General features: G+C 57.0%; 1 protein-coding gene across 2 annotated transcripts; it reads left to right on the top strand.

Moving 5' to 3' along the window:
- The first annotated feature begins 31,308 nt into the window (after positions 1–31,308).
- Positions 31,309–112,205, top strand: PDE9A (phosphodiesterase 9A). 2 transcript variants are annotated; one of them, XM_080817056.1, is made up of 19 exons: positions 31,309–31,551; positions 53,608–53,678; positions 54,887–54,964; positions 57,038–57,081; positions 83,083–83,137; positions 83,450–83,520; positions 89,916–90,000; positions 95,225–95,300; positions 97,087–97,161; positions 100,189–100,275; positions 101,015–101,119; positions 101,283–101,365; positions 102,347–102,503; positions 105,116–105,229; positions 107,371–107,475; positions 108,182–108,310; positions 109,394–109,489; positions 110,888–110,996; positions 111,775–112,203. In XM_080817056.1, exons 1-18 carry the CDS (start codon positions 31,483–31,485, stop codon positions 110,978–110,980), a joined length of 1,593 nt encoding a protein of 530 aa, XP_080673182.1. In that variant the 5' UTR covers positions 31,309–31,482; the 3' UTR covers positions 110,981–110,996; positions 111,775–112,203. The 2 variants fall into 2 exon arrangements, with proteins under 2 accessions (XP_080673182.1, XP_080673181.1); XM_080817055.1 differs by having other exon boundaries at positions 31,324–31,551; positions 111,778–112,205.
- The last annotated feature ends 28,438 nt before the right edge of the window (positions 112,206–140,643 follow it).

The raw sequence follows: 140,643 nt of genomic DNA, 5'->3' as shown, positions 1-140,643 counted from the left end.
GTTGACTCTGGTTTTGTAGCAGTCAGAAAGCTCTATGAGGTGGCTATCAGCACCCACCCGAGGTGCTCCTGGGAAAATACAGACGTCCAGCCCTACCCTCCTCGGAAATTCTGGTTCCTTTTGGTCTAGAGTGGGACCCAGGCATCAGCATTTTAAAATCCTCCCCAGCAGACACCCAGGGGCGACCAGAGTTGAGAAGCCCCGCTGTGCTGAGAGCACTTTCCTGCACTGGGGACCCCGAGCACGAACAAATCTCCTCCCGGACTCGGCGTGTCCCCAGGTCTGGAGCCCAGGCCTCGGAACCTCTTTGCTCGAGTTAGAATATTGGCCTCTTCTGAAATTCTCAAACTACTCTACCTTATTGCACATGCGACGCTACTACTTTTCTAAAACGACATAGGGAAATGGCTGTTTTTCACATCTACGAACACATATGGTGAAATTTTGTGTACAGCAGACACCGGACCGGTCGTAAGATTAACCAAGTCATGTGGTATTTTCGAGCCCTGCAGAGCAAGGAAACTGAAACCTCTCCCTCCCGCTCCCTCTCGCAGAGCTGGGACCCCCAACACGGTGATGCAGGAGCCCGGCCCCACAGCGCCCAGGTCCCGGATCTTGCTTTGTGCCCACTGTGGTCTATACTCCTCAGACCCTATGAAAACCTGGTCCCAAGACTGGTTCCCCCAGTCTACACGGGTGAGACTCAGACCAGCACAACCTCGGCCACAGAGCAAAGAACCCACTATGCCTCTGATGGCCAAAGCCTTCTGAGCACACGTGATGGGGAACCTCGAAGTGGAAAATGCAGTCAGAACCTCCAGGTGTGGAGCTGGACTGTGGAGTCCATTTGGCACGTCGCCGATGTTCCCAGCTTGACCATTTTTGGTGCTAAAACTTCAGCACGCCTTTCTTTTCCAAGTGACAGCTTCTCTATGCCCTAATCAATCGTTTCTATATTTTTCTTATTTCAGTAGATGATATTTGTGAAAAACTGACCATCCTTTGTGGTGATTGTGGCCCTGGTCACAGGCTGACCCAGAGGGAGAGGGTAACTGAACCATGTGGTCTCTTGGCAGAGTCCCCAGCACAGACACCTTGATGGCCCCACAGACCCCATTTCTCAAGGTCACCCATACCTCCCTTGCCATGAGCCCTCCCCATACAATACTCGACCTCAAAGGAAGAGAACTGATGGGGACTTTTGATCCTGAAACAAATGTTTCTCCCCCCGACTGGCTGTCATCCTGACATTGGGTACCAGCTCCCATTCACTCCTGTCCCCTTTGGGCTCAGAGAGTGGTTGCAAGCTCCCAGCCCTGTGTGCTCCCAGATCCAAGGTCTGGACGCCATCCCCTGACACACGCCCTAAGAGCACTGACGTCCTGACCTTTCTTCGCTATTGGTGCTTCGTCGACACCTAGCCACCACGTGGTGTGTGTGGGGGGGAAGGTATCCCCATCCCCTCTTTCTTCAAGAAGCACCTATTAAACGTCTATTTATTTTTTATAAGATTTTATCTATTGATTTAAGAGAGAGAGCAAGAGGCAGAGGGAGAGGGAGAAGGAGTCCCAAGCAGACTCCACACTGAGCATGGGGCCCGAAGCAGGGTCAGATCTCATGACCTCCACCATGACCGAACCAAAACCAAGACTCAGACACTTAACTAAGTACGCCACCCAGGCGTCCCAACTTATATTTAATGCTAGACGCCACCCTCCTCTCGTGCTCCCACTCTTCCACGGCAGTAAAACCAAGCCTGCTGTGTAGACCCAGCTAGGTTGTGCCTCACACAAAGGCGCCAGCCGTACAGGTGAACGGGGCTGAAATCCAGCTCATCTCACAGCATCGTCACCAAATCTTCAAATGGGCACACACTGATCTCCATGGAGAAGAGGTACCCGTTGGTCTCCTGTGTGAAGGGGTACTCGTTGGTCTCCATCAGGAAGGGCCACCTGCTGGTCTCCAGTGTGAAGGGGCACCTGCTGGTCTCCATCAGGAAGGGGCATCTGCTGGTCTCCATCAGGAAGGGGAACCCGCTGGTCTCCATTGCCGACACCGGGAGCCTGAGCCTGAGCGATGTTAAACGACTCCCTGGCGGCAGTGTGCATATCTGCATGCAGGTTCACGCCACGGCCGTGCCCATGCAAGTAAGTGAACACATTTGTAAACTGACATGTGCATGTTTCAAGAAACAAGGGACCTACTACACCATCTTCACCCAACCCCATGGGCCCGCTGAGAGGCCCGCTGCGCCTTCCCTGAGGGCAGGACACCGGGGCCTAATTCTCGGCAGGTCGGAGTGGATGGATCCTGGACTCAGACCCAGTGAGCAGGAGGCGCCTCTCTTTGGTGGCTTCAAGGCCACTGTTGGGGTAATGTGTGCAACTACACCAGGCCAGGGGTGTTTGGGGGTATTTGGCTAAACATTATTCTTAGTGTGTCTGTGAGGGTGTTTCTGGGTAAGGTGAGAATTCAAACTGGTGAACTGGGTAGAGCAGAGTGCCCCCTCCCCAGGGTGTGGCGGGGGTCCCGTCCAGTCTGTTAGAGCCTGAACAGAGCAAAGGGCGGGGAGGGAAGACTTGCCCTCTGCTTGGCTGTTAAGCAGGGACATCGGACTCCTGCCCTCAGACTGGCACTCACACCACCTGGGCTCTAGGCTTCAGGCCTTTGGACTCCGACTAGATGACACCACTGGCCTCCTGGGTCTCTAGCCACAGACACAAGTCTAGGGACTTCTCAGCCTCATGATCATATGAGCTGATTCCTTATCTTAAACACATACATATCTGTTCCCCTGGAGAACCCTGACCAATGTGGCCACCCCGCCTAGATTCTGCTCAATCTGCCTTGGATCCCACCCTGCTGGAGAAGCCCGCCTGTTTTCTTGCTCCCCAAGAAATAGCAGAAGAGAGCTCACCTAGAAGCAGTTGTCAAACCCGCTTCCACTCGTAAATGTGAGAGGATTGCCGGGCCTGAGGATCTGCGGGAGCAGCTCCCTTCTCCTATCCAGCATGTGTGCAACTTTCACAAAACAAGCCAACCACAGATGGAAATGACCGACAGGAGAACTCCCCATTTCTTGGACCATCAGGACAGAAACTCCAGGGCAACTGACTGCCCCACCAGCATGGGGTGGTACGCAGGACTCAATCCAAGGCAAGGAATCCCAAAACAACCCAGTCCTAAAAGGCAAAAAGAGCCTGAAGGTAAAACATGGCCTTTCCTAACATGAAGAGCCCCCCAACCCCCACTGTGGAACCACTACCCCGGGAGCAGGCACAGGTGTTCTGCTGCCTTCAAGAGTAGGGGGCAAGGGGTTCTAGCACCTTGTCTGCAGCAGAGAAACAAGGAATGAGTCCAGCCGACAAATGAAACAGGGTGAGACTGTGTCGACTCACAAGACAGGAAATCCAGCCCACACAGGCAGGTTGGAGAGGCCTGTGCGAGCCAGCATGGCCGGAACAGTCATCCCTAGGCTGAGGCAAGGGGGTGTGGGCTTACAGGAAGACTATCTGGGGCCTTGCAGAGCTGCAGGGGCTGTCTACACTCTCCTTTGATTCCAGAATTTACATCTCTATCATGGATGAGGCACTTAACCCCTCCTAACTGGGTGGGCGGAGACCAAGGCCGAAGGAGGTCATGGCAGCTGAAGCAGGGTTGGGCAGGAGACACCTCTGGGCAATGAGGCCCTCACCATCCCATCCGGGAGGAACAGGTGCCCTTTTGTTATGTGGGTCTTTAGACAATGAGTTATTTTGTGTTGTGACTGTGACTTCTGGGTGAAAGGCTATGCAATACACTGTTTGCCTGCTGAACTGGTTGTGGTTGGTTGTGATTGTTGTGATTGGTTGTGGTTGGTTGTGGTTGGTTGGTTGGATGTGGTTGGTTGGTGGGTGGGTTACAGTTAGTTGGCTGTGGTTGGATGTAGTTGGTTGGTTGGTTGTGATTGGTTTGTGTGGTTCACTGGCTGGTTGGTTGTGGTTGGTTGGTTGTGATTGGTTGTGGTTGGTTGGATGTGGTTGGTTGGTGGGTGGTTTACAGTTAGTTAGCTGTGGTTGGATGTAGTTGGTTGGTTCATTGGTTGTGATTGGTTTGTGTGGTTCACTGGCTGGTTGGTCATGGTTGGTTGGTTGTGGTTGGTTGTGGTTGGTTGGTTGGATGTGGTTGGTTGGTGGGTGGGTTACAGTTAGTTAGTTGTGGTTGGATGTAGTTGGTTGGTTGGTTGGTTGGTTGGTTGTGACTGATTTATTGTGGTTCACTGGCTGGTTGGTCATGGTTGGTTGGTTGGTTGTGGTTGGCTGGTTTGTTGGTTGGTTATTGTTGGTTGTGGTTGGTTGGGTGATTGGTTGGTTGTGGTTGGTTGTGGCTGACTGGTTGGTTGGTTGTGGTTGGTTGTAGCTGGCTGGCTGGTTGGTTGGTTGTGGCTGGTTGGTTTTGGTTAGTTTTTGTTGGTTGTGGTTGGTTGTGGTTGGTTGGTTGGTTGGTTTGTTGTGGTTGGCTGGTTTGTTGGTTGGTTATTGTTGGTTGTGGTTGGTTGGTTGGTGGTTGGTTGGTTGTGGTTGGTTGTGGCTGACTGGTTGGTTGGTTGTGGTTGGTTGTAGCTGGCTGGCTGGTTGGTTGGTTGTGGTTGGTTGGTTTTGGTTAGTTTTTGTTGGTTGTGGTTGGTTGTTGTTGGTTGGTTGTGGTTGGTTGGTTTGAAAATATGCCTTTGTATTGAGGAGGGTAGGAAACTCCTCCCAGCTCAGAGAGGGTTCTCTGCCAAGTGCCTCCACCTCCTTGGGGAATACTCTGTCTTAAAACCACCCTTGCTCTCCCAAGGAAGCTCAAGTGTGTACTCAGAGCACATTGATTTACAACAGCTTGAAAGGATGTGGCATTCTCCCTCAATCAAATGCGGGGTACCATGCTGTGGCCCCTGTTTCTGTGGATTCCAGGCATCTGCACTCTCCTTTCTCAGAGACGGGGAACATGCAGTTGCCTCTGTCAGGGCCCTCCCCCCCCCACCACCAACCATGCCTCTTCTCCGGCACTCTGACAACACCCCCAACACATCCCCATTACTAAAGAAGTGTGGACAATAGCACTTGTCACCCTCATAGCCTCTTACGAAGACCTTTGCACCTGCTCAAGGAGACTCCTCTGGGAGCCACATTCAGACCATAAGATTTCTCCAGCAGCCAGATGTTTGTTACACAACAAGTGCTGAATGATTCAGCACCAGGCTTCTCTCTGGTTCTCTCTGGGTGACACCTGGCCCTCTCACAGATCCTGTGCTGTACCCTTAAAATAGCCCACTCCCAACCTGAGACATCCAAAAAATGTCTGTCCCTTGTGCCCTATCCCCAAACTTGTGACTCTGTCCCCCACCATTTCCCCTTCCAGTCCCTGTTCCTCAACTGCATGAGAGCACCAGGCTCTGGTAGGATGACCCAGGGTTGAAGGCTCCTTCCCCACTCAGGAGCTGTATGCCTTCAAGCAGTTCCTCCACTTCCTTGGCCTCAGTTTCCCTTATTGTAAAAGAAGACTAGGAAGGGAGGATGATGTTCTAAAAGGCATATGATACCCCTCACATTGCCAGGTATACAATAGCCACTCAAATATTTTTCTTCTCCACCAGCTCCCTTCTCTGCTGCCCCCATAAGACCTCCTAAACTACCATCAGCTGTGGACTGACTTGTGTCACCCCCAAAATTATAGGCTGAAGTTAACCCCACTCTGGGTGTCTTTAGAGTAAGGAAGTAATGAGGTTCAATGGGGTCCTCACAGTGGGACCCTAACCCCGTAGGACCAGAGTCCTTGTGAGAATACAGCAGAGACTTTGCTCTGTCCCTCCCCAGCCCTGCCGAAGTGCACACAATGGGAAAAAGCAAGCAGGTGGCCGTCTGCAGGGCCAGAGGTGAGCTCTCACCATGAACCAATTTGCCAGCACATTAACGTTGAACATCCAGCCTCTGGCACCGTGAGGAAGTGCACTTCTACTGCTTGGGCACCCAGTCTCTGGGATTTTGCTACAAGCACCCAACCAGACTGAGACACCCTGACAGCATCACTCTCATCCTGCCCAGGGTTTCTACTGCAAAGCGAAGTCAGCCAGGAGGCAGGCAATGAAGTCTTTTCCAGATGTGGCTCCAACTGCCCTTCTGGTACCATGACCACCCCCCCCACCAGCACCCAAGGGTCCAGCCACACCAGGCCAAACTGATGGCCGATCGTAGGTTGACAGACAGACCTGAAGTCTGAGGGGTTCCCCAGAGGGAGCAAACTCAGTACCTTATGGCCGCAGACGTGGCCAGAGGGACGGAATAACAGCCGGTCACTCTCAGGTCTTGAAGGTGCTGAGGCTCAGCCCACGGGCTTCTCCGTCCTCGGAGCCACACGCTGCTTTCCTCTGTAGATGAGCGATGCTGGCAGTCACACGCCCCACAGTCCCAGTGCGAGGGCGCCGGCGGTCCCTCTTGGCTCTCAGGGTCAAGGTCTGCACTAGACCTCTACCTCACTTCTAGGGTCCCCAAATTAGATACAAGCCTTTTCCCTTTTTTTTTTTTTTTTTAAATGTATTCAGTTTTCAACCTAGGCTTATCAAGAGGCCACTGTTTAGGAGGCTGAGCTCCCGCGGCAATCAAGGCTGGGCCAAGCTGCCGTCCTTCCAGAACCTAGAACCTGATGGTCAGTGGCGTGATGGAAGAAAGGCAGGACAAGCCATGGAGAACAGTCTTCAGAAACAGGGCTTTCAGACCGCAGACAGTTTATCAAAAGCAAGTCTGGACTGATGATCTTGTCTTTATACTGGCAGCGGTCCTATATGGTCTTGCAAGCCTGTCTCATCTTACGGGCAGGGCGGTTTCTGAAAGGCTGACCGTCAACTTTCCTCCACATTTGAAAGGTCCCTACAGTGACACGTGAGCTTTAAAGTCACGGTATAGAGGCAGCCGCTCCTGGGAATCCACGAAACCCCAGCATCATTCAGAAAAGGCGCCGCCGGGAAATGTGTTGCAACGTGACCTCCGGGAATGTGAACGGGCTCGAGGAGGCCGTCAGGTGGCCCCAGGTCAGCTGATTAGCCAGCAGCCTCCGGGCCTCAGTGTTCTGGAACTGATGGCTGACGTGACCCGGGATCCTTCCTGCCTCGAAATTCACCCTCCCCCCGTCCCCTGCCGATCCTTCCTTCTGCGGCTGGCATCCCACGGCAAGTGTCGGCTGCGGAACTGCAGACAGGCAGACCCCATCCCGCCCTGCTGAGGGCTTGGTCTCCTGCAGACACCCGAGTCCAAGCGTCCCATGGGCCCTAGCTAGTGGGCAGTGCACCTGCCCCCAGCCCGATGAGCCGTCTGTGTGCTTTGGGGGCGTCAGACCAGGCTGGGGTCCCAGGACATGCGCCCCTTGTCCTCTTCCTGCAGAGAAGGGACCTGCCTGAAGCCACAGGGCAGGGTGCGGGTGAGGCAGGAAGCAGAAGCCGGGTCTAGACCCTCACCGCGCCCGCCGTGCACTTCCCGGTGAGGTCGTCGCAGGTCGTCGGCGCTCGGCCCTCCGCCTGAATGGCGGCTGACGTGTTGGGACTGTGGCCCAGCAGGTTTCACTTGTCTGCCTTCCCTCTCCTTCCTCCTCCTCCTCAGGACGTCTACGGTATTTTCCACGATCGTTGTCTCTCCTTCTAGAAGTTGCAACCCAATGGGGGAAAAGAAGAAAGAAACCAGGAGGGACAGGCCGAGGGGACACCTGCGGCACGTCGCCTCAGCGTCCCTAAGAAAGAAGGAAGGGGACAGAAAATGCAGGGCTCCGTGAAGTTCAAGGGGAAGGAACTGGAGAAAACGCATTAGATATGTGCTCAGAAATTCAGCGTGGAGACGGAGGGCTCCCTGTTCTCCCTAACTGCGTGCGAATTTGGAAACTTGTCATTGTAGCCTTGGGAGCACCAAAGAAAGGGAGGTCCCGCCCCCTGGAAGGGAGCAGCCGGCGGCCTCCGTGGGATGGGAACCCTCCGGGAGCGAAGAGGAAAACCTAGCCAGACGGATGTAAACCTCTGGGATGCGAAAACCACATCGAACTCTTAAAATAAGGCATGTTTAAAAATGAGACCTCCCCTTTTCTAGGCTACGAGCAGAGGTCAGCGTGTCCACACGCATTGTGGGAAATACCGTCGTCATGGAAACAAGACGCTGCTGTCCCCAGAGTGGCCTGGGAATATGTCCCTGCTTCCTTGGAGGCCTTCTAAGGATCCGTCTCAGGACCTTTCAGCAGCTGAAATGTTTGGAATCCCGTACAGAAATTTTAAGAAAATCAAACTCCTAGTCCTTCTCTTGACGTTAGAGAATTCACGGATATTCAGACTTTGCCGTGTTCGTCATCACCTTCGAAGGGCTCCCTGGTTCCTTCTTTCAATTAAGACAGAAGGAACTGCTCCAGACGGGGACGTTAAGTGGAAATTGTACTAAATTTATTTCCAGCACGGGAACGTTCGAAAGAGCTCTAGAATTTCTGTGTTTAAAAGGTTGATTTCCTAGACGGTTGGAGCCAACCGGCACGTTTGCTTTGTTGATCAAATAACCGAAACTCCACCACAAAATTCCAGTCTGCCGATCGGAGGGATTTAAGACCTTCACACTCCTCCATGCATGAATCACACCCCTTTTCTCCAGTCCCCACAACGGCCAAGCGCAGACTAAGAGGCTGAGCAGAATGAGGCCATCCTCCCCGTCCAGCCCATGGTGGCCGAGGCAAGGCGGGGGCTGAGCTGGGGTCTCGCCCAGCCACGGAGTCTCCGCCCCTCGCGGGTCTGCTGCAGCTGCTGGGGGAGCACCCGAGGCCCCCCCGGACAGCAGGGGGGGGACCAACTGCTGTCCAGGTTGAGACACGAGAGAGGGAGGCCAGGGCGAGCCGAGGCGAGGATCCGGAAGGGGACAGTGTGGGACCTGGAGCTGCAAGGCATCGGGCTGGGATGCGCCAGCTGGGGTGGGGGGCTACGTCCTCCAGGGGGCTTGTGGCAGCAGGCACCTAGAATGGGTGTCTTTCCAGGCAAGGGGTGAAAGGGGCAGCTGAGGGGCCCCTGAGGGGTGCACCGTCCCTGGGCCATGAACTGTCCCCAGCAGATCACCTCCACCCCGCCAGCCTCGGTGGGCGAGGTGGGCTCCCACCAGCCTCCCACTCCTGCCATGTCCAGGCGCCAGCAGCCCCCCGTGCCCCCAGAGCCTGGCCCTGCTCCCCTCGCCCGCCTCCTCCTTCCATGCCTGCCTGGCGACAGCGTTAGGGACCTGATGGAGACGAGGTCTTCAGGCTGTGCCACGCCCAGCTCCCCACACCCCTCACCAATCCCCATGTTCATCTCCTCTTTTATTTTATCTCTGCTCTTTATTGAGGTACGACCTGCATAAAGCGAAATGTACGAATCCTACGTATTTCGTTTGATGGATTTTGACACCGAGAATGTACCTGTTGAACCAGCACCAAATCAAGCGGGAGAGCCTCACCCCCAAGATCCCACCTGGCCCCTCCAGCCACCACGCGCCCTCCCTGGAGAGCCACTGTCCCGAGAGCCGGCACCACGGACTGTCCAGTGTCCCCCTGAGTAGGTGAACCGCACGGGGCTCTCCTGTGTCTGCCCGCCCCCGCGTCACGCCTGTGCTATTCCGCTAGGATGTCGCCCGCACCCCGGGACCGTCCACTCTCACCACTGCGCAGGGGCGCACAGGGCTCGGGACCTTAATCCTGCTGGTCACAGGCTCCTTGGCAGTTCCTGGCTCGTGGCTGAGACGAACCATGGCCTGGTGCACAGCGTCCGTGTCCTTGGTTGCCACTGGAGGGCATTTTGTCTGGGTGTATAATAGGAGCGGATTGCTGGGTCCTGGGACGCTCACGGGCTCAGCGCACGCCGTCCAACCGTGTTCCCGAGTCACACGGCAGCGCACGAGCCCTCCGGCCGTGGGGAGGACTTGCTCCCTGTCTCCTTCGTCATAGTCCTCCCGAGGGAGCATTCCGGACCTGAGCTGGGCCCCTCCGATGACTAATACGGTTGAGTGGCTACAGGGTCCAGTGTGATCTCCCGTAACGGGGACCCTAGCTGCCAGCCCTCAGGACGCCGTGGCGCTCCGTGCAGTGCTGGAGGCCCCCGTCACGGGACTTCCAGCTGCGGTCTTGGCGGCCAGAGGGAGTCCCAGCTCCCAGCTCGGTGGCACAACAGGGGAGGAAGCAGGGGCCGTGGACCCGTGGGAGGAGGCTGCCGGCCGGCCACTGGCCACTGCAGGCTCTTCCTTCCAAGATCCTTTCATGCTGACCCCTGGGGCCCAGTTTAAAGAACAGAAAGGAGGCATTTGCTCAGCCTTTACAAAGCCCGCAGAAAGGCAGCTCGAAGTTGAAAGCTGTTCAATTCTATTTTCTCAGCGCGTGTTGCTGTAAAATCGCCTGTGTTCCTTCCCTCCACCCCGAGGACCCGGAAGAGACACGCGATCTGTCCCAGGCTCCCTCATCTCTGTGATACTTGGAGGGCAAGAGGTCCCTGGGGCTCCAGGAAGCCGTGCCCACACAGCCGGCCAAACAGAGCTTCGGGGGGGGCGTCTACACCCTGGGGCCTGGCTCTTGCCTGTCTGGGGTCACCGTCAGGGCCTCAGCTGTGGCGGTTTGATGGGTGACCCAGCAAGCCCCACGCAGGGTCAGACGGGCAGCTGTGCCTGTTCCCATGGCCCCCGAGGCCCTTGACCGTGCCTTGATTCCTCTGTAAGCGGCTGGGCTGGGACGTCTTCCGGGGATGCGCCTGCTGCAGCAAAGACACCGAAATGGGAGGAGCCCCTGGAGTGGGGACAGCGCTGGCCTCAGAGTCTAATCCAAACGACACCGCGGTGCCGGCCCAGCCCCCTTTGCCTTCATCCCTGGCAGCGGGCAAGGTGGACCCCCACCAGGCTCCCATGACCCCCATGTCCAGGAGCCAGCAGCCCCCGCCCCTGGCCCCCAGAGCCTGGCCCCGCTCTCCCGGCGCTGTAGGCACACCTGTACGCCCTCGGCCCCGCGGCCCCTGCACCCGCCCCTGAAATCATGCCCGCCACCCACTGCGAAGCCGAGCCCAGACTAGATTTGGAGAGAGTGGGAACGGAGCAAACACCCGCGCCCTCCCCAGCCTGCCTTCTGGCTGCCTACACCTGCCCTTTCTCTCCCGAGAAGTTCTGCGCCAACCCAGGGGGCTCCGTGATGCGGGGAAGCATGTGCACCCCATAGACAAGCTTGCCAGAGTTCTACACGGTCATTTTCCCCGGAGCGTTAAAGAGGCAGGAAAATAACGAAAAGCTAAGAAGTCGGTGTACTGAAAGCCAGAATGTCACTGGTTTGTTTATATCGAAACAGAACGTTGTTATAATTTTACTTCGACTTAAGTTGATTAAAAATTATTTAAGATGACCACTCAGTTAAGAGAAATCGTTAAGCAGGGAAATTCTCTCCGTTAAAAATCAGATCAGCCGACGAGTCAGTCTGGGGTACGTGATCGATGCTTCGCTTCGTGAGACTCAGGGGTACACCCACCCGGATGGAGGTACCCGGAGCCTGTGACTATGGCCTTATTTGGAAAAACGGTCTTGGAGGAAGTAATTAAATTCAGGGTCTGGGAATGAGACCGTCCTGGATCTGGAGGGGCCCTAATCCAAAACAGTCGTCCTTACCAGAGAAGAGAAGGGGGTGAGACACGCAGAGGGGACAATGACGCGAGGAAGGAGGCACGGATGGAATTAATGAAGCCTCCCGCCAGGACCCCTTAGAACCTCCAGCCACCGTCCAGCAGTGGGGACAGAGACCAGAGCGGGCTCTCCCTCCAGAGCCGGGAGAATATACATGGGTCCCACCGGGTTGTAGTTTAAACTTTGATATTTTGCTTATTGTGGATTGTTTGCATTAATTTTAACTTTTTAAAATGCGTGGCCTCTTTGGCATGGATCCGACGACCAACAACTAGGCTGGTTGCAGAAAGAGACTCGCTGATTCCATGAGACGGGTCGCCCATGACCCCTGGATCCTGGGCTTCCCCCACATCCCCCGGCGGATACTTACGTCAGATACAAGTAATTCACACTCGGCCCCTCCCACGAGATCCGCAGGTGTCTCCCTGGGACCCACCTTGTCACCGGGTTTTATCTGTGCTCTTTCCACAGCTCTGGAGGACTGGCCCGCCCTTTTGCCGCCGCCCCCCCCCCCCCGCCAAGTGGGCACCTAGATGTGTCCCATGAGTCCCGCCCACCAGGAGGATTTCCCTTCATCATCGTCCTTTCGGGCAACGTCTTGATTGCACAGAATTGCCACTACTTCCAACAACGTGCAGACCCTCCCCTGACCAGGCTCTGGCTCCTCCTTCTCTGTGAGCCATGGGAGATGCCCCGGGTGGCCCCAGGTGCAGGCTGAGGGAGGGGTGACGAAGGCGCACACAGGTCCCTAGAGCCTGAGCTCACCCCTCATGCAGTTTATGTGTGCCTCGTGGTCTGCCCCTGCCCAGTGTCCCCGCGAGGACTGCAGTCCAGGATGCAATTCTGTTTGTGTATCCAATTTCACGGTTGGGGCACGCGATCCGCCGGTGACCTCTCTTTCAGGGGTGACAGCACCCGCTCGCCATGAAATGTGTTGCTGTCGCCGGCGATGGGGTGCGAACAGCACAGTCATGGCTGGGACCCTCTGCAGGGTTAGGTGGGTGGTGCTGGGGAGCATGGGGGCAGGGCGCGGAGGACGAAGCTTTTATTCCTGCGGAAGCAGAAGCCACTCCTCTGCGACGGGCGGGGCTCGGTGTATCCAGCCGGCCGGCAGGTCGTCAGCTCGTCCCCGTGGGGATCACGGCGGCTGGGCACTGGTCTCGGGTCAGCACTCAGCCATGGTGGTACCCATGTCAGTTTGGGGAAAGGACCGTGTGGCTGGACCTTGTGCGCACCGTAAATGCAGATGGCGTATGATTCTGCTTAGTGAGTGGAACTGAGAACAAGGTAGGCAATACCTACAAGTCTGTACGTGCCAGGGGCTGAGCTCGTTTTCCCCAGTAAAGTTATATCTGAGCCACAGTCCCCATCACCTCTGATCTGTGAAAAGTCCACTACCGTGCTCTAAGATCCATCTGACTTTTGTTCCAGCTCAATGGGTATATTACACTGGCTCCCCGTGCAGATCTCCACCACGACCTCTCCCAAGTCGTCCCAACTGGGATGCAGTGGTGGGTTTGATTCATTATTTCTCAGGGGTGTGGTGTAGAGGACGGAGTTTCATTGGCCCCCTCTACCGATATGGGCATTTGGGCCAGTTGCTGAATATCACGGACTAAATGCGTTTCCCCTCCCCGCCCAATTCGTATATGGAAATCCTAACCCCCAGGGCAATGGTATCTGAAGGTGGGGCCTTTAAGAAATAATTAGGTTTGGATGAGGACATGAAGGTGGACCCCCATCGTGGGACTAGAGTCTATAAGAAGAGGAAGAGACACCAGCACTGGTTCTCTCTCTGCCGTGTGCAGACACAGCGAGAAGGTGGCCGTCTCTGCAAGCCAGAGAGAGGGACCTCACCAGACGCTGAATCTGTAGGCACCCCGATCTCAGACTTCCCAGCCTCCAGATCCGTGAGAAATAAATGTCTCCTGTTGAAGCCACCTGGTCTATAGTATTGATTACGGCACCCTGAGCTGAGACTTTAAGCACATTTATCCTCACTGTATGCTCTGAGTCTGGGGAGGTAATCCGGAATGGATCTGTAGGTCCACTGGGTTCCACGTGAGATGAATTTGGGCCAAGACTCCATTAGCACCTTGCCAAAAGCTCCCACTTGTTTTTAAGATTTATTTATTTATTTATTCATTTGAGAGAAAGAAAGAGAGCGTGCGAGTGGGGAATGTGGCAGAGGGAGCGAATATCCAAGCGGACTCCCGCTGAGTTCAGAGCCAGATCGCACACGCCGTGAGATCCGGAATCTGAGCTGAAAGCAAGACTTGGGATGGTTAACCAAACGAGCCCCAGGAGCCCCCAGAAGCTTCTTTTACCTTTTTTAGTGGATCACCGTATCTCTTGGGGATCAGTGCATGTTCTAAATCAGTATCTAATAACGCCCAGAGGATTGGTCGTTGCATTGGTCCCAGGACATGGACATCTCTAGGGAAGGCCTGAGGGAAGTTCCACATTATATACCTGTGCCTCATGGCAATACCCTTCCTCAAAGGAAGGCAGCCTCCCCATCCATGGAGGGACCCAGATCTTCAAATTGGCTTTAGGTCCAGATCTGGGTCATGAATCCCTACTAGGGTGATTTCAGTTGGATTTCTGCCTATCAATTTAGAATTTGAATTTTCCACAGATAGATCAATATAGGTAGATCATAGATAATGATATAGATGAGAGATGGATGCATGGATAGATAGAGGAAAGAGAGAGAGATAGAATATTCCTCCTTCCATACAGACGTCTTGAGAGGCTGTCCACCCTTTTCATTTCCAGGTTCCGTGATCGGTTGGCCATTGCTGCGCATCCTACTTGTCCAAACACTCTGAAGACAGCACTTCCCATTTGGATATGAAAGTGGAACCCATTTGTCTCGGATGGATAAGCCCTGGGCCTCTGCCACTCCAGGACTTTTCTTAGAAATGCAGAGTCACAGGCTCATCGAGCCCTTCTGTAGACCATCACTGAGTCTAGGCTCCACTGAGCAACCCAGCCGTCTGTGGATGAAGACTATACCTTTAGCCATTCTGAACTAATGGTTCCCAGCCCTGGCTGCCCATTAGACTTTCCTGAGGAATGTTTAAAACTCCAAATGCCAAACTCTATCCCAGACAATTACATCAGAATCTCTGGAGAGGGCACTCGGGTTCTGCAGATCACAGCCGTCCCACCTGGCCAGAGGGTTGGGTGGGCCTTACTAAGCTTCATATCCCTACCTGGTCTTATACCATCAGAGTCTCGCACGTGCTCCCCTATTTCCTGCTGATAACTTGTCAAGGTCCTAAAACCTCTTGGTGGGTTGTGTGCCTCCTCCCTCCCCAGCAGGACTATGGTGAGCCTGCTTCTCTACTGCTCAACCCACGGTCCACAGCCCAGTGGCAATGCCAAGAGCTTGTTGGGAGTCAGTGAGTTGAATCTGCATTTTAACAGAACCCCCTGAAGATTCCGAGGCGCACTGAAGCATGAGAAGGGAGGGCCGACCCCACTCTGATTGGCACCTCGTAGGAATGGAGGTGGTTTGGGGTGGGGAGCGGTTGAGGGGAGGAACAAGGAGACGTAGCATCAGCTCAGGGGGAACCTGGCCAAGTCTAGTCTTTGAAAGGCTTTTGGGCAAAGCAGGGCTGGTGTCCTCAGACAAAGGGGAGCACTGCTTCTGGAGGGAAAGGAGGCTCAGGGAACTTGGAAGTTCAAAATTCTTGGCTCTGGACATGTCTTCATCCCATGTATCGTGTCCCTCTCTTTGCCCGCCAGGACCCTTAACTCATGCATGTCCCATAATCCAAGTCTCTCCTCTCCCTGGGGAGATAGGATGAAGCAAAGAGACTAAAACTCTTGGGATTCATCCCTGTTGCCCCACCAGGGCTTCCGTCCTAGTCCTTTGCCCTCCCCACTGCACTCTAGTCCACGCTGACACCGGTGATTATCAGAATCATCCAGATGCCACTGTACCTGTGCTTACCTGTGTCATCAAGGAGATTATTCCTGAGCTCCTGGAATATATGGCCAACCCATTCCGAGACCCTATTTGAGGATCTGTTTTCTGGGCCCCTCCTTGTACTAACTACCTTATCAGTCAAGGTCTCAAGAAGAAACAACTCCAGAATCAGGATAATAATAAATAATATCAGGATATAATAAATTATATCAGGATAATAATAAATAAAATAAATAATCAGGTTATTTGACAAAGAACAAGTTATAAAGGTGTGGGCAGGGCATGGGGGACCCCTGAGAGATGATGTGATAACCTGGAGCTGTTACCACCAGAGGGGTTATAGGGAAAGGGAAAGCATTTAGCAGGAGCCTGGAAGAAGAAAGCCACATATAGGAGGACACCTTGAGCAGAGCAGTGAAGTTTCAGTCATGGGAGACAAAGCCTGAAGAGGGCAACATCTCAGAGACTGAGGCCCTGACCTCTCCCCCCAGCTCTGAGCTCCTACAAGGACTCCCTGTTGGCTGAACCCAACCAGAAGCCAGAAGAGAAGGGAGCCTGTTGGTGTGTCCACATGGGTCAGCCCCAGGACAGGTGAAGAAAAGGGACAGAGGGTGGACCCAAAGGCATAGCCCCATAGCACCATGCTACAGACTCACAGGCCTCTGTGAAGCGCAACATCATCTCCAGACTGTTCTCGCCATAGTTCTTCTCTCTGCTGGAAAGCTCTGACCTCTACCTGCCGAAGGGCCAGCTCCATTTTCACTCAGGCTCAACCAGCTGTCATTTCCTCAGATGCTTACTGACCCTCTACCAACCACCAGGGTCCTCACTCCCTAAAAGCTAAGCCTCATGCCGGCACTGGGCCTGTCACAAAGTGAGTACTCCGTGAATGTGTGTCCACCCACCTACTTGACTTCAATTGTCTTTATTTGTTAATTCATCCATCCAGACATCTGTGCACCCATGCATCCATCTATCCAAGCATCCATCACCCATCCATCCATCCAAGAATCTGTGATCCATGATTTAGCATCCATGCATCCATCCATAGATATAATCAAGAATCCATGCAGCCACCCATGCACTCATGCAAGCATCCATCCACCTATCCAAGTGTCCATGATCTATCCACCCATCCAAGTATCTGAAATCCATGATTCATCTACCAGAGCATTTACCTATCCATTCATCCAAGCATCTGTCCATCCATCCATCCATCCACCTACCCACCTACCCATCTATCCATCCATCCATCCAAGCATCCATACGACCACCCACCCAGCCATCCATCCATCCAAGCATTCATCAATCCACCTATTTAAGCGTACATGATCTATCCATCCATCCAAGTATCTGTGATCCATGATTCATCTACCCTAGCATTTATCCACCTCTCCATCCATCCATCCATCCATCCATCCATCCATCCACCCATCCACCCATTTAAGATATATTCTCATCCCTTTCATCACCAGCCTCACTTCTTGTGGCTTATGACATTAACTTTGTCTTTAACTCATCCTCTGACTTCTTTTCGTAGAGGTTGCAGGGACACTGGGATACAGGCACCCCGGACCAAGAAAGCTTTGTATCTTAGGTCATCATAGCCCGTCTCCACATAAATGCAAAGTGGCTTTCTCACTGACCAAGGACCCGAGATGACCATTTTTCATGCCCGCCCCAGGGTGGGCAGGCAGGGGAGCCCTAACTGGTGTGGCAGTTTTTCTGACCTCCCATCCCCTGTCAAAGCAAAGAACAGAAGGCAGAGAGCTTGAGAGAGTCTCTGTTTTTCATTTGTTCAGTTAAAGATCGTTTTCTCCTTCCTCCATGAGACAGCTAAATAGATTTAACAATGATTTATTAAAGTTCTGTCTACAGAACATCAAATCAGTCAGTGGAGAGGTTTACATTGTCAAATTACTAGATATTTACTCCAGAGTGACTAACTTTCCACAGAAGCAAATGGATTTCTGGTTCTGTAATACTCATACCATAACAATGCTCTATTGGCTAACATTTTAATAACATTCTGCAAACACCTAAATTCAGTTAAGGAGCATTTTTTTTTTAAGATTTTATTTATTCATTTGACAGACAGAGACCACGAGTAGGCGGAGAGGCAGGCAGAGAGAGAGGAGGAAGCAGGCCCCCCGCCGAGCCCCAACGCGGGGCTCGATCCCAGGATCCCGGGACCACGACCCGAGCCGAAGGCAGAGGCCTTAACACACGGAGCCCCCCAGGCGCCCCCAGTTAAGGAGCATTTTTAAAGAAGCCTTGCAGAAGTCCCCAAAGACGTTTGCCTTTTCTCATTAGATGGCATCCCATGCGCCATTTTGTTTTCAAAGCTGGAAAATGAGCAGAAGGCCAGTGCGTAAGCCAACCCTGCCAAACGGGACAAACAATGGCATTTGTTGGGAACGTGGGATGGACATTATTTTTACCATGCACGTGATTACATCAAACCCAGTGCCTGATAATGGTGTCTCTCAAAAGAATCAATCGGGGTTCCAAGACTATAAAAATGAGTATTTCTAGAACACTGTGTGTTCTCTCAGGCCACCGTGATGAGGTCTCTGTGGAGTAGGTCACAGAGGGTGTATGCATTTTGTAGTTGTGGAGAGTTTCATCAGCATTAACCAGAAGACAGATTCGTGTCCGGTCCCCATGGGTGCTAAATGGGCTCGTGAGAAGGCTCTTTGAGCACACATACATGCGCACGCACACACACGCGCGCGCGTGCACACACATGTGCACACGCACACTCAAGGAAAGCTGCCTCCTGCGGTCCAGGCCTCCTTCCCAGAACGAGCAGGCTCTGAGCTCTGTGAGTTCACTTGCAAATTCTGGTAAGAAATGACGTCTCATCCTCATGATGGGAAAAGGAGCATGAGGCAGAGCGAGGCTAGGCAGGGTTTCAGCTTCCTAACAGAGACGTGTAGGGAGACACAGAAGACGGTTTTCAACACTCTGGGCACTCCGCAAGTGACAGCCCGCATGTAAACAGAAAACCAACGGCAGGCGTCCGTTTCTAGTATTCCCTGACGGTTAGAGTTGGGTTATTTTTGAGCAAAATACAGAAGGCAGTTCTGCTGATGCACAAAGCACACAGGGCCTCCCGGCCCCAGAGGCAGGCCACAGTGGGCCAGCCGGCCAGCGGGGAACCTGCTGCACGCTGAAGGCCCAGCAGGTGCCGGGACCACGAAGTGACAGGAAGGCATCGGCGCCCCCGCAGAAGTGCGGTTCCAGGAACAGACCCCGCCCCCAATACTGTTATAAAACCATCGGTTTCACCCGGTGGGCTCCCAGGGGCCTTGCCTAAGCCACCTGGGTGTGGAGACTTCGAAGAGGTAAGTGCCTTTGGACGAAGGGCAAGACAAGGCCTTTCAACAGCGTACTTCGAAGTTGCTGGTCCCACCTTGGGCCTCCCGTCAAGAGGGCCGGGGCTGAAGTCAAAACCAGCACATGCAGAGTCTCTGTCCCTCCCGGACCCGGGGCCCCGCCTGGGTCTAGGACCCTCCCCGGCTGGTCGGACAGGTCCCCTCCCAGCGCCTTCATTCATCCTCTCGCAAGCTCCCCCACGGGCGCTGGAGCCGAGGCTGCCCCTTGCCGCCCACACAAGTTCTCACGGGAACATCCTTCCTACTATCTCCGGCTCTCTGCAGGCCCTGCTTGCGGCCCCAGCCCGGGGACAGGGGCGTCTGGTCTGTCCAGGCCCTTCACCGAACGCCGTCCAGAGCGGCATTTCCACGGCCCGTGAACGCCACAGCAGGCTAACTCCTGACACCGCGGGGCAGGGAGCCTGGAGGGTTCCGCAGCCGCGGTCCTGGGGCCGGGAGCAGGGCAGCTCCTGCGGGGTGCCCCTCCTCCCCACCTCTGCATCCGGGTGGCTGGGCCCTGAGGTCCCACCACCCCTGGCAGGCTCACCCAACGTCAGGACACACGGATACGGGGCCTCCATGATGAAGCGCTGGACCGTGGGGACGGGAGCCAGCTTCCCGCTGTGGGAGCCGGGGCGGGTGCGTAGGCAAGCGGAGGGGCCGGAAAGGTTATTTTGCGCCGCAACTAGCGGGTTAGAGTGAAGACGCCAGCGCGATCACATCCGGCGCGCTACAGATACAGAGGTCGCGGGGCTGTGTCTACGCGCGGGTCAGGATATACACACGTATTTTCTTGTTCTGTCAGCGGAGACAGCCCAGAAGCGATGAGCACAGCCAGCCCGGGACGAGGGTCTCAGACACCATCCCGCAGGCCACGCCACCAGGGCTCCTGGGGAAAAGGCTGATGCACGAATTGGGCGGGAATGATGCGAGGTGAGCTGAGCTCTTGAGGAGAACGAAGAAGAGAGAGGGATGGAGGGAGACAGATGGAGGGGAGGGAGGGAGGGAGTGAGGGAGGGAGACAGGGAGGGAGGGAGGGAGGAAAATGGAAAAGCTCGTGTAGAGAATGTTCGAGGGGCCCAGGAGCCTGTTGAAAGAGCTCCCAGGGACCAAAACTGGAGCAGAAAATAAAGCAGCATTGGATTATAACCCAAAAATAAAGTAAATATCCATGAGTCCATACAGATGAGCATAAGTGGTTGAATAACAACCACTCCACGTAGCGGAGAAGAGACAAACTTCCCGTGTAGAAGAATTCAGAATGACTTATGTCGATGGACGGGGAGCACTGCCCACTCTCCTTCCTCGGGGACGGGGCACAGGGACCTCCTCCCAAGGAGGACGCCGAGGGAGGGAAAGGGGGGTGTCTGACAGACACACCGCAGCCAGGGGACCGACTCATTGCTGACGGTGACAAGGCGTGCGGACCTAACGCGATCCAAATTGCCGGTCGCCTCTGGCCGCCCTCCCCCAACCCACACCCAGTCCCCCCACAAGAAAAACATCAGACGGATCTCAGTTACAGGGCAAAACAGCTGGCCAGCCCTTCTCTGACCGGTCAAGGTCACCGGAATCCGGGAAAGTCTGAGACACCGTCCCAGCCAAGAGGTGCCTCCAGAGAAAGGTGACGGGATCTCCGGTGCTTTCCGGGGACCCCAGAGCAGATCAAGGATATCAGGAAAACACAATAAAACAAAGTGAAACCAAAACAAGACGATCCAGCCAGGCTCGGAGCTGCGTCAAGAACGCGCCCGATACTGGTTCTCTGACCACGACCAGGGCATCGTGCTGCGGGGGGACGCTCGTCACGCGGAGGCTGGCGCAGGCCGAACGAGAACTCTGCGTACTGTCTTTGCCGATTCTCCGGAAGCCTCAAAGAGTTCTGCCAGAAAGACTAATTTCTAAACCGTAATGAGCATATTAAGCTTGTGAGTCATGGATTGTCCTGTGCGGCCGCAGCCCGTGACCCAGATCCCTCGGTCGGAGCACCCGGGTCCCGCTGCGGTGACTCATGCTGAGTCGCGCGTGGCCCCTGGAGCCCGTGTCTCACCCAGTTCTGGGGGCTACCCTCCCCGCGAGTCATGGGGCTGGCAGCGAACGGTGGGCCGCCAGCCAGCCGTGGCCCTGACCGCGGGGCGGGTGGGGGCGTAGGGAGAGCCCGTAGGGGAAACGGGGACAGACAGACAGACAGACGCACAGAGACTGCGACCCTGATCTATTTGCATCCACCCCTGGATGCTTACTTACGAGTCAGCGCATTCCTTGTCTTCACGCACGTTCCTCTGAGCTGAGATCCTGTCCCTTGCAAATGCCAGGGTCCTGGTCTGCCGCGGACGTTAGCCCCGCGCTGTGCCCCCGACGCGATGTCTCAGCCTCTGCGAGGTTCTGAGCTTCAGAACGGGAAGAAATTCAGGGAGCCACGTCCTGCATCATCAAACAATTGAACTTTTTTTTCTAAAGATTTTATTTATGTATGTGACACAGAAGGAGAGAGAGACAGAGCACACAAGCAGGGGGAGCGGCAGGCAGAGGGAGAGGGGGAAGCAGGCTCCCCACTGAGCAGGGAGCCTGACGCGGGGTCGATCCCAGGACCCCAGGATCTTGACCTGAGTTGAAGGCACATACTTCACCTACGGAGACAATTCAAATTTTGGTGGAGCCCCTCCTAGATGAGAAGCTCAAACGTATTTTCTTCCAAAGCACCAAGCTTCCCTGCACACAGCGGCTGAACATCCTTGCTCCCACCCTGCTTGTCATGCAGCCGAGGGCCCCCAGGAGACAGTGTCAGGTTCTGTGGGCTGCGAGATCTATTCAAACGAGGGAGGGGGCGGTGAGTTTCTGTGTGAACACCAGTGACACCCCAGGTGGGCTCTAGCCCCACAGCGACAGAGCTACTCCCACACAAATGTCACACAAGGGTGGCCTGCTGGTCGCCAGGGAGATAGCCTTTGGAAAGGGCGGCCTTGCGCGTCCCTGCGGGCCTGTGGCTGATGCGACAGAGGACCGGCTCCTGTCCCGAAAGGCGGAAGGCGTGGTGGAGATGGGAAGCCCACGCCAGGCCCTGGGGGGTTCCCACTGAAGATGGCAGCCGGGGACCGGGGGCGCCCCCTCTCCTCCCGGCAGCCGGGCACGACTTGGGGGTCGTCTCCGGGACAACGTCGACCACCCTAGAGGGGGAGCAGAAATTTTCCATCGTGTTCAACGTGCTGTAAGGAGGCGTCTTGAGCAGTTCTTGGACCTTGGCTCCGGGGAGGGGCAGGGGGACCCACAACCGCCATGACAACACTGACCCGTGCTTGTTGGACAGAAGGCGAGCCTCCCAGAGCTTGTGCCCCGCGGGCTCGATTCTCCTCGTGCCTTAGAAAGCACGAAGCGGCGGGACGAGGGAGGAGAAAGACGTGGAAGGCGTCGTGCTGCGTGTGACGGAGTGCTTTCTACACCTGTCCCCTCGAATCCTGGCAAAGGCCCTGTGAGCCCATTTTATAGGCCAGTAAACGGAGGCTTAGGAAGCGTAAGCAACTTGTCCAGTGTTGCCCGGTGAGGAAGAGCTGGGTTCTGGCCCCAGCTGGCCAGTCCCCGGGACCCACTGGCCCGGCCGCTGCACCGGTCAGCCCGGCCCCTGTGCACAGAGGTCAGCTTGCGTCCCCGTCACTCAGAGCGCTCTGCGGCTTTTGCTCCTCTGGGGGCTTTCCTCGCACCAAGAATCAAATCCCCAGTTCTGCACCCTCAGCCTGCTCTGATCCCTCCCTGTTCCTCTGCCTCCCCCCCACCTCCCCGCCCCAGCACGGGCTGCCTCTGTCTTTCCCAGCCGCTGCTGCCCTCCTTTCTGACAAGTCTCCTCCTTCACTTGATTCATGTCTCTGCTCAAATGTCACCTCCTCTGTGATGACTTCCCTGACCACAGCATCTACAATAGCAGCCAAGGAATTCTCTATCTTCTTTCTGCGCCTTTTTATATTTTTCTTCTAATTTTACAGGTCTTATCTCTGCCTTGGCACTGTACGTTGATTTATACGACAGGTATCATGGTACTTTTTTCTCTTATCTATCTCCCTACCAGAATATAAGTCCCACTTGGGTGTTTGGGGTATGTTTCCCCACCAGAATAGAAGTCTCAGGGTGGTAGAAATCTGCAAGTCTCATTAGAGCTTTTTGCAAATCTCTTTGCAAACCTCCCTGGAGAGAGTTTATAGTGTGCATATGAGCAGGATGAGGGTCAGGGAGAAGGAGTACCTGCTCTGGCTTCCACATCTTCCTCTTCTGTCTTCCCATGAGCTCACTAGAGCACAGGGCTGGCCCCAGAGACCTCTGCCCCAACCCTGCTCCAGACCCCCGGGTCCCAGCTCCTGGCCCCGAGTGTCACCCTGGTGCATGCTCAGTGACCTTTGTTTGCTATCGGACCCAGAGGCTGGAAGGCCTGGTAGGTCCTGCCTGTCCACCTGCTTCATGGTTGGCCTTCATAAAGCTCTGGTCAGAGACAGGCCATCTAAAGCTCATTTTTCCAAACGCTGGTAAACCCTTCTGATTCCGTCTGTCTCCCACCTCACCTGATTTCTCAGAAGAAGCTCTTTTGAAAATCTCCTGGCTCTTCTGGTCTACACTGGTCAAGAAAAGTGCTCTCCTTCATTTTTTTCTAAATTTTTTTAAAAGATTTTATTTATGTATTTGACAGACAGAGATCACAAGCAGGCAGAGAGGCAGGCAGAGAGAGAGGGGGAAGCAGGCTCCCTGCTGATCAGACAGCCTGATGCGGGGCTCGATCCCAGGACCCTGGGATCATGGCCTGAGCTGAAGGCAGAGGCTTAACCCACTGAGCCCCCCAGGCGCACCCTGCTCTCCTTCATTTACGAGTGTGACGGCGGAGGTGAGACTGGGCCAGACCCAGCAATAGACTCGGGCTCCTGGATGGAATGCCAGAGCCTCTCCCCAGTGGCCAGGGAAAGGAAAGCAGCAGTTTAACGGGGAACTCCACGGGTCCAATGGAGTTTGGGGGAGCCAATCGAAAGGAAGTGGGAGACCAAAGAGGGAGGAGGAGTTCTGGGGTGTGATCAGCTGTCCTCTGGCAGGGGTGACCCCAGCCCAGTCCCAGTTTGGGGAGTCACAGGCCAGAGGACCTTCCTGAGGGAAGTGGTCGACGGCGCTGTGGTCCCTAGCTGTCCTTGGGGTCTCCAAGCAGAGGCCCTAGAGCTTCACCCAAATCATTTAAATAAGCAAATACCAGCAAAGGCTCAGCTGCTAAGAAAGAAGAAAGGGGCAGGATTTTCCTGAGACTCCGTGAGCCTCCGTTGGCGGGCGGGCTCCTCGGGTTGACCCACTTGCCTTCTGGGGAAGGTGTAGCAGAACTGGGCTGGAAGGAACCGTGTCCTCTCCCTGCTGGAGGGTTCAGAGGCACCTCCCTTTCAGCCTCGCAAACCCCTGTTTTGGGCCACGTGGGAGGGAGGGAGGGCGGCTCTCAGGGGAACCTCCCGCTCGGAGCCGGCGGGCCCTTAGGAGACTAATCCCAGACGTGCGAGAGGCACGGTCACGGTTGAACTCGGAGTTCACAGAAGGCTTTCTTCCACCAAAGTACGTACCAGCCCCGACCCCTCAAACTATGAGCACTGGGTATATGTTTAACATATTCCAAGGTGTTGTGGAAGCCACCCAAAATAAAGAGGACACGGCTGTCCTCCCTAAGAACCACTAGGAGGAGGGCTGTTCCGCGGGACCGCCAGGATCCACAGATCTAGGCCGGCGGGGAACAGGCAAGGACAAGTTTGCATCACAATGAGGCCTTCGTGCCCTGTTTCTGGAAATGACATCATCAGTCCACCGCGGGCTCCCCTTACCACGACACATTCCCTACTGAGCCAGCCTGGGCCCGGATGTCACTTGGCCGCTCCATCAGCCTGGACCCTGACTTCAAATCAGATGCCCACCACACTCTCCCAGAACCTGCCCCGGGGCCCAGACACAAAGAGGTCCGCCTGCTGGGTTGGCATCCGTGGGGGCCACCTCCCCTCCCTGCCCAAGGACCTCAGGGGATGGGGGAGTGAGATGACGACAGAAATGAGGGCTGGCTGCTTAGCGGAGACCTCCAGCGGGGACTGGGCCCCGAACACCAAGCCCTCACTCTCCCCACGTCCATCCATCGAGAACCTCCTCCTGTTTTCGACTTTTTTGACGATGCTGGTCTCTGCTGTTCTCACGCAGTTAACGTCGCTCTGTGAACCGGAATGAGCTCACCACTGCCCGAGACCCGGTCGTGGAAACACAGTCCCAAGAGGGTCAGGGTCATTCCCCTCCTAATGGGCCTGGAGGCCCCAGCCGCGGGCGCAGGGCGGTCACGCTCATATCGGAGCTCGGAGCCCCTCTCGGTGGACCCGCTCGAGGGACCGGCCGAGATCACTCAAAGGCGTTACCAGGTGAAGGCCAGCAGGGTCCGAAGGGTGGAGAGCGGCCACGGTCAGCCCTGGCCCGTGCGGCAGACAGGGAAGGTGAGGGGACACATCAAGCCTCCCGGACAGCTGGAAAGTCTGCCCAGCAACCCCGCGCAGGGACAGGTGAGGGCGCCCTGGAGAGCCCCTGTGTTCGCCCTCCAGCTGAGCTGGCCCCCATGCCGCCGGGCTGTGCACCTCTTGGCCGTGGTGTATCCGGGGCTCCGGCCAGGCTGGACGGATGGGAACCAAGTTCACCCTGAGACTGGAAGTGAAAGGCCTTCCGGGGTCAGCACGAGGCAGCCCTTTGCTCCCCAGAAATGCCACTGAGGCCCAAGCCGGCGAGGAGGGCGCGGCTGGCTCTCACTGCTGTTTTAATGCCAGTTAAGGCGTGTTCAAAATTCAGACCAGGCCACACGCAGCAGGAAGGTAGCTGCTGCATCCGAAGGCTCTCCTTCAGGGAACACTGCTTGACAGTCCCCCTGGCCCCAGGTGGAGGGCAGCCCCTATCGGAAAGACCCCGAGACTAGCTCGGTCTTTCCTTCCCAGGGTCATGAATCAGTGGAGAAGACAGTGGTAGCTCCAGGCACAATATGAGCAGCAGCAACACTGCTCTCCCTAATAGGACAACAGTATGGCCTGCGCCCCTACTGTGCGCCAGGCCCCGGGCCGATGGATTCTCACAGCTTAGCCTGTGCTCCCAGGGAACCTCCAGGACGCGCTGAGTCAATGTTGTCGCCCCCATTCAATCAGGGAGGACGCGGAGGCTCAGGGCAGCTCACAAATTGTTCAGGGCCCCATGGGGGATCCCAGACGTGTGCTGGGACTCAGGGCCCCCAGGGAGGCACTCCCCACCCTGCTCCAGAGGGCAGGGGGTTCCGGGAAGCCGGCCCTGTGTAGGTGATCTTAATGGATCTTAAAAAAGTGGTGATCCGGGGAGGAGAGAGGAAGGGACACCCTTCTCAATGAAAGGAGGTGCAAAGTCATAGACGTGACAGCGAGATCTGGTGTCTCCTTGGGGGTGTGCGTGGGGAGGGGCAGGGCACATGGAAGATGCCGGGTGTGGCATCTGGGAGGTGAGGAAAGGTCCCCACAGAGGCCATCAGAGGAAGTGACCGCAGAGGAGTGGCCCGCAGGGAAGCTGCAGGGGACATGAGCAGGGGAAAGAGGAGAGGGGCCAGGACCCCGGGTACGAGGCTGCTCCATGGGCCACGGGAGAGGGAGCCACACAGACGGGCCACGGGCAGGAACGAGTGCCCCGCGTGTGAATGTGGCTGTGTACTCTGTTGTGATCATCATCGCCGTGTTGGAATTTCCCCACCACGAAGGTGCCACGTTAATTAGCCGGCACCGATCTTTGCAAATGTGGGTCATTTCTTTCTTTATTTAAAAAAAATTGCTTTATTATAAACGATACTTCTTCTCTAAGCTGACAGGAGACCCACAGTACCTACGGGAAGACTGGGAGAGGCCTGACTGCATCAATGCGTCAACGGAAGCCACGTTATAAAGACACTGCGAGTAAAGTTGAAAAATGAACCACTGACCTGGCGGAAATGCTTGTAAGGTACATAGGGGACAGTGAGCTGCCCTCCTTTTCACAGAAGGAGCTGGAAAACATCAGCAATAAAAAAGATTTGGGGATGCCTGGGTGGCTCGGTCAGTGAAGCGTCGGCCTTCGGGTCAGGTTGGAATCGAGCCCCGCGCTGGGCTCCCTGCTCAGTGGGGTGTGGGCTGGCGAGTCCCTGTCTCCTCCCTCTGCCCTTCCCGCTTGTGCCTTCCCTCTCTCTCTCTCTTTCTCTCTGTCTCTAATAAATAAATAATTAAAAAAACACACACACACAAGATGTGCTTCTCTTTTTAGATTGGAAAATATAAACAGAATTAGGGCTATTTTGTTTTGTTTGCTCGCTGATGGTGGGGGGACAAACCTTGGTATGACCCTCCAGAGGGCAGCTCAGCAAACTGAGAAATGCGAGTGTGCATGCACTTCCGCCCAGAAATCTTCCTTCCGAGAACCAGTGCTACAGAATAACAGTGCGAGCGCGCACGAGGACTGCCGGCCCACTGCTCACAACCGCTCGACGCCGGGAAGACCGCAACGCGCCCCCCACCCCACGCAGGGAGCCGGTAATGAGGGAAGACCGCGTGCGCACGAGGGCCACAGGGCGAGGATTCAGAACGGGGTGCATCGCCGTGTTCCGATCTGGGTGGGACTCTGCCTTTCCCACCGCAGCGTTGGAAATATTTACAACTGGTCTTAATTTTGTAATTACCAAAGCCACAAAAAGAAACAAGTCCGCGTGGGTGTAAAGCAGATAGGGATGGCTCCGGCCGCGCACGGCTCTTCTCCCCCCGCGCCACAGCTGGGGGCAGACCTTTCCTCGAACTCTTGGTACATGGGGCAAGCAGCCTCCCCAGGGGTCAGAGCACCTTGTGGGGTGTCCCTTCGTTATGCGGGTATGAAACGGGCTGATCCCCGCGAGAGACGGCGTCAGAGCAACTTACTGGTTTTACCCCCGCTCCTGGGGCTCCGACCTCCCTTTATAAGACCCGCTCGGGGCCGTGTGTACAGTCGGCTCTAATACCCTGTGCTTGTTGCACACGTTCTTGTTGCGCCCCCCGCCCCACCCCTGGTCGGGAAGAAGAACTGTCATAGGAAGCAACTGGGTCCTTCTCAGGCTGTCACTGAGAGCACCGGGTAGACGGAAGAGCGAGCAGGCAGAAGGATGCTCCGGGGACAGGACAGGGCAGCGGCAGGTGCAGGGAGCCCGCGCCGCGTGCCCGGCCCAGCCACTCTGGACACACGTCTGCTTCCGCTGCTGGGTACATCCCGGGCTTCTCCGCAGTGCCCTCACCTTCCTTCCGAAGCCCCGCCTGCGGCTGGAGGCCGCCCACCCTGCAGAGCCCACGAGGGCCCTGTCCTCCTCCTCCGGTGGCTTCGCCCCTCTGGAGCTCCTTCCCTCTTCCCCCTTTCCCCGTGAGGCTCAGGCGGGATCTCACACGCGGAAGTTCCCGGCTCCCCGTGACCTCCCTGGGGGCTGCGTGAGCTCCGAATTCCCACAACCCTCTGGGGCCTCCTGCTCTGCCCGGGCTCCTCATCCTGCCCCCAGCCCCCAGCCCACCAGGTAGAGGCAGGCGTGTCTTTCATTTTCGTCCTGATTCTGGGAACTTCCGTGGGCCGCATTCCCGGTGGCCACGCCGGCGTCAGGGGTACAGGTCAAAGACACCACGGAGCCCCTGGGCTGATGTGGTGCAGGGAGGGGGACAGCTGGCTCCTCAGATGGCTCTCCCGGGGCTGTCCAGGATGAAGGAGCCCGAGTTCAGACGGGACCACATGACCTGGAAGGGAAGAAGAGCAAACGGCGGAAATAACGGGAACCTAAGCCACGGGTAGAGGAAAAATCTGAGAATCGGCCACGCTGAGTGCAGAATCCAGCCCCTTCACGCTGCTGTGGTCCAGCCCCCGGCTCTCCTGGCACACGCTACTGCGGCAGTGTCCTCGTGGCTCTCCCTCCCACAGCCCTGCCACCCAGCAGCGGGATGATGCTGTCAAAACACCAGCACGGGAGGAGGGCACGTCCCTCCTCCGCTCCGCCGCGCGTGGGGCTAGCATCCAGGACAGTGACACTGGGTCACTCGCACGGTCCACGCAGGGGCCTCCGCCCCCCACCTCACTCCCACGGCAGGCCCCCTCACTCCTCTCCCCCTCCCCCCTCCAGCTGCACCAGCTCCCTGTGCGAGGGGCCTTGGCCTGCACGTTCTTCACCGTTTGCTAGAAGGTTCTTTCCTTCTGGGCTCCTGGTGGGCTCTTTCATATGTCAGCTCCGCGCACGCCACATTTGGGATCTCCTTCCCCGGTGACTTTTCCCCTTGGCACCCGTTATGCGCCAACACCCCACACGCTACATTCACGTGTCCCATCTTGTCTGTCTCCCCGTGAAGCGCCAGCTCCCCCAGCCCGAGACTTGGGTGTGTTCTCTCCTGAGGCCCGGACACACAGTAAGGACCGCGCTGCCGAGGGCCAGAACCCCCGGCCCGCGCGGGAATGAGGCGAAGGCAGGTGCCCCGCTTTGGGGCGGCCTCCGAAGTCTCACGAAGGGGATCTGCAGCCGCCCCCGTCCATCACGCACTCAGGGGAGTGATGACTCTTCCAAGTAAGGACGCCCGACCCCGGTGATCCCAGCCCCGCGTGCGCTCCCGACGGGGGTGCGCCGCTCTGCAGGGCAGCACGCGGCATGGGGACGCCGGTCCTGCCAGGGCGCCAGAAGGAGACGACTGGAGCAGGTCTGGTCAGATGCCGATGAGACACGGGGAGTAAGTCAGTCCCGGGCTAACGAGCCATCTGCTGGGTGGAGAGACTTCCGCAGCTGCCCTACCGATCCGTCACTGGCTTAGGCCCAAACATCAGAACATTCGACAACAACATTAAACCCTAATCACTGCGCTTGCTCCAATTTTCTGGGGACACGTTATCACAGTCGTGAGTCAAGTGGCCGACTATAACCACCCCGGCGGAGGCTACCCCCACCTCGAAGGTCCCCTTGTCACTTCTAAAGCAAGTCTCTTGGTGCCCAGGCTCTGACGTGGTCCCGTCCCTGGGCTGGAGGGGAGGGCAAAGCCGTCGTCGTTCTTTGAGAGCTGACTCCCGCTCCCAGAGCAGGCCGTGGACATGAGATGACACGCGCTGGACTGTCCAAAGGCCGAGGAAGAACTCGCCCAGTAAAGATGAGGAGGCCCGTCTTCCCCAGGGCTCCAGCCTGGCCAGTGCCCCCGGTGGCCTGGAGGGCTCTGGAGAGCCCGGGCACCGGGGGGAGGCCGGATGGCCAGGGAAGGGAACCGCAATGACTGTTGGCGGTGGTCAGCCCGGCTCGGGAGAGCCTGGAGGGAGGGAGGAGCCTGTGCGCCCCAGGCACTCTCTCAATACGCAAAACCCAGACATTCAACAGATGGAGGCCAGTGGCTTGGAATTCACATAGTATGGAACAATCGGCGCATTCTCTGGCTGGATTGACACTCGCTTCCAAAAGCAACAGGCACTTGGAGCCACTCAGCACTCACCAGCCCTCCCCCCATCTGGTTCCCACTGGGAGATCCCAGAACCGGCTACGGCTACGGAGCAGCCTGCACAGTGATCTACAGGTCACCAACGGCCTGAAATCCCTTCTTTCCCCTCCTGCTTTTCCCATACTCCCTGCAGCCATTAAGGAGGTTGGGGGAGGGTGGGCAGAGCAGTGCTGAACCGAGCGAGAGCTGATGGCTGGGTAATCCTCTCTCCCGCTCCATTAAGGACAGAAATAAAATTGCCATTTCAGCTCTGGGTGCAGCTGGAAAGAGGCTGTCGTTCCCAGAATGTACAGAAAACTTAGGGGAAGGATGCGCATGAATGAGAAGCAACTTTTTCCATTTCCTGGTCAGATTAAAGCAGGAGGGCATCACGGCAGAGAGAGGCTGAGCCTCGGGGAGTTGCCTAATGCCCAGCGGTCCTGGATTTGCTTAATGACCCCCGTAGCTCAGGGGCCGAGCGCGCCCCCAGCTTGATTAGCCTCCTGGGGCAAAGAAGTCACGCGGAGCAACTGTCCTTGTGGGAAGGTGACCCGCCCGCAGCCAGACGGGGTCGCTCTGGGGATGTCTGGGCGGTTGGTGGGGAGGGGCGCTGACCAGCTCTGCAGCCGGAGGGGTCCGTCGCTGCGGGCACCTGCCCAGAGGTCGCTTGCGGATAGGCTTGACACTTGGCCCGGTCGCCCAGCGCCGGAGCCAAACGGAAGAAGAGGGGGTGTGCCCCGGTGTGGGAAGGGAGGAAGGGGGGAGAGGGAAGGGAAGGAGGAGGGGCGGGGAGGAAGAGGAGGCGGGGGCGGGAGGAACCGGGGGAGGGGCGGGGGCGGAGGCAGGCGGGCGGGGGCCGCGCCGGGGGCGGAGCCGGCGGCCGCGCGCGCCCGAGGCGGCGGCGGGGCGCACCGGAGCGGCGGCGGGGCGCTGGTTGGCTGGTCTCCGCCGTCCCCGCGCCGCCGCCCCCTCCCGCCTCCCACGGCCCGCCCTCCCCGCGGCGGCTGGCGTCGGGAAAGTACAGCGAAAGTCCGAGCGCCGCCGGGGAGATGGGGTCCGGCTCCTCCAGCTACCGGCCCAAGGCCATCTACTTGGACATCGATGGGCGCATCCAGAAGGTAGCTCCTCCCCGGCCTCCGCGCCGCGGCCGCCGGGCACCCCGTCCCCCCACACCCCGCCCGGCGCCCACGCCCTCCCCCCGGGCCCCCCGCCGCGCCGCGCTGGGCCCCCCCGCCGTGCGATCCCGCTGGGCGGCCCCTCCCGGTGACCGCGCCGTTGGGGAGGGGGTCGCCGGGGCAGGGGGGAACCTGGCGGCGGCGGGCGGCCGGGGTGGGGGCCGTCGTCTGCGCGTCCGCGCGTCCTGGGTCCGGGCTGCAGCCTCTGACAACTTCGGCTGGAGGCGGGGGCGGGGGGCTCTGCGGAGCGGCTGTCCCCACGCGCCCCTCCCCCGGGGAAAGGGGCGACCCACAAGGGGGCATTTTCTCCACTTCATGGGCAGAGCTCTCTGTGACAGATCGCATCAGGCCGAGTTTGTGTGTTCAGAGGCTGGTGCATGAAGCCTTTCATTTCCCTCTGACCGACCCCACAGCGGGGCCACGGGGCTGCCCTGCGGGTCGGGGTCCCCCCCCCCCGCGGACACGGTGAGCGAGGCACGGAGGGGGACCGAGTCCACCGCGCCGCCCCCACCCCCAGGCAGTGGCAGTACTTCCTGGCCAGCGGGGAGCAGGTGCGGGGGGGCGGGGCTTGGGGAGCAGGGGCTGTGCCCCGTGGCTCCCCCACCCCCACCGCCCGTGTACCCCCCTGGGCAGATGGTCAGCTCTGACGGCGGAGGGGGGCCCTCAAGACTGCTCTGCCTCCTGGGCCCACAGACAGACTGAGGGATGGGCTGGCCCAGCCCTGGGCCCCTCTGCCCCTCTCTGGAGGCATGAAGGCCTCCAGATGTCCACTGTCCCTGACCAACTTAACTCTCATAGCAGAGGCCTCCCGCGCAGACCCCCTTTGTTCCCGGCCCCTCCCTTTCTAAGCCCCTGGCCCGAGTCCAGAGCGTCCTGGACCCAGGCTTCTGATTGGCAGAGAGGAACAATAAGAGAGCTGGCTTCGAGGGGGCATTTGGCTCCTTCTGTACCCCCCCAGGAGAAGAGCCACAGTGAGACGTCGCTCCCCACTCCCAGACTTAGCTGGACATTTCAGGAAAGCTCCCACCTCTCCCCTTGCTCTTCTCCAGGACCTCCCACCCTTTGCCGGGAAGCCGGGGAGGGATCCCCCAGCCAGTCGCAGAGGCTTGGGGTCGGAGGACGCTTGGGGTCGGGGTGGGGGGGGCAGGCTCCCGAGATCTCCGGGGTGCCTCTGCCGGCTGATAGCCTTGCCAGAAGCCACCCTCACTCTCCCCATCCCCGGCTCCATCCCAGGAAGTGAGAACTCGCCTTCCCCCACCATCACCCGGTTAGTAGAATCAGAGAGTGGGGAGCTGGAATCCTCTGGGAGGCCAGGCTGTCAAGCCTCTCCCTTCATCAGGGCTGGGCAGTTGGTCAGCGGCAGATGGAGGACCGGAGCCCGGTCCCCCGACTTCCAGGACTCGGCATCTGTGACCGAACCGTAATTTAACATCCCCTCAAAGGCAGGAATGACCCTCGGTGTCATCCGTCCCGCGCAGTGTACACACGCGCATACAGACGTGCCCACACGTGTGCACATGCGTGTTCACACACAACGCGTGCCTGAAATTGTGTGCGCACACGTACACACACAGATACACACACGTGCACACGCCACACACACACAGGCACAGACCCGCCCCATGCCAGCACACACACACGTGCAAAGGTGCACACACCCTCCTACCACACCAGAAGAGAAGTCTCCAAGATTGGCCTTTGTCCACCTTTTGAAAGAGGTGAGATGAGATGCCGCCACCGGGTCAGAAGTGACAGGTGCTTCCCGAGAACTGGGTTGGAAGTGGGTAAGGAGCGGAAGGGAGGCGCCGGAGGGCGGGAGGAGAGCGCCGAGTCTGGCGAGCTCTGCCTGCGTGACAGGCAGGCTGGGTTGTAGAAGGCGACACCCCTGAAGTTAGGGTGACCTCCAGGAGAACAGCCCCGGAGGCGCACCTGCATTCAGGGGGGAGGCTGTGGCCTCAGGAAGGGCCACATCTGCTGAGTGCTGGCGTCCCCACTCTCTGTGGTCTCGAGCAAGTCCCCAGATGGCTCTGGGCTGGCCCCGTCATCTGTAAAGGGGGACGGCGGTCGCTGCTTTATAGACTGTCCTGAGAAGGACACGAGACCGTATGACCAGAGCGTGTGGGGCACTGCGGGGACGGGGTGGGCATCGTGCACGCGTCCCTCTCTCTGTTCGCGAGTGGCCTTTTGCTGATAGAGACAGCGGGGTGGGGAGTGCAGGTGGGCTGTGGTCTCGAGAAGCCCCTCCCACGGCCACAACACCTGTCAGTGGTTCATGACCTTGCTCTGTGCCCTCCTTCTTTGCTCTTGACGCTGGTGGAGCCTCAGAGCTGGACTTTTTGCCCTGGCTGGGAGCCGAGGCGTCTGGGGTTTCCACGCGCGGGCTGGAAAAGGACAACGGTGCACGGACCTCGCACCCAGCAGCGTGGTGGGGACCACAGATGTCTCCGCTGAGAGCATTCGCAGCATCGTTTTCTGTCGCCCGTGGCCGCGCTTTCTGTCCTTAAGGTCCCGGGCGCCGGATTCGGTCCTGCTCTGTGTCGCTTTTATCCTTCCGAGTGCTTCTCCCAGGAAGGTCACAGACACAGACCCCTGTGGCTTCCGAGGGGCGGGCAGGCGCGCAGGGACTGAGCCCCTGCTTTGTCTCCCCTGCGCTCTGCCCCTCCAGTGACCCTGCTCTTGGGCACCCCCCACTCCCCCCACGAGGGCACAGGTGTGGGGGACAGTGACTGCTGCAGGTGTCATGTGCTCCAGCCAAGCTTGGGGGAACGGTCCCGCGTCATCCGAAGGGAGGCCGCCAGCCCTGTCTGAGAACGTGCTTGGGCTGATGACACGGGAGGCGTCTCAGGGCTTGGAGAAGCCGCTGCAGCCGCCGGATAGTGAGTTCGGTGCTTTCAGACGTGCAGAAGACTTGAGACAACTCGCCGGCCAGCCCAGGCTGACACAGTGCAAGACCGGCAGTGGGGTTTGGGGGATCGATCTCCTGCCTGCGGGCTTCCCTTCAGCGGCTTACGGAGGGGGCCGGAGGGCAGAGGAGGCTTACCGTCCGAGTCTGCACCCCCCCCGGGTCCCCACAAAGCAGCAGAGAGCTGTGCGGCTGCCCCCGTGGCCTGGGCGAGGTCCCTGGTCTCCCTGTAAGGTGGGGATGCTCTCGGTGCTTCCTGTCCTAGAATCGGCTGGACGAGACCGTCACTTAGCCCGCTCTCCAGACGAGCTGTCGAACAGCCACCGTGGGGGGGGGGGGCTGGGTCCCGTGTGAACGCGACACCCACGACTCTGTTCCACAGAGCGACGGGCTCACAGATAGTAAACCAGAGCCGTGGCAGGGCGTCCGGTGAGGGACAGAAGGACACGGCAGGCCCCGCTGGTAGGGCAGGGCTGTGATGCCAGAAGTGGGGGGCTTGAGGAATAGGCTCCCTTCCTTGGCGAAGACTGGCTTTGGGGGGGACCCGGGGTGGGGGGAGGGCGGCCTCGGGGGGACCCAGGTTGGGAACTGCCGCACGACCAAGGGGACAGCCTCACTCACCCCCACGCACCTGTCCCCTTCGTGCCTCCTCCCCTGCCCCTGTTGGAGGGGGAGGGAATGGGAGCCGGAGCCCCCGAAGCAGGATAGCTGGGGACCCCCGCTCCAGAAGGCTCTTCTCTAGAAGCTGCTGCTTCTCCTCTTTGCCCAGAAGGTTTGCTTTTTTCTTTCCTCCGCTGGCCCTGGCCTCAGTGCCTGTCCTTTCTCCCGCTCGCCCACGGCACCTCCGGAAAGAGGATGCCCTCAGCTGGGATGTCCCGGCGATGCCCTCGGCCCTGGAGAGGTAAAGGGGCCCTGCCTGCTAGCACATCCAGGTGTGAGTTTGATGGCCTTACCAGTGAAGAAGAGGGAGGGGTTTCATGTGACCTTGGGCCTGGCTTTGGGCTGGGGCCGCGGAGAAGCCGCATCTGGGTGAGGACAGTCTCCCAGGGAGCCGGCGTCCACGCCGCCTGGGCCCGCCGGGCCGGGATTCCGGGTGGTACGCCCCGGTTCCTCCCCAGGCTCCTACAGGGCTCAGACCACGGTTTTCCTCTGTGGCCAGGCGCTTCCCTCCCCCCACCCTTGGAGTTCAGGCCTCTGCAGCCCAGCCAGCCGCCTCCCTCCCTCCCACCTGCCTCCCTCTGTCCCCGATGGCTCCTGCCCTGAGCCCGCCCAGGGACTTCAGGCTCCTCTGCCTTCCTTGCTTGCCTTGGCACAGACATGAGCTGCCCACTCTTCTTCGGGTCAGTCCTGTTTTCTATTTTTGAAAGAAGGGGTACAGCTGCCCCTGTCTTGTCCCTTGTGGTCGGCATGGCAGGACCTTGAGTCCCCCCGAATCATGGACACCTTTCCCCTTCCTGGAAAATACGTCTGTCCTGCCACCTGCCAAAGCCCAGTGACAATTTCCTTTCACTTTAAGATGTGTGCACCTGCTCCGTCCACGCTCCGAGCCAGCAGAGCCTGCCAGCCGGGAGGCGGGGGGCCGGTCTCCCTGGGCTGATCCGCTGGCCAGGCAGACTCCTGGCAAGTGCTCTGGGCTCAGGTGCTTCTGTTAACCCCGAGTCCCTGCCGGGTAACGGGGACTCCCCCCTCGGCCGTCCCCAGGTGTTCCAGCACCTTCTGTGTATCTTCCTTTAAATGTCGATAGCCTGAGATGTTCACGCGGGGACTGAAATGGTGACAGACGCTAATGGCAAGGCAGGGAAGTTCGGAGAGGGGAGTCATCCGACACGTCTTGGTTTCCAGCGTAAAACCAGAGGTGGTCTGTCGGGAGACCGGGAGACCGGGAAGGCATTTTGCCTCCAGGCCTGCCCCCCTGCCCCCAAGCTCACGATGGCTCACGATGGCTCACGATGACCCATCCTTCTGTCCCCTGCCGGGTCAGAGCTGGGAGGTGAGGCTCAACGGGGACTCCGTGTGTTCAGCCTCTTCCTCAACAAGCGGACCGGCCCCACGGCCTGCAGCGCCCCGCAGGTGTTGTACAAACAGAAACCCTTGGAAACGCAGCCTCTCCGAACTCTACCCAGCCCCGGGCACTGAGAAGTCAGGGCGTGCTGGCCTCCCTCCTCCTTCCCGTGTGCCGTAGCCTGGAAGCTCCTTCCCAACATCTGGAGGCCCCAGGAGGGGCGTGGCTGAACCCCACTGATGTCATCAGGATTGACAGATGATGACACGGAGGTCTCGTAGAATGCATGCAGCTCCTCTGTCTTGGAGGGGTGGCCACCCGGAGTGGGGAGGGACAGACAGCCCCGCGGGTCCAGCTCCGTCCCTTGACAGCTCGGAGGCCCAAGGGAAGTCACCTTGTCCTCGGTAAAGTGGGGGTGTCAGTGACACCCCCATTGGGTGACCACAGATGGCGCTGAGTAATGTGCAAAGTGCCCAGGGCGAGCTGGCCACGTGGGCGGCTGGGTCAGCACGTCGTGCGTGTAGGTCCTGCTCCCTGCCTCCCCTGGGACACTGTGGAGGGAGCTGAGGCAGCCCGTCCTGTCCCTGGTTCCTGTCCTGCGAGCACACTGCAAGCCGGAACCAAGGCCCCAGGTCCCCAGGTCCCATTGTCCGGGACCCTCCGTCTCCAACTTGGCAGAGGCTGCTGGAAACAAAAAGAGCCCTGGGAGCCCTAAACCGGGAGGACCAGCGGCCTCCCCAGGGCTGCTGGGGGGTACGAGCTGCCTGGCCTCAGACACGGGCAGAGTGCAGCTCTGGTCGTCAGGGAAGAGAAGCCAGAGCAGACGAAGGGCGCAGTGTCCCCGTCACACAGCGGACGGGAGCCGACAGCAGATGGAAGAGGAAACGCCCTCGGCAGAGCGGCTGACGGCAGAGCCAGCCTCCCGGAGCCCGGGACGCGGCCGGGCCTGGGTGCACGGGGTGCCTTGGCCCCGGAGGCTGGCCCCTGTACCCCTGTCCCAGCTCTGCTGCCCCCGAGGCCCTTCCCACAGCAGAAGGCACAAGGCTGAGCCATCCACACCCAGTCCCCTGCTTCCAGGTCACGGATGGCCCAGCAGGCGGTGCTCCTGGGAACTGGAGGGGGTCTTGTGCTCGAAGGGATAAGAGGGTACCCGGAGGGCACAAAGGGACCCCCCGGCAGGCGCCTGGGCAAGACAGCAGTAGCTCACCGGCGGGCCTCGCCCCAGGGAAGGACGCCCCCCTGCACCTCGGCTTCCCGCTCAGCCGCGCGGATGACGAGATGGGAGCTGGCCACCGAGCTGGCACCACCTGGCCCAGCATTGGCCCCGGCCCTGGAAGCACATGCCCCGGCCTGGGGAGATGGCCCGACGCTCACGGCCCGACGCTCGCGGCCCGGCTTTGGACGGGTGAGGTGGATCCGCTGGCTCTCGCTCAGCCCGCTGGGCTGTCTCCTCCCCGTCTGGATGCTGAGGGTCTGCATTTCCAGGTTCTGACTCAGGAAAACATCCCCTAGGATACGGTGCACAAAGACCCAGCCGCAGGAGCGTGCGAAGCACATGCGTGTCTCCCTGGCGTGTGTGGTGCACGGGCGGGTCGTGGGCCCGGTATGAGCGGCACTCAGCTCTCGGCTCGTTCACTATAACAGTCTCCACCGTCGCCTCGACCGCCTCCAGCCCAGTCCACGCGTCCCCCACCTCCGCCACGGCTCACGTCTGCTCCCCGGATCCCTGAGCCGAACCCCGCTGGGAGCCCTGGCCCGACGGGCACTCACAGCCCCGCTGAAAAGCGGCCCAAGAAGATTACGATAGAGCCCGGACGTCTGTGCCCGTTGGATGTAGACGATGCCTGTGTGACTGTTTTTTTTAATCATAACAAAATACACATAAAAGTTGTCGCCTTAACCGTTTCTGGGTTCCGTGGCGCTGAGCGCCCTCCTCGTGCAGCCGCCCCCACCGTGCATCCTGAGTCCGTCTTCTTGGACTGAAACTCTGTCCCCAGTCACCGCGAGCTCCCCCGGCCCCTCCGCAGCGGCGGGCGCCCACCGGCTCCTCTCTGTCCCTCCGTCCCTCTGACCCGTGAGCGGGTCCCTCCCGTGAGTGGGTCCCACAGCGTTTGTCCTTCTGCGGCTGGCGTGTTTCGCTGGGCGGGGTGTCCTCAAGCTTCGGCCACGTCGTGGCACAGGGTGGCTTCCTTTTTGAGCCTGAGTCCTGCTCCGTCATGTGTCTTCTCCTCGGACTGTTTATCCGTCCACCCTCCGCGAACCCCCTCATCGTCTGGAAATCTCAGTCGTTTCCCGTCTTGTTTCCTCAGCTGGCAAAGCCTAGGTCTAGGCATCGGGTACATTCCTGTGTTTTCTGAACAGCCCTCCTCTCCCTCAAGCGCTCCTCAGTTTCCCGGTCACGGCTGCGTACACCCGAGGACTCGGGTGTGGTGTGGCCTGGGAAGTAGGGCACGTCCGGGCGGGACAGTGAACTGCTCAGGGAAGGCGGCTGCCCCCGGCTCTAGGGACCTCGCGGGCGTGGCCCTGGCAGTGGGACGTCACGGTCAAGAGCGCGGATTCTGGGGCAAGCGCATCTGCTTTTGAAACTGGTCTCGTGCAGGCAAGTTCCTTACGCACTTCTGTGACCCCATCTGTGACGTGGGGTGACGGGAGCGCCTCCCCTGTGCGGTCATCTCGCGAAATGCGTAAATGTGCCTCCAGTGCGGGAACAGGGCCGGTATGTGGCGAGAGCTGCATAAAGTCCTTGGTATTTTTATCTTTTTGTTCATAATTATTTATTCGCATCGTGGCTATAAGGCAGTCAGAGCTCCGTGACGGAGACCCCCGGCTTGCCGCTCCAGGTGGGCAGGCGGCCCCGGGGCAGCTAGCCGTTGGTCCCGGCACCGGCCCCGTGTCGAGGCTCGCTCTGTGATGTGCAGGGCCAGCCCAGCCCCCGGTGCTCCCGCTCTGCGATACCACGCTCCCCCCGGGGCAGCCCCAGGTCCGCCCTCCTTCCCACGGATGCCTTTCGTTTCTCCTCCGTTCCAGAGCCGGAGCCCTGGGGACCGCAGGGAGGAGGGCGGGCGGTGGGGTGTGGGTGAACCGGGACCACCGGCCCCGCCTGTAGGCCTGCACTCGGTACACGAGGGCAGCACGAGGCTGCAGGCTCATTTGTTTTGCTAGAGAGGGCGGTTGTGATGCCCATAGCTCCTAGCGGTGATTTTGCCGTTGGAGGGAGATGTACGGTGGAGTGTGTGGCGAGCCGCTGTCCGTGGCGGCCCTGGGGGGCTCGTTGCCACACTTGCCCCTGGACTTCTGACCGCACCCCCCGCAAAGGCCCTTGGCCCCCCGGGGTGCAGCCTGGGGTTGCTGCTCAGCCTTGGGGGAGACGGAGGGCTGAGTGCTTTGGGGAAACAAAGTCAGAGGCCGCCCGTGGAATGGCGGGGGGAGGCCGGAGTTGGCACAGACCCTCTCCGTTGAGCCCGACGCGGCCGCCCTGCACCAGCAAAGGGAGGGGCCGGGCGGCCACGGTGGCATCCTGAGGGCTGGTCGCACACGGGCTGATGTGTTTTGCAAGCGGTTCCTGGAGCCCGTGATCCAGCCTCTTTATCCTTATAGCTTCTGCCTCAGGGAACGCTTTTAAAAAACTTGTATAGCCTTGCAAAGAACAGAGAAAGAGCCCCCACGGCTGACATTATCATCTAGAGATCTTCAATGATGTTGGATTTGCATTTGCAACAGCAGGAGCCCGGGGCTTGCGTGGGGAAGGGCTGACCGTGGACCCGGGGCTGACCGTGGACCCGCCGCAGGGCGTGGCCGCCGGCCGGGCTGGAGCAGCCGTTTCCGGGGCGCTTCGGGAGCCGCCCGCAGACCGACTTCGCGCAGAGCCGTGCTGTGCAGGGAAAAGTGGAGACGTGAGCCGTGGTTGAAGGGGCACACGACCTCTGAGACCGCTCACTGGGGCCTCTGAAGGCTGCCCCGGCCGGCCGGCACAATCAAAGAGCATCCGGAGCTCAGGGCAGACACTAGAGGGGCTGGGAAGCGCGACCCCAGCCCTGGCCAATGAGGCCTGGCCTGTTGGGACCCCCTAAGACTCCAGACTCCCTCGGGGCCACCCAGATGCGCGGCCGTGTATCCGATCCCATTTTGTGGGTGTCATTTGGAAGGCTGTGTCCCAGATAGCGGAGGTGGGGGATGGCATCTGTGCCCCAGCGGCAAAGCCGGCCTGGAGTGGTCCAAAGAGCCGGGGTCCAGAGGGGCTCCCAGAGCACAGCAGTGCGTGGGGAAGTGTAGGAGCCGAGAATTTCCCTCACAGGTATTTCTGGAAGCCGGGCTGGGTGGCGCTGGGCGGAACAGGTGAAGGAAATGGGTGCCAGCCTCGGGGAGCCGCGTAGACACGGGCGGGTGGTGTCTGGACGTCGGCGGGGTGCACAGCCCTTGCAGGAGGAGGCGCTGAGAATGACAGGTCCCTCCAGGGGTGGGGGACCCTGGATCTCCTGGGTGCTGTGCGGAAGCCGCCAGGCTGCAGGCTGGATGCCAGGCCTCCCAGAACACTCCACTCCCCCTGCCCCCCACCCCGGCCCCCTAACCCCGACCCGCCTGGGGCTGGATCTCTGATTCGGCCTCAGCCCCTGTAGTGAGTCCTCAGCTCGTCCTCCCAAGGGACAGAGCAGCGGCCAGAGAGGCCACTGTACAGCGGAGTAGGGTTCGGGCCCCAGAGGGCCCTTAAGATGCCTCCCGCCCCCACCTGCCCCTCCTAAGGGGTCCAGGCTCGGCTTCTGGAGGAAAGAGGCAGGGCCTGGCGGCTTTCCGCCCACCGCTGTGAGCCCCAGGCATCGAGCTGAAGAGCGAGCCCGCACGCAGGTCTGGGCTCGGCGTGGCTGGGGAGACACGGCCCCAAGCTGAGGTTACATCCCGGTGACACGCCACCCCCGAAGTCCAACGGCCTCGAGCAGAGCCCTGACCTTTGGAGGGACTGCGGCAGCCCCGCAGGAGGCCCGTGAGGCTGCAGCCTGGTGGGTGGAGGCCAGCCCCTGAGGGACACGGGTGCCGCGTGGGGAGGCCACAGGGAGGCCACAGCAGCCGCCGACTTGGACTCCAGGCTCCCTCGTCCACACTCAGACACTTCTATTCTGGCAGGAAACTCCGTTCCGTTTTTCTAACGAAACTTCAGGTTGGTAGAAAGGAATAAGAGGAGACCCGGGAGGCAGGAAGGACAGACTCCTCCGCTCCCCGCGGCCCTGAGCTGCCCACTTTCTCCCACGTCTCTCGGATTTCCGTGTCCTCGGCCGCGGCTCGCCAGGTGGCTGTGTGAGGACCGCAGGCCCGCTGCGCACGCTGTCCCATGCTCTGCCACCGCCGTGTCCGTCCCCGGCCTGGGACTGCTGCAGGATGCGGTGTCCCCGTCCCAACCCCAAAACTTCGGGGGCTATCGCAGTCCTTTCAAAGGGGATCTAAGGTTGCTGTACTGGGATGTGTCATGAGAGAGAACTTTGGATAAGAGCGAGCCCCTCCCTCCGCTTGCCTTCCTCACGCGCTTGGCACACGGTGGCCGTGGAAAGTGAGCAGTGCGGGGGGAGTGTTAATGGCCGCGGTTAACAGGAGGGAGTGGGGTTCGTTTCCCAGGCCTGCCGAGGGGACGAGGGCAGAAGGACATGGGAGCGTCACAGCTCGTCCCGGGCTCGCTCCGCTCACGGTGTGGATGCCGGGTTTCACGCGCGTGCAGACCCAGCGCGGGCCTCGAGAAGGTTGGGTGGTGAATGATTTCCAAGATTCCTTGAAGATGCTCGGATGGGGGCATAGTGCTGACGCGTGGTTGCCTCGGGAGAGAAGTCGCAGTCCCCCGTGTAATCCCTGGAAAGGAGGCTCGAGCTGATGCTCCAGCCTCCCCCCAGAGCCTTGACGGCTTCTCCTGGAAGGGCCCCAAGGCCTCAGTTGCCTGGAATCCTCGGAGTCCGGCCCTTAACCCAACCGCAGGGCCAGCACCTGCCCTTCAGCCAAGGCCTCTGCGGCCACCTGTTGGCCTACCCCAAGGACGCCCGGGAAGGACCAGCTCCCACCCCAGCCCCGCCTTGGCTGCACACTGGGGCTCCCTTGTGTCCTTCCTGCCGGGAAAGAGGATGGGAGCCGTGGTGCTCACTTTCCAAGGTGCCGGAGCTCGGGGTCTCCACTGGGAAGGGTTTTCCTGCCTCCCAGGCTAGGTCTCCCCCATGTCTTGTCACCCGCTGTCACCCTCTCGGCCTTGCCCATCACAGCTGAGGGTTGCATGCTGGGGTCTCCTGTGGGCGGTCGTCCCCAGCACCCCCTCCTCTCCACTGCCCTCCCCCCGGGCATGAAGAAGCCTGGACCCCGGGACGGGCCTCGCTGGCCCACACTCAGTCCCTGATAAAGGAGAGACCTTGGGGGGAGGGGCGCAGGTTAGAGGGGAGAGCCACGTGGGGGCCCAGCGCAGGGGGCAATGCAAGGGTCGTGCATGGAGAGCCGCCTCCGATGTGAGCGGGAACTCAAGAAGTAGACCCAGCTGAAACCAGAGAGACGCCTCCGGAAATGTCCTCGCTGGAAGCAGTCCTCGGGAGGGAGCGCCGCGTCCGCACACGTCTTACCCTTTCTGCGGTCCCCTCCTCGCATTTTTGGTCCCCTGCGATCCATCCTCTGTAGCCGGGGAGAGTGACCTCAGACGGCAGAAGCAGAAAAACAACGGCGATCCAGAAGGGTGACCGCATTGGCCACGACAAGCGGGTTCCACGCGGGGAGGCCTCCGACCCTCGCAGGCGCAGGCACGGCACGGGCACACAGGCCCCGAGACGCCGCTGAGCCGGGGCAGCCCGGGGCCTGAGCTGGAGGGCTGTTTGCACAGTCCGCGTAGCTGTGTCCTGTGTCGTGCTAATGAGGGTGGCCGGCTGGGACGGGAACTCCCCTGCGAGGCTACACTGTTCCTCTCCAGCCTCCCCGCCCCCCGCTGCAGCCCAAGGCCACATCCGCTCTCACAGGGGGACAAGGGGATGAGCCTCCCGTCCACGATCCACCCCCCCAGCCCCTCCCAGCATGTGCTCCCGGTCGTAGATGTGCTTCGTGCCTCACGCAAGTCCAAGGATTCCCGTCCCTGCGAAGAGCCCAGCCTGAGCGCAGAGGCCAGGGCTGCGTCCGGTCCCAGGGCTGCCGTGGCGCATCCCCGCTCTCCGCACGGCTGCAAACAGCCCCGACTTACGCTTTTGAAACTCTGGAGGCCTGAGTCCAGGATCCACTCGGCCGCACTGAAACAAAGTGATTGGCAGAGCCTCGCTGCCCTGGGGGCACTGAAATCAAGTGATTGGCAGAGCCTCGCTGCCCTGGGGGCTCCCGGGGGGAGCCGTTCCTCGATCTCCTGCTCCTGGGGCCCGTCTGCACACTTTGGCTCGTGGCCACGCCGCTCAGGTGCCTTCGGAACTCTCTCTTCCGTCTTCACATCTCTCTCTGCCGCCATACGGTTCTGTGACTTCACTAACGTGCGCCCCGCCGTGACCGGGGCTCATCTCATCCCAGGATCCTTCCGCTCATCGTGTCTGCAGAGACGTGGCCCTGTAACGCGGAGAACGGTGTCATTCTGCGGGCTTCTGGCCTCAGACCGCGCTGCACGTCCTGTCCCCAAGCCTCCTCCCGTACTGGCCAGCAGGATCGTGGGTCTGGAGCGGGGGCGAGGCACAGTGAGGGGCGGCCGCTTCCCTTCACCGGCAGCCCGGTGCCCCTTGCTCCGCGGTCTTCCGTCCCTGCAGGACGGGTCACTTCTGCCTTCATTCGCGTGCACACTGCAGCCACTGCGTCCCCTGCCTGCCCGCCGGCCACACACCACAAGCAGGGTCTCACCTGTCTCTCTATGCCAGACCTCGCTGTTCGTCCGGATGGAGTGAGCTCCCGCCGTGCTGAGCGGCTGTGCCTCCCAGACGCTTTGGCCTCGTAGACGTTTGCCGAGGCCCTCCCGTGTGCCGGAGCGGAGGGACGAAGCCGTAGCTCTCTCACCCCCCAAGCCCTGCCCCGCCATTACTTCGTTGGCCTGGGACGGGCAGCCGGGTTCGCGTCTGGCCCCGCTCCACGCCAGTCGTGTGACCCGACGCTCAGATTCCAGATCTGTGACACGGGGTTAGCGCCGGCCCAGCAGACCTCTGGACGGTGCCCACAACGTCCCAGACACCGCTCTAAGGATTTTATGGGGGCGACCAGTGCCTGCCGCATGTTGCAGGCACGGAGAGTGTGCAGTAAAGATTTTGCCCGCAGCCCCGGGGTGCGTGCGAGGCTGAGCTGCCAGTGGACCCAGGAAGGCTGGCTTCGGGCTCTGTCCCCACAGGGCAGACTTCAGGGAAAGGTGTACCCACGTGATGGACGGTCTCTGCAGCCTCCCGGGCTCGGTGCAGAGACGGCCCCACGGGGGCTCACAGCGCCTCGAAGCAGGTGGGGCCGGCATTACCCCCACTTTGAGGAGGGAAGGGCTCTGCCAGGGTGGAGAGAATGATATTTGGGCCCCCCCCCTTGTGTTTGCCCCAAACTGAGTGTCCCATAGTTCCCGGAGGCTTTGTATGCTCCTTCGGGGTCCTGGGTATCGTCCCGCACAGTAGCCTCCGCCATTCCCTGCGGGTTGGTCATCCCGAGCCGTCAGTTCCTCTGTGCTCCCTTGCCGACTGTCCCCCCGATGCCAGACACTCACACCAGCCCTTCCTCTCCATCACCGTCACCGCCACTCACTCATTGCGTGGCTTTGGAAACATTCCTGAAACTCTCTGAGCCTTAATATCTACCGAATGGGAAGAAGGACACCCATGTCCAAGGCAGGCTTTAAGGATCAAAGGTTTTATGTGTTCTTTGCCCAATAATAGCAAAGAAAGGAAAGGGGACCGTCTCCCCCCCCCCCACACACACACGCTTGTTTTCAAGTCAGGATCCACGCCGGGCAGGGCGCTGCCTCTGTCCACTGTCTCCTTAAGTCTCTTTCCATCCACACGCTTGGCCCATCCCTGCCCTGGAGCTGTGAAAAATGCATCCTTCAGGCACACCCTGAGACGCAGACACAGACGTGTACCATACAGAGATACAGAGATGTGGGTGGAGATAGAGGTGGGACACCCTGAGGAGGGATAAGGGAGATGGTTGCTGATTTCCTCTCCGTACGACAATCACACTGGGATTCTTGAACCACGAGATGCTGGGATGTTAGGGATCCACTCGGAGATGCACACAGATGACGCAGAATGTTGTCTCCACTGAGCTCACAACCACCCCAGCAGGGAGGGAAGCCGGGGTGCGGACCCGCGGGCTGGGTCGGTGCAGACGGCCAGGCTGGTAGGGGTGGGGGCAGGGCTGCTGCGGGCCCTCGAGCATTTCCAGCGCACAACAGGACTTCTCTTCTTAAAGATTTTATTTACTGATTTGAGAGAGAGAGAGCGAGCGGGCAGGCATGCGATGGGGAGGGGCAGAGAGAGAGAAGGAATCCTCAAGCAGCGTCCACGCCCAGCGCGGAGCCCGACACGGGGCTCGATCTCACGACCTTGAGATTGTGACCTGAGCCAAAATCATGAGTCTGGGGCTTCACCGATGGAGCCCCCCGGGCGCCCCCGGGGCTTCTCTTTAGAAGAAGGTGTGCAGTGAGTCTCCCGTAGTAAGCAATGGCGGCTTCTGCTATTCTTTCATGTTCTTTTCAAACACACTGACCAGAAAGATACCTCCTGGCTCGGAAGGGGAAATGATGCCTGATGCTGAGTTTATGTGAGCGATCGCCTGCCTGGCGGTTAACTGTAGTCGTTCTGACTGTGGGTTTACCCTTACCTGCTCTAGACAAGGAGAAGCACAGCACGAACGATACGTGCAGGCGTACGTGTCTGTGAAATTCAGAATGAGAGGAGAACTTCAGACACACTGCCGACGCGCATGGGAGGAGAGCGACGTGGCCAGCCTGCGATCTTGGCCTTAGTTAAGGCACGCGTTTATTTCCAGAGTGTTTAAAAACATAAAAGTTGGGATTTTGGTCTTGGTCTCCGCTTAGCCTGTCTTCTGTATTAAACTTGTAATTCTTGGGCACCGATGAGCCAAAGGGAATTTACCTTTAACTCCCCCAAAGATAGAAAAGTGGCGAATCTGCGGATGGGTTTACGTTGGCTGTTCTCTGGGCTGGCCAGGTTGAGTTCTACCTCCTGGAGCTGGAATGTGGGATCCAGGAGCCAGAGTGAAAATTCTCTAGTTTGCTTCCAGGGCAAAGTCTTATACGAGCTTATAGAAGTGTAGGTAAGACCTTAGTAGATTACAGAAACTACAGAAGACAATCATAGCTTGGTCAACAGAAGATAAGGAATTTGAACTGATTTATTTTTCCTCTGGGAGGGGAGCCTAAGTCAATATCCGCTCCAAGTGCGCCATCAGAAATATCGGCAATCGGAAAACAAGACAAACAGAGAATGCGTGTGTCATTATGGGCAAGGGACCTACCTGCCACGCGGACCTCCTGCAGTCCTCCTGGCGGCACAGCCTCTGTCTCTGGGCTTAGAGCCGGTGGGTGGGTGGGGGTCTGAGTTTGCATGTGGGTCCACACTGGCCAGGCCAGCTTCTTCACTCTCTGCGACAGGGGTAATGGTGACACCAAGCTTAGGAGGTTCTTATGAGGACCCAGGGTCACGGGGCTCGTGGGGCATTTGGCTCAGATTCTGGCCCAAGCATAGGTTCAGTCCTGTTAGGCAGTGGTGATGGGGGATGTGGTGGTGGTGTGGTGATGCTGGTGATGGCGGAGATGGTGCTGGTGGCTGAGGAGGTCCAGGTGGAGGTGGTGATGGTGGCACTGGCATCATTAGTGTGACCTAAACCAGCAGATGCAGACTTCAGCCTCAGCTCATTGGCGCGGGAGGATGTTTGGGCCCCATTGCTCCCCCAATGGACAGATCCCGGGCTCCATGGGATGCAAAGGAACTGCCCACAGTTCTGCCCACGGGGCCCCGTCTTCCAAAGACTTCCTTCCACCTTTAACAGAAGAGAAAACTAATGCAGGGAAATCCCAGGGATCACTGAGTCTATCCAAGTATTTTTTTTAACTCCTACCTGCTGATTCTGGTAACTGATGAATACATATTTGATTGCTGTGACCCCGTTTTTGTTGAAGTTTGGATATAGTTGAATGTGGTTGATAATCAACACGGAGGTATCGGTTAGAGCAATGGAGCCCGCGTCGTGACAGCATTCCCAAGACGACACACCCTTCGGCCGTCCTCTACTGAAACAGGAATGCCGATGTGTTGGAGTCAGGGCTGGGTGCCCTCGATGCCTCTTGCTGGGGTAAACAGCCTTAAAGGGGTCAAGGAGGAGCCTCCCCATCCCCTTCCCCAGGGAAGAGTTTCAAGGGACCCGTCCCGTAATCACAAGGACCGCACAACATCGCTCTTAGTGCGTACCAGGCCCTCTGGGTCATAACGAACCCTCCGAAGACCCCACAGGCAAGGGACCATTTTCCTCCTTTTGCAGGAGAATCAGAGCCTTGGCGTGGTTCAGAAATCTGCCCTGGGTTGAGCTGGTAAAAGGATAGGCTGGAGGTGAACTCACATCTCTGACTCTTCCCTGCTCACGCCTCTGCCCTGCCCGTGCCTGGAGCAGTGCACGACCCCAGAGGCCAGCCAGGGGTGACCCAGGGGTTGTGAGACAGCTGGAATGGCCCAGGCTCCAGACAAAGCGGGACCTGCCGATTCAGAAGGAGCCCGCGGAGAGCGGCCACTAACCCGGCTGTCTGTCCCCGTTGACAGCCCTCCTCTGCCCTGATGGCCTGAAGAATCGGGGCTCTGATTTGCACCACGTGGGCAGCTGAACTCATCCCCCCACAAAATCTCGCCAGCAATCCTAACATGAGAAGGTTATATAAAGAGTTAGTGACGTGTTTGTTCTAGAAGTTCAGATCGATAGCGCCCACTGAAGAATTAACAGAAACGGGGAGGGTCCTTGCGTGAGCTTCACAGCTGGAACTGGGAGCTGGGAGTGGCAGCTGCCGGCTCATGAGCTCAGCCTCCGTTGGCTTCACTTCGGTTTTTGGCCCCCAGAACGTTGCCTGGGGGCCGGGACTCGGTCTTAGGACAGCAGTCGTGGGCAACCTCGCAGGTACCAGCCGAGCAGGCCTGACCCCGAAGATAGCGTGCCCCCCCCCATCACTGATATTCAGGTCATTAGACCTAACGGTTTGCTTTGTAATGATGTCCAAAGGCATTTCAGCCAGGCTACTTAAAGAAAGGAGATCCAAGTCCCAGGGGACCAGGACCCTGTCCCGACCCCCTGTGCCCCAGCACGGGCCCCTTCACAAGTCCGCCCTGGCTTCCCCACCTGAGCCGCTCTCAGCCCACCTGCTGGCCCAAACCCCTCGGGGCCCCTGCCCAGGCTCAGAGCAGCCTCCTGAGAGAGGGGCCCAGGCCCCCGCACCCGGCCTGGTCACCAGAACCCTCAGTTCATCAGGGTCTTGAAGATGGGTGGACCTGAGGGGCGTTCTCATCAGGTCTGGAGCTCGGAAGTTCTTTGCCTGGAAATCCCGGCCCGTGGGAAGTGAGGCCTGGCGGCATGCGTCAGGCCCTCAGAGCACCTGTTGGGGAGGGACCCCCTTCCCGCCCTCTCCCTGCTGTCTGCCACCTCCAGGTCCCCCCCAGGGTCACGGGGCCACATAGGGCCCCTCCAGTCCCCCAGGTTAGGACTGGTGAACCCGTGGCCAGCCCAGAGGCCTGGACCCCCTCCCCACCCCGCTCCGTCCCAGGAAGCACCGGGCCTTGTCTTCGCTCCGGATTCCTCCTCCACCACCCCCACACCGTCTCTCCGACCCCCCACTCCCCTGATGTTCTCCTGGTGCCTCCCCCTTCCTCCCCAGCACCCCCACTCCTTGCTGAGTGCTATTTAAATTCTGGGTTTTGTCCTCTGGTTAATTTCCTCATCTGCTTGGCTTAACGCCAAAGAATATTCTTTCCAAATAAAAAACGGTAAATGTTTTCTCTCTCTTAAGAATTTTATGTAAATGCCGCACAGCATGCTATCAGGAGGGAACGAATGTTCATCAACTCATCCTGTTATCAGTGGCCGACCTCAGCTTCCGGATCCAGATAACTTTTCTCGTGCTTAGGAAGGTCCTGCATATTCATTGTTGAATATTTTGAAAAATGCAGAGCACATAAAACGAAAAAAAAAAGAAGAATCCAGGCATCTCGGGGCCTCTCCTGCGTTCTGGTGTGTGTGTGCACACGTGCGTGCGTGTGCATGTGTATGCGTGTGTGTGCGAGCCGCTCTCTTCTACATGATTTTTTATCCCGATCATTTCACTCAGTGTCACGTCGGCAAGTACTTTCCAACATAGTATTCGGGAGTCTTCAAAAACATGATTTTAACGCCAGAATGATGTTCCATCACGGAGACGTCCTAAAATGTAATCATTCCGTCGTTGGTAGGATGTTTAGAGCCCAATTCCATTTCTGCGCGATGAGTCCGATGAGAGGACCCTCCGGGCCGCGCGTCTTTGCTTACGGAGTGGCGGCCGGGGTCAGGAAGGTGCCCGAGTGGAGCCTGCAACATCGTAAATGCTCTCATTATCATGCTCGGCGTTATTATTTCTCACAGGCAATTCCTGGAAATGGCATTCCGGATCAGAGGGCACACATTGCCCAACTGCCTTCCCCGGGGCCGAGTGGACACACAGTCCGGGCAGGGCAGCCCCTCGCCACCGCCAGCCGGAGCTATTTCACGTAAACGCTTGGGGATCATTGTAGGGTCACGTGCCGTTCTAAGAAACAACACAGAGACTTCTAGGTGCCCTTTACTCCGTGTCCCCCGTGGTCGCTTCTTGCGAAATTACGGTCTGGTATCACAACCGGGATTCTGACCTCAAGACAAGCCACCACCATGCACGGATTTCCCCCGTTTTACTGTGGTTGTCTGAGTGTGTGTACCGAGTCTATACAATCCCATCCCACGGGCAGGTTCCCGCAGCCACAACCATGGGGACAGGACGGACAGTTCCGCCCCTTTAAGACCCGCCCACCTGCTTCCTCCACCCACCCCGTCCCTAACTCCCGGCTCACACTAATCTCCTCTCCGTCTCTACAATTATGTCATTTCGGGAGCGTCACCTAAATGGAATCATACGGTATGGAAACCTTGGGGATTGGCTTTTATTCACTTGGCACAAACCCCTGGAGACCCATCCAGTTGTGTGGATCGATAATCTACTTCTTTTTATGGCTGAGCAGTGTTCCGCGTCGCAGACGCACCCCGCGGTGCGATGTCTTCCCCCACAGAAGGGCATCCAGGGACGTCCAGACTTGGGCTGTCTACCCCTTTTCCACAATTCGTCACTTTGCTTATTTCCTGCCGTTTCCTGAGAGGCCAGGATGACCGTTTTCAGAAGTCAGCACCCTTGTTTTTGTTGGGTAGAGATTTCTGAAGTCCGTGCGACGTTTATAACTAAGAGGCGTCGTCAGCAAGGACAAGCGCATATACAAGAAGGATGAAACGTTCCCGCCAAGTTTAATAACGTCCAGGGGGCTGAGACGAGTCGCAGGTACAGGGGCCGGGGAACGTCCTAGAAGCATCAGCTCCGATCAGGCAGAGGAAGGCCACGGAGCGGGGTCCCCGCACAGAGGACCCGAGCTCACTTGTTGCTCCGCCGGAAGGCGACTCGACAGAAGACAGCACCATCGTCCCCTCCTCCCCTCCTCCCCGCGGTCCGCAGCGCGTGTTGTCTACACATCTGGCTCTCCATCTTTAGCTGGAGCCCCGTAAAATCACTCGGGGGGAGTGGAATTGGAGAGGAATTGTAGTGAGGGACATGTTGCTGGAGATCCGTTACTGCAGGTTCCAAGCAGCTCTGTGAAAATTGTTGCTAAGGCAATTGAGTAAAAAATTCACAGGCGGCGTACACAGTAACAGCAAACAATGAACGTAAGCGCCTGTTTTCAAACAGCCAGCCCCAAAAGCATGACATGTCCGATGCAGATCGTTTTTTTAATGATTTGGAGAGGTCCCACAGACGTTTTCTGTGATTTCGACAGCTACCAAGGGCCCTCGTGGCTTGCCAGCATCGTGAGATTGTCCCCCTGGTGATAAAGATGGTAGCCGGCCTTGCAGGGGAGCTCCCCGGGGACGTTCAGCCCCCGCACGTGCCCCGACCCCCACCCTGCCCAGTCCCTGGTCCCCTCCTGGGCATATCCACACACCGATGTCTTCTTCTGCGATAGTGCAGGCTTTTGTCGTTCCCGGCCTGCAAAACCCAGCCCAAACCTAACTGCCAGGTGGTTCTCTTCTTGGTCCAGGATGGGGACCGGCTGGTGACATAGCACCCAACATCTGAGCAAGAAGCCCAGTGGCTAGCGGCGGTTGACTTCATGCCCATGCCCGCGAGAATGTGATAAACCCGTCAGTGCCGATCCAGGCAGCAGCCAGGAGGCGCCTCCCACCCACCCCCTGGGCCGGGGGCTGCCCTCCCATGTAGGTGCCCAGAGCAAGGTCCCGGCGGGCACTCGCGGGCCTGGCCCACTCGGCCCACTCTGCTCTGTGAGGCTCTTCTACTCCTGCCCGAGTGCCCGAGGCCCCGAAGACGGAGTCACTTTCTTGGCAGACGGGTCCAGCCACAGCTGGGCTATAAACGGGGAGGGAGCCACGAGTCATCTGTGTTTGCGACGCCCAGATAACAGACGGCTGTCACCGTGCTTCTGTGTGTCCTGCCCGACTGTCAGCCAATCAGCCCCGCAGCTGCCCGTCGTCCTCCCTTAAGGGGGGGAAGGGGAGAAACTACAGGAGGACAGAGATGGGTTTTAAGACCGGCTTTCCTCAAATGTTGCTTTGTCTGAGAACTCACACATAGACTCCAGGCCAGAAACGCACGTCCGTAAATGCGCGCTCCAGAAATCGGGGCTGGTGTCAGGCAGACACGGAGTACGGCAGTCCCCCCACCCCACCCCACCCCGCCACCGCCCGGGACGGCCAGGGTCCCCTGAGCAGCCGCCGCTTGCAGGGCCCAGCCCGGGCTCCAGGCTTCAAGGAGCAAGACGCGACCTCCTCGTGGGAAACACACTCTGGCAGCCACGGCCGCCCGTGGTCAGAGCCGGGGTGGACGTGGAAACTGTGGCTAGGCCTGCCCTGACCCCGTCCGGTGCAGAGCAGGGACAGGAATGCGGGGGCGGGGGGCGCACACCAGCCCCTCTGTCCCCCGGCTGGAGCGGGAGCTGCACGAAGCCTGTGTGCGACGTAGCCCAGGCTTGGTCACCGGAGGTATGTGGCCGGGCCAGTCCCTCCTTACTGTCCGGCTCAATACCACACCTTTCAGATTCGCAGAGCGGGGCCGTGGTGAGCCAGGAGTGGTCCCGGGTAGGAGGTCACAGCCTGAAGCTGGCGGGGGACACCAGGGAGCCCTGGCCGCTTGCCCCCGGCCAAGGGTGAGGAAACCCAGATGCCGAGGCCGTCTCTGTGGGTGGAAGAACCTTCTGGAAAAGGTGGAGCTGGGGGGGGCCGCCCCAGTCTGCGGGTGAACGCCGTCCCCGCTGCCGGTCTGGGGCCCCCACCGCACCCCCACATTCCTGCCGGCCTCGGCACACACCGGGGTCCTGTCTCCGCTCCAGATCGTGCAGGGCGGCTTGACCCTCACCCGGGTCTCCTCTCCGCTGGCGACGATGCCCTTCCACGCCCTCCCTGAGCACGGCCGGCTGCCACGCAGCTCCGTTCTCCGTTTCCCGCTGGAAAGCTCTTCCACGGAACTCGGGAGGCCTCTGCCCCGTGCCTGGCTTTGCAGGGAGCTCTGGTCGAGCACGGGTCCGACCGATGAGCCCCCAGGACTCCCTGGGACTCCCAGCGGTGGGCTGTCTTGAGGCTGAGGGTGTCAGTCTGTGCGTCAGAAGGTGGTGGCGTGGCCAGCCCCGACCCCGGGCGGCTGTCTCGTGGGCGGGAGCTCTGCCTTCACGACCGTTTCGGGCACAACAGACGGAAGGTGTCACAGTCTGTATGGATGGACTTGGTGAAGGGACATCCGGGTGGCATTCCCGTGCCCACGGCTGCAGACCTGTGGGTGGGGCCGGAGAGAAAGTGCGATGACATCGCCATGGAAACCTGTTGCCCCACGCACCGCCCCCCCATGCCTGTGGCTTGTGTCTTGTAGGTGGTCTTCAGCAAGTACTGCAACTCCAGTGACATCATGGACCTGTTCTGCATCGCCACCGGCCTGCCCCGGTGAGTGGCCCAGCCCGGCCCGCCCCCAGAACGCCCCGCCCTCAACATGCCCCGCCCCCAACCTGCCCCGCCCCCACCAGCAGGACACTGGCTCCCAGAGAGGACGGAGCCTGGGAGGGAGGGCGAGCCGCCTGGTCCGAGGGGTGACAGGTGGGCCAGGGCCCATGGCTCACCTTGCACTTGGGGGCCCTTTCCAATGACTGAGACCCCTCAGGAGTGCGCGGCGGCCTGTCCCCCACCGGTCCCCCGGCTATGCCTGCAGGAAACCGCTGGGCGGAATTAGACAGAAATCACCGTCTTAAGAGGGTTTTTTCCCCTTTTTATTTATTTATTTGAAGAAAGGACCCAGGAGGGGGGTTGTGTTTTGGCTTGAGTCCCCCAGCCCCAAACAATCCCGCGGGGGAGATTTTCTATCCGGGAGAGGCCGCTGGGAGGGGGTGCCGCAGAGCACTGTTTGGGAAAGACGGATTTTCAGAAAGCAGTTGAAAAGGCGGTAATCCCCTTATGGAGTCGTCAGCATTCCGGAGTTACCCCGCGGTGAACGGTCTGTTCCAGTGCGGTTTCTGTCCTAACGTTCTGATTGTGACGGGTGGTCGGGGTCACCTTCCGCGTGGCCTCTGAGCCCAGAGCGGCGACCCGGGTCGAGGAAAGGGTCACAGGCAGGGGAGGACAGGCCAAGGTGTCGCCCGGACCTTATAGCAAACCACGGATTACAGCGGCAGAAACAGCCTACGGCCTGGGCGTCTTCAAGCATCGCGCTGGGAAACAGAATGTTCGGTTCTTGAAAACAACCAGAGATTCAAGTGTCCTCCTCCCCGTGCAGGCGACCGGAGACCAGAGAGGCTTAAATCACGTGCTTGAGGCCACACACACACACACACACACACACACTCAGCAGAGGCCCAGGGGACAAGGGGTTTGGGGGTGGGGTGGAGACTCTGTTTCTCCTCTAGAAACTGCTTCCTAGGAGAGGTCCCCGCCCCCGTGGCTCCCAGGGGCAGCGAAGCTGAGGACAGACGTCTCCCTGCTGACCCGCAGCAACACTCCGGTCTCACCCCTGCTCCGCAACTTAGACCTCCTCCCCTTGCCACTTTAAAGTTCTTAAAAACGGATGGAGCACTTGGAATTACGCACAGGCTCTGTCCTGCCTTGAGGTCGGGCCACTTGTCCCTTAGGACTCGGGGACACTGACGCGGTGTGTCTTCCAGGAACACGACCATCTCCCTGCTGACCGCGGACGACGCCATGGTGTCCATCGACCCCACCATGCCCGCCAATTCCGAACGGTAAGCGGTGTCCTCCGCGGATCGGCGCCCTCCTGGCCCCCCTGAGACACGGGGGACCGGCCCCACGGTTGTCCTCTTAATTCACTGCTGTAGGAAACGCCAAACTGAAACCAAAGAGGGGGCAGGGGTGGGAGGGTCCTTTGCAGAACGGTCCCTTTCCAAGATAATCACGGGCGCAGGCCGGCTCAGGGCCCTTGGGAGGGCTCGCTCTCAACAAGGATCCTCAGAGGAGGCACGGAGGGGAAACTGAGGCCCTGAAGGCCCGTGAGGAGCAGAGGAACCAGACCCCGGGCTGCACGCCGACGGCCCCGTCCCGCTCTGGAAGGTTCCCCGACCGTGCCCCTGGGGGTGTTGTGTTTGCCACTGGGCCGGGTCCTGGTGCGGACCTGGGGCTGCCCGCCAGACGCCTCTGCCCGGGACAGTGGGGACCCTGGGGGCCCGAGGAGCCAGACCCGGAGAGGCCTGGCAGGGGAAAGGGGGTTAGTGAAGGTATGAGAAGTCAGCAGTGCCCGCCGTGCGGCCGGAGGAAGGACAGGCGTCCGAGCCGGAGCCCCTCCCCTCCCTGGGTGCCCCTGGGACAGCGGCCTGCCGAGTCCCGGGGGGCCCCCACTTCACGTCTGCGGCTGCGCAAGGCCAGAGAGCAGGCCCTGTCCTGAGCGAGAGCGGGGCAGGCCCAGGGCGGGCGTGAACTCGCTTCTCGACACTGCACGGGGGGACCCCCCACGGCACTGTCCGCCCTTCACCCAGCACAGCTGGGCCCCCCGGCTTTTATATTCGTGTTTTCAGCCGTCGGAGTTTTCCACGTGGCCCGGGACTGCTGAGCCACAGGAGGCCCCAGCCATCGTGGTGTGCCGCTGGGTGCGCCAGAGTCCCTCCAGGTTTCTTGGGCGTGTTCTCTGCTGGTCCGTAGCAGGCCCGGCCCCCTCCCAGCCCCTCAGGTCAACACTTGCGCACGCATCTCGCTCTTCGAGCACTGACAGACACTCCACGGCACAGCGAACAGATCCTCCGTGCCCTGCTGACCGGGGCCCGAGGATTTCGAGAGCTTAGCCGTTCGGACAGCGCGATGACACCCAACCCCTCAGTGTGAACTCGAACGTGGACTGTCGGGTCCCTGAGGACAGGCGCGTTTCGTCCTGTCCACTGTTCTATCACCCGTCCCTGACCCAGAGACTGCTCGTGACAAACTGCGCGACCGACCGGACAGACGGCTGATGTGGACAAGTGACCTGTGACGGTGTCCCCGAGGGCCCCTGTTTCATCCCATACCCTTGTTCCTAAATTCGTGGGCTGAGTTGGAGGACTGTGTATTTTCCTGTTAACAGTCCCACCAGGACACCTACCCCAGGACCATGGCCGGGCGTCCTCCCGCCAGCGACACCATGGCACCTGTCTCCCTGGGCTCCTCCGGCCTGCCTGTTAGCAGGCTTGAAATTTTGCTTAACCACTGGGTAAAAAACAGCATCTCTCTTGAGGAAGCTTTCTTAAAAACTGTTAACAGCGATTGCATTTCCCTGAACCTCTTTCCCGTGGTTTCCCTCCCGCTCGGCCATAGGTCCTTGTGTGTCAAGGGCAAACATTCTCCCATCGCTTCTGGGCCTTGGGACGACGGGGGTGGCATCACCAAGGGCATGGTCAGCCGAGGGACCGACCCCGTCTTCCCTCGTGCACCTGGGAGATGGGGTTGCCATGAGCTCGAGCTGGGCGAGGACGGAGAGCCTCCCTGCATCCGTCGGGCGTCGGGCGGCACTCGGGCAGCCCTGGGGTCTCTGCCATTCGCAGCGGCCTTCTGCACCCGAGTAGCGACGGGACCGATCACCAAATGTGTTCAGCTCACCAAACACGAACATCGCAGAGGGAGTTCATCATTTAAATGCTGTATTTAAAGTATTTGGAATTCTTCCGAACGAGGAAGCTCAGAACAGCCAAAGAAACTAATTTCAGAAAAAAAGAAAAAAAAAAAACCCTAATCCTCTGAATTCTAATTTATCCCGAGCGGCTTATCTCCCACGGCAGACGCGCCGAGAACACCTTGAACGGCATCTCACGGCCGAACTGTCTCCTCTCTTGCAGCACCCCCTACAAAGTGAGACCCGTGGCCGTCAAGCAGCTGTCTGGTAAGGCCCTGCTATCATTTTTAAAATTAAAAGAAAAAAAGAAGGCTCCAGACTGCCCCTGTGATTGAATGTATATTAGGTAAGCATCTGAATCCAAAACCCCGTGCTATCGCAGAACCCAAGTCCCTATCTTAGACCCCCTCTCGCAGTCCCTCGGGAGCCTCCCTCCCCTGCTGTCCCTACAGACTCAGCAGATGCTAGGTGACGCCCCCCGCGTCCTCCTGGACGCAGGGCCTGCCCCGCTCACTCAGACTGTGACCCGCAAAGGTGGGCTCTTCACAGCCCCCCAGCCCCCGGGATGCTTTGTGTAGCCAGCGGTGCTGTTTTGCTAAAACCCAATTCCTTTGGGATCTTTTATTTCCCTTACTTATGTATGATTCATGCGTCATAAAGTGTTCCCACTTACGTGTAGGCTCTGATGAGCTTTGAAAAATGCATCCCGCTTGTCATTTTTAACCAGAATCAAGACAGAGAACATTTCTATTACCTGACAGGGCTCTCCTGTGCCTCTCCCCACAGAACCCCCGACCCCCGCTCCCTGTCAGCGGCTGACCCGCTCTCTGACCCCGTAGAACCGTCTCTCCCAGAGCGTTGTATAAAAGACATCGCACAGGGCGTGCACTCCTTTCTGACTCAGCCTGTCGTCTTTGACGCCGGACTGTGTCGGGCGTCCCAGCAGCTCGTTCCTTCTTATTGCTGGGAAGGCTTCGTGGTGTGGCCGGACCACAGCGTGATGACCCAGCCTCCTGCGAGAGGACACCCGGGTCACCTCCAGACCGGGGCCTTTATGAGCGAGGCAGCTCTAAGCATGCCGGGGCCTCTCTGGGGACACATGCTCTCACTCCTCTCGGAATGAATGGGATGGTGCTTGTTTCACTTAAAAAAAAAAATCCAGTCCATTTTTTCCAAAGTGGCGGCAACATTTTGCCTTCCCACTCACGGCGTGTGCGCACTCCTCATCTGCACTTGGAACTGTCTGCCCTTTTTATGTGACCCGTTCCGATGGGTGTGTGGTGACACTGCACTGGGTTTGCATCTGTGTTTCCGGGTGACTCGTGATGGGGAAAGCATTTACTAACTGGTCATAAATCTTCCTACGTGATCTGTCACAGTCGTCCAGACTCAATTCCCGTAGGTTAACTAGTGAGCGATCCTCATCGTTCCGACACACCTCGTTACTCAGACGTGTCCTGTGAATCGTTTCTCCCGCCTGACTCACTTGCATTTTCCTGTTAGAACCTTTCAGGGAGGAGAAATACCAGATTCTGCTCAGGCCTGGTTGATCCGTTTTGTTCTTTTATGGTTTTGCTTTGGGTGCCCGATCTCCAAAATCGCAGTTCATCCCCTGCCCGTGGGGTCATCGGCTGTGCATTCTCCTAAAAGTTTTATTTTTCTTTTTTAGCTTGTACATTTCGGTCTGTGATCCATTTCAAGTTGACCTTGGTGTATGGCCTAAGCCAAACGCTGAGGCTTTCCTTTCTAAACTGTGAGGTTAATTTAATTTTGATTTTTATAGGATTGATTTTTTGTAAGGTTCTTTTTTTAAAGATGTTATTTATTTATCTGACAGGGAGAGCGAGGGAGCACAAGTAGGGGGAGCAGCAGAGGGAGAGGGGGAAGCAGGATCCCCGCTGAGCAGGGAGCCTGATGTGGGGCTCGAACCCATGACCTGAGCCAAAGGCAAACGCTTAACCGACTGAGCCACCCAGGCGCCCCAGATTTTTTATAAGATTGTGGAGAACAGAATTCTGAAGCCACCGGTCGGGTGCTGGGTGGGGTGTGACGAGACACTGAGGTGTCTGGGCCTTTTCTCATCTTGAAAGTGACAGTGTTGACACGTGGGCACTGGTCACTTTGAATGTTCTTCAATGCCCGAGTAGCTGTTTTGATAGTAGGTGTTAGAATAAGGTAGGAGTTCTAACTTTTTCTAGGATGAAAATTCCTCTTTAACATAACACTCGAGCCCTTGATGTGGTAAGAAACGTGATTTTTACTTTTACATCGTTATTAAGTAGACCCCGGACTTTATTCGGATCGCGCCTGTTTCTCTCTTGAGGTCCCTTTTCCGCTCCGGCATCCCAGCCACGGTGCAGCCCACCGCGCACTCATCACTGGGTCTTCTGGGTCGACCCTGGTCTCGCAGGGGCTCACACTCCCCTTGTTTGGTCCCAGGGCATCTGTAGAATGTCCCCCAGGCCGGGTTTGTCGGATGTGTTCCTCGTGCTTGGCCCAGGGATGTGGATTTGGGGAAAGAACGGGGGGGTTCAGGACATCCCCTTGACTCCCTGGTCTCTCCACGGGGAGGTTCCAGTCTCCCCCCCCCCCTCTGTTCTTCGGAGGGCAGTGCCCCGTCTAGCCCACCTTCGGGTGGGGGAGAAAAGGACAGACGCTCATTGTTTCCATGAGGACATCCACTCGCTCCAGAACGTTTGTCGGAAGGACAATCCTTTCCCCCCACGAATTGTCATGACATCCTCGTCCAGACTCAGTTGTCCCTGTACGGGTGAGTCTTCTCTGGACTTGCTGTCCTGTCCCGTCAGCCGAGTTCATGTCGGGGCTGCGGCCCCTGACACGCTGTCTTATCACTGTGCATTCACAGTAAGTCGTGAAACCAGCAAATGCGAGTCGTCCGCTTGCTTTCTTCTTTTTCGAAGATGTTTTACTTATTCCAAGTTCCTTTTATTTTATTTCAAGTTCCTTTTATTTTCAAATAAATTTGAGACCCCGTCTGTCAGTCGCCACCAAAAAAATGTCTGCTGGGACTTTGAAGTTGTACTGAATACATAGAACACTTTGAAAAGAATACGAAAGGGGCGCCTGGGGGGCTCAGTGGGTTAAAGCCTCTGCCTTTGGCTCAGGTCATGATCTCAGGGTCCTGGGATCGAGCCCCGCATCGGGCTCTCTGCTCAGCAGGAAGCCTGCTTCCCCCCGCCCCCTCTCTGCCTGCCTCTCTGCCTGCTTGTGATCTCTCTCTGTCAAATAAATAAATAAAATCTTTAAAAAAAAAAAAAGAAAAAAGAATTACGGTGATGATCTATAATGTTGAGTGTTCTGAATGTGGCTTCTCTCGATTTGTCTAGGTTTCTCTTAGTATCTTGCAATATATTATAGTCGTCAGGACAAAGTTCTTGAAGAGATGTTGATAAATTTATCACTGAGGATTTAATCTTTGTAATGCTGTTGTCAATGGATTTTTAGGTCAAGTCCCAGCAGCTTTTAGCTTCTAAAAATATAATGTGCTATGGGGAGGGCTGTGGAGTGGTAAGCCTGGTGATTCACGGACCTGTACCCCTGGGGCAAATAATACATGATGTGTTAATAATAATAATTTTAAAAAATCAAAAACATATGTGTAACAGGCTTTGTGTATTGACTTCGCTCACTTCGCTTAGCAGACCAAGCGCCTTTTTGCAGATTTCTTGTGACTTTCTACATTTCCAAACAGAGAACTGCTTCTTCCTTTTGGATCTGGATGCCTTCCGGTTCTCTTCTTTTCCTTGACTCGTTGCCCTGGCTAGGGTGTCTAGCTGCAAGGGAGGGGTGAGGTGTGAGAATGCAGGTTCTTAACTCCGTCCTCATCTTAGAGAGAATGTGAGTCTTTTCACTACCAGTTATGATGTCGGCTGTCGGTTTTTTTATATAGATTCCCTTTACCAGGTTGAGGGCTTTGCTTTTCTTAATTCCTCCTTGGTTGAGAGTTTTAATCATAAATTCGTGTTGGATTTTGTCAAATACTTTTTCTGCCTCTCTGGAGATGGTCATGCTTTTTACTCCTCTGTTCTGTTAGTGGTGGGTCTGTTGATTGATTTTAAAACATTAACCTTGAATTCCTAGTATAAACTCCATCTGGCCATGGCATAGTATCTTTTTTGTTTTGAATTCAGGTCGCAAATGTTGTGCGGAAGATTTTTGCATCTGTATCAGCAAGAGATCCGGTCTTATATTCTCACAGTATGTTTTTCTGGTTTGGGCTTGACGGTGATGTTGGCCTCAAGGGGTGAGTGGGGACGTGCTCTGCCCCCCTGCCTTCTGGAAGAGGTCATGTAGGGGTGGAACGTGTTTCATAGAATTCACTAGTGAATCCCCCACGCTTGGACTTTCTTTGTGGGAAGGTTTTAAACTATGAACTCAGTGTCCTTAAGAGGGAGGCGTGTCCGGGTTTTCTGTGTACTTGGGATTGACTTTGGGAAGCGGTGCCCATTCTGGCGGAGCTTGGGAAGTCCCTGCCATCCCTTTTCTGTCTGTGGGATTGGAGCGAGACCTGCTCTTTCTTTCGGGATCCTGGAAATGTATATCTTCTCTCTTTTTAGCCAGTGAATCAGTCTGATTTATACATTTTATTGATTTCTTTTTCTAAGGGCCAGCTCCGGGCTTCCTTGGGTTCCTCTGTTGCGGGTCTGGTTCCTATGCCCGTGATTTCTCCTCTTACCCTTCTACCTCCTCCCCCCTACCCATCCCCCACCTAGTTTGCTCCTCTTTTTCTGGCTTCCAACGGTGGATGCTTCAGTCATTAATTTTAGATCTTTCTCTTTTTTACGGGATAATTTGAAGCTAAAGATACCCCTCTCAGTACAACTTAGCTGCATCCCCTGCTTTGCTGTGCTGTGTTTTCATTCTTACGCAGCTCAGAGTGTTTTCTGATTTACCTTGTGCTTGTCATTTAGAAGAGTGTTGCTTAGTTTTCAAACGGTTGTGCATTTTCCAGGTATCTTTCTGTTACTGATTTCTAAGTGAACTCCATCGTGCTCAAAAGTGGAGCCTGTAGGACTCCGATCTTTCCTCATTTATTGAGGGGCATGAGGTATCCTGGTGCCTGCTTCAGAGACACCTGGAAAGGGCACATATGCTGCTGCTATTAGGTGGACTGTTCCATCGGGATCCCTTAGGTCAAGGTGGCCGATAAGTAGCCCAAGTTTCCCGTATCTCTGTTTTTCTATTTCTTCTGTCAATGACTGAAAGACGGGTACAGAACTATCCAAGTCCCTTGCAATGTGGTCACTGCTTTTTCTCAGTTTGTCAGGCTGTGCTTTATGCATTTTCATTTCCTGTTATTGGGTGCTTACTTATTTAAAACTGTTGTGTCGTCCTGATGGGCCAATCCCTTTATCCTTAGGAAAATGTGGCCTTTATCCTTGGTTCTATTCTTTGTTTGAATATCTTCCTTCTCTGCTGTTAATACAGCTGCTGGGGCTCTCTTAGGCTTAGTACTCATGTCATCCTCTTTCCACCCTTTCACTTGGAATATCTCTGTGTCTCTGTATTGGAAGCAGGTTTCTGATTGACACCATGGATCGATTTTGGCAATTTCAGCCTTTCGGTTGGAATTGTTAAGTCATTTACGATAATCATAATCATAGATACAGTTGGGTTAAATCTACTACTCATTTTGTTCATTTCATTCTTTTTTTTTTTTTTTTTTTACTTTTTTCCTCTCTTTTCCTCTATCTTTTAGATCCTGAGCATTTTTTTCTCCACTCTGTCTCTGAGCTGTCCCTCACTTTATTTCTTCTTGGCTGCTCTGGGTTTCACAGACTGTATCATTAACATATCACAAATTCTGTTATGCCGCCTTGATGACACGGGGTCCTGGAGCAGCGTCCTCGCATTTCTCCCCACCAGTGCGCTGTGTCAGACATTTTACTTCTTTGCTGCATATGTTTTAAGCCCCATAATCCGCTGTTGATCATTTTTGGCTTTCCACAGTCAATTATATTTCTTCTGCACTTCTTTGTACAGACCCATATGTGCATTTTTTGCGTATTGTGGATCATCTGGATTTCGTTTTCTCCCATTAAAGAATGTAGCTCTTTCCTGGCAGGCCGTTGAGTTATTTACAAATCAGTGTGATGTCTCTGAGACCCGTTTTGAGGCTTTGCTAGGACAGTGGTAGAGAACTCCTACTCGAGGGATAGTTCAGTCCTATTGCTAAGGTGCGACGCCTCTGGGATCTCCCTTGAATTCCTGGAGATGACTTTGGGGGACATCGGGAGCCCATCATGTGGGACCTTGAGGGCGCATCAAGAGGCTACTGCTCTAATTCTATAGGCAGAGGGGAGTGTGGGACCGCGGGGGTGGTGACGACTGCTCACATTTTGGCATGTTCTGGGGAAGAGCCCAGCTTACTTCCTGACTGAGCAGACATGGGATGTGAAAGAAAGAGGAGTCAGAGAAGCCTCCAGGGTCACCAAAAAGGAACAGGACCTGCCACAAGGGAACCAGCTGAGGGTGTCGTGGCTGCCGGAGAAGGGAGCCCACTTCGGAACGTACTGGAGCAGGGTGCCTGTGGGCACCAGTGTTGAGCTGATGTGTCTGGAGGAGGCTGATCTCCCTCTCCGCGGTGAGTGTGTCATGGGACTGGTGATGGTGATGATGATGGCAGTGTTTGCTGCCAGGGCTTGGCAAACCCTGCCCCGCCCCGCGAGAGGAAGAGAGCTGGCAGGAGGGACCCAGGACGGAGCCCTGAGACCCAGCACTCGGGCACAGGATTCCATGGGAAGCCGGACACTGGCTTCTTGTCACCATCCAGAACAGAGCAGCCAGAAGAATGAAACCTTTGAGGAACAAAGAAGCCGAAGCAGGCTGAGCGTGGGGCAGACCGGACGGGAATGAGCTTCGGGGAGGAAGACGGGGGGACGGGGCAGCTGTGCACGGATATTTACATGATGGTCCCTGGGGAAGAATAAAGAGGGGTTTCTGCGTAACTTTGGGGTCCAGCGTGGACCAGTGGAGGTGGGTTTGTGCTCCTTAAGGGAAAAAACTGAGCAAAAGCTGGAGCCGGTGTGAGTGGCCCTGGCCGTCTGGGGAACCCGGGAGCCAGGTTCTCTGCAGCTGTAAGAAGTGGGTTTCCTCAAAAGCTGTGCCTTCCCCAGCACCACGAACACCGCCGCCCGGCGCAGGTCCAGCCCCGCTCTGTGCGCACTGACGGTCAGGCTAACCCCTCCCTGCCCCGGCTCTGGTGCGTGAGGGCCCCTTCTCTTCCAAGGCACCGGCGTTCCAGGTTTTTCCTTTGGGGACAGACCCCCCTGGCCTGAGTCTTCCTGAGACAAGCAAGGAAACGGAGCTCTGTCTTCCCTTCTGGAACTTTTTCTACCAATGTTAACTCCCACTCTCTGCAGGGAAACGCCCCTCCATCACCCGTGCATCAGCGCCCAGCCCAGCTGCTCCCAGAGCCCTGAGTGTGGCTCAAAGTAGCCGCCGTGTCTGTGATTCCACAGGCCACACTCACAATGGCAGGAAGAAAGTAGCTCAGGAGAGGACGTGGGAGCCTGGGGTGCAGACTTCCATGCAGCGGCTGAGGCCCCCAGCCCTGGGGTCCCTGTCCTTCCTGCTGACCCCACGTTTCAATCAGTGCCCCTAACTCGTCCTCAAAGAGCCGTTCAAGGCAGAAATGCTCAGTCTTGCTGGTCTGTGACTTCGGTGTTTGGAAACAGGGAAGCGAGGAGTATTGTGGAAAATGTGACTTTCCGCAGAAAAGAAGGGTCGAGGTCCTGGCCCGGGCCCCACCCCCGTGGCAAGTGCAGGGATGTGCTGGAGATCGAGGACGCCCGCGGCGGAGAAGGATCGCGGAACGGGAAGCGTGACGTCCCCCGTACACGGGGAGCTTCTGTGTCTACCAAACACCTTGTCAGAAAGACACGCTCTTTGCCTCGGCACGGGAGACAGCCACGTGGACAGACTGGTTCCCTCTTTTACGGGTAAAATAAATAGGAACCGCTAAGACCGCGGGATGGAACTTAACGCATCTTCCCGGCAGAGGGGAGCTGGGTCGTTCGAACAGCCTTGAGCTGCCCGTCGCTTCTGCTGGATCTGAGCGGCTCAAGGCCAAACAGGGCGTTTTCCAAATTATCAGATGCGTTATTTCAGTGTCCAGCCCGTTCCCGTGCGTGTGCCCGCCGGGGCGTCCTCTGCCTGCAGGAGCCGATGGAGGAGAGCATGGGAGGCACGGCGGCACCCTCGATCCACCGCCGTGATCAGAGCTGGAGGGGAAGCAGAGGCCTTAGAGCCCAGGCTGGGCCTCACCTGGGCTGAGCCTCCCCGAGCGTGGGGCGGTTGGGGGGGGGGGTGCGGTGTGCAAGGATCTGTCTGGGGCTGGTCTGCGTCAGGGATCATTTCTCTATTGACACAAGCGACACAAGGCCGCCTCACTTGGTGCTTTCACCGGGAGGCCCTGCGGAGGCTGCCGCTGAGCCTGCCTCTTGTTTCTGTCGCCCTGGGCAGAGATCATGGGTGACTCAACGCCTTTTCCTGCTTCAACAGCTTCATCGTCCTTGTTCCCAAGGACAGAAAACGAAAGCGCGCCGAAGGACACAGCAGGAGCCATCACGGGGAGAGATGACACGTGGCTGATCGGGAGTGACAGGGTGCCTGGCTGCACCTTGAACGTTGCCCAGAATTCCAGCGGGCCACAGGCATCCCCGTCCGTGGGGCACTGCCTGCCCTGTTCCCACAGGAAGGCTCAGAGCTCCAGGGCTGGGCCCCCATCTCGAGGCTCGGGGAGGCCAGACCAGAAGGGCCCGTCTGGATCCGGCCACGGGCGCCTGTCTGCTCGGGTCTCAGAGAAAGCGAGCCCCCCAGACCGGCTCTCCACCGCTTACGGAACAGGAGTCACGGTGAATGCCCGGGACTCGCCCTGGCTGACCGGCGGCTCAGTACGGTGCCGACACCACGGGACACCGAAGGCGAAGGGGCTTCCGGGCACTGAGCTGTTCCAGCAGGAGCGGACCGCGGTGGAGAAGGCCCCCACCGCCCAAACCCTGGTGCTCTTACTATAAAACACGCGCGGGACAGTGAAGACCCCGCCACTGGGAAAGGACGTAAAACACCCGCTGATCAGTTTCGGGTTGGTTTTGTGTCTTCTCAGTGAGCTACAGTTCACAAACACAAAATGCTCCGTTTTAAGGGGACGGTTCCAGGTTTTTAGTAACAGTCACTTCCTTGTGCAACCACCACCACCGTCTAACCCCAGAGCATTCTGTCGCCCGTACCTATCGGCATTCAGTCCCCTTGCCTGCGCGCCCTGGTCCCTGGCAACCACCGTCGCCGTGGAGATGCCCGTCTGGAGGCCCTCTTGTGCATCTGGCCTCCTGCGCCGGGAGCACAGCGTGTACGGGGCTGCTCGGTATTGTGGCCTGTGTCAGCAGTCATTCCTGCTCGCAGGCGAACGCGTCCCGGCGCGGAGACGAGCCACCTTCTGCGTAAGCACGCACCCGCTGATGGCGTTCGGGTGGCTTCCCCTCTGGGCTGCTGTGATGATGCCGCAGGCACGTGGGCGTGCACAGTTTCGTGTGATACGTATCGAAGTATTTTGAGACCTACTGGGTCACATAAAACATTAAAACATTTTCAGAGTCCGGCATGTGCTCAGTAGCACAGATCAGAGGCTGCTGGTGCCACTGGCGGGCCAGCCTCCCCCAACCTGAGACCCCCCTCCCCCCACTGCCTGCAGACCTCCCCTCCCTGGTGCAAGGCCACGGGACATGTTGAGGGCTCACCGCCTGGGAACAGCCCCTCCGAGAGAGAGAGAGAACCCAGGGACAAACACACCGTGTCCTTGCAGGTGCCGGACAGGTCTCTGAGGTCACTGACACATCATTGCTCTGGGCCCCCCCAACCCGATGAGCTGCAGGTGTACCCCGCCCCCCACGATAGCCCCACACCGGCCCACCCTCGGCCGGCTCTCTTCCCTTGCTCGCCTCTGTCCTGCACACTCCGGGGCTCTCCCGGGGTCCCTGCTGCACGCACCTCCCCGTCTTTGGGAGAGCTGCCCCCAGTCACTTGCCGGTTGGGTGACACGGCCTCGGGACACCTTCCCACCACACCGCCCATCCATTTCCCTGCAGAGCCGGAAGTGGAAAGCACACCCCACAGGGTTCTTGCAAAGACAGATGAGGCAGTTTGTGCCAAATGCTTGGCCCGGCGCCTGCCCCTTGGTACGTGCTCAGTAAACTGTAGCTGTCGCTGGGAATGACCCAGAGCGCGGCTTTGAGCAGCTGAGGTCTCGCCGCCCTGGCCCCGCTGACCACCAGCAGGACAGGAACGCCCCGAAGGTCGACGGCCACACGGGGTGCTGGCTCTCGTCCCTCGCCAGCCAAGTGCGTGCTTGGAATGTGAGCATCAATGCGTTGCTTACACGAGATAATAATGCTCGTTAATAATGTTTTCTATTCTTAGTGCCGCCTCATTGCCAGGAATGGTATAATCAGCCTCCATCATCCTGACTTGCACGATTTTTGAAACAGGGATGCGGTGGGCCGTGAAAATGAGCCCTTCTCCTGGGTTGCCTCTGAGGGGCTCACCGCATTCCTGCCGTCTTGTCTTTATGGGATGGCGAGTCCTGCCCCCTTTGGGGTGGTCCCGCCAGCAAGGGCCACAGCACCTTGCTGCCGCGGGCAGACACGTGGGTGGCACACAGTCTTCTGAGGCCTAGGGAGTCTGTGTCCTGACCACAGAATTTGGTGACACGGGAATGGTGGCGCCGGAACATTTCTTCAAGGATGTCAGCGGAGGGCGGCCGCTCACGCCGCTGTCTGCCTCTGGACACCCCGGGAGGGCCCTGCGGAGCCACATATGCCCATGACCCATGCAGCTGCGGGACCCACACAGACCCGAAGCTCCCGGTTTGAACACTCACACGCGTGTCACCTCCTTCCCATCACAATGAAGAGCAGCTTTGTCACCGGGAAAAGTGCCCCGGCCCTCCTTCCGAGCCTGTCCCCACACGCCCCAAGAAGCCACAGCTCTGCTTGCGTGAGCAGGGCCCGCTTTGTCCTGTCCCGGATCTCCCCGCCAGTGCAGGCCCCCCTAGGGACGGTCTCAGCCTGGATCCCGTGAGCAGCGTGTTTTCAGGACGCGTGCCCGTAGCTTACTCACGTCCACGCTGCTGAGCAGAATTCCAGCGCACGGGCGGGCACTGCTGGCTCACCACGTGTCCTGCTGGGCGACCTTGGGGAGTCTCCTGTGCCAGCCCCGGTAAACGTCGTACGGATCTTCCCGTGGCCGTACCTGTGGTTATCTCGGGTCATAACCCAGGAGTGATGTCGCTGGTTCATAGGGTAAACGGATGCTTCCCTTTAAAAGAGGCCGCCCGCTGTGTTCCCGCGCCTCTGTGTGGTTTACCCTCCTCCCGGCTGTGCGGGGGCGACCGGGGGCCCTACACACAGCCCAACCCGACTGTCGCAGGCTTTCAAATTTTAGACACCAAGTAGATAGGTCTTTCCTTATGGTCTTATTTTAATCTGTATTTCCTTATGGTCTTAATTTATATTTCTCAGGTGACGTAATGATGGTTGAGCTCGTTTTTAGGTGCTTACTTGCTCTCTGAGTATCTCCTTTTGTGAAGTGTCTGTTCTCTGTGTTTTGCTCATTTTGTAAATGGGCTTGTTCTGGTTTTTTTTTGTTTTTTTTTTTTTCTTAATCACTGGTTTGTAGGAAATTCCATATACTCTGGATATAATTCATCTGCTAGATATATGTATGGCAAAGATCTTTTCGCATTTCGTGGCCCACCTTTTTCATTTCCTTAATGGGGGCATTTGATGAGAAGTTTTTCAGGTGATCGAGTCTGAATTAACAAGTTTTTCTTTTACGTATTGTGTTTTCTGTGTCTTCTCCAAGAACCATTTGTCTACCCCCAGGTGGAAAGATAAGATACATTTTTAGAAGACCAGAAGTCATAGCTGTTATATTCTCATCCACAATCCAATTTAATTTTGTGTGTGCTGTGAGGTAGGGGTCAGCCATCATTTCTTCCACACAGTATTTGATTGTTATAACCCCGTTTGTTAAAAAGACTTCCCTTGCCTTGTCCCACTGAATCATGTAGACACCTTTCTTGAGAATTATTTGTCTATGTGTGGGCTTCCTTGTAGCGTTTCTGTTCTGTCTAGTTGATCTGTGCACCCATCGTGACATCTGTAACACGCTATCTCAATCGCTAGGGCTTAAAATCAGGAAGTTTTCCATATTTGTACTTCTTTCGCCATTATTTTGGCTATAGTAGTCTTTTTCTTTTCCCTATGAATTTCAGAATTTAGAGTCAACACATCAGTTCTCTTTAAAAAGCCTTCTATGACTTCGATTGATTGTGTCCAATTAAGAGATTAATTTGGGAACACAAACATCTTACCTACATGGAGTCTCCCAGCCCACGAACGTGGTACAGCCCTTCCCTTACTCAGGTCTTCCTCAAAGTTCCTCAGTAAAGTTTCATAGCGTTCAAGATAAAGGTCCTGCATATCTTTTGTTACATTTGTTCCTCAGCATTTTCTGTTTTCTGGTGTTACTGTCAAGGGAGTCTGAACTACCCAATTGCCTGCTGCTAGTTTGTAAAAATACAGCAGATGTGTGCTTATTGACATAGTCTCTTCTGACATTGCTTAATTCATTGGGGAGTTTGGGTAGTGATTTTCTGGATTCCTAGGATTTCCCCTCGGGACAATCATTATCTTCTGATCATAAAGACACTTCTGCTTCCAACATTCCAGTCTTTTTGGTTTTTATGTCCTTCGCTTGCCGTGTGGTCCTGGTTGAAACCCCAGTACTGCTAAGTAAAAGTGAGAGCAGGCACCCGACCTTACCCCAGGAGACGCGTTCTCTCTCACGCCGAGTGTGACGTGAGCCACAGCTGTGTTGTACGTGCCCCTTCTCAGGTTGAGGGCGTCTTCTTCCCCTAGCTTGCCCAATGTTCTTTTTTGTCCATTGTTTTTTGACAGAATTCTTTGTTGAATTGCATCAGGTGTTTTTCGTATCTGTTGAGATGGGTCGAGGTGATCTGCTTTTATTCCTGGGTTTCTAGTGGCTTTTATCACAAACCGCTGTTGGGTTTGGTCACATGCTCTTCCTGCGTCTACAGGGATGATCGGATGATTTTTCTCCTCTATTCCGTTCAGATGGGGAGTTGCAATGACTGGTTTTCAAATGTTAAAACAGCTTTGCTTTTCTGGGATAACCCCACTTGGATTCCTAGAAAAATACTTAGGAATGAGTTTTTAAAAGGGCACACAGGACTTCTACCTTGATATAAGATGTATTCTCTTTTATATATTGCTAAGTTTGGTTTCCTAATAATCATTAGGAATTTTTAAGAATCTTTGTGTCCATGTTCAAGTGGGATACTGGTTTGTAACCTTTTTCTTGCAATGTCTTTGTTAGGCTTGTATGCAGAAGTTATGGAATTCGTATCCTTATAAAAGGGACCCCAAAAAGCACCCTCCCCCCTTCTACCACCTGCGGATGCAGCGAGGAGACAGCTGTTCCATAAACCGGGAAGCCGGCCCTCCCCAAACACCAAGTCTGCCAGCGCCTTGCTCTTGGACCTCCAGCTGCTACAGCTGTGAGAAATACATCAACACCTGTTTGCCGTGTCCTGTCAGAGCAGACCGAACAGACCAAGCCCATCTACATACATTATAAACCCCATGATACACCATTATCATTTTTGCTTTAAACAGCCAGTGGTCTTTTCAAGAAATTATGGAAAAAAATTTAAAGATGATTTTTTAAAGTTTTTCTTTATTTAAATGATCCCTACACTCAACAGAGGGCTCACACTCACGACCCCGAGATCAAGAGTCATATATCCCTCTAACTGAGCCAGCCAGTCGCCCCTAAGTAGAAATGTTAATAGTTCCTGACCTATATGTCATTTCTGGTGCTTTTATGTCCTCCTGTGGATCCCACCTCTCCCTGCTGCTACGTGCCTTCAGCCTGAAGAACTTCGTTCTCCTTTTAACATGTCTTACCGTGCCAGACTGCTCATGACTAATTCTCTCAGCCTTTGCTTATCCAAACATGTTTTTATTTTGCCTTCGTGTTGAAAGATGGTTTCTCAGGGTATAGAATTCTGCATTTGTGGTTTGGTTTTGGTTTTCTGTTTTGAAAGAAGTTTAAAGATGTTGAATCATTTCTTTTCTGCATTCCTCATTTCTGATGATAAATCAGCTTTTACTTTATCCTTATTCCCCTGCAGAAACTTCTGCCTTTCCCCCGCCTCTGGCCGCTTTCAAAGTGCTTTTCCTTTGTCTGTGGGTTGCAGCCGTGTGCTTGTGCTGTACCTGGCTCTGGTATTCTTTTTGTTTGTCCTACTTGGTATTTATGGAGTTTCCGTGGGCTATGAACTCCTGTTTTCGCCAAATTTGTGAAACTTTCAGCTTTATTTCCTTAAATGTATTTTATGCAACATTCTATCTCACCTTCCTTTCTGAAATTCTTTTCTTTTTCGATCTTAGTATAAGCTTTTATTTTTTCATTTAAATTCAGTTAATTAACAGATAGTGATTTATTAGTTTCCGAGGTAGAGTTCAGTGATTCATCTGGGTTTTTTTTAAGATTTTATTTATTTGCCAGAGAGTGTGCACAGAAGCAGGGGGAGCGGCAGGCAGAGGGAGGGAGAGAGAAACAGGCTCCCCACTGAGCAAGGAACCCTATGCGGGACTCAGTCATGGTCATGACCTGAGTGGAAGGGAGACACCGATCTCACTGGGCCACCCAGGTGTCCCTCATCCGTCTTACAGAACACCCAGTACTTGTTAGGCAACATGCCCTCCTTACGTCTACCACCCAGTTGCCCCACCCACCACCTTCCTTCTGAAATTCTAAGGTCTGTGTTAGAAGTTTGTCACTGTCCTTCGAGTGGTTGCTCTGTTATTTTTTTAATCTCTTTTCTTTTTGTGCTACAGTTGGCATCATTTCTGTCCATCTGTCCTTGATTTTCCTGACTCTTCTTCTTACTCAAAACTGCTATTAGCGTGCCCATGAATGTTTTTTGAGATACACTTTTAAATTCTGCAATTTTGATTCTTATTCATAGATTTCTGTCTCGTGGCCCTGCATCTGTTTATTATTTACTAACGTCCTTTTCTTTAGGTCCTTGAACACAACTGTGATTGTTTCACGAAAGGTGTGGTCTGCTAATTTCAGCATCTGAGTCATCCAGGGTTTCTGTTGGGTGATTTTTTGTTCTTGACTGCATGTCACATTCCCCTGTTACTTTGCCTGTCTCTTTCTTGGTGTAGACTTAACGTTATGAATATTACATTGCAGAGATTCTGGATTTTGTTACCATCCTCTGAAGAGTGTTGATTTTTTGGTTCTAGCTGGTCGTTAAATTACCGAGTGATGGCTTTGAACTTGTGGAGGCCTGGTTTTATGCTTTGTTAGGGTCCATCTCTAAGTGTGGCCCTTCTGGGGCTCCCAGAGGAAGCCTGAGGGTTTGTTGAAGCCCACTTTGTTGCCTGACTCGGACTTTGTCCCAAGTGGTGGGCAGCACTGAAATCTCTGCTAAGCTCCATCGTCTTCATAGGCCCATATGCGGGGGCAATTCAGAGACGGATTAGGGGAGGAACAGGACAGTTTTCATAGAACTTCCTCCTTTGGGCATTCCGCTTTTCATTTCCATCCTCTCTGACGACCCCAGACCCTGCCCTCTGAACCTGCAACCCAGTGAGCCTGCAGCTGTCTGCTTCCGTTCCAGCCACCTCACGCTGTAAGCTCACTCCATAACAGAGCACGGAAATCTCCTTCCTTCCTTCTCTAGCGGCACAGCTTCATGGATGAACCATCGTTTATCCAACTAGTCCCCCGTGGGTGTATCTTTACGCTGTTCCCCATCTTTGGTCATTACAGTCAGCCATTTTTTTATTCTTCTTGCTACTTGCAAAACTCCACAGACGGAGAGAAACCTTTAGTTTGCAAAAAAGCCTCAGCCTTCAATAGAGTTTTGCAAAAGTCCTGTCCTTGGCACCATAATTGATAAGTGTATTGGATGAGACTTTATCCCAACAGAATTCTTCCAGAAACTGCTCTCGTGGCGTCATCTTGACATACGCATATGGCGGACAGAGTCCCCCCAACATGTACAATCTGCTGCTGGTTGCCAGATTCAACTACGCCCGGGGCATCCTTGCTAGAATATCGTACCCATATCCTTCTCCCTCAAAAGTACACCACACCTCATCAGCTGGGGGGGAGGGTGTTTCTGAGGGATGAGGAGTGTGTGCGGAGTGTCCTTGCCCCATGGGAAAGTGCCACACTGTCTGGCCTTTGCAGCCCTGAGTGGGAATATGACTGGGGGAGAGGGCAGAAGAGTCTGGCCATGTCATGACTCAACCTTCTGTCTATATCACACAGCCACATCAGATCACTAGGAGTGCTCAGTGACCCATCTGTACAAGCCGCTTAGAGTGATGCCTGAACCATAGTAAGAACTCAATAAAGATGGTTATGGTTGATGGTTACAGTTGTTGCAATCTATAAAACAATAAAGGAAAATTGCACTGCTAGCTGTCCCCAGGCAACTCCCCTTACCGGCATTTATCTTGAAAAACTTGAAAAACAAGCCTCGGGAGAAGGGCAGAGGGAGAAATTGTAGGCAGACATCTGGGATCAAATCAAACTACGCAGAATAGGAAATCCCCTTCTCCAAATCCGAAAGGGGGAAAGCTGAGCCCTACTCCTGCCTCCGAGGTGCCGTGAGTCTGTGATGACCCTGCCCATCCCCCAGCTAGACGGCTGCAAGACGAGCTCCAGAATTTCAGGTGTGGTCATCAGGGTGCTTCGGTCCACCTTGCTTTCTCTGCTACCTCTGAAGGCTAACAGGAGGCGAAAGCATGAGTCAAGGTCACCACCAGCCACAGGGAAGCATCCTGTTGGCTGCTGATAAACATGAGTGATTTCTCGGTAAGACGCGTCCTGGAAAGGGCACCTGTGCCTTTAAGAAGCAAGGTGAGGTCACAGGTAACCATGTAACTTTATTGTGCTCCGGGGTTATAAGAGAAACATCCTCGCTCTGCTCCTCCGTTTTATGTTTATGACATCCATAAACACCGAATTGCCCGTGACTGTGCCCTGGGCCAGAATGTCCTCTCCCAGCTAGAGGGGCCAGGAGAGCAAAAGTGGGGCAGAGGTGAGTTCACCCCTCCTGCTTCCCTGGAGAAGGGTGGTAGCACCCCAAGAAGGAGGGAGGGGGCGTGGGGCAGACAGGGGTCCCCCTCCGCATCCCCCCAGGCAGAGCCCCAGACAAGAGCGGTCATAAATAAACCTTTGGGGTCTCGGGGTATCCATCTGGCAGCTGGTAATGGGGATTACTTTCCCCACTGCAAAGTAAGACGCCCCTCTCTGAAGCCATAGCGGACTCTTCGGTAAATGTTTCTGGAAGGACGCTCAGTATCTCACCGCATTGCTTCCGGGTGAGTCAGGGGAAACCCCGCTCGCCCAGGGTCACGTCCACAGCCAGGGCTCGGCCGTGATGTTGCACAACATGCGCCCACGCGTCAGAGAGGCAGACCCGCAGGGAGCTCCCAGGCCACGCACGCGTGCCTCAGGGGGTCAGGTGTCTGGGCTGAAGTCCCCCTGCCACCTGCCCTCCCCGTGGTTTGGGGCCCCCTATGACTAGGGCCTGTTTGCATTTGCTTAGGGGGAGAAGGAAGGGCACACGCCCTGGCCAGCGCAGGTGTGCAGGGGACGAGAGTACGGCCGTCACCGATGTCACTTCGCTCAGCACTGGGTAAAGAGAAGTGCCCGGCAGCGGGCTGGCCAATCGAGTTAGTGCCTCGTGTAAACTACTCTTTAGGGCAGAATTTATAGGTTAGGCTGTCTTATTGATCGGGTGAACCAGATTTCCGTGCCCTTGCTGTGGGGGAGACGGGGCATCTGTCTGGAACAAGTGAACAATTCCTAGAAGCGCTGGGAGAGGCGGAGGCGGGTTCCTTGAACTGTCCGGGCCTCGGGGCAGCGGCGCGTGCGGGACTCCCGGGTCCCTTGTGACAGCAGCCGGGTGAACGCTCTGGGGAGGGTGCTCGTCCTGCCTCTGCGCCCCAGGAGTGCCCTTGGCTCTGTCCCCGGGGCCGGGTCCTAGGGCCCCTGAGGGTCCATCCGTGGCCCGAAGCTGGACTGATGTGGCGGTGTCCCAGCAGCTGGACCCAGCCGCCGCCAGACGCGGAGATGACCTGAGCTACAAGAACCTCTGCTGTGAGAGCAACCCCACTGGCGGGAGCATTTACCCTCCGGTGCCCGCCGCCTGAGCAGCCAGGGACAAGCGCCCCCAACGCCCTGACGGCGGCCAGTCCGGGGGTGAGAGGCAGATGGCGAGCCTGCCGAAGCCCCCGTCCTTAGGACTGGTCGTTTGGGCGGCCGACCCGTTGCCGGTCTCGGAGCCCTGGGTGCTGAGGACTGAGTCCCAGTGAGCTCGGAGCAGCGTGCTTGAGGGTCCCCCACCATGCCCGGAGTGGGGACCCTTCCAGACGGTCTGGCGGCCACTCGGCTGGAACAGGTTTCTCCTAAGAGCGTGCAGGTTGCCCGTGGCGGTCAGCTGGCTCTCCCCCACCCCCATCGGTGCGTCATCCTGACTTCCTGTGCCCTTGCACCCTGCGTCCCACCCTCCCCATTTCCCAGCCCCGGAGAGCCTCCCTCGTCCCGGTGGGTTGTTCTTAAAGCAATGAAGAAATTCTCAAAGCAAGATGCCTGAATATGCACTAGTTTTTAAAAATGTGGTATATGCCGTCCAGAGTTTGGGGGAAAGGCACGGGTTTCCTGCGTTATGTCAGATTTTTCTGGTAAGGTGTGCCAGGAAGACTAACATTTGTGATGGGAAACTGCTGGCTGCTCCCGCAGCCAGGGCTTTAGGGCCGTCCGAGGGTCCCAGATTTCAGCTCGGTGAAGGCAGGACGTGGCCCCCGGAGCCTGGCCTGTTCCCGGGGGCTGGGACTCCCCGGGACAGGCACGGAAGGAGGATAGGGTGTCCCAGAGGACCCGTGGCCATCCAGGTCGGCAGCAGCAATGGCGAACACAGGCCGCGTTCACACGCATGAAATCGCAGTTCATTTTCAGTTCTGAAATCCGCTGGGAGGAAACAGTAACCCGCGGCAGGAATTCCAGAGAGCCAGGCTGGGGAGGGGGAGGCACCCATTTCCTGATCAGGGCTCTGTTTATGGATGTGTGGGTGTGGCTGACCTTTGTGCACACAGGCATTTTTGCCCCGTCTCCTGGCGAAAAAATGCAGATTGTGCCATTCCTAAAGCACTCGGGAGCCCGGGTGCTGTCCCGGGTGCTGTTCCGGGCAGGGCGTCCGGTGTGTGCACTGCAACCCGGGTGACAGCGCCCAGCGGCTGCTCGCACGGGGGGTTCAGCCTCCTGCTGGGCCCCTTCTGGGAACCGCAGAAATGTTGCCGGAGTCGGGCTGCGGCGTAGCTGTCACATGGGCCAGAGCACGAATGTCCACCCCTTGGACTGAGCCAGAGGCAGAGAAGGCACAGGAGGAAAGCATTACTACTACGTGGGCTGGAAATAAAATGTTGGTGTGAAAATCCTGGGATGCCCGAAGGATCTCGCCTCTAGAGTCCAAAGGAAGGAGGAGAATCCATCCTATGTATACAATTTTTGATTAAGTTTTTTATTTTAAAATAATTGTAGAATAATACACAGTTGTGAGGAAAAACATAGTGAGAGCCCACGTCCCCTTTGCCCCTTCCCCCTGTAGTGACATCTCTCCGAAGGTGGTAAGAAGCCATGCCGGGCCGCGCGCACTGATGCGGTCCGGACGCAGACACAGCATTCCGTCCCCACGGACGAGCTTCCCGCCAGAACCCCTGGCAATCGCTGGGTCCTCCACGTCTGTCATTTTGCCATTCCAGAAGCGTTCTACAAATGTGGCCGGACAGTGGGCACATTTGGGGACTGGATTCTTTTACTCGGCGCAAGTCCCTGGAAATCCCTCCACGATGTCGTGTTGCTCCCGCACTAGCTCAGCTCTTTCTGCAACTGAGTAGTGATTCCCGCTGTGGACAGACCACTGTTTGTCACCCATTCAAGAGCTCCCGAGTTATTTCCAGTTTGGGGCGATCACCAAGAAAGTTGCCCTGAGCATCCTGGGCCGGTTTTCCTCTCCCTGCCCTGGGGTGCAGTTGCTAAGCCGACGTTCCCACCAGCACGGAGTAGGTCATCCAGTTTCTCCACATCGTTGCCAGCTTTGGGGGTTGTCATCGTTTTTGTTTTTTTCCATTTTAGCCTTTCTGAGACGTGTGCCGTGATAGTTCGGTGTGGTTTTAGCTGGCGTTTCCTAATGGCCCGCAATGCACAGCGTCTTTTCATGCACTTATCTGCTAGTGTCTCTGGCCCCTTTTCAGACGAGATCGGGCGCGTTCAGGGTGGTATGGCCATAGACTCTGGCCCCTTTTCAAATGGGCTGTTTTGTGTTTTACTGCTGAGAGGTTCTGGGGAAGCATATTTCACAGAGTTTTACTATTGAGTGTGGACGGCTCTTTCATGCCCCATATTCCAGCCTCTGTCGGATGTGGTTTGCAAGCATCTCCTCCCAGACTGTGGCTTGTCCTTTCGTCCTCCCGCCGGTCCTCCGCAGAGCGACAGCTTTACTTCTGAGGAAACTCAGTTCATCTGTTTTCCCTGTCAGGGGTTGCATTTGTGGGGTCAAGTCTAAGAGCTCTGCCTAGCCCAGAACCTGGAGATTGTCTCCTTTTTTTCACCCCTAAAAGCCTTCTATCTTTGTATTTTATATCCGTGGTCCATTTTGGGTTAATTTTCCTATCAACTGTGAGGTCTAGGTCAAGTTTTATTTTTCTGCCTGTGACCCTTCACTTGCTTCAGCACCATTTACTGAAAAGACGGCCTTTCCCGCGCTGAATCACCTTCAGACACTGGTCAAAGATCAGTTGGGCATATCTGTATGGGTGTGATTGTGGTTCTCTGTTCTGTTCCGTTGACATCTGTATCTACTCTTCCACTAACATCCCACAGTCCTGATTATTATAGCTGTATACGGGCTCACCTTGTTTTATGGTGCTTTGAAGATATTGCATTTTTTATAAATTGAAGGTTTCTGGTAAACCTGCATCAAGCAGGTCTGTCGGCACAGTGTTTCCAGAAGCCTTGCCTAGCTGTCTCCGTGTCACATTTCGGTACTTCTTGGACTAGTTCAAACTTTTTCATTATTATTATATTTGAATTGCTGCAATTTCATGATAAAATTTTAACAGATGAGCAGTTGCTTTTCGTGGATGAGCAAAGACAGTGGTTCCTTTTTTTTTTTAAAGATTTTATTTATTTATTTATTTGAGAGAGTGAGCAAGCATGAGCCAGGGGAGGGGCAGAGAGAGAGGGAGAAGCAGGCGCCCCACTGAGCAGGGAGCCCAACGACTCGGGGCTTGATCCCAGGACCCTGAGATCCTGACCTGAGCCGAAGGCAGACACTTAAGGGACTGAGCCACCCAGGCGCCCCAAGAAAGTGGTTTCTTGAGATGACATCTATTCTTGGTAAAGATGCTGTAAAGATTGTTGCAATGACAACAACGGATTTAGAATGCACATAAACTTAGTTAATAAAGCAGGGGCAGGGTTTCAGAGGAATGACTCCAGTTTTGAAAGGAGTTCTGCTGTGGGCACGGTGGTGCCAAACTGCTTCATATGCTGCAGAGAAATCTTTCCTGAAAGGACGAGTCTGGGTGTGGTGAAGTTCACTGCGGTCTTTTTTTTTTTTTTTTAAAGATTTTTTATTTATTTATTTGACAGAAAGAGAGAGAGTGAGAGAGGGAACACAAGCAGGGGGAGTGGGGAAGGGAGAAGCAGGCTCTCCGCTGAGCAGGGAGCCCGATATGGGGCTCGATCCCAGGACCCTGGGATCACGACCGGAGCTGAAGACAGACGCTTAACGATGGAGCCACCCAGGCGCCCCACTGTGGTCTTATTTTAAGAAATTGCCACAACCACCCCAGCCTTCAGCAACCACAGCCTCATCAGTCAGCAGCCCTCCCTAGAGAGGCAGGACCCTCCACCAGCAAAAGGATTGGGACTCACTGAAAGCTCAGATGATAGTTAACATTTTTTAGCAATAAAGTATTTTTTTAATTGGAGTATTAAATTGCACACTTAATACACTGCCATGTAGTGTAAACAGAAATTTCATACACACTGGGAAGCCAAACAATTCATTTTGACTCAGTTTTTTGTGATATTTGAATCCATTGAGGTGGTCTGAACCCAAACCCAAGATATCACCAATGTGTGCCTGTAAATAGGTCTTAAAATCAGATAGACTGATTCAACCCACATTTATCTTCCTTTTTCAAGTTGTTTTAGCTATTCTAGTTCCTCTGCATTTCCATATAAAACTTAAAATAATTGCATCCATTTCTACAAAAGTCTTGCTGGAATTTTGATAGGAATTATGTTAAACCCGTAGATCACTTGGGGAGAACTGACATCTTTATATGTCACCTTCGTATGTCAATTTACCTTACTATGTAAAGTCTTCCAAACCATGAACATGGTATGTCTCTTCATTTATTCAGATCTTTTTTTTATCTCCATCAGAGTTTTGTAGTTTTCAGCTTACAACTTACGTGTCTGTCCTGTTATATTTACACCTAAGTTTTGGGTTGTTTTTTGTTGTTGTTGTTGTTGTTGTTTTAGTGTTTGTATGGCGGCATTGTGATTTTAGTTTCAGTGTCTACATGGCCACTTTGCTAATATATGTAAATACAATCAATTTTGTATATTTATCTTGTATCCTGTGGCCTTGCTGAACTCATTTTTTAGTTCTAGGAGAGTTTTTGTAAATGCCTTGGAATTTTTTGTGTAGACCGTCGTGGCATCAGCCACGACGGTCTACACAAAAAAACAGAGTTTTGCTTCTTCCTTTCTCATCTGCTTTCCTTTTCTTGCCTTGTTGCACTGGCTAGGACTTCTGGCACAATGTTTAATGAGGAGTGAGAGCAGACATCCCTGCCTTGTCACTGGTTAAGCAAGAAGGATTCAGTCTTTCACCAAGCTGTAGGTTTTGGTAGACGTTCTTTGTCCACCTAAAGAAGTTCTGCTCTATTCCTGCTTTTCTGAGAGTTTATGACATGAACAGGTGTTAAGTTCTTTCAAATGTTTTTGAATTGATATGGTCATCTTTTTTTTTTTCTTTAGCTGTTAATATAGTAGATTACATTCATTGATTTTCAAAGATTGAACCAGCCTTGCATCCCTGGAATTAACCCCACTTGACCTTGACGTATAATCATTTTCATATTTTGCTGAATTCGAAGCGCTAATATTGTGTTAAGGATTTTTGCGTCTTTATTCAAGAGGAATAATGGTCTGTCCTTTTCCTTTTTTTGTTGTGTTTGTCTGGATTTGGTATCAAGTTAATACTGGCTTCATAAAATGAATTGGAAAGTGTTCCCTCCTCTTCTGTTTTCTGGAAGAAATTGATTAGAAATGTGTTAATTCTTCATTAAATGTTTAGTAGAATTCTCCAGTGAAAGCATTTGCACCTGGAAATTTCTTCTGGGGGAGAATTTAAAATCAGAAATTCAATTTCCCTAATAGTTTAAGGCTATTCAAATTACCTATTTCGTATTGGGTGAGTTTGGTAGTTCATGCTTTTCTAGGAATTGCTCTTTTTCCTCTAGGATTTCAGATTTCTGTGTGTAGAGTTCTATGTAGTGTTCCTTTATTACACCAGTGTTTGTAGTCATACCCCCCTTCATTCCTAATACTGCAACTCTGTGTCTTCTCTCTATGGTATTTTTGCCAATCTTTCTAGAGATTTGCCAATTTACTAATATTTTTAAATAACTAGCTCTTGGCTTCACTGATTTGCTGCATTGTTTTACTATTTTCTTTTTCCTCAATTTCTGCTCTTTATCACTTCCTTCTTTGCTTCTGCTCTTGTGGGTTTATTTTGCTCTTCGTTTTCTAGGCTCTTGGATTATCGAGTTGAGTTTCTCCTCTCTTCTACTGTAAGCCTTTAGTGCTATAACTCTTCCTCTCAGTACTGCATTAGCCATGTCTACAGCTAAGTTTGGGTATATTCTGTTTTCATTTTCACTCAGTTCAGGGTCCATTTTTATTTCTTTTGAAATTTCCTCTTTGGGCCATGAATTACTTAGGGGTGTATTATTTAACTTCCAAGATTCTCCTATGTTCTTTCTGTTACTGGTTTCCAGTTGGATTCTCTTATGGTCAGAGACCATACTCTACATGGTTTCATTTCTTTTAAATTTGTTGAGGTCTTCTTTGTGGTTCAGGATATGGTGTGTCTTGGTCTGTGCTTCCTACGCATCTGAAAGGAATATATGTTCTGCTGTTCTTAGGTGGAGTGGTCTCTTGCTTGTTTGATGGGCTTCTCAATTTATGTCAAGGCTTCAAGATCATTAACTCTCAAAGGTCATGTGATACATTACTTCCCCCAAGAATTTCAGAATAAGTGATCTAAAATCCAGCTGAGTTCCCCCAAGGAAGCCTGTGAAACTTTCTCACTGTTGGCTCTTATTAGAGTCACTGTTTCTCTCTCTTGGTGTAGGTGGAGGCCTCCCTGAGGGATAGGGCCTTGGGTCAGCCAGCAGCTCCACACAGGGCTCTATGAAAATTTTACTTTTATGGTTTCGGGACCTACAACAAGACATCGTTTTTCTTCTTCTCATCCAGTCTTAGAATTCTAAAGCCAGAGGGAACCTTGGATCATCACCCATTCATGTGGCAAGTGAAGGGACGAGAGGTTCCAAGAGGCTAATTTAGATTGATCGTTTTTTAAACACTTCTCATGAAATTAACATATATTCATTATAGAAGTGTACTAGATATAGAAAAACAAAAATAAGAGAGAAGTGTATATATAATCTTACAACCAAAAAATAACTACTATCATGATTTCGGAGTGTATCTTCCCAATGTCTTCAAAAATGAGATCACACTGTATTACTGTCTTACGATCTCTCTTTTTTTTTTTAACTTTAACAGTAGACATGAACATTTTCCAAAATATTATTTCTTTTTTTTTTTAAGATATTTATTTATTTATTTGACAGAGAGAGAGATCACAAGTAGGCAGAGAGGCAGGCAGAGAGAGGGAGGAAAGCAGGCTCCCCGCTGAGCAGAGAGCCCGATGTGGGGCTCGATCCCAGGACCCTGAGATCATGACCTGAGCCGAAGGCAGAGGCTTAACCCACTGGGCCACCCAGGCACCCCCCAAAATATTATTTCTGATAGCAGAATATATTTCTACAGGCCAGATGCACCCTCATTTATTCAACGTCCATCTCATAGACACTTGGGCTGTTATGGTTTTCACTGGGTTAAACAACGCCCAGATGAACATCTTCTATGTGTATACCTGGGTCCTTCCTAGGAAAGGAGGCAGCAGAGCAGAACGTGGGAAGGTTTTTTGCTCTTGAGCCCCATCACTCTACTGGATAATTGAGATTTTTTCTTTGTTCGGGCAGATTTCATTTGGTTTTCATTTGTTTTGGTTTTAGCAGAGGGCTGGGCATACAGCCAGCAGAGATTACATGACTCAGGAGCAGGTCTCGTGCAGGGTCTCAGTGTTTTAGGGCATGAACGAACAGCCACCTGGAGCCAGGGCTTGCTCTGTCCCTTCCCAGGAGCAGGGAGTGCTGGAAAGAACAGTGCTGTGAGCGTCTGTGCCTTCCTACGAAGCCTCTGGCATGAGGCCCAGCCAGGAAACAGGAAAACTGGCAGGTTATATTCAGCCTGGGACCTGAACCTTGTAAAGTCACCACCCAGCCCAGGGTTACACGCCAGGCAACAAAGGGACAAACTCGCTCAGCCCAGCCTGCTTCCTCTCTCCAGGACCTGCCATGAGAACACTGTGTTTTACATTTAAAATATGCCTTGAACTCACCTTGTCCTGGTAATTACCTGCCATAAAGTGGAGCAGGGCACTAAGTGAAAACTTCCCTATTTAGAGACCCAGTCCTGCCTGCTTTTTATGGCTGGTGCAGACTAGGGGAGGACCAGAGTCCGGCCACACTGCCGAGAGACCACCGAGTCGGGTTGGTGGGGGCAGGCCAGGTGGGAAAGAGCCTCTGAAGGTGGGCGGGGAAACTCCACGCCCCGGAGCGGCTCTGGCTGCTGGCGGTGGGCGCGAGGGTCTCCCCAAACTCTCCCCGCCATGGCGTTGGCGCCGCCTGCCTACGACATTCCAATTTGGGCCATGGTGATCTGCAGATTTTTCCCCTTCTCCATCTGTCTTTCTCTTTTGGTCCGTAGAGAAAGAAGAATTAATCCAGAGCGTGCTGACCCAGGTGGCAGAGCAGTTCTCCAGGTACAGAACCTTCTAGATGCGTCGTCCCTGGACAGCAGGTGCTCAGCGCCCCGATGTGGGGAGGTAAACACACCCGCCAGCCTTCCGTCATGGAACACGGGCGCTGGAGATCGTTTGAGGGTGTGTCTCTTTCCTCCCCGCCCCTCGGAGGCCCGGAGCACCTTAAAAGCAATCCCCGGCGTCCTGTGCCCCCTACAGGGGTGGCGCCCACCGGAGGCCTCGCCCAGGGCAGGGGGCAGCAGAGGTTTGCCACACCCCCTTTCAACTTCGACGATTTGAAGAGGGATGATTTTTTTTTTTTTCCATTCCCAGAGCATTTAAAATCAACGAACTGAAAGCTGAAGTCGCGAATCACTTGGCGGAGCTAGAGAAGCGAGTGGACTGTGAGTGACGCTTCTGTCTCCTTTCTCCTTGTCTTTTAACCTCTGTTTACATTAGCTGCATCGTTCGCCCACCTTCCCCCCAACCCCCCGTGGTGAGTGAAGCCTGGAGGTAAGCGGGAATGTCTTCTTTGTGAAATGTTCAAAAATTACTTTTTTTTTTTAAAGATTTTATTTATTTATTTGACAGAGATCACAAGTAGGCAGAGAGGCAGGCAGAGAGAGAGGGGGAAGCAAGCTCCCGGCCAAGCAGGGAGCCCGATGTGGGGCTCGATCCCAGGACCCTGAGATCATGACCTGAGCCGAAGGCAGAGGCTTTAACCCACTGAGCCACCCAGGCGCCCCCAAAAATTACCTTTGATGCTAACAGAGTCAAGAACAGTGAGGGTCTATTCATAGGTGAAAGTCGCTTGGTGACCCATGACGTCACCAGCACAGGGCAGTGGGGGGAGTTGGGGGGTGGAGGGGGGGTACACTTGGCGGCAAGTGAAGGAGGTAAGCTCTTTCGGTGCAGAAGACGATGGAATGAAAACGGGAAACCCCCGGAGCGGCCCCCTTGGGAGAGGACCTCCTGCTGAACATCTTCGTGTCTCTTTTCACATCGAGGCAAGCCGACACGCTCCTCGCCTGCACGACTGTTTCTGGGACGTGCCTGCCAAATCGCCAGCTCTTGGCTCCCCGTCAGCACTGAGGCCAGCAGAGGAACTTCCAGCCAGCACAGGGGAGTCGGTTCGGGTCCGGACTCGGGGACCAAACAGCTGAACCTGGGAGGGGACAGCTCCCACGTCTCTCCCCCAGTGTCCCCGTCCATAAAATAAGGAGCCCTGCTTGAATTCTCACGCTTCACGATTCCCCATCCAACTCCCACGTCTTTGTCAATGTCAAGGCAAAGGACAGCCCGTTTATTAAGCTCGGGGATGACGAGAAGAAATCCCAGCCTGAGGCCGGCAGGGCTGCGGCTTCCCCAGATGGTGTCTGGCTGATTCGTATTCGCAGGACTCCGTGAAGGTCGCTTTTCATGTTTCGTATGAATTGCTTGGACTTTTTTCGAGAAGAATATTCAGGATCATGCAAACACCTATTCCCCATAATAACTCGAAGTGTGACTTACCTGGTCCCACTTCCCGGAGTATGTCGACGTTTAGGAAATCCGCTTGGTGTTCTGTCTTCAAAACCGATTTATTTTCCCCATGGATGATGGAGAAGCCACAGAGAGATTAAGTGACCCGCTGAAGCTCGGCCAGCAAACTGGACAAGTACATAAGCCCGGGACAGCTCCCGCCGCGCAGGACCCCGGGGCACCTGGGCGGGCAGGTCGGGAAGCCGCTGCGCAGGCCGGTGGGGGCTCCTTCAGCAGAAATGGGGCTTCGTCCTGAAGCATGCTGGGGAGCTCCCAGGTGGCCGGGAGGTCTCGGCAGCGGGCCCGCTCGGTGGTTCTGCAGATCCCAAACAGCCACGCAGAGCTGACGCCGTGAAGATGCTGCATCTGAGCCCCAGACGCGCCGTCTGTCTCCCCGGCACCCAGAGCCCCAGGCGCGGGCCCCGCGGGCCCTGCTGCAGACTCAGGCTGCTCGCTCGCACCCCGGCCGCAGATCCGAAGTCTGGACGGAGCTGGACCGGGTGCCCACGCCGTGTCTGCGGGGGAGCGTGGTGGCTCCCGCAGCTCTCTCGATGGAGAACCGCCAGCCGGGAAGCTTCAAGCGGCAGAAACAGGTCGTCTCACAGCTGTGGAGGCGGAAGCCCCAGACCAGGAGGTCGGGCGAGGAGGGGGGCCAGGTCCTTCTGGAGGCTCTGAGGGAGAGTCCGCCCCGGCCCCTTCCGGCTGCGGGCGGCTCCGGCAACCCTCGGCTTGTGGTCCCACCACCCAGACCCCCTCGTCTTCACGCGGCCCCTCCCGGTGTCTCTGCGTCTCAGGCCCCGGAAGGACACCGGCCTTCGGATGTAGGGCCCACATCAGCCAGGATGGTCGGGTCCGGAGAACCTCCATCGATCATATCCGCAGGAACTTTTCTCTAAATAAGGTCGTACTCGTGAGATCTGGGGGTCGGGATCTGAGCACGTCCCTTTCGGGGGACACAGTTCAACCCGCTATAGGGCGCGTTTGCAGCAGGAGGCAAGTTCAGTAAAGTAGGGAATTCTCCAGATGCTATGGGAAGGGGTTCAGCCAAGGGACACAAGCATTTGCTGCTGATTCGATGTTTACCGAAGTGCAGAGTCGCCCAGACGCACCCAGGGGGCCGGGGTAGGGGGGCAGGTGCCTCCCTCTCGGCCCCACTCGTCCCGCGCCGGCTTCCCCCCGCCCTGCTCCTCTCCCGGAAGCCGGCTCTAGCTCCTGCCCGTACTTGCAAACAGGAAAGCCGAGGTGGCCATTAATGAATTTTCAAAACTCCTACAGAACATTGTGTTGACTTCAGCTGGTGAGGCTTCCGGTCTCTGGCCGTGGAGACCGTGATCGGGCCGAGAAGTGTTTTGATTTTGCCTCTAAGCGGTGTGTGAACCGAGGACGACAGGCCGTGGCACCTCTGACCTTCTGCCCTGCCTGGCCTGGCCCCGAATCCCCCAGAACTCCTCTCCCTGGAGGCCCTCGTGTAAATCGTGCAAACACACACAGGTTGCCTGGAGGGCGCGATACCCCTGCACAGGCTGTGCTCAGGCAGGCAGCCTACGTGGCCGTCAGCGTGCTGTCACTAGCCCTGCTGATTCCCAGCGCCAGAGCCCCGGCACAGCAGCAGCGGGCCCAAGGGAGCAGGAAGGAAGGAGAGAGGCGTCTAAGAGCGGTGGGCCGAGCTAGCGACTTGGCAGTGGTCGGGCAGCGCGGGAGCAGGGGGTCCTCCCGCAGCCCCAGCATCCCCACCTCCTGGCTGCCCCCTCCCAGCAGGAACACCCCCCAGGACACGCCCATGACTCCCGACAAGCTCTCGTCCTCCTTGAACTCCGCCAGGCTTCAGGCGTGTCCTGTCCTGGCCCTTCTGGCTGGCCCCTTCCCAGCCTCCCAGCCCCCCCTCCCCGTCCCCTAGCACAGAGGGGGCGAGGTGCCTCACCTGGGTTGAGTCCCAGGGACCGTGAGCTCCAGAAAGCCACCGAACACAGCAGTGCATGAACATGCAGAGACGGGCGCGGGTGCTTACACGCATGCACGCGGGCTTATGCCGTGTGAACACACGCAGGGACGTGCAGAGACACATGCAGTCACGCTCCCACCCCTGCGGCCAGGACCCGTCGTGTGTAAGCCGTGTGACGCCGGTTTGACTTACTTAAGTGGAATTCCCTGCCCTTTTTTTTTTTTTTTTAACCTTCTCAAACACAATTTCTCTGAACCAAATATAAACACCGGCGTTTCTCTTCATTCGCGTCAGAAGCTTCTCCTCCTTTGCATGTAAGTCTTTTCCCTTCCTCGAGTCCCAGACGCGGGACCCCCGGATCCTCAGAAACCCCACGGGGCCCCCTTCCTTGTTTGCGGACGTGGCCGTGGCCCTGGACCCAGGCCTGGACCAGTCCCCAAACCCCGGCAGGGCCGGCCCGCGGGACAGCGGGGAATGCCAGGTCACACAAACCCACGCTTCGCTCTGAGCCCCTCGGGACATGAGGCTTAGGCACATCCTATGCCAAAGCCTCTGGAGGAAGTGTCCCAAACACTGCCGGAGCCGTCCGTGTCTTTAACCGGCGTCCGTGGCTCTGCGGCTGAAGGAGGGCTTGCGGCTGCGGTGGCCTCCCGGGGGAGCCCAGCGAGGCGGTGGACAAGAGGAGGGCGCAGAGCCCCTCTGTGGCCTATGCTGTTGCCTCTGCCCCCGGAGCCCCTTCCCCGAAGCCGCCCCTGTCTTCCAGAATCATTCCCAGAGGCTCTCCTTCAGGGTGACCTGGGACTTGCAGAACACCCCCTAGAGGGGACCCCCGGCTCGCGGTGGGGGGTGCTCCTCGTCGGGGGGGGCTCCAGCAGCCCCCAGGGCTCTGGTTCCGGGTTCCGCTCTGTGCCCACCTGTTTAAAGTTCGCAGGTGGATGGGTGAGCCTGCCCTGTAGGGACCGGACACCCAGCCTCACTCGAGAGCTGTTGCCGGGGTCTTTGCGGGACTTCTCAGGGGTGGGCTCCCCTCCTGGGCCGGGCCCTCTCCCTCCTGTGGGACGGGGGCTGGGACGGGCCGAAGGTGAGCTGTGGAATCTTCCAGAGGCGGCCTGGAAGGGACAGGAGCCGCAGCGGCGGGCGGGCATGTGGCGCTCCAGCTGCCCCCCCAATCAGGCTCCCCAGCCCCTCCCTCCGTGTTCCACCTTTAACCCCGTGACATGTTTTTTCTTTCCATTGATTAATGCCCAGCTTTGCCATCTCGTTACTCACTATCCATTTCCTTGGCAACCAGGCCCTTCATAAGCGTAATCGCCATAAATTCTGAATCCCTGGGATTCAGATTAGTGACACTGTGCCGTGTCGCCCAAAAGGCTTAATTTGAGCATCAGCCCCAGTAGATGGCCCAGAAATCTGATCTACGTGAACGATATCAAATCATCAAACACGACACGGCCACCCAAAGCCACGAGCAGGGAGGCGGCTGCTAACACAGGCGCGTCCTTCATTTACTGATGATGGTAAGAAGCCGTGAGAAAACAAGCGGCATGATCCCAATTTTGTCTTTTTAAAACTCTGGCTGGACAGAGTTATTTCGAGCGCACGGGGGTGGGAGAGAAACGCCTGGAAAGATCCACACCACTATCCATAATAAATGCGTTGTTCTCTGGGCTAATAGGACCGTAGATAAACCGTAGAACATTCCTCTTGGAGATGCTCTGAATTTCCTGCGTATGTTTAAAACAAAGTGATTGTAACCGTGGACTTCAGCAGGGCACAGCCACCCCGTATGGACTCTACACGCATGTCTATTTGCTCTGAGGATCAAAGTCTATACCACGTACCACAACTCTTCTCCGATCGGCTTGCTTTCTGGAAACGTCTGCCCTTCACACGTCAGCAAGACCAAGCTCCTTCCCATGGACGTCGCCGAGGTCAGCGTCCGAGCGGGAGACGCAGCTGGAGCTGGGGCTCCCCCGCGGGCCGGCCTCCTGCAGTGTGGCCCGGGGCCTGGACGCAGCCCTCTGCGGGGGCCGAAGCATCAGGAGAGCGAGCTGGTGTGCTTTCCTCCAAGGAGGACCTGTGGACTCCAGCACCTCGTCATGGGGTCCGTGATGCAAGGAAGGGCTCGTTCCAGAAGGACCACCTGGCTGGTCCCAACCCCTCGCACTGACGGCCCCGGGCTTTGGTCCCGTGTCCTGGTGGGGGACCTTCGGCACAACATCCCCGGCGCGGCACGGAAGCAAGTCACCAGGACCGTGTCCCAGTATCAGATCCTCTAGATTCCCACCAGTCTGGGCAGAAAGAAGCAATATTTTCAGTAGCCCTGCCCGCCCCCTTGGGCCCTCACCCTGGAAATGCTTAGAAGGCTGCCCTGGGGGGCTTGGGGTTCAGGCAGGCTGCTGGGCGCTTGCACTCTGCCGTCCGGTGGCAGGGCATTGTTTTTCCGGGAGAAATCATTCACATCGTATTGTTAGGGATCAGACCACGCTTGAGGGAAAGGGGCTAGAGGAGCATCGCGGAAAGTGTCTTTTTGCCTAAAAATTGAGGCGTGATTGCAGAGTAGCAAAGCGAACCTCTCCTGTTTCCTAAAAACTGACTTGAACCTGAAGGCCTCTCGGAAACCGGTGTTTTGCTCAGTAGCAGTATTTTGGGGTGACGAGTGCACCCCCAGAGTGAGGGTCTCGAAGCTGAGTGCTCGCTGGGAGGCATGGGCTCCCTGCGCTCCTGGGGGAACAGGGTGTCCGGACCCCGCTGCCCTCCTCTGGAGTGGGGTTACAAGAATGCGAGTGAGCCGGGCTCCCCCTTGACCGAGCCCGTTCGAGTCCCCCCCCCACCTTCTCCCGGTTAACTGCCCCAGCGGGCCCCTAACATGCGAAGGTTTTATCGCACTGTGAGCTCATCCTTTCCGGGAAGGCTGGTGCTCCCCCCGGCCCGGGCATCCCCCGCTGGGCTTCTCGTCTTGTTTTCCTGTGAGGCGGCCTTGTGTCTGCCTCTTCTTCCTGGGAGAAGAGATGTCTTTGTCCCGTGTCTTCAGCGGCTGCTTAGAGGCCTGGAGAGAGAAAGTGGGGTGTGGGTGCCCAAGTCTGGATTGGGGGGAGGGGAGCGGGGGCTCTGCCCTGTGGAAACCGCAGGGAGGGGTGCGGCGGCTCGTCCTAGCCCGGGGCCAAGACAGGCCCACCAGGCCAGAGTCCCTGTCCCTGGGCTGCCAGCACCCTCGGCGGCGGGGACCCGGGCGGGAGCTCAGAGCCAGCTTTCCTCCCGGGGCCGGACCCAGTTAGCAGCCTCGCAAGGGCCTCCGCGTGTCTCCATGGTAACCCCCTTGCTTCTTTGTCCCAGTGGAAGGCCTGAAAGTGCTGGAGATCGAGAAATGCAAGAGTGACATCAAACAGATGCGGGACGAGCTGGCGGCCAGAAGCAGCAGGTAAGGCGAGGCCCGGGAAGAGCGGCCCCACACGAGCGCCCGAGGGGGCTCTGAGCTCTCCTCCCCGGAGCGAGCGCTGCGGCACAGCCAGAGCCGGCCCTGGCCGGGGGAGCGCAGGGCGCAGGCGGCCGGGCTCCGACTGGGATCTGCTTGTCAGCCGTGCAGCCTTCTTGCGGCTAAAGAGAGTCTAGGGCCTGCGGAGGCGAGGAGCCCGGCTTCACTTGAAGGGGGAATGACCGTCCCGCAGATCACAGCGCTAGGACTCACTCATCCAGCTCGAGAGACGTTGGCATCGATTTCTTAAGAAAGGGCCCGATAAGAGGAAAAGGCATTTGGTGCGTGGGGGAGGGTGTCCCGGTGCCCGGAGGCCGTGCTCCTGGGTGGACGTGCCCAGAGCTCAGAGCAGCCGGGCCCAGGAGAGGTCCCACGGGGCTTCCGACCACTCTCCGCACAGAGGTCACGTGTCGGGCAGAACCTGGGGCTCTCCCCTGGGGACCCAAAATCCATGGGAAAAACACCCCAGGCTTCCCGATTCCCCGCTCGAAAGTGGTGCTGGCACAGCAGGACCCTTTGCCAAAACTGTGGTCCCAGCAAGCGTTCAGGGTGACCGTGGCGATGACGAGGGAGGGAGCGCGTGCACCGTGGGGAGCTCGCCCCTGCCGCTCGGCGGGATCCCCAACCCCCCGCCCACGGCTGCGCACCCAGGAGGACACATGGGTCCAATGGGGCCCCACCGGGCAGCCCTGAGGACGGAGCGCGGGCTCGGGAGGATTTAGCGGGGACAAGGACCCCAGGAACAGCCCTGCGCTTGCCCACCAGGCCATCTTTGAAAGCTCAGCTGCTGGTTTGAAGATTATTCCCGGATCTTAAAAGTCTGAGGGTGACCAGCTGAGGGAGGGAGGGAGGCCGCAGGAAAGGCTCTTGGGAGGCGGGAGGTGGAGGGGACCTGATGGCCTGTGCGGGTGCCGAGGGCCTGGCTGGCCTCGGGTGGGCTCGAAGCCACATGGGTGTGGTCTCGTGGGGACCACGCCACGTTTACATCACACCCACATGGCCCCTGACGTGGATTTGGGGAGGTCTCCTCCCATGGGACTTGGGGAAGGCGAGCAAAGGCGAGAAAATTCACAGAAAACTACAAGTGAGTAACTCATCCCAGACATCCCTCTAGTGCGAGGCTCCTTGGGGGCCAGAGACGGAGCCCCTTGTGGGACGGGGTACAGGTGCTGGAGTCGGCTGGGGCGGGAGGCTGGGCCCAGCTCAGGCCCTCCGCGGCTGTGGTCATGGGGTCGCCCTCTGGCTGACATGCATGCCGCCCAAAAGGGGGTCTCCCAGGCTGGGGTGGGGTCCAACCCACGTGCCAACCTGCGGAGCCCACAGAGGCCCCGTGGGAGGGTTTTTAGAAGGCAGCCTCTCGTCCCTTCTCGAATGACTAAGGCCTGCCACCTGCCCAAAGCCACCGGGCGTGAGTCATGAGTCACGAGCCCTGCGCCCTCACTGGCCTTGTCCCCTGCTGTGCCCTGGGCCCGGCACCCTCCTCCATCCCGGGAAAGGGGGCGTGTGCCGTTGAGGGGTGGCTGCCTGCCCTGCTCCCGCCGCTGGGGCTGCAGAGGGAAGAGCTCACCCGGCCTGGGTAGTCCCCGCGGCCCGAGGCAGCCAACGTGGCACCGAGGTCCGGGGGCCGGAAGCCGGAGATCCAAGTGTCCCTAAGGCCACGCCCCACCGGGCGCTCCAGGGCGGGTCTACTGCAGCCCCCACCAAAGCTTCGGATGGTTGTCAGCAGCCCCGGGGGCTCCTGGCGCGTCTGTGCTTCCTCCAGTCTCGGTCTTCACGTGGCCTTGCCCCCGTGCGCCTCTGTGTCTAGGTGTCCCTTTCTAAAAGGACGCCAGTCCCCTCGGTGCCCCAACGTGGCTACACGTGAAGTCATCACACCTGCGATGACCTTCCTTCCAAAGGACGTCACGTGCCAGGTCCTGGGGGTTTTCTCACTTTCAGGGGACATAATTCACCCCACAGAACAGCACGGGGGAAGGACACGCCCGATTTTAGAGCACAGGAAAGCAGCCCCGCGGGAGCCGAGAGGCAAACCGTGACCCACGGGCGCCCGTCTGACCCAGTGGGCAGAGCCGAGGCGTGGCGGGGGCCGGGCCCAGCCACGGGCTGAAGCGCTCCTCCTCGCCGCCCAGAAAGTCCATTTTTAGAGCTCCCGGTGCCGTGATCCGAAGAGAAGCCTTCTCTGGGCCCTGACTGCTTCTCGAGGCGATATTCTTGGCAGACGGTTTTCACAGCCTCCCACGGAGGTGAGAGACGGGTAGATGGGACTCTTCAGGCACAAACAGAACAGGGTAAAACTCCCCAACGTGGCTGACACGTTTGGGAAAAAGAAGCCCAGTGGCCTGGGCCCCGGTCTAACCCACAGCCCGGCCCCCCACCCCAGGCCCCGCTCCAGGAGCCTGGCAGCCCCTGCTGGGCCCCCACAAACGGCCCTTCCCTTGCTCTGCAGAGAAGTGAACCCCGATGGCAAACGGGGCTGCCGCGTGCCTCCCTTCTCTGTGTTGTCTGTAAGGTTCCGTTTCTATCATGCAGGGACACCGTGTAGCATTTTCGCGCCCCTGGGACCAGGCCCCTCCACGCAGGGATCTGCCCGGACTTGGGGGGAGAGACGGGCGCCCTACACAGCCCTTCCTGGCGAGAGCAGCCCAGCTGGGTGGCCGTCAGCCTGTCTGGGAGGACAGACGGAGGCCTGTGCCCACACAGATGGCGAACGAGCCTGAAGGACAGCCCCACGTTCACCCGCACACGAGCCCCAGCCAGCGGGTCTCCGCGCCCGGCGCCTTCCCGCTCTGGGGACAGCGGCCGATGGGGGTCGTGCGTTTCCTCCTGGTCCGGTGTCCTGCTCACATTCAGGGCAGGGCCAGGCCTAACTGCGCAGGGGGCAGAGCTGGCCACTTGACCCTGGGCGGGGAGGGCTCCCGAGGGCTCTGCTTTCGTCCCAAACAAGTGGCCTTGTCCACTGGACGAGCCACGGGGGTGGGGTGGGGCGCTGGGAGCCCAGGAAATGAAAGTCAAAATCAGCCCCAAATAGAATGAAAAGAAAAGGCGCCGTGCCAGCTGCTCCCTCGCTGGAGGATGCCGGTTCCCGTGGCAACGGGGCACAGAGGGAGCAGGCGGGGGGCGCCTGGCCTAGCAGGGGCGGGGGGGGGCGCTGGCGGGAGTCCCCGGGCACCCAGCAGATGCTCCCGACACCGGGATTTTCAAGGAAGCAGCTGGCTTCCAGCAGGCAAACCATCTTGCTTTGTGCAAGCTTCCCACCCTGCCGGGAATTTCACACGTGCATGGAGGAGGCTAAGCGCAGGGAGGACGGGGCGATGGTGCGCACAGACCAGGCTCGTCAAGACGGGGTGAAGGTGCGCACAGACCAGGCTCGTCACTGGTCAGAAAGCTGCAGGCGGTGACTTCTCTTTTATAAGGCCGCGATGGAAGGCACCTGGTTCGTGCCCCGTAGCGGTTCCTTGGTTCCTCTTTTGCTGAATCTGTGCTGAAATCCCCTCCACACAAGAAGCGTGATGCGTTTTGAAAGCATCACGTTGAGGGAGAGAACAGTGGGAGCCCCAGAAAACTGGACTGAAGGCTCCTTTATCAGAAAGGAAACAGAGCAGTTACTCTGAGTTTGCAGGTAGTGTGGCCCCCGGGGTTAAACCTCCAGGCGGTGTGGATGGGGGGTGAGCCCCACAGAAATCCGGCTGCCGAGCTGATACAAACGTGCTTCGTGTATGGAGATTTTGAAAAGAAATACCGCGTTGTGGTCTTTTTTTCACTTACGATACTGTGAGCTATAAACGGATCGACGCGGAACCAACATCCAGCCTCTTCGTCTTTCCCGGAGGGCACAGGGCACGCGCATCTCAACCCACCAAACGTGTCCTTTCCTCCTTGTACCTTGCTAGATTTTTTTTTTTTTTGCATTACCTTTCAGTCTATCCTGTGTGCAACATTTCTTCTTCCCCTTCCCCCCAAATCCTTCATACGTCACATAATTCTCATCATTATCTTAACACACAACTGTCCGTCTTGTTGGATGGGCCCTGAGGGTGTAAATCCCTTCTCGCTCGGTGAAACCGAGGTGGTTTCTGGTTTGTTGCGTTTTTACAACAGAGGACGTTGCCAGGAATAGGCCTTCCCGCACGGAAGGGTTTGCTTGCATCTGGTTCTTTTCTTAAATGCGTTTCCAGTGCAGACGCAGGCGCACAGGCTTACAGGTTAGGGCTGTGTCGTGGCTCTGACTCGGAGGTCTTACAGTGTTCTCCCGGGGATAGGACGTGATCTACAAAGTGTGTAACGTCCAAGGACAGGGAGTAGGTTCCCTTCCAGGAAGGTAGGGTCCCCGGGTAGGGAGGGGGCCACATCCAGCCCCCGGGTACCACCAAGGTCAGCACACTCTCCCCCTGACGCCGGACGGTGGCTTCCCTCCGGAGCACGCCTGGCTCGATTTGTTCTGGCCGTATTGGGTTGAAGGTGCCTTGATACCAAGAAGTGAAGGGAAGCAATCGGGAGCCCGATAGCAAATTCATCTCTCAAAGGTAGTTTCCCGGGGAAACTGGAAACATCCTAAAAGTCCGTGGTGGGGACCGGATTGGCAGCATAGCACCCCCCACCCGGGGAGCACCCCAGAAGGACGTGCCTTCGTGTGCGGCTGAGCTCTGGGGGCCACAAGCAGACACTTTGCAGCAAGCGAGGTGAAAAACACAAGTGGCAGAAGAGTGCGTTTGGGACACTTCCATTTTTGTTAAAAATCCAAGGCATTGTCCCTGTGTGTCCAGCCCAAGGAAAATTCTGGAAGGATACCCCGAACTTAACAGAAGGTATCTCCAGGGTGTGAGATTGAGAGGAAAGAAGTAGGTAACGTGGGGGCTTTTTTTTTTTTTAATTTGCTGACTTCCCTCTTGTTTGAGTTTTTTAGAATAAAAGTGTTTTACTTCCCTCGTTAAAAGATTTTTTAGGAATTTGCCTGAAGTGGAGCTGACGTGTTTTCGGAGAGAGGGTCCAGGCAGGGTCCCTGGCGGGTTCGCCATGACAGGTCCCGGGCTTGCCGACTTACGCTCCCATAACAAACGAGGACACGGGGGCCTGTGGGGTCTGGGCTTAGCTGGGGCTTCTTTGGTGTCGCTCTGCAGAGGGGCCCCCGCCGGACACCCCACCCGCAACTAACTCTGGCTGTTCCCCACAGGACCAGCTGTCCCTGTCGGTACAGTTTTGTGGACAACAAGCTGAGCCCTCCGCGTGATGTCCCCACGTACCCCAAGGTGAGAGGAAGTTCTGGCTCTGGAGAAGCGGTCTGTGCCCCCGGCCGGGCCCCCGACCCTCGGCCACCCCGACTTCCTGGCCAGGCCCCGTCTGTCCGCACGTTTGCAAACGCAGCTCCCGCCGTGGCCCCGGGCTGTGGGACCCCCACCCCGCGCCGTTCTCGGGCCCAGTGCTTTTCCTCTCTGCCGTGCGCTTGCTGCAGAGGGACCCCAGGCTGGCAGGTCACAGCCCCTCCCCGCTGTCCGCCCCGTGCCCACTTGGTAAAGGTGTTTACACTCAGACGGTACTGTAAGGAGCTTCTTTTTTTTTTTTTTTTTTACAGTTTTTGTTTATTTGACACAGAGAGAGAGATTACAAGTAGGCAGAGAAGTAGGCAGGGAACAGGGAGAAGCAGACTCCCCACTGAGCAGGGAGCCCAATGCGGGACTCGAACCCAGGACCCTGGGATCATGACCTGAGCCACCCAGGAGCTTCCGTTTTTAAAATCACCTAACCTCTGCCTCCTTGGGTCTCCTGCCCCGAGCTGTATGTAGTTACCATGAGAAGTTTCGCTTTTCTGCCTCTAGAATTTTCTCCATCGCGAGAGCCCAGGCCCTGGCGGAGGGCCCAGTGACCAGGGAGTTGGGGGGCTTCAAACCACCACAGAGCAGGGTCTTATGATGTCGGTGACCGTCTTGGCCGTGCCTTCAGCCGAGCGAGCGAGACCCTGGCCTGGCAGACTGTCCCCTCGGGCTTGCGCTTAGAGTCAGGGTCTGCGTGCTGGCACGGGGACAGGCGTCCCAGGCCCGGCATGGGGCAGACCCCCCACCACCGCCCACGGTCCTTGCGGGGACAGGGAGCCTCCCGGAGCCGCCCTGTGAGGGGTTCCCCCAACCCAGTTCCAAATGCGTGCGGCATATCGACCGAGGTCTTCAGATGGGCACTGGGGCCTCTTCTCACGGGAACACATGACCGGCCTCTCCCGATCCTGCCCCGGGGCCCACGTGGCCCAGCGGACGGCCAGAATGAAAGGTGTCCGACCTCCGTAGCAGTTCCTTACAAGAAACCAAACGGGCGCCCGGGTGGCTCGGTCGGTTAGGCAGCCAGCTCTTGGCTTCAGCTCAGGGTCCTGGGATCGAGCCCCGGGTCGGGCTCCGAGCTCAGCAGGGAGCCTGCCTGAGATTCCAGCTCCTCTGCCCCTCCCCCTGCCCTCTCTCTGACTAATAATAATAGTAATAAATGAAGGAAAAACCAAGCAAACCAAAGACCTCGGGGAAGATCCCATCCCATCCCCGAGCACCGTGAAGGTCTGACGTCTAAGGTCACAGCCTGTTCCCCGTGACAGTTTGACCCAAACTCTGGCGCTCCCCGATCCGCAGCCCCCAGCCCGGCCGGCTGTGCCGTGTCAGCCGGCAGCCAGAGGCAGAAACTCCGAATCGCTTCCTGGCCAGTGTTTGAATCTAGGCCGAGTTCATTCCTCTTCCTTGACTTCACTCCACTGTGTTTTCCCGTCGGGTTTGCGGAGAGGCAGTCCACCCGGAGTCACCCGGAGTTTGTCTCCGCGACTTCGGAGAGACTTAGGCAGCCGTTGAGAGGGGGACATCTGTCACCCCACGGCCCTGCGTCTGGCCACAGATGGAAGGTCTGAGCCTGGCCCCCTGCAGAATCCTTGTAGAGTGTGGCCTTGGAGTCCGTGCACAGGTGACCAGGGGGGCAGGAGGACGTGGAGCAAACGTCCCCCGGCCTGCGCGACGTCACCGGCCTTCGTCCCAGCCCAGAGCCTAACCAGCCCCCTTTCCTCCCCAGTACCTGCTCTCTCCGGAGACCATCGAAGCTCTCAGGAAACCCACCTTCGACGTCTGGCTCTGGGAGCCCAACGAGGTGAGTGAGCGCCCCAGTGCCAGTGTCACGGGGACCCACCGCGGCCCCCCGCAGCTCCGCCTGCTGAAGGCCTCAAGTCCCCAGGCGCTCCCTCAGTCTGACTCTGGGTGGGCTCAGGAGGTTACAGACGTGGGACTCAGGAAGGGGGTGTCAGAGCAGAGGCGCAGGCAGGCCAGCGCACCCCCAGCCCGCACACCCTCCGGGCCGCTGCGTCCCCCAGGGGGAGACCAGGGACTCCTGCAGCAAGCCTGTTCTCCCGGTGTCCCCTTTTGCTGAAAAAACACTAACATGGAGATTTCCGTCTGTTCGGTGTAATCTAATAACATGAGTCGTACCCCTCCATTCCTGATCCCCGAGAACACAAGTCCCTCGTGTTGGGCACGATGCCCACCAAATCTGCGACTCGTCCGGCTTTCTGGTAACACAGACATGCAGAAAGGCCGCCCCCCAGCCGGGTCACTGCAGGGGACAGGCAAGGAGGGCTCCGTGCCCTGCGAGGGCACATCTCGCCAGCCAGGACCTGGGGTCACTGAAGTCCCGGCTCTCGGGCTTTCTTCCTGCACTGAGAGAGGCCTCCGCCCCGCCGCGGGCCGGCCCGCGTCCCAGGGATCGTCCCACCGCACACGCCCGGCCAGACTCGTGTGCCCCAAATCATCCAGCCACCCGGGAGCGTGCAGGACTGGAAAGGGTGGGCGGAGGCGTGACCGGGAGAAATGGGAGGTTGGTCCTTGAAGACCAGTCCTAGGACCCAGGTCCAAGCAGGGGACCCAGGCGGGGAAGGCCTGCGCGTGGGCGAGAGGACACCCAGGATGGCTCGGCGACCACAGATTCCCGCGTCCGGCGGGTGCACGGACACCGCGGCTGGAAACCACTCTGGCTTCCGCGTGCGGGGAGTGAGGGCAGAGCCCGGTCCCCAAGGGCAGTGCGCCTGCCTGGAACCGGGCCCTCGCCGCCCGCTCCGTCTGCATCTCCCACGGAGTCCCGCCGTGGACGGAGAGGCTGAAGGAGTCACGCAGCCACGCGGGCAAGGCCGCCTGCCCACGGTGTCGGAGTCAGGGTGAAGCCCGCAGGTGGGGCTGGCCTCTGGGTGGGCCCCTCAGTGCCCGGGGCAGGCTGCTCAGCCGTCTCGGGGTTTCCAGAAATGTTCTGCCGGCATGCGGCTGGCACACGGCCAGGAGCCAGAGGTGCCCAAAGACAGGAGCCCTGGCCTCTGGCCGATCTGGGGATGCCGTGGATTTGGGACTGTGGACAGTGAAGGCCCCCAGAGCTGCTTCTGGCCCCCCACAAAGCAGCTCACGTCCGGGAACGTGTTTTCCTTCGTGTGGGGCTGTCGCTGTGTCTAGCAGCCCCAGCCCCAGCCAGGGTCCTCGGGATCATGAAACAGAGGAAATGGCTTCCTGTGTCCTTGTCCCCCACTAGCTGACAAGCCAGAGCTCTTCCCAGCATGGCCACCAGCCCAGAGCATGGGGCTCGAAGGCTGCGGGGCTACGGTCTCTGGCGAGTGCCCGTAGCCATCTCCATGCGGCCACCCAGCTGGGACCGCCCAGTGTCCACGGGAACGGGTGCCCAAGAACTGTCATACAAGTCCCAGGGTGGGACAACATGGTCCCGTCTGCCGGTCACCTCCAGCTGTGGACTCCTGACCTCACCACCACCACCATGGCTCACGGGGCCTGCGGGAGCTGTGCATGCACGCGGGGTGGGGAGCAGAGGGGGCTGCGGGGCCACAGCCCGAGCGCCGGCATCCAGGACAGTGGGCACCAGCACCCCAGCCACATGCCAGTTTCCCGGACTACCCCCCACCCCGGAGCCTGGCGGCCTGCCCATGACACAGTCTGCGTCCATCCCGTCCCCTCGAGGAGTACAATCCATCTGTGACACCATGGGCTCCCGCACGTGCCCGCGGGCCTCTCCCCCGGCGTGTAGACACTGCCTTCCGTGTCCTCACGTGGTCGTCCCTGCGTGCATGTCTGTTCCGGTCTCCTCTCCTCATGGGGACACCGGTCATAATGGGCCAGGGTCACCCCGATGACCTCATTGAACCTTAATGAGTGCTTAAAGGCCCTCTGTCCACACAGTCGTGTCGGGGGTTAGAGCTTAAACACGCTGATTTAGGCGCCACGGTTCCGTCCATAACATACCTTTTTGGGAAGAGAAGGTCACACGATGACCAGGGGCAGCCCGGGAGTGTGGCCGCACAGGCCCCAGGGAGCTGGCAGACGGGACAGGGGCAGGGCCACACGCCTGAGCTGGGGAGCATGGGCTGGTGTCATGCCCCGTGCCACCAGGTGGTGCCTAGTGGTCCCCGCCTCGCGGGTCTCTGGTCTCCCGGGGCCTGCGTCCAAGACCTGCTTCCCAGAAAGCGGAGCCCGCATTCTCAGACGCTCACGTTTTAATCATCATTCGGTCCTTCTGCCCTGGCTTAATTAGCTCCGCGGTCCCGAGTGGCGTTTAAATAGATCGCAACAATGACGATCATTCCTCTTTGGGACTGAAGACAAATCTATTTTAACCTGAGCAAGAATTCTGTAGATGACGGCTCCGTGGCGGGAACATGGCTTACCTCGCAGACCGCACGAGCGGCGCCTTACAGTGTGTGTCTGGTCCCCCCAGGCCCCTCGGGGCGCACGAAGCGTACGGGGGACGGAGGCCATTAAGTCTCACCAAGCACAGGGCGTCAAGACACCTGCTCTCGGGCGCGCGACCCATGGAGCCATGTCCCAGCACCTCGGCCTGGCTTCCCGTGCGGCCAGGTTCAGAGTCCCTTCTGACACGGTCCCCCCCAACCGCTGCCCCTCCTCCCCTGCAGCCCGCTTGACTTCTCAGCCCACCTGCTCTTCCAGGCCCCCACGTCCCTGCTAGGCGTCCCGAGACCCCCTCCCCCAGTCAACATGGCTTCGCCCTCAGGGCCCCTGAGACGGGAGGCTCACCCTCTAGGGACCGCCGGGCGCTGCAGGCATCAGCTGGGTCGGGCGGCCGCGCTGGCCCGCCCCTGCCACCAGCCCGCTCCTGCCGCTGTGTCCGCAGATGCTGAGTTGCTTGGAGCACATGTACCATGACCTGGGCCTGGTCAGAGACTTCTCCATCAACCCCATCACGCTCCGGAGGTGGCTGGTAAGTGCGGGCCCCCCGTGCCCCTCGAGGACAGTGTGGTCTCGTTGCTCAGCAGCGGAGCATCCATGCACCTTCCAGGTGGCGCTGGGCCTCCCACACTCGGAGGGACGTGCCCACGAGTGGTCCGTGAGGACGTGCAGCCTGTGTCCATCCGTCTCCCACCAGAGCACGCGCGGCCCCTCGGCTCCTGCTCTGGGGCGCGAGAAAATACGGGGAACTGGGAGGGACTGGCGAAGCGAGCGTGCGGGTGCGGGCGCGTGTATGAGGAGTCGTGGGACGTGAGCGCGTGTGTCGATGTTAGCGTGTGTGCGGTGAGTGCAGGACCGTGTGCGTGCAGGTGGGGCGCGTGTGGGAGTGCGTGTGTGTTTAGCCACAAATTGCTTTAAATAAAATGCTGCTTGGAACCAAGTGTGGAAAGCTTAGATGTTAAATACTAAAATAGGGACAGGTGTGAGGAGGGCTGGGCCCCAGAGCCGCTCCGACAGCCCCCAGCCGTGCCCGAGGCGTCCCGTCCCCACGTGGCTCCTCGTGTCCATGAGCCCGGGGAAAAGCCCATCGCCCCCCTGCCCTTGGCCGCAGGGTGGCTCCCCCAGGCCGCCCCGCCCCTACCTCGAGCAAGCCCAGGAGTGCCGCTGGGCTCTGGGAGAGCACCCCCGAATCACCAGCCACCAGCCGGCCCACAGGGCAGCTGGGGTGTGCAGGCCATGGCCATGGGCATTTGGGCTTCCGTCTCCCACAGCTCTGCGTGCAGGATAACTACAGGAACAACCCCTTCCACAACTTCCGGCACTGCTTCTGCGTGGCCCAGATGATGTACAGCATGGTCTGGCTCTGCGGGCTCCAGGTGCGTCCCTTTCGGGGGGCGGGCACCTTGCTCGGGACACGGCCCCCACCTGCGCCCGCCCTGGTCGGCGCCCTCGTGGGGCCGCTGCTCTGCGAGAGGGGCAGGTCCCCCCACCCCACCCCCGGGCCTTCCTCCTCCTCAACCGCGCCCACTCTCTCTGCAGGAGAAGTTTTCCCAAATGGACATCTTGATTCTAATGACCGCCGCCATCTGCCACGATTTGGACCACCCGGGGTACAACAACACGTACGTACATGATCTTTCTTTTTTCCCCTTTAAAGGGCTCTCTGGTTATCAGAGTGGCCTTTCCAGCTTCCAGTGCAGGCCAGTTGCAGGTTGGAGCTATGGGCCGAGGCCTCAGCAGCCCCCAGCCCCCAGCCCCCCCTCCGTAGGACACAGCTCCCACTCTGGGGCTGGCTGGGTCCAGGGTCTCGGCCTCCCGGGACAGACACTCCAGCTTCCCAAGCCCCCAGGGGCTGCCATGCTGCTCTGTGGCCCCACAGCGATGTGCGATCTGCTCAGGCAGGCCAGAGCCCTGCGGTGCCAGACCTCCCCTCCACCCGAAGCAGGCGTGATGCCTCCCCCTGACGCCCTCGTTCTCCGGATCCCCCTCCCAGCTTGTCTGCAGCAGGACCGAGGCGAGGCGGAGAGGGAGTGCAGAGGGGCAGCGGGTGGGAGGGGTCCCAGGCGGACAGGCCAGGCTCTGCAGAACAGCGATCCAGCCCGTTGCTGGATGCGGGGGACACCCCGCATCACTGCCAGGCCGTGTGGCCCGGTGACGCAGCTGTTCGAGCAGGTGTGTGGCCGAGAGCTCACCGTCCCGTCTGACGGCAGACCCCCACGGTGCGGGCGCCCATGCCCCTCCGACGAGGGGGGCTCCGTGCAGGTCCACTCCCTCCCTTCACACCTGAGACCATGTGCGAAGCCCAGTCGAGCCCAGGGTCGTAGCCGTGGCTCAAAGGGGAAGACACGCGCTGGTGCCCCTCCCCCCACACACACCTGCCCTTTGCACAGAGTGACGATGTGGCGAGGGCCCAGACAGAAGGGCTGAGCGCCTTCGGGGCACCGTCCCTGGGAGCAGGGGAGCGCTGCTGGGGGCGTCCAGCTGGCAGGGCTGGTAGACCTTGAGGGCGTCTGGGGAAAGGGGCGGCAGGCAGTCAGGAGAGCCCGGGGGAGCGCGTCCCCGCGGGTGCCCGAGGCTCCGTGTGCTCTCTCCTCCGATGGCAGGTACCAGATCAACGCCCGCACGGAGCTGGCCGTCCGCTACAACGACATCTCGCCCCTGGAGAACCACCACTGCGCCGTGGCCTTTCAGATCCTCGCCCGGCCCGAGTGCAACATCTTTGCCAACGTGCAGCCCGACGGGTTCAAGCAGATCCGACAGGTGTGTGGGGCCAAGGGCCCCCTGATGGCACGGGGTGGGGGGGAGACGATGAGCACGGCCCCAGGGCAGGACCCCTCGCTCCAGCGGCAGAGGCCCCCCCACTGCGCTCCCGGCCCCACCCCTCCCCCACCGAGGCCAGCGGCACCCCCGGGAGAGGCGAGCCCTCCGCACGTATACACGGGACCCCGAGGGTCTGCATCTCACCGATACCCGTGAGATGCGTCCTGTCTCCAGCCCGCAGCTGGGGAGAGTGAGGGTTCCAGAGGCTGGTCAGTCACCAGAGGGCCGCCGTGAGTTCGTGCAGGCCCTGGACAGACCCGCCTGCTGCACCGAACCTACCAGAAACTGGCTGCTTCCCGAACCCCCCTCGACCCAGTCAGCCCCACCGCACGTTCAGACAAGGGATGCTGGGGGAGGGGACACCGCCCTCCAGTCCTGAGACACATTCCCACTCCCTGCGAAGTGACGCCCCCTTCCAGGCAGGCGGCCCCGCCGAACACAGCTCGGGGTGCTGCTGCCTCTGATGTTTCCAGGGAGGGAAGAGACGAGAAGGACCCCTTAGAGGAGCGTGTGGGTTGAACCGTGGCCCCCTTCTGCCAAAGACATTGCCCTGGACCCCGTGAATGTGACTGGGCTTGGGAAGAGTCCTTGCTGGTAGCTGAGTTAGGTCTCCGGAGGGGATTAGCTTGGTTTATCCAGGTGGTCCCTAAGTCCAATGACAAGTGTCCTCAGAAGAGACAGAAGGGCAGACGTGCATGGAGAGGAATGCCGCGTAACCCGGCGGCGGAGACGTGGACCCGAGTCAGGGAGCGCCTGGGGCCGCCGGGACGGGAAAAGTCAGGAAGGACATTTCCCGGAGCTTTGGGACCTCTGGCCTCTGGACCGTGAGGGGACCTTCCTGCGGGTCCCCATCACCCTGCGAGCAGCACATGTGCGGCAGCCTCAGGACACGCGTGCCGGGGGCCACCTTCACGTGGAGGAGCCAGGCTCTGCGGTCCCACGGATGAGACCCTCACCCACTCCACGCCTCGGGTCCCGGCTTCAAGGTGCACCTGATAAAGACAGGGAGTCTGGGCTCTCCCTCCTGGAGGTCTGATGGCTTCCCTCCATCGAGAACCGCAGCCTCGTAAACCAGGGTCACCCGTCGGCCCTGCTTCCAGGAGCTCCGTGCGCAGGGCGGTGCCAAAGTTCAGTCACCATTGAGTCACCAGTTCTCAGCACAGCTGTGTCCCCTTCATCTGGGGTCTTTCCCGCCTCTTTCCCCCGCTCTGGGGCCTCCCGGCCGGGCGCCACAAGAATCAGGATGAGCCGAGGCGTGTCCTCCTCCAAAGTGCGGGAAGGGGCAGGTCACGGAGAGCCCCCGACGCGCCAGCCCAGGGAGGAGATCCTGCAGGGACCGGCCTGGAGACGCCCAGCAGCCGGGTGCCCCTCATGCGCGACCCGCCCCCGGGGGACCGTCAGAGCAGGCCCCGCCTCCTCGTGCCGCCCGCCAGAGGGACACAGGAGCCTTGACCTGCCTCCGACAAGGGACTGACAGGAAAATGAGATTTTCTGAGCATAAAATCAGTTGTCCCAACTTCATTTACAGATTTTATCTATTTATTTAGAGATAGAAACCCCGAGCCTGGGGACGAGCAGAGGGAGGGGGATGGGCAGACGCCGTGCGGAGCGTGGGGCCCGATATTGTGACCCTGAGATCATGACTTGACCCGAAGGCAGACGCTTCGCCAGCAGAGCCCCCCAGGCGCCTGATTTTAGTTCCACACCGGACTCTGCAGCTGTTTTCTGGGGCAAGTACAGCCCCCGCACAGCACAGAGGTGTGTCCTCACACGTTTTCGGGGTGCATAGAGGGTCACGGCTTCAAATCCCGTTATTTCTGCTAACAAGGTAATAAAATATTTATATCTTAAACACCACCACATCCTTGAGGCGTCTGAGAGGCTCAGTCAGTTGGGGCCCGAGTCTTGATCTCCGCTCAGGTCTCGATCTCAGGGTTGTGAGTTCAAGCCTGCGTTGGGCTCCATCTGAGGCTGGAGACTACTTAAAAACAAAAATGAAGGAATCATGATGGCGTCGTCGTTCACAACTGTGTTCGTGGAACGGTGCTGACCAGTATAACCGGACTCTGCTGGCTCCCAGGCGGCAAAGGCGCGGACCGCATAACGGGAGAAAGTCTCCCGGAAACTCGTTCTTGACCTCGACGACGCGATGGGAAAGGAACAGCCATGTTCCTGGATTCCTGGATTGAAGGGAAGCCTTTGTCCTTGCCTGAAAGCCGCCGTCACAAGGAAGCCTGGGGCTGAGCCTCCCGCCTCCGAGCAAGCAGGCCCGGCCAGGCTGCCTCCTCCCGGACTCGGCATTCTGGGCTCGCTCACGGCACCTGGGCTTCAACCCCCACCTCCACTCGCCAGCCGTGGCCTGAGAGGCTCCCAGCCTCCTCCAGACTCCGCTTCCTCATCCTGAAGATGAGGACGCTGATTCTCAGAGACACACGTCGAGTTGGCACGGGGACCAACTGCCCCCCATCCCCGCCCGGTGCAGAGGGCTTAGCCCGCAGCCCGAGGGATGCTGGGCCAGTCCCTGGCATTAACGTTCTGCTTTCGCTTTTCAGGGGATGATCACGTTAATTTTAGCCACTGACATGGCAAGACACGCAGAAATTATGGATTCTTTCAAAGAAACGATGGAGAATTTTGACTACAGCAACGAGGAGCACATGACCCTTGTAAGTACCTTGTTTGAGCTCATTCGGGGCTGGTGCGGGAGTCCCACCCTCCGGCCCAGGCTGGGAACCAAGGAACCCCAACCCTCGCTTGGCCCTGGAGCGAGGCGTGACTGACGTGGGCGTCCGGTCCCAGGCTTGCCTGGGAAGCCCCCGCAAGCCCGTGTCCCGGTGAGAGGCGGTATGTCTGATGGTGCATCTCGTTCTGACTTGAAGGCGGTGAGTGGTGAAGGCAATGTTTCTTGCTCTGGTTTGCTGAGAACAAAGCCCGTCCCCCCAAGAAGGCACAGCCCCAGAAAGCCCCCTGCACACCAGCTTCCGGGCGGGCAAGTCAGGGATCCCCAAGGCCCCTTCCCGGCTCACCCCTCCTGGAGCAGGGGCCAGGCGTCCAGAGAGGGGGAGCTCTCCAGTGAGGACAGCCCACCTGCGTCTGCACCGCGCCTGCCCTTTTAAGAGAAAAACACACGGAAACGCCCTTCCCAGACTTCAGGGAAGGGGTGACGCTGAGCCTGGTCTGGGTGTGAGGCCTGCTTTCCGGCATCACTGGTGGTCCCCTTCCGTCCCCAGAAGCTGACGAACGGGACAGCCCTCTCAGATCGGGCTGCCCTGACCACCCCGTCCCCAAACCGGAATTCTAGCTAACACAGAGACTGTGCGCGGAAGGACCTCTCATCTTCCATAAGTAACAGCAGGAGAAAGTGTCCCCGCGAGCCAGGGCCTCCCCAGGCTTCCCTTCATGGGGCTGGACACGGGGAGACGCGGTCATGTTGGAGGGACAGCCTTGCTCCTGGAAAGCCAGCGGGGTGCGGGAGGTGCTGTCCCCCACGGCAGGGCGAGGAGGAGAGGCGAGTAGGCTGTGCCCCTCTGGGGCCTCCGTGTTCCCTGTGACACGTGAGGAAAGGCCCTCAGGGGCGGGAGGCCAGAGGTCGAGGCTTCAGGACGATGAGCCACACAGAGCGACCATCCCTCCTTTACTGCCTCCCGCCGGCTGTTCACGCAAGGGGGAGCAGGGTGCCCCCTGCCCCCTCACAGAGCGAGGGCCCATGGGCAGACCAGGGGCCCGTGCGTTGGCTGGGGAGCCCCCCAAGAAGCACCCACTTCTTGGTGGACTGGGGCGCTGGCAGCGGACGAGGGGAAGGCCCCAGAGTGGAAAGGGTCAGAATGGATTTAGGGCCTCCGCCGACACCCCCAGCAGCAGGCCTGGGTGCTGTGCCCGGTATGGCTGGGGCCCGAGGTCCTGGCACGGCTCCCTCCAGGACGCAGCGCCCAGGCTGTGCCCCCGGCCCCGGGCGAGCTCCCCTGAGGCCTGCCGAGCAGGGCCCTGTCACGGCCTGAGCTCTGGAGCCACCCCGCAGAGCCTGGGATCGACTCCCGGGCACGGTAAGGAAGGGGGGTGACCAGGGACAGGGAAAAGGGCCACTGTTCACCCCGGGGTTCAGCTAGGGGCCGGGCCAGACGCTGAGCTGAGCAGAGAGGTGCGCTGCCGGCTCAGGCTCCCCGGCGGCCTCCCAGAAGACCGGTGCAAAGAGTTCAGGCCCACTCAGGGCCCACAAGCCCTCATGCTGTGTCCGGGGGGACTTCCTGCTGGGTCACCTTCAGACCCCAACCGGGGCCCACGCTCTGTCCCAGGACGTCGGTGACCCTGGGGGCCGTCATGCTGGAGTAAGGCCGGGCCGCACGGAGCCAGCCTTCCGGCCCGTCCCGAAGACACTCGCCCTCGGGCTTCGTGGACGCGCTCTGGACGTGACCGTCATTCTAAAGGGCCCACGTCAGGCCCGAACCTCAGCAGGCCCGGAGGGCCAGTCTCCTAGGATGAAAGTCACCCCCGGGGAGGAAGTGGCAGCAGGCCGCCGAGCTGGGGGCACCATCTGGCGCCGGGGGGCGGCCAGGAAGGCTGGAAGGACGGGAGGAGAAGCAGGACCTGGAAGGGGGCAGCCGGGGGAGGGAAGGCTTCTCCGGAGCGGCGGCTCGAGCAGAAAGTGCAGGGGCGCCAGGCAGAGCGCGCGGGTTCCCGGGGAGACACGGCCCGGGAGCAGAGGGCAGAGGCCCACACCGCCTTCTCCTGGGGGCGGCGAGTCCAGACCCGGACAGCAGCAGCGAGACCCGCTCTGTGCCGCGCGCCTGATCCCAGGTCTCTCCTCCAGCTGAAGATGATCTTGATCAAATGCTGTGACATCTCCAACGAGGTCCGTCCGATGGAAGTCGCGGAGCCCTGGGTGGACTGCTTGTTGGAAGAGTACTTCATGCAGGTAAGCGCGACCCCCACCCTCCGGACTCCCGGCCGCTCGGCTTGGCCCTTTCCGGGCTCCGCGTTAGAAGAGCGACGGGGGGTGCCCAGGGGGACGAGCGGAGCGGGTCCCGGACGGTTCCCCCAGCCTCCAGGAAGCCCTCACGGCAGGTGCACACCCAAGATAACCAGGTACACCTTGACACGGGAAAGATGGGGGCAGCCTGGGAAAGCGAGCGCTGGAACCCCCAACCCGTGACCAGTAACTGAGCGGCTCATGGGGCGGACAAGTCCGGCCAGTGGCCTGAAAGAGAAGCCGCAGAGGCAGGAGGGGCCCCCGGGGGCGGGTGACACCAAGCAGGTCGGCAGTCACTGCCAGCCCTGGGGAGGCCCTCAGAGAACCCAGCCAGCCCACATGGGCCGTGCCAGCCGGCCAGCGAGGCAGACCCCAGGAGGAGGCCGGGGGGCCTGCAGGCCGCCTCTGCCACGCAGCAGCCGGGTGTCATGCTGCACGGGCCCGTCCCCGTGCCCCGTCCCCACGGCCGCCCCACACGCCCTCTGAACGGTCCGGTGGCCGCAGCAGATCCCGCCTCCCTCCCTGTCGCTACTTTGGCCCCACAGCAGAGCAGTCTGGTTGGGTGAGGCCCGGGAACGCACCCCGAGCCCTGAGTCCCCAGAGTCCACGGTGTTTCTCTCTAACGCTGCGGCCGGCCCCCTGCACCCCACAGAGCGACCGCGAGAAGTCCGAGGGCCTTCCCGTGGCCCCTTTCATGGACCGGGACAAAGTGACCAAAGCCACGGCCCAAATTGGGTTCATCAAGTTTGTCCTGATCCCAATGTTCGAAATGGTGACCAAGGTGAGTGACTGTCACCACGTGCTGAGGACGCCGCATTGAGAGATACACGCGTGTGCACACACATTCCCACGCATGCCCGTGTGCGATCTAAGGTGGGACCAGAGGCCCCTCCACCAGCATCCCCAGAGCCCGCACCCTCTGGCCTCCCCAGCTCGTGACCCCCAGCTTCCGATCTCCGTGTCCCCCGGAGCCACCGCCAGGCCCTCCGCTCCCAGGGCCCCTTTGCCTTCAGAAGACCCTCCTCTCCGGCCCCACTCTGCCTGGCATACGGCTATCCCCAGGCGGATTTCAGCAAGGAGACCGTCTCTGCCTCTCTCCTGAACCTTCCATGGCTCCCCATGCCCCCAACACAGGGAGAGCTGCCCCCTCATTGCACATAGTCCCCGCCATCCCCCGCACGCCTCTTGCAGGATGGTCCTCGCCTTCCTTCACACCTCCACCTCGCAGAGCGCCCGTTCGGCTGGCCGCGGCCCTGTGCCCCCACCAGCCTTTCAGAACCACCTCAGTGCGTCCTCCCGTAAACCCCATTCGCTGCTACTTCTCTGGGGACCTGCCTCCCCATACTTTCCTTCCCTGGACTTCCGGGCCTTTATCACGGCCAGCGGGTGCAGGGGCACAGGACCGCCACATGGGCACTGCCCTCCCCCCTGCCGCAGGACCGGGATGTGACCAGGGACGCACGGAAGCCATTCCAGGGCTGAGGGCTGCGTGCGCGGGGTTCCACGGGGCAGGGATGGCAGGGCGGTCGAGTCCACGCCAGAGCCAGGGTCTGGTTCCTCCAGCCACGGGGCTGTCAGGAGACTAGCGGCAAGGCTGGCATCTGGACAACGGACGCTCGGGGACAGGCGGGCTGTGGGCAGGTCCGTGAAAGTGAGAGGACAGAAACAGAGCGCGACCCGGAGGTGGGCGGACAAGGGGCAGGCCTGCGGGTCTCCAGGAACCACGGACCGGACAGACTCAGAACCGTGGTCACCAGGGACCCTGCGGCAGGTGGCGGCTGCTGTGTGGTCCTGGCCCCCGGTGTCCCAGACGCTTTCTGCCGCCCTAAGAGCGACAGACCGTGACCCCGTGTGTCTCTCCCAGCTCTTCCCTATGGTGGAGGAACTGATGCTCCAGCCCCTGTGGGAATCCAGAGATCGCTACGAGGGACTGAAGCAGATGGACGACGCGGCCAAGGAGGTAACATGGGCCGCAGGAGAAGGGTGGCGTTCCTCGCGGCGGGAGGAGAGAACCACTCCACGCCCCAGGCGCCGCGGTGGGAGGGCTCCCTGGACTGGAGCTCATTTCCATTCCCCCAAAACCCGGACCCCGGAAAACCAGAAAATCTGTACCCTCTGTGAGACCAAACTCCCCTGATGCCCCACGGCCCTTGGAGGGGTCACGCCGCCCCAGTCATCGTGCTGTAACCGGAGGGGCCAGGATCTCTCCGCGTCTCAGGCCCCCTCAGAGCAGTGCCCTGGCCCTGTGTGTGTCCCTGTCCTCCCCCTGCCCCAGGCTGACCTTGCTCAGGGACAGGACGGCGGGGCGAGTCTCTCCCCGCAGGACAGAGCCACCATCCACATCCCGGAGCTCACACACGGCGGCTCGGCCGCTCAGGGTCGGGGTGCTGGGAGGTCCGGTGCTGTGTCCGGGAAGGTCAGCTCACATGCTCAGAGCCGGTGCAGAGGCGGCTGCACAGTCCGGGCGTCGGTGTGTGCCCGTCTCTCCTCGGGGTCCCCTGCTTCCTGAGACCCACGCGCACCCCCCCACCAGATGTCCAGCCACCCAGGGTGTGCCTGCCATTGGTCCACCGCTGCGCCTCTCCCCAGGGGCCGTGATGCAGCCTGAGCACGGTCCCTGCTGCCCCACGCTTGTCCTGGTCCGGCCTCGGCTGTGCCACACAGCCCACCACATACGGTCTCTGCCGCTCCCTTCCGTCAGGGCTCTCAGTTATGGTGCCCCCGGCCTTGCTGCTGGGAGCCCCCGTGCCCCGCTGAGCACCCGGTGGTCTCCCAGGCACCCTGTGTCGCTCTCATCCCCCAAACTGCTCTGTGTACAATGCGTCACCAGGAACTGCCTGCTGGTCGATGGGCAGTCTGGACCCGCAGCCGGTTTCTCTGGTCAGGTCCCTCTACCAGAAGGTCGAGGAGAGGTCCTGGACTCCAGAGCAAACGGTACAAACAGCCATGTCTGAGCAGGTGTTCCCGGCAAGGCCCCCGGCAGGATTGCTAAAGCACCTTGGCGTTCCTCGCCGCCCCCACCCCGAGCCCTCACTATAAAGGTCTCTCGGAGCCCAGGATGCTTTCCTATCCCCAGAAGGGACAGACCCACAAAGGAGAAAGGGCTGCAGCCTCCGTGATCACCCCTGCCTGCCAGTCCACGGGGCTCCGCAGCCGGGCGAGCTAGCAGTCCAGGCTCCGGACCGTGGCCCAGTCGGCGAGGCCTCCCGCGGCAGGGCCAGTGGGTGGGCAGACGGCTGCCGACATCCGTCTCGGTGACGCTTGTCAGCATTTCAGTCCGCGGGAAGCTCTTCAGCAGATAAGCGGGCACACGTGGGCTCCCGGAACCTGACTGCCACCTGCTCTGTCCTGCTTACAGAAGACGGAGGGCCTGACGTCCGGGGACACCGACGCACCCAGGGAGGGAAGCAGAGACGGGAGGAAAGGCGAAGAGAGGGCCATCCTCAACTGATACCTTGGTGCTTCCGGTAACTCAGACGGACACGGGCGGCAGTGACGGTCTGTGGGGCGGTGGGGAGGACAGAGGAGGGAGGACAGAAAGCGCGAGTGGCTGACGGCATTGCAATAAGCGAGACTTTCACTCCTCGCCCGTAGTTCATAGACCCTGGCTCTGAAGGAAGGGGACAGGCTTTGGCTCACAGCACAGGATCGGTCAGAACGTTCGGGCCACGTACAAGGGAAAGCACGTGAAAGCTTCCCAGAAACGCGGTGTCACTTGCACGGCTGTGAGCGTACGCCGTGCCCCTGACGTTGGCCGCTCACTTGGCCCGTGTCAGAGCAAACCAGCCCCTCCGGTCAGACGGGTCACTGGAGAGAGTCTCGTGCCAGGCACAGGGCGTGGGACGCAGGGTCCAACTTTGTACGGAGGGGCAGGGACAGGCGCAGGCCCCCGAGAGGCCCCGCTGAGCTTAGGACAAGCAGAGTGACCTGCACAAGTGTCTCCACCTCTCTGAGCCCCCGAGCCTGACTCTCTCCTCCAGCCGGAATAATCTCATTACTATCGTTTTGTCCACCGAACGAGCAGAATGCAGGGACACCTCCCATGCTCGTAAACATTGGCGTTTTGTCTCCTGGGCACATCGTATTTTCCAGTGGTTCAGAAGAGGGACCAGAATTGTTTTATTTGGCCTAAATGTGCTCGACGGCGTGTGCGGTGTGTAGGCACTGTCTACAGTGGCTGTGAGGTCTGAGAGCTCCTGCCCGTTTTCAGTCCCAACAGAAGCTTTTCGCTCTTCCTTTTCCAAGCAGGCGGAGCCTGAAGAAGGCATTCCGGTCCTGGATTGCGGTTGCGGACCAGGCCAGCCGAGCCTCGTGGGAGCCGACAGAGCAGGGGGAGCGGACTCTGAGGGCCTGACCCCCACAAGACCGTGTTTTCTAAGAACTATTTTGTTCACTGATACAAAAAAAAAGGAAATTCATGATGCTGTACAGAATTTTTATTTTTAAACTGTCTTTTAAATAATATATTCTTATACGGAAACGGGTATTGTACTTTTTTTTGGTAGCGCTCTGATCCCGGGGCTGCTTCCGGCAGTCCCTGGAGCCCCCGAGCCCCCAGCCCCACGCGGAGACAAGGAACTGTGCTTCTCCCACACGTGTATCCCAGACCGGCGCTCCCGTGTCCCATGTTGCCCCATCCCGTGTAAATTCACGATTAAATCTCAGGCGGTACCCAGAGCGTGTCCTGTTTGTGAGCAGTGAGGGGTGCTGGCGGCTGTGTGCGGGGAGGCGTGGGGCTGAGGCGGCTGTGGGACACGGGTGTGAACACACCACCAGGCTGACGCCCGCGTATGAGGAGGTGGGCAATGACCACCTCAAACCGCAGATTGTGCTCAGCCCGTTTGAGGGCCTCGGGAGGAGAGCGGTCCCTTCTTCCTGCCTTTGTTTTGGGGACAAGCACTGGGGACATTTGGGGTGACCTTGTGTCCATAAAGGGAGACTCAACCCCCGCTGAATGGCAGTCAGGCTCTGAGCGGCCGCTCGCCCCCAGGCCCTCCCCCCGGCGCCCTGCGTGCATCTACACCCCTCGATGGTGGGCGGTGCGCACCCCCGAGCCCTCCCCGGCGCCCCGCGTGCACTCAGAGCCTCGGTGCGTCCCGGGCCTCGCACGCCCCCTCTGCCCCCTCCCTGGATGGACAAGGCTCCGCTCAGAGAAGTCTGGAAAGGCCCCGCATAGTCTGAGCTCCATGAGCACTGGTGTAACTAGTGTCCTCCACACATTCATTCCCTCTCCGCAAACTCCACACACTGCTCCCCGTCCCCAAGTTTCATTTCTGCTGTGACATTTTGTGACATTTTGCGTCACTTCTTGAATCCAGGGCGGTATAAGCGGGGCCTTGAGCTCTCTCTCCTCACAGTCTTGTGTCTCATTTCCATCCCGCTAAAGCCAGTGTGGGGGCAGCTCTTGTGACCGTACACGACCCCAGCAGGCGGCCCACTGGCCAGGCACTCCCGCCGCATGCCACCCCCTCGCGAGGTTTGTGACCTGCTCCCCCAGTGAAAGCCTCTCTGACCAGTGCCCCCCACCTGCTGGGTTGTGCCCAGGGCCCACCTGGCCACACTCCGCCCCTCATGGAACGTCACCCAGCGATGGCTGAAGTCCATGCTTCTGCCTGCACACAATCACACGCACAACCACGTGCACATGCGTGTGTACACACATGCACACATCTGTGCACCTACACACACACACACACACACACACACACACACTCTCCAACGCACTTTGCATGACGGGGCTGAGGTTCTACAAGTCCTGGAACGGGGAGTTTGGCCTCTCGGAGGCGTGGGTAAGGACAGCACCTCTGTGACAGTCCCCACCCCCACTGGCGGCCGGTTTCCATCCCAGAGACCTCACGTCAGCTCCCTGCAAAGTGCTTCCTCCAGCCTCTCTACCTCCAGAACATCTCTGTACTGGGCTCGTGTGCACCCAGTTAGCTGAGCCCGTGGGGACGCCACCGCCCCAGCCTGAGTCACCAGCCGTATGGTCACAGTCCCTCCCTTCACCGCCGGCCAGCCTCTGTCACACGGGCCAGCCCCGGAGGCCGTGGACGGGGGCCCTGTCCACCCGGCTCAGCCTGCTCACCCAGAGCCTGGGACAGCCCTGCCCCAGGAGACCCCACACACAGGGGCCGAGTCAGGGATGGCTTCGGGACCGGAGGCCGGGGGTCAGATGCGGCCAAGTGTCAAGTTAGTGGGAAGGACAAAAGGTCCAGAGCCGCGCTGCCCACCGAGAGACACACGATGCCCTGCGCTGTCCAGAACGTGATGGAGCCGGCTGCCGCCACGGTCCTACAGGACCACGTCTCAGGGAGACACCCACATCTTCCTGCAAACCTGCCACGCCTCCGTCCCCGTGTTCACCCAAGGGGACAAGAACATGCTGTTCTCTGTTGTTTCTCTTCCCCCAGATTTCTAGCAATTGAAGGAGTGATGCATGTGTCCAGAACGGGACAGGACAGAGCGCACACACCTCGCACGTGCCGGCTGGGCGCTGGAGAGGGGCTGCCTCGGGAATGCAGCTCCCAGCCCCCCACGCCCCACGTCTCCGCCGAGCAGAGGCCAGCACGCCCTCCGCGGCTCCCGCGCTGACCTCGAGGGTAAGGAGCGACGGATGGAGAAACCTCTGTCACTCCCACCTGGGATGGGGACCCTCAGGCCCGACATCCCCACGATGCCCACCCCACACTGCCTGTCCTGTGTCTGACCACTGGGACCTTCTGCGGCTTCCCCGCCCCTTACTATCCAAAGCCAACGTGACCGTCTCCACTTCTGGCATCTTTAACCAGGTCACATCAGAAAACCAATTCACAGGATGCCTGAATGAGCACTAAACACAGAAAACACTTAATCTCCGGCAAACAGCCATTGGCTCGCTGCTGCTGCACACCGCCAAGGGCCACGGAGCGGCCCCGCCTGTGCCCCCGCGGGAGTGGCCCGATTCCGTCCTGGCTCCAGGCGCCGCCACGGCCCCCAGCCTGGGAAGGGCTGACAAGGGACAACGCACCGGGCAGACGCGCTGGACAAGAGGCTCCACTCCGGGTCAGGCTCTTAGAGTGTGGATCTCCTGGGAGAGTTTTTAAAGCTAAAAATCATAAGAATTTACTGTAGTCTAGGGGGCGAATAAAACAGTCGCTCTGGATTTGGGGGGGCTGTTCTCGATCAGCAGCCAAGAGGAGCCGGCAAGGACGTTAGGGACTCACACAGCGTCCCCTGTGTCCTCAGCAAGTTTTCCCAGCCTCACCGCCGGCCCTGTGTCCTGTTGGGTGAGGAACCCCAGGCGCCCGGCGAAGATCCAACGGGCCAGCATCCACACCGGGGCCTCGGTGGGACAGGGGCCCCGCAGCCGGGAAGAAGAGGGCTTGTGAAGCTGGGGTGCGCGGGGAGGGTCGCCAGAGAGAGCAGCGAGACGGGGGGCAAGGTGGGGCCTGGGCTGCCAGCCTTCTGGAACGTGTCTGTGCGAAATGGTTACACAGAGAGGCCAGAGGCCAGAGAGGGAGACTCCCCGTGTCATCAGGGAAAGAGGGAGGCGGGATCCGAGGGGTCACTGAGGCGGTCACTTATGAGAACAAGGGGGGGGTGCCCACCTGCGGTCACCACGGAGTGGGCTTGACCAGGGGTGACCGGGCCCTGCTGTTCACTGACCCTCTGTGGCCCGGATGCACAGGAGAAGCCTGGCTCCTGGTGATGTCCCAAAGGCCCAGAAGCTGGGTCGGGGTGACTGGAGCTGTTGATAAAGACAGACACCCTACGTGAATGATCTCCAGGACCCCACGCACTGCAGGGACAGCGCTGGTGACGTACGTTCCAGGAACTCGGGCAGCGGCCAGCTGAGTGAGTGGGTCTGAGTGTGTGGTCGCTAACCTGAAGAATCATGTAAGAAATCACACTGCAAAGTGCACGTGTCTATGTGTGTGCACGTGTGCACTCATGGTGGGGGCGGGGGCATTTTTGCAGGGGTGCGTAGTTGTGCGAGGGTGTGTGCGTGCACGTTTGTAAGCATATGAGCACCTCTGGTGCACCCGGCCTTGTTCCCAGCGGAGAGAGGACGTTGAAACGATGGCGAGCTGCGAGCTCTCGTGCCTGGCTGCGTTTGCAGACCCGACGCTCAAGGAACATTCGGGCTGCGTCCCGGGACAAGGGACAGGTGTGGAGGAGAGGGACGCAGCAGCGAGACGGGGCTCGGAAGGACCTTGCGGCATCCAGCAATTAGTCCTGCGGGTGAGAACTCGACTGATCGCTGCCGTTCTCCTTAAAAGCTATTTTATAGAAAACTCAAAACACATAGGGCGTGCCGACTGGACCATCACAGAAGGACATGCCAAGCACCCGGGCCGGCTGACCGGCGTGCGTGTTCTCGGTGCTGCTGGTGGAGGCCCAGAGACGCCGGTGAAAGACCGATGTGCGCCCGCTTGCCGCCGGCGGGATGTGTGCCGTGCGCCGACCACGGCCTCCCGGTGCAGAAGGAACCACACGGAACTGTTCTGTGTCTATCCTGCCCGCCCCCTCGGACAGGCCCGTCCACCCTAAGCGGAAGCCCGGGGAGGCCGCTCCTTCCCTCCTGTGCTGCCATCCAGGGGCCGCCTGTTCCGAGAAGAGTCTGGCAAGCCTGGCCTCCGATGCTTCTGGGTCTCTCTAGCGGCCGCCTGCGAGCACGCCCCGCCTTCTGCATGAGTGTCCCGCGGCGGCCACCAGCATAAGCGATGGGCATTCCTTCACGGCTCCAGTGGGAGAAGGCCCCAAACCGCGGTGTGGACCGGGGTGCGCTCTGGGTCCTTCCTCCCCCTTCCTGACTCTGGAGGCCACCAGCAGCCCTTGGCCGTCCTGGGCTTGTGGCCGCGTTGCCCCCATCTCCGCCTCTGTGGTCAGGTGGTCTCCCCCCGCAGGTCTCTGTGCCCAAACGTCCTCCTTCTGTGGGGACCCCAGTCACTGGGTCCTGGCCCAGCCCACCTCCGGGCGACCTCGTCCTCGTGTTATTATACTGCAAAGACCCTATTTCCAAACAAGTTCACACCCACAGGTGCAAGTGGTCGTGATCCCTGTGGGGGGACACAGTTCAGCCCCCTACACTGTCCCGGTCAGCCCTCCCGTCTCTCTCTGCCTCTCCCCTCATTCGGTTCCCGCCATCCCCCCAGGAGCCTGCCTCTCTCCCCGCGGCCACTGCTGTCGCATGCCCCCCCGATCCGGGGCAGGGTCGCGGCTCAGCTCTCTGGGGAGGTTTTCTCTCAGCAGTCTTCCTCAGACAAGCCAGGATCCGAGGGAGGCACAGGGCAGATGCCGTGAGGCGGGAGGGCGGCTGACTTGGGCCAGCAGAATCTCTCTGGGAGGGCCGGAGGGACGCCCGGGGACAGCCGTCAGAAAGGGAAGGTTGGCAGGAGGGCACAGCGTGGCCATCTGCTCTGGCAAACACCGACCTGCAGTACTGGCTGCCTTCCAGCACCCGGCTGGGAACGGGGAGCGTCTCAGCTCCTGCCGCGTAACAAAACCACCCCGAAACTTAGCGACCGGAAACAACGTCGCGTATTACTTCTAATGCGTTTGCAGGTGGACTGGGCAGGACTCTTGGTCTGGCCCTGCTCGGCTGGAGCTCATTGGCCTACACGGCGTTGGCCACCTGCCTGGAGTTGCTTGATGTCCGCCATGTGCGTGTCTGTCACCGTGGCAGGCTAACATGGCTCCTGCTCGTGGTGGCCACGTGGTCCCAGAGGCACGAGAGCATGAGTCCCAGTGCTCCGACACTTGTCATGCCTCGGCATCCACGCAGCTACCACATTACGTGCCACGGGCCACAGCGAATCGCTTGGTCAAGCCCAGGTCCAAGGGGGGCAGGGACGGACCCCACTTCAGGATAGAGGGACGCGCACATGGCCATCTGTTGGAGTAAGGAGGCCCACGGTCTAAACACACCATGGGCAGCCTTGTCCCAGGGTCCTCTGGCTGCCTGTTTTAACCCCTCCTCCTCTCCCGTGCGACCTCAGGACTGAAGGCACACGCAACCCGCCACGGGCAGCAGCCGAACCGTTTCTCTGACGTCCCGTTGCTGTGATCCCCTCACTCCCACGGAAGGGGCTCAACTCTGATGCTCTCAAAAGCTTCCGTGTGGTCCTCCAGGGCTGCCGGATGTGCCTCGTGGGCTGTCACCAGCTTTCCCGCCGGCTCTGGGCGAAGTCTGTCCCACCACAGGAGGTCAGGGACAGCAACCTGTACAGCCACACCGAGCAGGCAGAAGGCACTTTCCTCACCTCCGGTGCTGTCGCCAAGTCTACGCGTGGTTACGCACAGTACCGAGCCTGCAGACGTACCTAACAAGGCCTAATCTTTAACCACTGCCCCTGCAGCGACGGCGTACAACCACGGGATTCTCCACGTGAGGCCACGACTGCATTCTGAGCCTCAGAGAGTCACGGAAAGTGTCGTGTCTTTCCAGCAGGGGACAGCAGGGCCCCTCCACCTTCCGAGATGTTCAGGGGAGGTTGGAGTTTTCGGGCAGCTCTGAGGAAGATGGGGACCACCACGGCCAAAGCAGTCGATGTGTGTTTCAAGGGCATTTCGTGTCACTGAAAAGTGTTCATTATGTAACGTTGGATGGGCCACCTGGGTGGCACCATCACTTAACTGTCCAGCCTTGTTTTCGGCTGAGGTCACGGTCTCAAGGTCAGGCTCTGTGCTCAGCGTGGAGCCTGCTTCTCCGTCCCCCTCTGTCCCTCCCACGCAGGCTCTCTCTCTCTCGAATAAATCAATCTTAAAAACAAAGAAAAAGGTAATGCTACATTGGGTGAAGTGGATACAGAACAGCTTGTAGAGTCTGTTTAGGCAGAAGATATAACCGAGAGCAATATTCTGTTTTCCTGGGGAGCCTCGCCAAAGGCCCAAGGGTCAGAGGTCCAACCAGGTCCCAGACAAGAGGTTGCAAATCCCGCGTTCAGCCCCTGTGCACCGCGTCAACACCGGGCGAGGACGACAAGACTCCACACCTCCGGTTGGGCGGTAAAGAGATTTTTCTTTATGCTTATTGTCTGAGAGACCCCCGCCCGCCCCCAGAAAGGTAAACGCAGCCCTACTCTGAGGCCGATCACGGCCCCCACTGGGCCCTGGGCCCTCTGAAATCCTGACGCTTCTCTCTGGGACTAAAGACGCCTGCAAATCAGAAGTAAGCGGAGGCTGCGGCTCCCACACATTACACCAGCCAGCTCTGGGAGAAGTCCACAAAATCCCTTGTGGAAAAGCGTGCCATGTTACTGTTTTTTTAAGGTATTTGAGATTGAGAGAGAGAGCGAGCGAGCGAGCATGCACAAGCAGGCGAGGGGCAGAGAGAGAGGGAGAAGCAGGTTCCCCGCTAAGCAGGGACCCCCCCACCACCCCGGGACATCATGACTTGAGCCAAAAGCAGACGCTTAACCCACTGAGCCACCCACGTACCCCCTCTGCCGTATTATCTTGATCCGCTGTGACAGGCCACTGTCCGCCATTTCCGCTAAGTAGATGCTCAACTTGTCTTCGGGAAAATACATCGGCTTTCGTCCAGAAATGAAAGCACGTAGAGGAGGAGGTGAAGGGAGGATGTCAGCGCCACTGCAGAAAGGGGGGGGGCTCTTTTCTCCTGGTCACAAAGGGTCACTTTCAGGGCAAAAGGAGGCAGTACCGTCAGCAGTGGAGAAGCCACGGTGGGGACAAGGGAACAGGACAGACGCTCGCAGCCACAAAGCTGGTTCCGCTGGGTCCACGCCATGTGGGATCTCCTGCCTCCTGCCACAACAGACTGACGCGCCGGGGGCTGGTGGGGTCGCACAGCCCCTTGGGGGAGGTGGGTAGTGATGCCAACCCATGAGGTCTCTGCACTGTCACGGATCAGCGGTGTCATCCTCGATGACCAAAGCCCGGTCAGTGAGTCACCATTACCACCGGCTGTGTCTCACCACTTCTAACCGGTACTGCGTCCTGGGGAGCCAGAGCCCCCCCACTCCAGGTGACACGCCGGGTCTGTCCTCCCTGGGTTGTTTCTCGCTGTGACTCTGGGCATGAGCCTGGAGCCCCTTGGAGCATCCGTGGCGGCGGGCCAAGCCCCCGCGATGCCCTCCAGCGGGATCCTCTGTGGTTCTCGTAAATTCCCCAAAGGACGGTTCATGCTGACTTGGGCACAAGAGACCCTCCTTGGCAAGGCTGGGGGCTCAGGGACCAACATGTCCACAGACTGAGTCCCACAGACCCAGGGCACCCTCCCAGCTCACAGGCTGTCCCCACCATCCCCGAATCCTGGGAAACACCATGGAAGCCAAAAAGTGAACTATATTCTCTGCCGTGTCCCCGCTGCACTCCGGTTCCGGGGTCTGGCCTGACTCCTGCTTGAACCGCTGAGGGCAGGACCAGATCAGCAGGTGCCTGGCACGGCAGAGGGATTCAGCGGTGGTTTCAGCGTCCGCACGGCACGGGGATGCTGGGGAAACATGCGGAAGTCTAATACGTTAACTTCCCTTCAACACGTCTCGTTATAGCCAAGAAAAAGATCTCTTTCACATTAAACTTTCCATTTGGAGAGAACTGTAGGTCCCCATGCAGCTGGAAGAAAGACGGCAGAGCGATCCCACGTGCCCTCTGCCCAGACCCCCAGCGGCGACACCTTGCAGAGCTCTAGCGTGGGGTCATGTCCAGGATGGTGATGGGGACACCGTGCAGGTACAGAGCACCCCACTCCCACGGGGTCCCTCCCACCGCCCGCCTCCTTAAGGCCTCACCCCTGTCCCTCCACCCGTGCCAGCAACCACTAATCTCCTCTCTGTCTCTGTAGTTTTGTGATTTCCCGAATGTTATATAAATGGGGTCACGGAGTGTGTGACCTTTGGTGGGTGGCTCTTCCCACGGAGCCGTTGTCTGGACATTCACCTGGGCTGCTGCGTGTATCAGGAATGCATTCCCTTTTGTCACCAAGGTCGTGGTGTGTTTAACCCTTCACCGGCTGAAGGACACGGGGGCTGACTCCGGCTTGGTTCTACGATGAGCAGAGCTGCTGTGCACACCTGCCAACAGCTTGTGTGTGCACAGGACTTCCCGTCTCTCTGAGATGGATGCCGGGAGGTGATCACTAGGTCACAGGACAACTGCATGTTTACTCTTTCAAGACACTGTCAAATGTGGGGGCTCTGGGGGCCTCGGTTGGTTGAGCGTCTGCCTTCGGCTTGGGTCATGATCTTGGGGTCCTGGGATCGAGCCCCGCATCGGGCTCCCGGCTCAGTGGAGAGCCTGCTTCTCCCTCTCCCTCTGCTGCTCCCCCCTGCTTGTATACTCCCTCCCTCTCTCTGATAAATAAATAAAATCTTTAAAAAAAGAAACTGTCAAATCATTTTCCAGAATGGCCCACTTTCCTGTCCCCAAAGCGATGCCGTTTCTCCGTGTTTCCGTTAGTTCCTGGGGCTATCACTTTGATTTTAGCCATTCCGACAGGCGTGAAACACAAGCCCAAGAGAGCTTTGATCTGCGTCTCCGTGAGGGCTAAGATGTTGAACCTGCAGAGAAGTAAATCCTCGTGGGGGACATGTGTCTTCTCTTTCACCCACTCTCAAATCTGGGGGCTGTTGGGAGGGTTTTTCACTGTTTTCACTGTCGACTTTTGAGAGAGCTTTGTATATCCCGAATACGACTCTTCTGTCCGACGTGCGGTCTGCAAAGGTTTCCCCCAGTCTCTAACCTATCTTTTTAGCCTCCTGCCAGTGTTTTCCAAAGAGCAGATATTTCTTTGGTTGTGTTGGATCTTTCGGTGTTCCCTCTCGCCAACCTGCTTTGGCATCAGGCCTGAGAACTGTGTGCCTGACTCTGGGTCCCGCACTCTTCTGTGGGATTTTTCTAGAAGCCTTACAGTTTTGCTTTTTAAACCACAATCCAACTTCTGTAAAAGTGTGTGGCTGCGGTTGAGGTTGGTGTCTTTGCCTCTGGATGCCCGGGCCTCTAGCGCTCCTCGGGGACAAGGCTGTCCCCTCCTCCTGGGAACTGGTTCTGCACCATTTCCGACGGTCGGCTGGCCACGCTTGTGTGGGCCTCCGTCTGGGTCTTCTGGGGCCTCACTGACCTCTGTCTGTCCCTCTGGCAACGTCACGCAGCCTTCACTGCGGTCGCTGTAACAATGACTCTTAAAACCAGACGGGCTGAATCTTCTCTTGTTATCTGCATTTTCTGAAGTGTTTAGCTCTTCCAGTTTATTTAATTTCCATATAAATGTGACAGTAATCTTGTCGGGACCCATGACATCTTGCTGGGACTCTGACTGGGGCAGCATTAAATGTGTATTTCTATTTGGGAAGAACTAGCGGCGTCTTCCCATCCATGAACATGGTGCGTCCCCCCCTTAGGTCTCCGAATGTCCTACAGCCGTGCTTCGTCCTTCTGAGATGTAAGTTCTATGTGGTGAGATGGCACCAAAGTACTTCTTTTTGGTTTTTGTGTGATTGTAAATGGCACTGCATTTTCAATTCCAGCGTTCACGAGTTGCTGTTAGTCTACAAAAATACAATTGCTTTTTACATATTAATCTTGTACCCTATGACCTTGACTAACTCCCATACTAGTTCTAAGCCATTTTTATCGATTTCTTGGGATTTTCCCTATAGACAATCAAGTCATCAGCAAACAGAGACAGTTTAATTTTTTCTTCCTTTCTGAACTGTATGCCTTTTGTTTGTTTTGGGGCAGGGGGTTGAAGATTTTTATTTATTTATAAAAGAGGGTGAGACTGAGAGGCAGAGAGCACGAGAAGGGGGAGGGTGAGAGGGAGAAGCAGGCTCCCCGCTGATCAGGGAGCCCCATGTGGGACTCAATCCCAGGACCCCAGGATCATGACCTGAGCCGAAGGCAGACGCTTCACTGACCGAGCCACCCAGGCGCCCTGCTTTCTGTGTTTAAAAACAACCTTTATTGAACATGGCTCTGAGTCTTTTTTTGCAGAAAAAGATATTAAATGCACATAAGCATCTACGAAGTAAAGCAACTCCTGTTTTCTTGGATCAGTAAAATCGCACAGTGCCTCCGAGTTGGGATTTTGATCTTTGTCAAAACCAGCAAGTGTAGTGGGAGGCTGAGTGGGAGGGGAGCCTGCCGAGTTTTGTGCTTCTGTCTCAGGCGGGACAAGTGTGCAGACACAGCTCCTCAAGGTGCCCCACCTCTCTACACATCGCTCCAGAAATACCTTGCGGGCCAGGGTTCAAGTTGTACTGTCAAGTTCTTTGCGTCCCAGCTTCACGGAGAAGAAAATAGCTTCATGTGTACAAAAGAGCTCTATGTACACGTATTTGTGATTTGAGGGCTTTTCTTTTCATTGTTAGTTGGCTTTTGTCTGTCAGTTTTGTATCAGTAATTCAGGCAAACAGCCACATTGGGAGGGGGTGCATTTTGGAGGCTCAGGGCTGGGGGCAGGAGGGGCAGCGCTAGGAGTGGCATGGAGCTCATCAGGGGTGGGGCAGGGACTGGGGGGTCTGGCATGGCCAGAGCCCTCTGAGGTAAGGTGGCAGTGGAGGTGACAGTAGGGCCCCTGGGTGTAGGAGGCCCAAGGGCTTGCTGGCAGGGTCCAGGGTCAGGATCTGGATGGAGGCCCCTCAGGGTGAGATCATGGGGCAGAGCTCACGCCCACCTGCCTTGGCCTGCTGGGGCTTGGGTGGGAGGCAGCGAGGTGGCAGGTGCTGGGCTCTGCAGGTGTGCTCATGGGTGTCAAGCTCGAGCACTCTCGTAGGTGCCCATGGTCATTGGGTCAGAGTTGAACACTCAGCGATCTTAGGTACGCTGCACCTTGGGTCACTCCCAGGCCGGGCCAGCTCTGCAGAAGGAACCCTGCTGTCTGTCCTTTGTTGTGTCCCAGGAGACACTGGCACAGCAGCTGCCACTGGGTCCACGGTACGCCACTTGGAAGTGAGGGTCCCTCTTTCGTGTTCTTGCCTTATTGCGCTGTCATGAATGTCCAAAACTACGTTGAATAACAGTGGTGAGAAAAGACATCCTTGCATTTTTTCAGATCTTAGGGAAAAGCATACAGTCTTTCAGCATTAAGGGTAATTTCTGTAGACATTCTTAATTAGCTTGAGAAAGTTCCTCTCTATTCCTCTTCCTTGGAGAGCTGTGATCAAGAATGGCTGTCAGATTTTGTCAAATGCTTCTGCCACGTCAGTTGATATGATCATGATTCTTTTCTTCTGTAGTCTGTTAAAGTAGTGGATTATATTGATTAGTTTTGGAATATTAAACCAGCCTTGCGTCCCTGGAATAAATTCCACTTGGTCGTGGTGATTAATTCTTTTTATATATTGCTGGATTATATTTGCTAATACTTTGTTAGGAACTTTTGCATCTGTATTTCTAAGGGATGTTGGTCTGTCGTTTTCCTGTTTTGTGCTATCTGGTTTTTGTTGTCAGGGTGACACTAACTTCATAAAATGAATTAGGAAGAGCCTCCTTCTTGTCTATTTTCTCCTGGAGTGTGTGTAGAACTGGTGTTCATCCTTCTTTAAAAGCCTAGAAGAATTCTTCAATGAAAACATCTGGGTCTGGGAATTTGGGTGGGGAGATATTTTAATACTGATTCAATTGAATCAGTATTAAAATTAATAAATCAATATTAACCATTAATAAAGTAATAGTTACAGAGCTATTCAAAGTATATATTTCATAATGGAGGAGTTTGCTAGTTTGTGTTTTTCAAAGAAGTGATCCATTTCATACAAGTTGTGAAATTGCGTGGAATGGTTTGAAGTGTTCCCTTATTCTCCTTCTCATGTCCACAGGGTCTGTAGTGATGTCCCCACTTCTGTCCCAGCCTCTGCTGTGTCTTCTCTCCTTGTGTCTTTGTCAGTCTCACTATAGGTTTTGTGATCTTTTTTTTTTAAGATTTTATTTATTTATTTATTTATCAGACAGAGCGAGAGAGAGAGAGAGAGCACAAGCAGGCAGAGAGGCAGGGAGAGGCAGAGGCAGAAGCAGTCAGGTTGGTTAAGCCGCTGCCTTCGGCTCAGGTCATGATCCCAGGGTCATGGGATCGAGCAAGGAGCCTGATGCGGGGCTCGATCCCATGACCCTGGGATCATGACCTGAGCCGAAGGCAGCGGCTTAACCAACTGAGCCACCCAGGTGCCCTGTGATCTTTTTTAAAGGACCAGCTTTGTTCTGTTGACCTTCTCTATTGTTTGATTTCAGTTTCACTGATTTCATCTCTTTATTGTCTCCTTCCTTCTGCTTGTTTCGGGTTTATTTTGCTCTTCTTTTTGTTGAGGGTGGAGCCCAGACTACTGGGATTTTCCCTTTCTTCTAATGTAAGGATTTAGTGCTGTAAATTTCCCTTCTCAACCCTGCTTTGATGTGTCGTATTTTTGCGTTCATTCAGTCCAATGTCTCTTATTTCCCTCGAGCCTTCTGTGACCATGTGTTCTTCGGCGGTGCACGGCTTCATTCCAACTGTCTGGAGATTCTCCCGTTGGCTTTCTGTCGCCGATGCCGCATCTGATTGTGCCGTGGCACAAGAACACACTCTGTTCTAACTTTAGCTCTGATTTGTTCTAATTCGTTGAGGTGTGTTTAATGGCTCATGATGTCATCTACCTTGGGGTATGTCCCACGAACATTTGAGAAGCGTGTGTTCTGTGCTGTTGGTTGGGGGAAGCAGTCTGCGAATGCTGACTGGGTCCTCTTGGTTGGTAGTAGAGTTGAGTTCTACATCCTCCCTTGTTTTATGTCTTGCCTTAAACTGGCGGAGATCTTTCACGGAGGGCCACAGCTGCTGCCCGTCCTCTCCGTGTGGCTACACCCCTGGAGCCCAGAAAGCTCCCTCCCTCATCCTGGCGGAACTTACCCTTCCAAATGCCACAGCACGTGTTCCTGGGAGCCCTAGGATACCGGGTTCTCTAGCCCTGCCCCCCCCCCCGCATTGTCACTTTCCTCCGTGACCCAGTTTTCCGTGCCATCTGTTTCCTGCTGTGGCCTCGTGATAGGATACATATCTCAGAGGGATACTGCAATTACCCTGGACTCCTACAGCGGAAATTCCCACCAAAAATGAACTCAGAAAGTGAAACAGTTAGCTTTGGGCTCCAATAAAGCACATAAGAGACTTACATTTCCACTCAGAATGCCAAAAGCTGCATAGAACATTCCTCCCACGCTGGCAACGGTGAAAGTCAGATGATGAGTCACAAAGGAACAAAGTGACTGAATTCCGAAAAGGAATGAGAGAGAGAGAGAAAGGGCAGGAACCATTTCATCTTTGACAGGACAGAGAAAGAAGATGTGACCACCACACAGATGGACAAGAAAATTTCAGGTAAATTTTGAGACGTCCTAACAGGCTGATCCGTATGACTGTTGGCAAGAGATGGGAGTCCCGTACAGAGAGACTCTGGGTGACACAGGCGCACATGGAGTGACCAGTAGCTCCTCAGGCCCCACAGGCTTCCCCGACTCTCACAGGCAAAAGCCTTTAGCAGAGGGAAAGGCGTCAAACAGTCACACCCCCGGGGCATAGGCAGACCGCGGATTGGGGGGGGTCTCAGGAGATGTGAGAGCCTCAAGAGGGACCTCCCCTCCATGGGTCCAACCTATAGGGACAGCTAAAAGCTGAGGGGTCCAGGAGCCCTGAGAAAGACTGTCCCCTCCAGCACCGCACGCCACTATACCTGGGAGGTCCCTGCAGCCGGGAGATGTGACCTCTTTACAGAGAACAGTGACGCCCCCCACCAAAGAGGGGGCTTCTGTTAAAGGTAAAAGGGAGTATGGACACTGGCCAGGCGGCCAGCAACCTCTTTCCCAGATGGAAAGATTCTTCAGGTGGAAAAGGGGGAGGGATAAAGTTCTAAGAATATATTGTTCAGTAAGAAAGTTTTTATGACGACTCTTCCAATAAAGAACAGGCTGATGAGAACTCTTTATACCCAACGTTATATGCAGAAAACATGCTTCCCGGCGCCTTCCCAACCCCGACCCCCGGCTCTGCCCCTCCGTCTCCAGCGTACTGAGGCAGAGACCGAAGGGAGCAGTCTGAAGATGGGGTACGAGCGCGCACTGAAACCTGCTCGGCCAAGGCGAGTCATTTCCAGGAGACAGTAAAGCAGGGAGTCGGTCACCTGGCCAACGGGCTTCTCAGAGAACTGGAGTTTAGTGGCCGCCCAAGTGCAAAGCCGTTCGAGCAGAAGCACACCTTGCGGGGCGGGGGGGGGGGGGTGTCCATGAAGCCCCTGGGGGCTTCCAAGCGGGGATGGTGGCTTCTCCACCAGACTCAGGCCGGTCCCGGGAGGGAGCCCTGCCTCTGCCGGTAATACTTGCACCCGGAGAAGTGCGGAGTTACGTCCCCCGGAAAGGAGGAAACGAAAGCCACACGGGAAGATCACGGAGCTCGGGAGAGAGACGGTGTTCTCCGTTCTCCGGAAATGCGTGGACGCGGGTCCTTTGCACACGGGAGACCAGACGCGCCATCGGGACAGGGCCCCTCGGCTGCCGGGGCAGAGCAGGAGTCTTGCTGGGGAGACACTCGTGTGGCAGGAAGGAGCAAACACGGGGGGCTTCAAAGGCCCCCCCGGAGCTCTGGGGCCCTTCCCCCGACGCATCCAAGTCCTCAGGAACTGAGAAGGCTGCCGTGTGCGTTTCCTTCCCAGCAATGGGTCCAGACATTGCAAACAGGCACGCAGGTGTGCACATGGGCATGCCCACACGCACGCAGGTGCACGCACACATGAGTGCACACCCATGCACGCACATGTCCGTGCGGGTGCACGCCCAGGCACACGTGTGCGCACGCACATCGGCACACGCGCTTGCACGTGCACGCTCACTCCGCTTGCCCTTCCTTCCCGGGGCTCTCCGTTTCCTCCGCTGCCAGCCTGGTGAGAAGGTGCCTCCCACCCCCGCTCTGGAGGACCAGCTCCGCACGGCCTGCAGCCGGCCCCCCCACAAATGAAGGGCCACCCCCACCCGACCCGGGGTTCTCCCAGCCAGTGGTGCCTCCCAATGCACACGGGAAAAACTGAAAGCTTCTCTAGTCCCTTCCAGGAGAGAGAGAGTGAAAACCCCGGGGCACGGGCAAGGGCGTTGCCGGATCCTGCTTTCACGCGTAGTTAGAAGCAAGAAGGCGTCAAAGGAAGAACAGGGAATCATCAGACCGGAAACCTTCTCGTGGTTAAAAAGAAATGGATGTTGATGCATCCTTGACAGTTGAATGGGGATTAGTCCTCCAATCACGTCTGCCTGCTGCTAACAAGAAAGGGCTTCTCAGGAGACAGATCCAATCATCCCGCCGCCCCGGGAAGGGCCTGGAAATGCGCTTCTTCACATGCCCTTGAAATGACCTCCTTGGGACACTGCTGGCTCCCAGTGGGAAGGGACCTGGGGAGAGGGGATGGGGGAGAAGGGCTCCCTGGTGCAGCCGTGGGACAGTGATAACTGGGTCCAAATTCAGGGCCGTCCTTTGCTGACCTCGGGGGCTTTGGCTGTAGGGCTTGAAAGACGACTAGGAATTGCATGCAGCCATCCTTGAGGGGTCAGCGGTGAATCACCGATGGCCCATGATTTAATCAACAGGGCCTTTGCACTGACGCTTCCGTAAAAACCCTAGCTGAAGCTCAGAGACCTTCCAGGTTGCTGACTGCAGGCCCCCCGCCAGGCGGGCGGCGCACCCCGACACCAGGGACCCCTGCTGGAGGGCAGTCCCGTGGGGCCAAGCCTGGGCCAGCGCCGGCCTTGAACTCAACTGTGGGACGTGCCCCGGCATCAAGCCTAGAGAGTGGTTTGCTGTAGCCTGAGAAGCAAAGATGAGCGAGTCCAGCAGAAGCTGACTTCCACACACAGACAGAAAGCAGACCGGCAGGTGCCAGGGCGCGGGGAGGGGGATCAGAGCAACTGCTGAGCGGGTGCGGGTTTCCTTTCGGGGCGATGGAAACATTCTGGAGTTAGTAGGGAGGGACGTACAACAAAATAAACATACTAAAAATTACTGAACTTACACACGTTACAACGGTGAATTTTGTTATATAAATTTTATCTCACTGAGAAAACATAACATCAATATAAAAATTATTAATGATATTTTACATTCTTTTCTCCACACTAAGTTTTCAAAACCCAGTGTGTACTTGACGTTTCCCACACACTCACGCACCAGCCCAACGCTGTATGTTCGAACGGCGCTCCAGGGCAGTCTTTGAGAGATGATTTATATAAATACACTTTTTTAATATGTCTCTGCTTTCAAGACTCAGTCTAGTTGAGAAGAAAACACAGAGACTCATGACACAGCTTTTATCATTGCAGGAGGCAGAGGGGATCAATGCCACGTCCACCCCATCTCCAGCTGTGGCCTCAGTGCCCACCACCTTGCCTAACACCAGCAGAGAAGAGAGCATCCGCTTGGCCCAGAGACTGCAGACCCCCATCATGTCTAGTCCCGAAACAGGAGAACAGAGCATTCGCTAGGCCCGGAGACCACAGACCCCCATTATGTCTAGTCCCAAAACAGGAGGAGAACAGAGCATCCACTGTGCCCGGAGACTGCAGACCCCCATCATGTCTAGTCCCAAAACAGGAGGAGAACAGAGCATCCTCTGGGCCCGGGGGAAATGGACACCCATCACCAGTCCTAAGTCCACAGGAGAACAGAACATGCTCTGAGCCCAGTACAAATGGACCCCCGTCACCAGTCCTAAGTCCACAGAAGAACAGAACATGCTCTGAGCCCAGTACAAATGGACCCCCGTCACCAGTCCTAAGTCTGCAGGAGAACAGAGCATCATCCGCTGAGCCCGGGGCAAACGGACCCCCATCATTAGTCCTAAGTCTGCAGGAGAACAGAGCATCATCCACTGAGCCCGGGGCAAACGGACCCCCATCATTAGTCCTAAGTCTGCAGAAGAACAGAGCATCAACCGCTGAGCCGGGGGCAAACGGACGCCCATCACTGGTCCTAAGTCTGCAGGAGAACAGAGCATCATCCGCTGAGCCTGGGGCAAATGGACTCCCATCATTAGTCCTAAGTCTGCAGGAGAACAGAGCATCATCCGCTGAGCCCGGGGCAAACGGACTCCCATCATTAGTCCTAAGTCTGCAGGAGAACAGAGCAACCTGTGAGCCCGGGGCAAACGGACCCCCATCACTGGTCCTAAGTCTGCAGGAGAACAGAGCAACCTGTGAGCCCGGGGCAAACGGACCCCCATCACTGGTCCTAAGTCTGCAGGAGAACAGAGCATCATCCGCTGAGCCCGGGGCAAACGGACTCCCATCATTAGTCCTAAGTCTGCAGGAGAACAGAGCATCCTGTGAGCCTGGGGCAAATGGACTCCCATCATTAGTCCTAAGTCTGCAGGAGAACAGAGCATCCTGTGAGCCCGGGGCAAACGGACCCCCGTCCCTGGTCCTAAGTCTGCAGGAGAACAGAGCATCCTGTGAGCCCGGGGCAAACGGACCCCCGTCACTGGTCCTAAGTCTGTAAGAAGACAGAGCATTGGCCGGTCCAGCGCCCACAGACCCTCAAAGCTCTTCCCACCACCTCCTCACAGGGGGCTTTCTCTACGTGTCCTTCTCTCATTTTCTGGATTAAAAGTTTTTTCTCTTCCATCTGTCTACTCTTTGAGAGCCATACCCTTGTCCTCTCCCTAGTTCCCCAGTGGGACCACGTACATTTTTAACTGTCTGCTTAGATTCAGCACATGCGACGTCACGAGCTCACCGCCCTGCAGCCCGCGAACAGCTCGGGGCCTTTGCCCTGGTCCTACAGCGCACACGTTCCTACGCACCCACTCCCCTTCGCATCGCAGCTTGCCCGCTCTGGCTTCACCATTCGTGTCTTGCCGAGCCCCCTCTGCTTTTGCTTGTTTGAGAATGTCTATATTTCATTCACAATCACTGAGCCACATCCACCAACCCTCGGTTTGCACCTCGATCACCTCACCACATCCCCACCGTCCTCACGGCCCTGGAGACGCCAGCTGCTAGCCCGCAGCTGAGACAACATTCAGCTTTGCTCTCTTCCTGTTTTTAGGATCTTGTTTTTGTCTCCCAACTGGTAAGTGGATGCAGGGGGCACGCGGAGCTTCAGGCAGAGATCAGGCAAGAGAAGAAATGGGAGGCGAACCTCAGGACAAGACGGATGCACACTCCCCATCGACGAGGCGCGGGCGCAGAAGATGGAGACGGGAGGTGGCGCGGGCAGAGACGGCGGGCGGGCCGTGCGCCCCTGCCTCCACCTGCCAGGCTCTTCTCTGTCGCTCAGCGAGTTACTTCGGGCGGGAGGAAGTGGTCCAGAGAACAGCAGACCCCATAATAAGACACACATATTTATGCTTTGTTGTTTTAAGCAGGCACAACGTGGGGCTTGAACTCACAACCCTGAGCTGAGCTGAGGAGTTGGACGCTTAACCGACTGAGCCACCCAGGGGGCCCAAATACATATTTATTAAATAAGCGTCTTCCTGCTCTGCCATCCTTGTGCAGTGCCTCATGGGCCAAGATGGCTGCTGGAGCGCCAGCCATTGCACCGCGTGCCGGGAAGGAAGAGAGAACACATTTCCTCTCGTGTTTGGAAAATGTGCCTGGCTGAAAGCAAGATTCCATCACCAAGAATAAACATGCAGGGGCGCCTGGGGGGCTCCGTCTGTGAAGTGTCTGCCTTCGGCTCAGGTCAGGCTCCAGGGTCCTGGGATCAAGCCCCACATCGGGCCCCCTGCTGCGCCGGAAGCCTGTTTCTCCCTCTCCCTCTGCTCTCCCTGCTTGTGCATTCACGCGCCCGCGCTCGCTCGCTCTCTGACAAATGAAAACACCTTTTTTAAAACAAGTGAATTCACCACTTTATCAGGACCTGGTGCCTGAGCCATTTGTTCCTTCTTCCCCAGGAAGATGATGCTGGGGCAGCAATCACATGTGCCTGTCCACACCCACGTACTCCCACCCTCTCCGCAGACAAGCCCACGCCATCCCCAGCCTCATCCAGCTTCCAAGGCTGACGCCACGGGGAGGCAGATCGAGTTCCATGTCCTTGTCATGAGGAGGGGGCGCGCCCGGTGGGAGAGGTTTGCTGAGACTGAGCCTGGCCACGCGTGTCCATCCCATCTTCCCAGGGCTTATGGGGGCGGTGGTCACCCCAGGCTCAGGGTGACGGAGTGATCACTCGCGTCCAGGAAGAGCTTGCTAACCTGCTACGGTCTCCTTCTGTAACAGACGTCCTCTGTTTTACCAGACTGCGGCGCTGAGAAGAGAAGTCGAATACGAACGGCAGAACGGGGGGGGGGGGGGGCAGAGCGCAAGGGAGCTGGGGGAGCGCCGTCCCCTGGAAGGAGGTGGGGCGGGAGGAGGCACCCACGGCCTGGGATACAGCCAACAGAAAACACAGACAAGAGGGGTCAACTTGGGGCTGGCAGACCAGTAATCCCAGTTCAGAGAACCACACTTGGCTCATCAATGGCAAGACCGATTTCTTAAGAAAAAACTGCAGCCACCGGCCATTTACAGGAGATGCACCTAAAACATAAGGAAGCAAGGAATAAGGAGTGGGGGGCCGGGATACAAGAGAGGGTGATGCGGCAACTGTGAGACCAGGTCAAGCTGCCTTGGAGGCAAAGAGCCTTACCGGGGATCATGATTGCCTCAGTCGTAGCAAAGGGAAGTCCCTAGGAATGACACACAGAGCTTGAGCCTGTGAACGGCTCGGTGACGTTTTCAAAAAAGCATGTAAAGCCAAAATACAAGAAGGAATTAACAGACCCTCATCATTTCCTTCTCTCCCTTACCAGTCCCTCAGGAAGCGGTGGCAGGCGGGGCTGGGGCGGAGCCCGGGGCATGCGGCCGCAGAAGGGCAGGGCTCAGACCCTGGTGAAACCCAGGTTTGGTCTCCAAATGCCCGTCCCCAACCTACGGAACCAGCCTCCCTGGAGAGACACTGACACTAGGGCTTGGGCAGGGGAGGCAGCAAATAAGCCTGAGATCTCCGTGTACAGACAGTACGAGAGCGCTCAGAGTGATGGGACACGTCAGAAGCGAATCAATAAAGAACCAGGCTCTCTCCGGGGCCCACACTTACTTTTTCGAGCGGCCATCCTAACGGGGGTGAGGTGATATCTTACTGTGGGTGTGATCTGCATTTCGCTAATGATGAGTGATGGGGCGTCTTTTCATGTGCTGAGGGATGTCTGTGTCTTCTCTGGACACACGTCTGTTCAAGTCCTCTGTCCGTTTTTTAACTGGGTCGTTTTATAGGAATCCCTTATCAGATATTGGATTTGCAAATATGTTCTCCCATTGTAGTAGCTGTCTTTTTACTCTGTTGATAGTGTCTTTTGATACAAAATTTTAAAAAAATTTTCATGAACTTCGATTTGCCTGTTTGTCCTTTTGTTGCCAATGCCTTTGACACGACATCCAAGAAATCACTGCCAAGTCCAAGGTCGTGAAATCTTACCCCTACTGTCTTCTTCTAAGAGCATTATTGTTTCAGGTCTTACTTCCTGGTCTCTGATCTATATTGACTTAATTTCGGTATATGGTGTGAGATCGGGGTCCAGCTTCCTTCTTTTGCACGTGGATGTCCAATTTCCCAGCACCATTTGTGGAAAAGACTGTCCTTTCCCCATTGAATGGACTTGGCACCCTTATCAGAAATCATCTGACCATAAGTGCAAGGGTCATTTCTGGCAAAAGTAATTTCTGGGCTCTTTATTCTATTCCATTGGTCTGTGTGCCCATCTTTATGCCAATATCACAGCGTTTTGATTACTGTGGCTTTATAAGAAGTTTTGGAATCGGGGAGTGTGAGTCCTCTGGCTCTGCTCCTTCTCAACATTGTTTTGGCTAGGAAGGGTCCCCCGAGGTTCCATGTGAATTTTACGATCAGCTTTTCTATTTCTGCAAAAAATGTCCTTGGGATTTTGATACTTACTGCACTGGGTTCTGTAGACGATAGTACGGACGTATTAACATGTTCCGATCCATGATCATGCACAGTGTTCCCAATTATTTATGTCTTCTTTAATTTCTTTCAAAAATAAATGTTCAAGTGATGAAAACATTCTTTTCAAAAATGCTTCATCGTCCAAGTCTCTCCCTCTCCGGATTACACTAAGAATTTTACTCTTTTTGATGCTGTTGTAACTGTGTTGCCTTTGTACCTTCCTTTTCAGGCTGCTCGTTGCAAGAGTACAGAAACGCACCGACTTGCGTGTGTGGACCTTCTATCTCACTACTTGGCTGACTTCATTTTTTTAGTTCCCACTGTACCTTCCTTTTCAGGCTGCTCGTTGCAAGAGTACAGAAACGCACCGACTTGCGTGTGTGGACCTTCTATCTCACTACTTGGCTGACTTCATTTTTTTAGTTCCCACAGTTGTTTTTTCGTTTTTGTTCCTTTATGGAAACTTTGGGGTTTTTTACATATAACACCATACATCTGTGAACTGAGATCATTTTACTTCTTTTCCCATTTTTATTCCAATACTTTTTATTTCTTTTCCTTGCCTAACTGCTCCAGTTAGAATTTCCAGTATTAGTTGAATAAAAGAGGCAAAAGCTGGTCTCCTCACCTGATCCTGGTCTTCGAGGAAATGCTTAAATCTTTCCCCACTGAGTACGATGTTCAATGTGGTTTTTTTCACAAATGGCCTTTATGGTGTTGAGGGAGTTCCCTTCTATCTCCAGTTTGTTGAGTGTTTTATTATAAAAGGGTGTCGAATTTTGTCACATGCTTTTTCCACACTGGGATAATCATGTGGGGTTTTTCCTTCATTCAATAGTTTATGACACTGATCAGTTTTCATGTTAAAGCTTCTTGCATCCCAGGATTAAATCACACTTGGTCATGGTGTATAATCCTCTCACGATGAGTTTGGTTTGTTGGTGTTTTGTTGAGGATTTTTGCATCTACGTTCACAAGGGATATTGGTTGGTAGTTTTTTTCCCCACAGTGTCTGGCTTTGGTATCTGGGGGATACTGGCCTCACAGGATGCGTTAGGATGTGCTCTCCCTTCTTCAATTGTCTGAAAATGTCTCGGAAGGATTAACATTGGTTCTTCTTTACTTGTTTGGTAGAATTTACCAGGGAAATTTTTCAGGTAGAATTTATCAGGGTCCATAGCTTTTCTGTCTTGGGAGATTTTTTATTATTATTACTGCTTCAATATCCCTACGAGTTATAGGTCTGTTCAGATTTTCTATTTCTTTGTGATTTTGTCTTAGGAGGTTTTGTGTGTCTAGGAATTTGCCCACCTACGTGGCCAGTTCATTGGTGCACAACTGTTCATGGCACTCTCTTATAATCCCTTTTATTTCCATAGAATCAGCAGCAAAGCCCCTACTTTCATTTCTGCTTTGACAGTTTGAGACTTCTCTTTTTTTCTCAGTCTGTCCAGCTAAAATGGTGTTGTTAGTTTTCTCTACTGGTTTTCTATTCCCCATTTCACTTATCACTGCTCTAATCTTTATTACTTTCTTCCCTCTGCCAGCTTTGCGTTTACCTTTTTTTCTAGAAACTTAGATTGTTGATTTGAGATGTTTGGGCTTTTTTTTTTTTTTTAAGATTTTATTTATTTATTTGAAAGAGAGAGAGCGAGCACAAGTAGGGGGAGGGGCAAAAGGAGAAGCAGGCTTCCCGCTGAGCAAGGAGCCCAATGCGGTGCTTGATCCCAGGACCCCGGGATCATGACCTGAGCTGAAGGCAGACGCTTCACCGACTGAGTCCCCCAGGCGCCCCGATCTTTGGTGTTCAATACAGGCAACGAGGCCCCCTTAGCAACACTGTCGCTGCATCCTATAAGCTTTCGTGTGTTCTCATTTTCTTTTGTCCCTGACTATTTTCTAATTCCCCTTGTCATTTCTTCTCTGATGCACTGATGGTTGGGAACGTGTTGTGCAAGTTCTGCAGTTCTGTGAGTCTTCCGCTCCCTCTGTCAGGAACGTCTAACATCATCCCAGTGCAGAGAAGACTCTTCGCAGCCCGTGTATCTTGTTACATCTGTTGAGACTTGTGTCCTACCACGTGGCTCATCCTGGAGCACGTCTGTGTGCACGAGAGAAGGACGTGTGAGCAGTTGCTGGGGAGCGTTCCGCATGCGTCTGCTGGGATGGTCGCTGTACCGTGCTGCACGCATCCTGCCCTCACTGTGAGTGCACACTGGAGTCTCCTACTGGTACTGGACAAGCGCTTCTTTAATTCTCTCAGTTTTTGCTTTACGTATTTTGATTCTCTGTCAATTGGTGGGTAAATGTTTACAATTGTTGTATCTTCTTGCTGTACTAAACTCTTCATTAACCTGAACATCCTTCTCATGTCTCTTACCTTTTCTGATTTAAAGTCTATTTTGTCTGATACTAGCAGCCCCTCCTGCTCTCTTTTGACCACCATTCGCATGGACTATGTTTGTGACTTTGGAGGTGACTTGTGGACTGCAGGTAGTTGGCTGTGTTTTTTATCTATTCTGCCAATCTCTGTCTTTTGATTGGAGAGTTTAATCCATTTAAATTTAAAGTAATTATTGATGAAGAGGGACTTCTGTCGTTCTGGTATCGTTTTCTACATGCCTTATAGCTTTTTGCTAATTTCCTGCAACACTCTCTTCTTTTGTGTTTGACTGACTTTTTTTTGGTCACAGTGTATTTAAGTTCCTCTCTCGTTTTCTTTTAGGTATATTCTATAGCTAATTTCTTTGTGGTTACCATGGAGATGGCATTTCCCATCCTAAAGTTGTAACCCCTAATTTGAATTTATAACAGGTTAACTTCCAGTCACACACAAAACACCCTGCTTCTTTATGGCTCTATCAGTGCCCAGATGCCACAAAAATGTATTTGATGCATTCTATGGTCCATGTCCTGTAGCTCTGTCCACTTTTCTTCAATCTTTTTTCCTTCTGTTTGTCAGACTGGATCATTTCAATGGTCTTTTTTTTTTTTTAGATTTTTTATTCATTTATTTGACAGACAAAGACACAAAGAGGGAACACAAGCAGGGGCAGAGGGAGAGGGAGAAGTAGGCTTCCTGCCAAGCAGGGAGCCTGATGCGGGGCTCGATCCCAGGACCCTGGGATCATGACCTGTACCAAAGGCAGATGCGTAATGACTGAGCCACCCAGGCGCCCCATTTCAGTGATCTTATCTGTAAGTGCGCTGGTACTTTGTTCTGCCTGTTCAAATCTGCCTCTGATTTCACCCCACGCATTTTTTTTAATTTTTTAAAATATTTTATTTATTTGACAGAAATCACAACTAGGCAGAGAGGCAGGCAGGGAGAGAGGAGGAAGCAGGCTCCCTGCAGAGCAGAGAGCCTGACGCGGGGCTCGATCCCAGGACCCTGAGATCATGACCTGAGCAGAAGGCAGAGGCTTTAACCCACTGAGCCACCCAGGCGCTCCTCACCCCACGCGTTTTTCACTTCAGTTGTTAATTTGAAGTCCCAGAGTTTCTTTTTGGTTTCTAGCTCTCTTTATCGGTATTTCTGTTTTGTTCACACTTCATTTTCTTGACTCTCTTTCCATATCCCTTCAGTTTTTAAGCATGTTTAAGGCCATGTCTTAAAGTCTTTGTCTAATAGATCTGCCATCAATTCTTTTCTTCAGGGATAGTTTATGTTGATTTATTTTTTCCCTTTGGATGGGTCACACTTTATTGTTTCTTGTGTGTTTTGCTTTTTTTTTTTTGAAAACTGGACATCTGAATCTAATAATGGGGTAATTCTGAAAATCAGGGTCTCCCCCTTTCCCCAAAGTTTGCTCTGTTAATTTTGCTAGGGTTTTGTAATTGATTCATCTATTGGTTTTGCTTTTTGGGTTGATGTAGACTGTCTCTGTGCCGAGGATCAACCTGAGGTATAAACTCAAAATCTCAGTTCTTTTCTGAGGCTTACCTGGACATACACAGTCTCTTTCTAATTTCCCCCACATATATAGTTGTTTTTAAATATCCTAGTCCTTAATTTCTGGCCCCTGAAAGGGGAAAACAAAGTGAAAAATGAAGGGGAGGAAAAAAGGGCACTAGCCCTTTCAATGCCCTGGAAGCTACTTCAGTTGGAGAGGGAGGGGAGCTTTCACTGGCTGCCCTCTTCAGCGATCAGAGCAGGGATCCCCAATATTTGCAGAACAGAGTCCTTACCCCCCCTGCCCCCCACACGGCCGCAGGGCTGGGGGCAGGTGCCGCTGTGCTAGGAGCTGAGAGTGACCAAAGTTAACCTCGGTTTCCCATCCAAGCCCTCCCCTGGGAGCTGCCAGCCTCCGGTAGACTCCAATGCTCCAAACTGGGTACGTCAGACTGTGCCAGGGCAACAGCCGTCCAGCTAGGGAGGCAGATCTCCTGGTGCTTCCCGCTCCACCAGCTTCCCAGAATCCGCCCACGTGATTCTGAGTGTCTCTCCAGTGTGGGGAGCTGCACGAGGCTTGAGCATAAAGACAAAGAAAACACTGTCTTATTTCAAGGAGACAATGACCCGGCACACCGGCAAGGTTGGACTTTGGAAGTGGTCAAACCAGTTCAGTCCGTGGCTCTGGCACCTGCCTATGTGCAAACGCCTACAACTGTGTGAGCCTGTGCAGCTATGCACGTGTCTGCGGCTGTGCACACTGCGCATCTGCGGCTGTGTGTGCGCGCCTAGGGCTGTGTGCGCCCCTGGGGCTATTTGCGCGTCTGCAGGTGTGCGAGCACCTGAGCAGCAGCAGCCTGGCCTCCCACAACCCCTCCACGGGGGGAAGTTACTGAGCCTCAGTGTCCTGATCTGTAAAATGGGATGATGGTAATGGTTGTGGAAATCCAGCAAGATGGCCAATGAAAACATCAGCCGGTTGGCAGTACTTAGGAAATGCCTTCCTTCCCATCTCCACAGAGGCAGCCCTCAACATCCTCGAATCCGACTCCCCCAAACCCCAAGATCTCATTTTTTATATTATTCAAGTAACCTCTCACAACTGATGGCCCCTCCTGCTGTGGCCTCCCTGATGGGAACCACCGTGCTGACGGTCAGACAAGTGTGCCCTGGGCCCATCAGAGGGACAGACAGAATCTGCCAACGGGAAGTAAAACGGACAAGCTGAACAGGGGCTCCCGCACATTCCCACTTGAAAACTCTCGGTTTCAGCTCAGGTCATGATCTCAGGGCCGTGGGATCGAGCCCCGCGACAGGCTCCACGACGAGTGGGGAGTCTCCTTGGGATTCTCTCTCTGCCCCTCCCTGTGCTCCTACCCCCACTCATGCTGACTCTCTCTAAATAAGTAAAATCTCTGAAAACAATAACAACAACAACACAGGCAAACCCGATACCCGGTGTCAGCCACCAGGGTGTAGCTACCAAGGAATGGGGGAGCACAAGAAGGCTCCAGGGGAAGGGGCTTCCACGACCTGCTGCCATCCCATCTCCTGACCCAGGAGCAGTGGATGCAAGCAGTCTGGACAGTGAGAGAGCCAGCGCGGGGTTCGCACACAAAGGCACGCGCTGTGCACGGATGGTCTGTGCACACTGGCGGACAGCCTCCCCCCACAGGCTTAGGCTAAGCTCACACGTCCAGGTTAGAAAATAAAAATAGAAAATGGTGAGCAGGTTTGATGGGCACAAGCTGTTCTGAACTAGAAGCCAAGAGCACTCTGCCTGCACGCGGTGCCTGAGTCCTAGCACGGCCCGTCCTAAAGAACGCCCACCGGGGCTCGAGAGCCAGCCTCGCTGCCCACAGCTGCAGGTCCCGGAGCGATGTCCTTGGATGCCACTGTCTCTGCAATTAGAGGTGGACAGGCAGAGGACGCGTGGGATGTGGGAAGTGCCAAGGGCTCCGGCGGCTGATGTGGGTACAAAAGGCACAGGCATGAGCAGCCTCAGGACAGATGCAGAGCGCCCAGCGTCTACTGAGCATTCCTGTCCGTGCTGCGGCACGGCCCACTTAAAACCGGGTGGCATATTGTGCGCGCTGAACCACCAGCCTCCCCCAGCCCTCCGCAGGCTACCTGTGGTTGCCCGGGCAGCCCTCACCCAGCTCTCCGGCCAGCAGCCCCCGTAGCAGGGCCAAGACGCCAAACGGGGTCGTGTCGCGACGTGTCCTCGGCGTCTGCGGACGGCTCGCTATTATCGAAACTTCCGTTCCCCCGATACACGTACATTAAGAGCCAGCTTAAAAAACTGCCATAATCACGTTTTAAAGCTTGTTATTCCTGATCAGCTCTCTACCCTCAGAGCCTGGCACACAGTCGGGGCTCAGTGATTATTTCTTCACTGATTCGACAGCGTCCTACGGTTTACGGTTCTAGATACAGCAGGTGTACAACACCCACGTTTCTCACTCCGGACCGAACAGGCTAACGTCTACCAAGGGCGTATCACGTACCACACGCTGCTCTAAGCCAGACACAGGTGAACCCACGTGGACTCTTCCCCGTGGCATTTTCACAGCCCCAGAGGGTGAGCGTTCCTACTACCCCTGCCGTGCAGACCAGACTGTAGCCGAGCGAGCTCCATCACTTCCCACAATCGCAGTCAACTATCCCATCCGAGCCTCTGTTACTGAATGTTTACGTCCCACCACGATGCCCATGTCGAAACCTAACCCCCAAGGTGACGGCATTAGGAGACGGGGCCTCTGGAGGTGGTCAGAGGCCACGAGAGGGGAGCCCCCACGCTGGGACCAGTGTCCTTAGGGAAGAGGCCCCAAGAGCAACCTTCCCCCATGTGAGGACCCAGCGAGAAGCCACCAGCTGTGAGGGAGGAGGGGGCTCCCTGGACCCCGAATCTGCCGGCACCTTGATCCTGGACTCCAGGGCCCACGAAGCAGGAGAACTACAGGTGCCTTGTCGCCAGGCCTGCGGGACTCCGCCCTGGGGGGAGCCTGAACGGACTCGTACCTTCCAACATCTCCGTATTTTCTCATTTTCCCACTATGGACATGCACTTCTCATCAAACCCTGCCTCCAACAATGGTTTAGAAAGCACAAACACAACAATGCCACGCCGGCAAGGACTGGAAGGGCAGGGACCACCATGCATCACACGCAGGCTCACAGAATGATACGAGCATTTTGCAAAACTGGCAGCTGTGCCTAGTTCCAAACGCACGGAAGAGCCGGCGGACCCAACCCGACTCTGCCCCAAAACACACTCGGGCCCACAGAAAGGCCCGTGCAGACGCACTTGCAGTTTCATTCGCTGTGGCCAGAA

The sequence above is a fragment of the Martes martes genome (assembly GCF_963455335.1).
Source record: "Martes martes genome assembly, chromosome: 1".
NCBI lineage: Eukaryota > Metazoa > Chordata > Mammalia > Carnivora > Mustelidae > Martes > Martes martes.
The sequence above is the reverse complement of the archived record's forward strand: the minus strand, read 5'-3'. Positions and strand labels throughout refer to the sequence as shown.

Bases quoted from the DNA above. Each gene is read 5' to 3' on its own strand.
- PDE9A (XM_080817055.1), top strand. From the start codon at position 31,483: ATGGGGTCCGGCTCCTCCAGCTACCGGCCCAAGGCCATCTACTTGGAC. The intron at 83,138-83,449 runs GTACAGAACCTT...TTCCATTCCCAG, and splicing joins GTGGCAGAGCAGTTCTCCAG to AGCATTTAAAATCAACGAAC. The intron at 109,490-110,887 runs GTAACATGGGCC...TCCTGCTTACAG, and splicing joins TGGACGACGCGGCCAAGGAG to AAGACGGAGGGCCTGACGTC.